At 39.6% G+C, this 144179-nt stretch overlaps 4 protein-coding genes across 5 annotated transcripts; 1 reads left to right on the forward strand and 3 right to left on the reverse strand.

Moving 5' to 3' along the window:
- Positions 1-1883: 1883 nt before the first annotated feature.
- PLEKHS1 (pleckstrin homology domain containing S1) lies at positions 1884-15698 on the reverse strand. The gene is made up of 14 exons (XM_088528866.1): positions 15614-15698; positions 14791-14879; positions 14579-14685; positions 13516-13650; positions 12240-12312; positions 11458-11565; positions 10156-10251; positions 6856-6858; positions 6626-6736; positions 5835-5950; positions 4313-4522; positions 4109-4210; positions 2474-2609; positions 1884-1995 (listed from the first exon to the last, which is right to left on the reverse strand). The coding sequence occupies exons 1-14, from the start codon at positions 15642-15644 to the stop codon at positions 1927-1929; spliced, it is 1386 nt and encodes a 461-aa protein (XP_088384992.1). The 5' UTR covers positions 15645-15698; the 3' UTR covers positions 1884-1926.
- A 5192-nt stretch (positions 15699-20890) lies between these two features.
- On the reverse strand, positions 20891-38982 carry CASP7 (caspase 7). Of its 2 annotated transcripts, XM_088528624.1 has the most exons (7): positions 33468-33611; positions 33210-33371; positions 24630-24778; positions 23653-23781; positions 23004-23179; positions 22422-22560; positions 20891-21155 (listed from the first exon to the last, which is right to left on the reverse strand). In XM_088528624.1, exons 2-7 carry the CDS (start codon positions 33242-33244, stop codon positions 20932-20934), a joined length of 852 nt encoding a protein of 283 aa, XP_088384750.1. In that variant the 5' UTR covers positions 33245-33371; positions 33468-33611; the 3' UTR covers positions 20891-20931. The 2 variants fall into 2 exon arrangements, with proteins under 2 accessions (XP_088384750.1, XP_010215551.2); XM_010217249.2 differs by lacking the exons at positions 33210-33371; positions 33468-33611 and adding an exon at positions 38864-38982.
- Positions 38983-44139: 5157 nt separating this feature from the next.
- Positions 44140-93957, forward strand: NRAP (nebulin related anchoring protein). The gene is made up of 42 exons (XM_088528604.1): positions 44140-44211; positions 44474-44568; positions 45279-45366; positions 48181-48285; positions 48802-48906; positions 49561-49668; positions 50438-50542; positions 51124-51231; positions 52869-52973; positions 55472-55576; positions 57547-57663; positions 59927-60031; positions 60964-61071; positions 61779-61883; positions 63389-63487; positions 64022-64126; positions 65171-65278; positions 66154-66255; positions 66742-66939; positions 67167-67271; positions 69315-69413; positions 70909-71013; positions 71483-71590; positions 72231-72542; positions 73452-73556; positions 75211-75309; positions 77092-77196; positions 77579-77686; positions 78046-78159; positions 79351-79548; positions 81354-81458; positions 82441-82539; positions 83314-83418; positions 83777-83884; positions 85548-85859; positions 88578-88682; positions 89354-89452; positions 89563-89667; positions 91227-91334; positions 91992-92303; positions 92539-92691; positions 93854-93957. Exons 1-42 carry the CDS (start codon positions 44140-44142, stop codon positions 93953-93955), a joined length of 5214 nt encoding a protein of 1737 aa, XP_088384730.1. The 3' UTR covers positions 93956-93957.
- HABP2 (hyaluronan binding protein 2) lies at positions 93734-115252 on the reverse strand. The gene is made up of 14 exons (XM_088528908.1): positions 115184-115252; positions 108383-108419; positions 104087-104212; positions 103211-103318; positions 102739-102855; positions 102401-102520; positions 101507-101678; positions 100957-101051; positions 99646-99892; positions 98775-98917; positions 98312-98446; positions 96654-96799; positions 95555-95756; positions 93734-93913 (listed from the first exon to the last, which is right to left on the reverse strand). The coding sequence occupies exons 1-13, from the start codon at positions 115250-115252 to the stop codon at positions 95580-95582; spliced, it is 1692 nt and encodes a 563-aa protein (XP_088385034.1). The 3' UTR covers positions 93734-93913; positions 95555-95579.
- Positions 115253-144179: the final 28927 nt, after the last annotated feature.

The raw sequence follows: 144179 nt of genomic DNA on the forward strand, positions 1-144179 counted from the left end.
ATCACTGAACGAGGCTGCAGCATCCTTAGGCTGCTTGGCAGTGGCTGTTTCAGGCATAATCATAATGCAGCCCTGCCTAGAAGTATGTATGCTAAAACCAACGCTCTGCCCCTGCATGCAGTTTGTTTGGCACAATCAGTGTTGCCAACATCCATCTCTAAAAGTGCCAAGGCCAGAGATGGAGACGTGTGGCTACCCGCTGCCGTGCCACCTGAGGATTCACTGGACTGAGTTTGCTTTCATATCCACTGCTGAACTTTATCAAGCCTGTTTCTTTGTTGTGAGTGAGAGGACAATGTAAGACCTTGCAGACCTGAGCTATGACATGCAGCTGGTTCATGCTTTTTAGTCGAGTTGATGCTGAGTCCTTCAGGGAAGGATGAGGCTGGGAACCTCTGGCCTGTGACTAGGGCTCTGGAGCACATCAATGTCTTAAAACATTGTGTCAGCACCACTGCTAACTGTAGCCTTGAGCACTTCCACTGTCTACCTCCTGTCTTTGCCCCAACTTCAGAGTTATAAAAGCACCTGGTTCTCAGGCACGTATTCAATCATATTTGATTCCAGACACTCCAGGATCGGAAATTCAATGATGTCAGACACTCATCTGCTATAAGGCTGGTCCTGCTGCAACTGGACTGGCTTTGCACCTACCAAAGAGCTGGCCCTCCTGTGACTTCAAAGTGACAGCACTGAGTCACAGAGCAGCTGGTGGTAGCAAGGAAATAGCTCCTGGCTGCTGATCATCTTCATTGCTGCAGAGTGCAGATAGGATTTCTCTTAAGGTGTTTTTGCTTGGATAACCTTGGCCAACCCCTCTTTTTCTTGAAATGATGCAATAAATTAGAAAGCAATAAAGGGCCAAAGGCAACATTTGAAATTCCAGTGGCATTTCTAGGAACTGCCTCATGCATTCCAAGTCCTCTGTGATGACCTGCCGGCCAACCTGCAGAGGGAAAGGGGTAGCTACAGAGAGGCAGGGTTGTGTGATGCCCAAGTTGGACAGGCCCTGAACAGCATCTAGGCCCAAGCTGGGTGGCCAGGCATTGCACTGCACAGAGCTTGTGGTGGCCAGGTTGAGGATGGATGCAGTTCACACACACACACACACACACACACACTCCTGCAGCTGGACTTGTTCTCCTGCAGAGGATTGTTCCCTCTACCATCAATACATGGCTCTAATTGTGAGTAGTTTTGCCCCCAAGAGGAAGTACCAGGGCTGGAGGGTTTGGTTTGTGCCTGCTGCGCAAGGGGCTTTTTATTGTACTTTGCTTCAGTGGGATCACATTAGTGTGGAGATCTTTTCTTCCCATTACATCTCTCTGTTCTGGGACTCGCTTTTTCCCTGGAAAATTGCCATTTTCCAGCTGGTCAAGGGTCTTAGGGTAGTTGAAAGAGCACAGCTGATATTTGGGATCTGAGGAGAAAAAGTTAACAGGCAACACAGAGCAAGTGCAGCAGGGGAATGTGCCATGAAGTAACAGCCAAGAAAACAGCCTAAAGACACTAGCTCTACTATATGTGTGTGTGTGTGTGTGTGTGTGTATATATATATATATATGTATATGTGTGTGTGTGTATATATATATAAACAAAAAATAAAAAGTTTCAAAAAGAGTGATGTTTTATTATTTAAGGGGAGAAGGTTAGATATTTATAAAGCACAAGTGTGAATCAATGTTTTGAGCTACAAAGTGTGTATAGAACAAAGTTTTAAACATAGGTTTTGACCTTCAGTATTGTTCAGTCTATTCACTCTGGCCAAACACAGTGCCTTCTTGTGACCCAAACCAGTTATTAGGACTGGATGTGAAAGTTAAATCCAGATCCTGTATTATTTATACTTCAGCACCAAAAGTTGCCTGCCAGCTCTTGAAGACTTTTTCTGGTGAACTTTAGCACTTAAATGCTGAGATCTTGTCTTCAGGAACATGAGCAGCCTTCTGCGTGGAAGATATCTGAATCTGGGATCCTATGTAGAGTAAGTTTCACCTTAAAGGAGGGGAAAGAAAAAAAAAAAAAAAAAAGGAAGAACAGGAAATAAGAGTCTTTTCTCTGTGCTCAAGAGCCAGGTGGGTAAGCTGCCCTTGACAGAATGGCCTTGGAGACACCACAAGCAACTACTACTATATACCCACTGGCAGCATTCCTTTATTCCCCAAAGTCTGCATTTCAAGGTCCTTATCTAAAGATTACCAAATCACTCTAATTTACAGTTGGCCAGAATCTCACAAGGTTGCTTCAGGCTCTTTGAGATCAAGTCAAACACAACAGTGCAGACTCTGTATTCCCCAAAGAGGAATGTCCCAAAGTGCTATGTCAGAACCATGCTGAGGGGTCATTTGGCACTGAGATTACTAATGCCAAACTTGAGTAAACCCATTTAAAGAAGCTCTTGAAAGGTGAATAACAACTTGCTTTCTCATTTGGCTTAATTCACTTGACTTATTTTCAAACGAGTTGAGCTTACCTCCTTTCTTGTGGACCTGCTGATAAACAGGGAAACTTCCTCCACATTCTTAGGGTGCAGGTCATTCACAGCCACTATATGGTCTCCATGGTTAAATATACATCCAAGTCGGCAAGGACCAGTCCAGTGTGAGACACTAGGTAATTGGAGTATAGACAACAAAACAACCACATGGGATACCTGTTACTGCTAACAGATTGAAAATGACCAAATGGGATCACATTTATTCCTATTCCCCTCTTGAAATAGCACACAGGGAAAGTGATTATTATGACTTTCTGGTCAGGTTCTAGCTAAAAAACAAAACAAACAAAGAACCTCCCCACCCTAACCCCCCCAAAAAAAACCACACACACCACAAAAAAAAAAAAATCCTCAAAGACCAACCAACCAACATCCTGCTTCATTGATCCCAGCAGGCCCAGTAAAAGCATACAGGACACTTCCACTGACTCCCTTGCTAACAAAGTCAACAGCAAAATCTGAGGATTTGGGTCTGAACACAGTGGGCCACTTTGTGTGGATATATGCTCACTATTGCAAATATTTTAGTCCTGTGACTGACTGAGACAAGTTTTGGAAATCTTCCATGAGGAGACAATTAAACTAAAACCTATATTCATGTGTTATACCTGTAAGAATCACATATCTATCAGCATCCTTGAGACTGTATGAGCCAAAATCCTGATGGACTGTAATGGAAATTTCAGTATATTTTTCCTACTCATCTCTGATAAACTTTCCTTGATGACCAGCTGTGTAGGACTGGCTGACCCAACAGTCAGACTTAGTATTCTATTGTCCTGGAATGAGCCCCAAATCCTGGTCAGATGATTCCTAGAAGTGAACCAGTGCTGGGATTAATTCTGAAATTATCCCATGGAGAATTCTATACTGGCATTCAACTCAAGTCAGCTTGATTAATCTAACATCACTTAAGTTCTCATAGCCCACGCTTAACTGGAGACTCTTAATGTGCTTTGCAGGTGCTACTAGACAAGAATAATACTAGGGACACAGGCTAAAAGGTTAAAGGGAAAAAAGACACAAAAGGACTGGATGAATTAGAGTGAATTACTGGTATCTAGATCTGGAAATTGTTCCCTCTGTGCTAATAGATTCCATTTTACCATTTTCTCCAGTGACAGACAGACTTTATCACTTTCCAAAGCATTTTTATTTCTTTGCACAAATCTTTCTTCACATGGCATAAACATACTTAAGGGGGCATGGTGACAAGAAGTCAGATAAGTGGGATTTGAATTCTCTAGCTTGTATGTCTTTCATAATTTTCATCATCAACAAAGCATAACAAATTACTGGTCACCTATACTAATCTCTACAACATTTTTAGTTAAAAAAAAGACTATTAATCATATCATAAGATATATCCCCTGACCATATCTATCATCACTATTGTTCAACAACTCAAAAAATTTGACAAGCGATAATTGATTCACACTAATATTATAAAATTAGCTTTTGGATGTGATTTAATCACACACAATGATTCTGTCCTGTTCTGCACAGTCACAAGTGTGTATGGAAGTATGCAAGGCTGCACATTTCTATCTCTAAACTGATTGTCATTCATTCACACATGACAGGCATCATCATAAGACATCCAGAACTCACCATATTTGTCCTGCTGCTTCAGTAAGTGTTAGGTAACTGCTAATATCAGTCAGGGGGATGAAAATATCTAACTTCTGCAGTTGGGTCTCATCTGTAACTTGACTATAAGGGAAAACATCAGAGATAAGGCATGCTCTACCAGTACCTCAGCGTAAGCCCATGAACATTAGCTATTTCTCTGCTATGAAAAACAGAGGCCCTTACCCGAGTAATACAGTCAGTTGAACAACTGAAAGGGGTAGTGAATTTTGCTTTCTCTGAAGGATTGACTGCTGATTGGTGCTGCTTTCCACAAGTTTTATGTTTCTGTTTGCCACCAAGTCTCTTGGACATGCATTGGTTTCCTGGCACTTGGGAAGAGTCAGGAGTCCATCACTGTTGCACGTGAGCTGGTGATTTTCATCCAGGACCCGACTGAAGAGGAGAGGAGAAGAAAAAAAAAAAAAAAAAAAAAAAAAAAAAAGAGAGAGAGAGAACTAGTCTGGACATAGTCAGGCACAAGAGTTACTTTTGCTTTGCTTGAAGCTCAATTAAATAGCTGCCAGTGAAGCAAAGAATAACAAGTTCTTGTAGCATATCCACAAAATTACAGCTAAGTAAAATAGTCTTTCTAAAAATGAATCATAAATATCAAAATAAACCTTTTCAGTATTTAAAGACTACTATTAAACCTGAAAACATTCCAACTAACAATATGCTTTAACAGAGAAAGCAAGTGCAGATTGCTGGTGTTAGATGTACTGGCTGCTGTGGGGATGAAACACTGTCTCCTGAGGGATCCAATAATGCAGGTGTGATTAAATGCTTCTTGGGTTGTTCAGTGAATCATGTAATGTCTCAGTCCTCCCCAAGCCAAGACTGGGGTGAGTAGCAAAAGCTGTTCTTGGTGTGTTTTAACTCAGATGGTATAGGCTTGTGGGGCTTTTATAGTGCTCCCCTCCAGAAGGGCTCACAAACATTCAGAGACACTGCAATGAGTCTAGCATGAGGAGGTGGTTTCAGGGGTGGAATTTCCAGCTGCCTCCCACTAGGTGGGGTAAGATCCGACCATCGGTACACAGGTGGTAGGACTGCTCACAAATAACAACTACTGCTTCCCCAGTCCTTCTATCAGGACAGCACACTTCCCTTCAGCATAGCATGCCATAACATGACAGTTGTAAAATTTCATTATGGCACTAGCAATGTGACACTAATTTCAGGTCTGTCTTGATGGCATGCCAAATACTGTACCTGCAAAATGTAGCAACAGACCCATGCTTTGGATGGCAGAGCTGAAGCAAGATGACGACCTTTTCAAGATCACATAACTGCTTATTGGCAAAATTGGGATCTAGCATCCTAGGTCTCTTTTTCTCTTTTAACCACCAGACAATGCTGACTGTGGAGTCAGTCTGCAGAAGTGTTGCTGGAGCTTGGATGGAGTATTTGAGTACAGTGGTGGGCTCCTGCATCACAAAAGCCTAGAAAAAGTACCAGTCACCTGGAGGTGTCCTACAGTCAGAGCCTATCTAAATGCCTGAATTTGCAAGTGAATGTAAATTTTGCTTGGATAAATTTACATTTCACTTAGCAGTTTTTAGCTTTCTGAACAAAGACCAGAAACAGACTCATTCAAATTAGATGAGAACAGCTTAGATATCATTTGATAAATACCAGGAATGACAATATCTTCCCATATCACTATATCACTTTTAATTTTCAAAATCTTAATAAAGTTACTTACAGTGATTTCATTGACATATAAATGTGCTCCTTCACAGCGTTCTTGTGCACTGGTTTTTCTTGCACAGGGATATTAGACTCAGCTGTAGGGTCAGGCTTTGATATTTCAGTATTACACTGTCAGAAACGCAACAATATACAAGGTAAATGTTCTTGTTCTGCCTATAGAAAAATCTTCCTAATTTCATTATTTCATTCACTACTTGTGCTGTTTAAGTATAATACACTGCTTAATACAGCTTAGCTTTCTACAGGCAAGTCACCTCTCAGAAACAGTGAGCTATAAAAAATGGTTGAAACTGAAATGCACACACAAAAATGTTTCACAGCATTCTAAAATTACTGGGTGATTTTATGCAATTTCATAACTTCAGAATTATGTTTTAAAATATTCAAAACAATGTACTGATAAATTTCCTAAGGTACCAGTTTCTGAAAAGGAGAAAAAAAAAGAAAAAAAAAAAGGAAGAAAAAGTGACAGAACAGGCAAAAGCCATTTAAAATGAAGCAGTATGCTGGAGGAATTTCAAGAAAATCAACAATGTTTTTGTTGAAATTGCTACCAGAAAAATCTACTTGCTACCAGAAAAATCCTTTGAATAAATCTATCATATTATCTTCCTGTACATAGCACTATCACATAGTGCTTTTTCAATATATTTCTGTAACAAAGTATTAGCTATCACTAGTATTAGTATTAGCTTTCTATATACCAACTCCTCTTTGGACTGTTAAATGCCTCCTGGATCCTTGGATTTAACAAAACAGAAGAACTCATACCTGATTAACTACCTTTGCTAAAAGACTGCTTGGAGTTTTATAATAGTCATCATCTTCCTCTTTGATGTCTTCATCTGTATCTGATGACAGTGGATTTTCTTCAGTCTTCCCCATATTTTTATTCTGTTAAGATAATATTTTCATATTTAACAGCATTAGTTATACAGATCATTTAATGCGATTTTCCATTTATTTGGAAAAGTAATGGAATCAGCAGCTATCCACAGGAAACATGAGAAGACTTGCTTCTCCTTGAAGACAGAAATGTTAAATGTGAGCCTGTTTAAGGATCAAGGTATCTATAATTGTGCTTCATCTTGCATTTTTACAATAAACTGCACATGCACAATACAGCCACTAATGTTAATATTTCTCATACACAGATATATAAGAAGCAAGAAGCTACAGTTGACTGTGTTCACTAATTGTTACTTTATTTAAAAATCAAGCGGGTTAAATACTTATACATGATGCTGCATACATTTATGGTACATTTCTGCATACAACAGATTTTTTTTTATTATTTGGGTTCAATTTGGGTTTTATTTGAGTTCTTACTCTACAAACACATTCAAAGAAAACCTAGAATTGGATAGGGAAATACTTGTTAAAGCACCTCTTAACTGCTACCAAGTAAGGAATGAATTTGGGACTTCCCTGATTAATGACAAATCTTGTAACTCATTACTCCATGAACTAGAACTATCCCGAGAGGGATAATCTGCCTTAAGATACTTCATAAATACTCAGAATAGTAAATTGGGGGAATTTAATATGTCAAGGAGAACTTAAATCCTCAATCAAATTTATCTTTAAGTCACAAAGATAAATAATTTCTCTCTCTCTCTGTTGATTTCACTATAATGAAGAGGATGGCATTTAGCATTTAGTTTTCTCCCAACGCAATTCTCCATGCCATGTTTCTGATGCAATCATTTTTTAATCTATTTCCATCCTACGTATCCATGGTGATAATTTTAGTAATTCTAAATATGCCATCAAATATATTACTGCTTTCAAGGTAAAGCAAATTTAATTAATCTGTTTCACATAAAGAAGAAACTGGCACTGAATATAAATTGGAGATGATGAAGGCATTTACGTTCCTTGTGTGTATAAATGCTATTAAAAAACAGCCAATGTCAGAACATACCTACAAATGGTCCCTTGGAGGCACATAACTAAAATCCTTAGTGGGAACTAGACAGACTCTATGGTCATGATCTAAAGTTATGGACAAGTCTCCCAGTGAATTTTCAAGGGCTTTGGCTCAATCCCACCATAAACACTTGGGAAGGGGGCAAAAGATTTGATGAGGCCTTGAGATCCACCAACATCTCTCAAGATGAGACGGCACTCGTCAGCTTCCCAAAACTGATCCTTCAGTCACTGACAGTGGGCAGCTTTTATGGTGTGAATACAGTGTTTTTATTCACTCTACCTCAGATCTAGGGGATAACGGGAAGCAGAGGGTTAAGCTGCTGCAGCACCGAGTCTAGATCAGCAGCATTTGGCCTACTCTTCAGCTCTTCCAGGTGCTTGGGAAGAGAAGCAGTGCAGTTAACTTCAGCTTAAAATTTTTATCAACCTTACAGCTAAGCAAGTTAGTAAAGGCCATGCTGAATCAAGGTGAGGGTTTATATTGGGACAGAAGTACATTACAAAGGAGATCAGCTGCAGCACAAGGCAGAACGTGAAAAGGTTAACCCACAAACAACTGAGCAATGTTATTGGCCTTTTAGGGGATGGGTCAAAAGCTGTGTGCTGCATTGAGCTCTCTGAAAGGCTGCTGAGCTCTTTTAGTAATGTGTTTAACATTAAAACTAGTGTTCCCGAGGAGGAGGCCTAATCCTGACTGTACTGGTCTGTACGCCAGTAATCATAGTACAGGGTGACACAACACAGGACTCACCATTTTGATGAATTTTAGGTACCAAAAGCTGCATTTGGAAATAGGTGATACTGACCTGCCAAGTCAAAGGCTTGATTTTTGTAGCTCCAGAAAGTGGGTTCAAAGAGAACCAGCTCCTGGAAACCTCTCCTGGGTTACAGTGCCCCTGACTACGTGACTAGGTTCCCTGACATTAAGGAGCTTGTTTGCATGAGTAATAGTTACTCATCAAAGAGTTTTCAGGATCAGGGCATGCAAGAGGTAACCACCAAAGAAACTAGATACCAGAAATGTAGAGTCATGCTTTTAACAAGAAGTAAACACAAGGGTTTAATCCAGAAATTAGTTGTCTAATCATCACTGAGCAAAGAAAAGATACCGAGATCTTAGCAGATACTAAACTTATGAGGCCAACATGATATCTTTATGAAATGAACCATCATTGTTCCTTGTTAGCAATCTGGCAAGGTCATTCACAATATTTTCAGCTATCCTGAAATGAAACCACAAACTCCTTACTGCTTACTCATTGTAATCACTCTGTTCCAACAGCAGCGTATTGCCCTCCAAGTCACCATAATATGAGAGTATTAGTGAGAGACAGGAAAAGGATATAGGAGAGAAAAACATGGCAAGAGAGTCTTGACATGCACAAAGGTAGTGCTAGTAAAAAAAATCTAATTAAACCAACCCAGTCTGGGGCTCAGACTCACTGAGCAACTCCATGAATTACTATGCATCATCTGATTTGTGGTAACTACCGATGACATTGCAAGTTAGTTCCAACTATTTTCACTACATTACACTAAATTTAGCTGTATAACCTCATACTTTCTGCCAGGCTGTACAGATATGGATGGTTACTGCAACATGTGATTCACCAGCCTACTGGCTGATAGCAGAATAGATTCCTTTGCCCTGTCTCAGCCACTCCAAATCATAGCCTAGTGTAAAAATTGCTAATAAAGATGGTTTTATAGTCAGCTGCCAAACTGTATACTGGCATGGTGGAGCCTTGGGCCTGTATTTGGTTCTGCTGAATCTGCTGCAAAGGCAGTAACCAAGGGCAGAGGTGAAAAAAATCTGAAACCACTGCAGCTATTTGTTCAGGGAACACAGGTCAGAGCCCTTAGCCAATAACACACAGTCATGTTTATTATTTTAGCTTTTAGAATCATTTCTAACAGATAAGGAAGCCATCTTTATGCACACCTCAGCCCTGAGGTGTGCCTCAATTTAACAAAACCTTGTTATTTAGTTCTGTTAATTTGATTTAGCTGCTACTTTCACATATGCTCTGAAAGAGATTAGAGGAAAAAAACATTCAAAGAGTGCAGTACAGTTGAGAAATATGCTGGGAGGGACAAGACCTCAAATAGTTCTATCAAGCTTTTTAAGAGGTGTCACAAGTTACAGCTGCTGCAGAGAAACTTTGAGCACCTTCCCTCCCCGGAAACAAAGTAAATTAAAGTTATTTCAAGTAAGTTCAATGCTAAATAAATGAGAGAGCAGCTGTATTTAGAAAACTTCCACAGTGAAAACTAACTGAATATGCTTAAGAAATAGGTGAGTAATCTATAGCTACAGATAACAGGTGGGATGAGAGCCGATAAGTTACTTCCGCAGACTGAACAATCCAAAAGCTGCTCACCAGGCTTGGAAAAGCTCTTCCTAGTAAGTCACCCCGAGTCTGATGGGTGCCAGGATCCGAATTAGGCCTGTTCTTTTCTTCCGAGGGATCCTTCTCCTGTACACAAGAGAAAAATGTTGCTCCTATATATTTTGCAGATGTTTTACCTGCCTTGTTGCTGAGTAACACAGCCTTTGTTGAACTTCCTTCAGGACTATTTGCACAGAGCTTTGTGCCTATGTACATCCTATGTAGCAGGGCTACAAGGATGATCAGGGGCCTGGAACATCTGCCCTATGAGGAGAGGCTGAGGGAGCTGGGCCTGTTCAGCCTGGAGAAGAGAAGGCTGAGAGGGGATCTAATCAGTGTATATAAATACCTCAAGGGAGGGAGTGCAGAGGACGGGGATGGTCTCTTTTCAGTGGTGGCCACTGATAGGACTAGAGGAAATGGCCGGAAACTGAAACATCAAAAATTCCATAGGAACTTAAGGAAAAAATTCTTAACAGTGAGGGTGACAGAGCACTGGAACAGGCTGCCCAGAGAGGTTGTGGAGTCTCCTTCTCTGGAGATCTTCAAAACCCGTTTGGACGCAGTCCTGTGCCACGTGCTTTAGGTGTCCCTGCGTATGCAGGGGGGTTGGACTAGATGATCTCTAGAGGTCCCTTCCAACCCTAAGCATTCTATGATTCTATGATTCTATGAAAAAACAATTCTTCTCTGGCTGCTATTCAGTCTGTCACCAAAGGATGGGGACTGTAATTGCCAGGAGAAATGCTTTCCTTCCTTTCTTTTTACAAACTGAGAGGGAAGATCTGAGCACAGAGCTCAGGTAGGAGTTCAGGTTCTAGTGGGTGTCACTGGGACTAAACTCCCCTCTAGGCTTTAAAGGCTGAAGAAAGAGTTAAAGAAAAGTGCAATTACAAAACAGGAAGGATGTTGCCAGCAGCTGCAGAAAAAAATACCTGTGTGACTTTGCTGAGGCACATCAAAGCTGATCTGTAGGGGTTTATCTTAGCAATGAGAAGGTGCCCACCAATCTTTGCCAGCAAGCCCACCAATCTTTGCCAATGAATTTTAGCGCTCACCAGCATGAGCATCTGCCCTTACTTAGAGGCAGACTAATAAACAAACATTTTGACCCTGTGTAGGGACTCTCTGACATTAAAATCCAGGTCTTGCTATATAAAGCCCCAATACAACCAGAATACACCATCTGGCACTCAGTACGTGGCACTTATTTTGATTGAAGTAAACAACTATACAAAACAAATGTCAGCTATCCCTGGCAGCAAACTCATTAGGAGCTCCTTATCCATTTACCTTCTGGATGCTTTGGCTTTCTAGGTGGTTGGTCATTCCTGCATCAGTCAAGAACAATGGCAAAGAGGAAGGACGGCTTTTGACTTCTGGATTTGCAAAATTTTGGTTCTAGAGACAAGAAGAGAGCAGTGTAAGAGACAGACACCTGGAGTGCATGGGCTGCAGTGTGCCAGCAACATCTTAGTAGTAGAGATTATACTTCTAAAGGCTCAGAGAGGTTGTACACATGGTATTTTGCAAATGAATTTAAGTTTGCCCTACTTGTATCCTGGGCTGACTGGGAGCTGTTGGGCTGTAAGCAGCATAGTGCCAAGTTTGAACTAACAGGGCCCCTTGACCAACAAGGTACAGAAACTTGGGCTTGACACTGAATTAACAGGACTTCCAGTTGGTGCATAGCACTGACTGACTACATGTGAATCTGCTTGTAAAACAGCAAGTAGACATATCCAAAAAGACCACAGTAAGAACTGCACACAAGTTTGCATTCTGAGACTTCGAAGGTGCAATTCATAGCAGCATATGTCAATCTCCTCCTGATTTTCACCTAGCCTACTTCAGAGAAATTCCTTCAACATAAAACCAATCACGGTGCATCACAGACTGGGCAATAGCTGTTTAGCTCATAAACCCAACAGGCAGGATCTACATGGAAAATTAATTTTCAGTTAAGACAAGCAACTTGCATGGCCAAAAATAAGGAAAATTCCTTGCCTCTTAGCACAAGTGTCTAATGAACTTACAAACTTTTCTCTCTTAAATCAAGAGTAGTAGCAAGTCACCTGAGGACATCCACCTCCTTTCACCTCCTTGCAAATTGAAGATATCTCAGTGACCCATTCTTCTATCTCTTGCCTGTAGGTTAAAACAATAGAAACACAAACCTCATAAGTAAACCACAAGGACAATGCACTTTCTAACCCACTTCCTCTTACAGGCCCAAGAAACAGTTCCCCAAATGAACAGAGAAAATCACTTCTTCCCTTCAGCAGAGTGTGCTTATGTGGTTTCAGCCAGATGCCAAAGTTCACGCCTTAAAGAGATGCCGCACAGGACTGTGAGCTACATCTGAAGCATTGGAACAGGCTGCCCAAAGAAATGGTGGGGTCACTGTCCCTGGCAGTGTTCAAAAACATGTAGATGAGGCACTTAGGGACATGGTTTAGCAGATATGGTGGTGATGGGTTTTCAGTTGGACTGGATGACCTTGAAGGTCTTTCCCAACCATAATGGTTCTATGAAGGGACGCGTGCACACTGGCATGTGTTATGTGTGTGTGCGTGCACACGCAAGGGAGATGGAGGAGGAGGAACGGTTTCTTCTGCTTCACTTGCTATGTGAAATGCTGCTTTGCTGCATACTGCCCTGAAAACGGCCAGGAAGGCTCACCAAATTGTTTGGGCAGGTAGAATGAGTAATGGGTCATGCGTGCACCAGAGCAACACAGTTTTGTGCTAGCAAGTAGGACTAGTTTGATGAATTCTGGACCACTTCCCATCAAATACACAAGTATTTGAAAGGAGTGCCCTGAACGAAGGTGGGGAACGACATGCATAAGTGGCACGTAAGTGTGTGTTTTCCTCCGTGCTTATAAATGTTCCACACATCAGTTGCTCTTCCGCATTAAGACATTAAAAAAACCAAACATACATAAAAGACATACTTGTGGCTGGGAAAGCAAGAGGGGAAGCTGGGAAGTAGCAGCAGAGCAGCACCTTGCTAAACATATTCCCTCACCTACATGAACTTTGACTCATCACCACAACAGCACAAATATCAGCTCTTGCTGATGCCTGGATTATTGGGAGAGCAGGGAACAACACATCAGCCACAGGAAAATGAGAAAGCCATAAATAAAAGACTTTCTACCAGATCAGCCGACTGAACCACTTCATCCTGGGGTTGCACAATCAATAGATCCAACACAAGGAGAGACCAGACCTGCTGGCCAGAGCCACAGGGCAGAAGCACCTTGTTCTGGGACTGCAACAGTGCTACAATAGCAACAGTGCTACAATTGTCATGTCAGGCTGCATTTACGTGTCCTGTTGCGCCTACCTGCACTTCCCAATGAGGTAGTAACTTCTGTCTCCAGTACTGATGGACATTACCTCTTCAGGAGGGCATTTAAACATCTTCTTTACTATTGCCATCCTGTCAGAATTACTTATTCCAACTTCTATATTTATGATCCTGTGAAGATAAGCATATGAAATATCATATACATGTATACACATATACGTATTTATATATGAGCACACAGGTGTGTGTGTGTATGTGTATTTTACACTAAGCACAGCATGACAAGATGAGGTCTGCATGGAAAAATGTATGTATTTTCCCTCCAAAAAATCTCAAGAAAGTGCATGCTTCCAAAATATTTTCTGGCCTTTAAATAAGGAAGGCTCCAAAAGAAACAATAAAATCAACTTTTACAGCGACTCAAGTCCAAATTTTCAAAACTCACTTTTGAAAAGAGGGGCTCTTACTATAACTTCAGGATTTCAAGGGGTAAGAAAAATGCCTTGCAGATCTTTTTTCAACTATAGTCTTTCAACAAGTTATCAGACAGTAAGTTTGGTTTGAAGCAAATTGTACATTAACAGTGTTCCAGTAGAGGAGAGCAGAAATTAACACTGTCCTCTTTTTTACTCTTGATGTATTTTAAATGGTAGCACTGCTTCTATTAACTTCCAAGATATTAAATTAGACCAAGCTGCTGTTGTAGTAAAAACAGCAACAACAATGACAATAATGATAGCAATAATATAACAACACACCTCTGAGCAAGTTGGAAATTCTTCTGTAGAACTTTTCACTAGAAATCCTTCCAATTGGAAGAAATAGCAATCCAGTGGCAGAGGAATAGCAGTCCAATGAACTCCAACATTAGCAAGTCCCAGGGCCTTTGGATCTGGTCTTGAGTCTGACTGGCTAAAACCTTTGCATTTCTTTGCCAGAACAGTTTCCCTTCTACATATTTAACACCCCAGCTGACACTATAAAGGGCACTAGCACAAAGTCAATGACACCCAGCCTTGCTGCAGTCAGTGATGGGCACTGTCTCAAGAAGGATTAAATGATCAGCCCAGTATAAAGGTGATGCATGAGAGTTACATACTGATCAACAGCTATGGAGCCTTTTATACTCTGGCCTTTTAGGTACTTCAGGGTGTAGCAACTCTTGCTGGATTTGGACAGGATGAAAAACCGCCTTTTCCAGGAATTCTGCCAAAGAGAAAATAATTTGTCTTTCATCAGAACTCAGGAGAGCAGAAATAACAAATATTTATTGAGGGATTGCTGGAACATGACTAATCTGTGCTATCATACCTGGGAGCTCAGAAGTTGAAGAGGTGGCGATTTGATGAAGAATCCGTGCTTGCAAACTTCCCCATTGGAACAGAATATATTCTGAGTTCCTAGCAATCAAAGAGAAATGAACAGAACCATTATTCAATTCATAGCTAATTATTCTATTACAAGGACCTGCTTGAACTGAAAAATCATTGATGACCACTAGGCTTCTGTGCTTAAGTGGCCATGAAGTACATTCAATTAGACAAGCCCAAATCAAAATTATGTACACAGGGCCAGCTTCCTTGCTATCAATGTTACTGCTGACCACTGGTCAAACATAAGATTCCAAAAGCAATCAGTGGCTGAAGCGAGCACAGTCAACATTATTCTGGATCTTCCAGTAGAAGACATATGTAGATTCTGGGAGGCACCAGCGAGGTACCCACAGCTTTGCAGCAGCACAAGAAACTTTGTGCTGAAATTCCACTTGCAACTGACTTCAGTGGAGGTCAGATTTCATCATGAGCACCTAGGAACCATTAATTGCATCTCCCTGTTCTGGGTTAATTATTAAAGGATTATAGTCTTTTAACACAGGTTGGATGGATGTTGTAATCGGGAACTAGGAAGATCCTATTTTAAAGGGACAGGCTGCATTTAGGAGACAATCCTTGCACAAGAAAGCACAGGAATAGAATTCTGGAATTAACACACAGAGTAAATCCAGCTGCACTCACTTTTTTAATAAAAAGCCCTGGGCACAAGGAAGGGAAGGGTATGGTGTCAAATATTGATGAAAAATACGCTTTGAAATTTGACATACAATTGACAAATCTCCATAAATTAAATTTGGTACCTGTAGAATTTATTTTATTTCTGGAAGCCATCCTGTCTGTTTCTTCCACTCAGAAAATAAAGAGAATGAAAATGCTGAAGCTAATGCCTTTCACTTGGATTCCTGCAGAACAGCATTTACCTGGTCACCTGAAAAAACAAGAGTCTCAAAAGTCTTCATTTTTATAGTGATAATATATCTATATAGAAGTGAAATATATTTTTTGGTCTTTCTATAATGGTGCTTCAATACAAACAAAATCTTTTTATTGCATGGAATTATATTACAAATTATATATTAAAATTACATATGCTGTAGTATTAAATGTCTTTTGTTATTCTATTATTAAATTATAGTTTATAAAAGATATGATTTGCCCAGGAATTGAGGAGATCTGCCAAAGGAGTCTCATTTGGTCCCTTTCCCTGCATTAGATACAACCGGGGAGCAACCCAGGAGCATCAGATGCTTCTCTCTGACAGTGCCTTGAAACAGATACATCTTTTTAACAGTCTGATTGAAACTGCATAAAGTAGGCATAGCCTGCCTAAAAATCTTAAAATATAAAGATACTTTAAAAAAATCTAATAAGAAAACCACACATATAACAGCTTGCAAGCCTGTAGCATACTTACTACAGCTTCTGAACAGTGATACAATAAATTTCAAACAGCTCTAAAATGTGGGTTAGTATCTTAATTTTACAGTTTTGGGAACAGACCACACCTGTTTTTATGAGTTTATGTTCAGAATGTCCCCTCCAATTTTGCCAGGAAAAGGGGAATCTGACTCAAAAGTGGAAATATCTGCTTCTTGTCTTAAAGCCAGGCTGTGACAGGGATGGACCACTGGTGACATTAAGGCAACGTGCACTAACGCACTACAATGTTCTTCTCTAAACTTTTGTTAAGTAAGTATTTATTAAAACAACCTGGTAGCAGCTTATACGATAACAGCAGGAAAAGAGAGATTGAACATTTAGAACATAAAAGCTGGTTTTGATTTATAGCCTTTTATTATATTCATTTGCCTTTCAATGCTGTCTCTCAAACAACACTTCTGATGTGTAGGTAAACAGAGCCAGATATCCATGGTACTGCCACTGTAAATCTCCCTTCCCTTGCAAAATCAGATCCTTCTAACAACTTGGCTTCACCTCACTCACCAGCTACAACTTTAGATGGTCTCTAACGTGCCTGCTTAGATGAAGCTGCAGAGGGGAAACTTTGGCAATTTTGCCTTTTTTGGAGAAAAACTTGTTGTACAAACCTGCAGATAAAACTGAGCCATAAGCTTTACTGCCTAGCATTTCTGCCTGTTGCCTACAAAAAAATAAAGACAAAAAAGCAAAAAACCTCCAATTCCAAAACACCAAAAAAATGACTGCACACAAACGTGAGCGCACATTCTGTTTCTCAGTGTCCATAGCAGGGGAATATACCTAGGGTTTCCAAGGCACTGTAATATTCTCCCCAGCTTGACCAACAAAGCCACCAGCACTGACAGGTGACCTATGCATTACCAAAATAACATTACATGAGCCTGTGACAGGATAAAAGTCTTACCTAAGCTTGAATAGAAGTCAAGAACTGCAGGTGGAAAAACAAAAAAACCTCTGGAATTACAACAGGCTCTTAATCATCTATGTGATCTCACATGATATTTTGAAAACAAGATTTTAATTGTTACATTTACTCTTTTTTTCCCCTCTTCACTGGAAAACAACCTTTTAAGTCACTTTAACTCAGAACAGACAATGCCGATTGCATGATTACACCCCTGCAGATTTTTGGACACCTGGCATCAGGAGATGTGACTGCTTTCAAACTTTTAAAGTTTAACAGGGCACTTCAATCAATGAAAATAAAATGCTTCAGATAAATTAATGTGTAAGCTATTATAAAGCTTCAAATATAATACGAGAAGGCAAAAATACTGCGTGAATACTTACTGGCAAGAGGCGTTCATGGCGTGGAAGGTCTTGGAGAAATATCCCTTAGAGCATTTCCAAATTGCCTGTATCACTTTCTGCTGCCCAACACAGTGTGTCACTGCTGTGCACTATGACTGCCTTCTTATAACCCTTGCATAAATACAAACACCCTGAAATATGACCCATGAGGAAATTCCCATTTCTACCATGGGAAGCAAAAAATTAAAAAAAAATAAAAAAAGATTGTTCTGAAAGGGGAAACCCAGCTGAAAGTGATCTCTGCAGTTCATTTTAAGGAACACATCCGAACCAGTCAAACGTCTTCCAAGCAGAAAGAGGTGGGGGGAGCCCACCCACGCTGTTTTGTTGGTTCAGCTTTCTAAACTGCCCCTACTTTTCCCCAGAGCAGAATGCCTATGATATCACGTCAACTTATTACTGATCTCACTCCTAGGTCCTTTTTTTGGCTTCTCTGCAGAGATGCCAGCAAATCATTACCTACAGTAAGCCCTGTCACCCCACACTTAGTTAACTGAGTTCAACTAAGCCTGCAAATATCAAGGGAAATGCTTTTAGACAGAAAATCATTATAAATTTGAACTGAAAATGGGCTAAAATGCCCTACAGCTTTAAGTCATGTTCAGCTGCCTGATCTTGCGCAAGCCGGAGGACAAGGTCTCCTTTCTCCCTAGGGCTATTTGGCTATCACCATATCGGCAGGTAAACACATCACTAGTCTGATGTGATGCTGGCTATTGGGAATTTTCATTCTTGAGTAATACTAACAATAATATTTGGACATGGTTTAAAGCAGTGGCCTATCTAGCAGGGATAGAGCAATATTTAGCTAGCTCTATCTGGTCCCAGCACAAGGAATGATGCCTTTTGAGCTCCTCTATATTAGTGTAAGTTACAGTTAAAAGTTTAATATCAGAAAACTAGCTTAAGTCAAGGCTATTTGCCAGAAGCAATAGGAAAAGCATTTTAATATGATTGGCCAGATCACTAACTAGTTTACTCTGTAAAGACATTATAAGCTTTAGGCAAGACTTTCAGGCCTGGTAATTCAGGATAGTTCCATCAAAATCCGCTCAACAACTCTGCTTCACTCGAAGAGAGCACCTGGCCTGCCTAGTCCCAGTCCTCCAAAGCTACCTCACTCTTCTAAAGAAGACTTCACCTGAGTGTGGAAATCTTGTCAAGACAAAGATACTGAAGATCAAGTAGAATCTCTGAGAAAAGTTCCGAGATGTATTTTGATGTGTTTTCACATCACTAGATTAAGTGTGAAACAGGCAGATACTCATTTTTTTTTTAATAAAGGTCTTTACTAGTGTCATGCTCAAGTTTACCATAAAATAGTCATTTAATTCACACAAATTTAAAATTTGACTTCTGAAAAAATATGCTCCTCTATCACAGTACTGGTAGGAAAATAATTATAATAGTAATAAAAGTAACTTGGCACTAATTACTATGCACCTAACTTCTTACAGAATTTTCTAAAAATGTGGAGTGCATTAATCGGAAAAAGGGTGACTATCTATTCATTTATCAGTTTAACCAAAACAATAAATTTGCTTTTTGAGCTAGTTACAAACTCTAGAGAGAATATAAAGAGTACAAATGCAATATAACTATCGTAACTCCAAAATACAGTATCAAGACAACACATAGCTAGAAAGGCACTACTGGTTTCTATTGAAGTAAATACTCCCAGTTTTTGCAAACTCCTCAAACAGAAGTTAAACCTAAACCTCCATCTATTACTGAGAGACATAATTCCAGCAATTCAGCATTTAAAATTCTAGAACAAGATCTTTATCATTAACTTCCTGTTGGTTCAAAATTTCTGAATCACTAAGCAAGCTTGTTTTTCCTCCAAGTAGAAAAACCTGAATCAACACAGGTCCCAGCTATTCTAGCATTTAGCTGTCATTTACAAAGAAAGATTCTTTATTCCAGCATTTTAGTAAGAACTCCTCCAGTTCTAGCTTCAGAAAGATTTTCATTTTGAATTTTTCCATTTGTTACATTTATATGCTATTCAGCTAAACTATCTACAAATATTGATTCTTAACTTACCCACCTTATGCCAGAACCATACCCAAGTAGATTTGGCTTTCTAATTAAGCACAAAGCAATTAAATTGCCTTCACTAATGATGCTCACAAAAGGGGACTGCACATATTAGACCCAGAAACGTCCTTAAATTGCTAGAAATTCAATTTGTCACTGGTCACTCCCATAATATGATGCCCTTAGGAAGTTTCCAAAGTCACTGTTTCGTGAGCCAATAATTTAGCAATAGAAAATTTGAAGTCTTATGATTGTAAAATGGAAAAAATCTGCTTTCTGGGATTGCCATGTCCACTCCTATTAGCAGTGGGCACAACATATGAACAATTAGTCAGAAGGAACAACCTTTACTGATCTGGTATCTGAACCTTAGATCACCAAAATTTCTCCTCCTTTCACAAGACAGAAAAATATAGCAACTATTTCCTAAGCCAGAAAACAAAACAACACCCCTGCCCCCCGACAGCAACAAGCACCATAAACACAAAGAGAAAACAAAGGACCAACATGGAACAAAACAACACAACTCCATTGATTCCCACCGGAAGCTAAAAAGGAACACTGCCAATTTTCTTAGCTTCATGTTTGGACTTATTTTTACTGTCTGGAGTGTTTAGTGAATGTGAGAACTGAACAGCAAAAACCAACCACCAAGATAATTTCCTTTAATCCTAATGCTGATGCAATTTGTGATCTCTCTGTCCTTCCTCCTAGCCGATGATAACATTGGTTCCTGAAGTTACATTTTTCACTCTACTCAGCCTATGAAGCAGCAAACACCGAAAGGTTTCCTCTTCCGAGTGATGAAACACCAAGAGCAATAGAAGATTAAAAAAAGAAAAAAAAAAAACGACAACCAAAACATGAATGAAATTAGATGGAGAAAGAAACGGCGGTGGGGATAAATAAAAAAGTAATAAAAAAACACATAATGGGACATAACAGTTGAACATTACAAAAGAAAAGTTCACAGCATCTCTTGAGTATGAAGTAATAGTGGAAGATAGGTGTAATTTTGGAAGCTTTCTTTGCTTATAGGCTGAATACATACATTTTCAGCACCCATAAATGAAGATAGTCACACTAAGGAAAATCAAGACAAGGTAATTAGTGCTTTCTGTATGACTGGCCAAAGGCATTTGTTTCCTCATTAAGATCCTGCATATCACCCATGCTCCAAAAACCCCAGCTTATACAATATAAAAATCAAGTATAATTACATTTCTATCATTAAAAAACATGCTACTGTGCTACGATGATTTATCATCAAGACTGCCCCCTCAATGGCACACCCTGATCTCATGCCATTGGCTGCATTAAAATGTTTTCAGAAATAAAGTTCTTTAGTGAGCATAGAGACCACGCAGGGAATCTGCTTCTTCTCACTGAAGCGTGGGTCATCCGACTGCGACTCAAAATTCGTGGCCACCACGTAGTTGACCCGCGTGAGGATCTGCATGATCTCCAGTTGTTTTCCATGCTCATTTAGGACAGAGCACAGAGACTGCACAAACCAAGAGCCTCTTCCAGGATTTCTCCAGGAATAATAACCTAACAGAAAAAGAGGGAAGAAGGTACAGTGAGTTGTTTTACCTCTTTTTCCTTATTGCCATGTACTAAAAAGTGGAACAGCACAGAGGTATAAATTTATGTGAAAGGTTCTGAGTGAAGGAGTAACTACACAAATGGAAAGTTTAATTTTCATCACTTGTATGACACACTGAAGCTGAAAATATTGTGTATTCCTATCTCATTGATTGTCTCAGCACTATAGCACGATGCTTTGTGAAAATGCAAGAAGAGAGTCCATGCTTCTCCTTTCCAGGAATACACTTTGTGCTGTTACGCTTCTTCCTGCCTTGAACTCACATTCAACCTACTCACTAAAATGGGACCTCTGAAGGACAGGATTCCCAAGATAGCATCACATCTGCCTCCTGTAGTGTCCGTGCCTTCTCTGCCCTGCAAAATCTGGGCCATATTGCTGCTGTTCCAGTTTCAGCTACCATAGAAGGTGGGGGGGGACAGGCACCACTCCAGGGACTTATGTGATTTATCCACCAAGGTACAAAGCATCAAAGAAGGTCAGTCTGTAGTACTGGTGGAAATATTAACTGCAGCTGTTACAGGTAAGGTATAGACACACCAAGTTCTGCAGAACTAACATGCTTTACATAACTATTACAGTTGGAAACTGTCAATTGAAAACCTAAAGAAAAAAGCAGCTATTTTTTCAAGCTATAGGGATTACTCTAATTAAAGAAGTTCATCTTCTACCTCCAAACTGTCTCCTGAAGAAGTTGCTTCAGATTATTATTATTTTTTTTAAAGAGTAATCTTCAACAAGTACTTAGGATAACTGATTTGTGATGACAACTGCCATACATAGCTAGCAGTGTGAAGCCAAGTATCTTATTCGAAGTACTGCTTCTGTGACAAGCATTTCCATACTGTTAGCTCCATAGCACTATAGTGGGAGTACTTCCCTTAGATTCTAAGTCTTCACTAAAAGAGTGAAGGGTGCTAACCATGGTACATTCAGTTTCTGAACAGTAATGAAAACCAATATGGCACTTCTATTTATATTCTCCCAAAATAAAAAATGGTAAGAGTGCTCAAGAGAAAATTTTAAAAGTTTGAAAGAGTTTTTCATAGAGCATGATTCTACTTCTTTTTTATTTACTTATTCATACCGATGAGCTGAAAATGTAAGTGTAAAAATGCATGTCTAATTTAGAGATACAAATAGTGCAAGCAAAAATGACTGCAAGTTGTTAGGCTTTCCCTGCTGACTTTTTAAATTCTCATTTATTTTACCTGGCACAGTGGAATATGCAAACAGAAAATCTGCTTCTACTGGAATTTTGTATCTAGGATTAGCATCTGTCTCCAGATTGTCATTTGCAGGCCCAGAGTCAGTCTGTATCCCTTCATCAAATTCAGAGCCTCGGCATGCCTGAAACAGCAAAGAAGTAGCCACTAACACTTTCTTTCTTTTTTTTTTTTTTTTTTAAACTGGCACAGCTTTAAGAAGTACTTTGCATGAATTAGAAACAGAAAAGTAGTGCCTCAAGTTATTTAAGTGTTTAGTGATAATGTTTATGGAAAAAAGTGGCTGGCCATGACTAACTTTACAGGAAGAACTATATTTGAAAATAGGTAAGGTAAGTAGTGGTCTTGCAAGCTCTGGACATCAAAGGATTATCAAGATGCTAAATCAGCATTCATGTCAGTGCAATATCCAACTTACTCTAAACTATGACCAATTTTCTAGCGTTGTCCTCAGCACTCAATTATTACATAATACATTAACTTACAGACCCTTCTAGAACTGACAAACAACATAAAATATTACTATTGCAGTGGGGAAACATGTTATATTTACCTTAAGGCTATTACCTGAATGAAAAATAATTTGGGTTTGCCTATAAGGCTTTTACATTTGTCTCCTCTGAAGAGTGCAGTCAGACTTTTGATTGCCATGGGTCCATCTGTGCCATAGATAAGGCCTTCTTCCCCATGGCTTAGAAGGATACAGGCAAAACAAGCAGCATCACCATGATCCTCCTCAGCAGCTGTAAATCAAACACCATTTAGCCCAAAGGAAGCAATATCTTAAAATGTCAATTAGCAAATATATCTTTCAATGGTATCTTGGTATCTACTTGGTATCTACTATCTACTGGTATCTACATCAATGGAAGGCACAGAAAAAGCAGTAGATGAAGATAGCACAAGTCAATTTTCAATAGTGTGATGAGTACATCTCTACACTCTTCACCTGAGTGAGCCTAGCCCACTGGAATAGGCATGATGAACCACACTCCTCAGTTTAGCATGAGGAAAATACAAGAAAATTGTACATATGTGAATTTATGTTGAAGAAAGAGGTGGGGAGGACGAAACCAAATCCTCCTACATAGGAAATTGCACTTTACGGGACCTAAGCAACCCGATCTAATTTAACTTACTCTAAGTAGGGGGGTAGACTAGATGACCTTCAGATGTCCTTTGCAACCTAAACTATCCTATGATTCTTAATTATTACCTTGCCTCAGTAATTTTTCAATATCATCACGGCTTCGATCATTGTGTATGCAAACCTCAAAACCCAAACTTCTAAAACTCTTAGCCAGATCTCCAGCATCTTTATCGGTGCCATTGCGTGTGCCCATTCCTGTCAGAAAACAAATAATACAGTTGATGGCATATAAAACAATTTAAAACAGCTCATAGGTTTATAGGTAACTTCCCAGGTTTACAATTTATTGACATGATGACATTGACACCAATGTCATGGTGACATTGTTTTAAAGCACAATCTTTTAATAACTTTCTCAAATAACCTGCTTACATTCAAAGAAAATTGTGAGATTCAGTTTAATGCAAGAAAGGCAAGCTTCAATGACAAAATACATCTTGTCCTGACAAATGTTGCTTACTCCCAGCATTTTGCACCGTATCTCCTTTTGGCTATGTAATATAATACATGCATAAGGCATTTCAAGAATAGTTTAGAGAGTGTTGAACAGTGTTAAACAAAAACAAAATAAAAACAGACACAACAAAAAACCACACTCATAGTAATACCTTTAAAATCCCTACCAAAAACTATGAAATTGAAGCAAAATAAACCTGCAGTTATAACCCCATATAAAGCTGAACTTAATCTTATTTCCTGAGGTATCTTTCTATATTGGTAAGAAATTCCACTACGATGTCCACAAAATAGAACCATGTGAATAACATGCAGTTGTGTCTTTTAGCTGTAGCTTGGTGACAGAGAAGTCACAACATGGGCTGCTGTTGCAGTAGTTCAAATTTTAATGACAGAACCTTAAACTTGCGGCAAAGGTTTAGTTTCAAGCTGACAGACCTCGCTCTAAACAGACACCCACAAGGATGTTCGAGCTGCAAAGGAGATGCCAAGAGCCGTTCTAATACAAACATATAAGTAACAAGTGTGTTAATGAAAGAGTAAAACCTCTAAAAACTTGTAGTGAATATCAAAGAAAAAAGAGTTACCTGTTTTCTCCTCAAAATTTTTGTTGTTTATAATAATACACTTCCCAACTTTCTTGTAGTCCATGTTATACTGGAACGTGGGTGTAACAATTCGGTACTGATTACTGAGAGAAGACTTGGGCTGCTCTTCTTCTCCATTCTTCCTTTTTCTATGTGAACCAAAGGAAAACACTATTAGTAGCTGGTCATATGCACTATGGTTGCTTATCTTGATTCACACCATTAGGGCTGCCTACCTAATTCGTCTTCTTAATATTTGCGTTCCTTTATACTTCAGATAGAGATTAAAGATAATAATTCTTCTATTGAATCTTGTGATTCTCATGCAGCAGTTGCTGTATAGTATTGGACTCTGATGATGGCAAAACCACCCTAGATTGAACAGTAACCAGTAACAGTATATTCAGACCTTGACCTGAATCTCACAGATGAAACAAATGGCCTAAAACTTAGGTCAGGCTGGCAGTAACTTTTTGCAGACTAGGGTCTTGGACTTAGGTGCTTTTTTAACCATGGCTACAAACAGCTAGTAAGAGGTTAGGGCTTTCTTAGCAGTGATTCCAAGTTCAACAAGCTTAAAGTCAACAGCCCCCTCTAAATTCTTTGAGGAACACAGGGCATTTTCTGCTTATAAAAGTTTACATATGTGAATAGCTCTTGCATTAACTTGGTCTGACAATAGTCAGAACCTATGCAAAAGTTAAATGCATTTACTGCAATCATCTGTATCTTAAATGCAATTAGAACAACCCCAACCTCAGACTTTCCTGAAATATGAGGGGCTCTAATTCATTTTGAAAGAGATGCAGAAGGAGAGCATGAACCTTATCAAATTTATCCTAAATGAAGTATTAAGCATCCAAACCAGTTATGGTCATCATTTGACACTCTTGCATGACAAGCATGAGGAACTCGCCGGCATTTTAGGAGTTTTAGAATAGACTTTTGGTCCAAGCAGATAGCTTCTGACATGGTTAGATCTCCTCAAGCAGAACTGAAGCCAGTGAGATACTACAGTCTGATTCCACCCCAGCAAGACAAAGTTTTTGGAGAAGGTTCGATTAAAAATAACAATCCAGAAAGAGCAGAAGAAAGTGTAGCCCAGCAGCCTGCTTCCAGTATATTTCTTGCTGATATCTTAGAGGGAAACACAGCCCCTTCTATTTGCGCAAGCTACTATAGTTTGTTTGAAACTTAATTGAGGTTACGTTAAAAATAAATTCAATTATTTTCATTATTCTCACACCTAAGCCTTTCTGAAGGATTACTAGCTATTTGCTTCAATTATAGCCTGTAAACATGAAATTGCTGCCAATTGATTTGAATGTTTAGAAAATATTTTCTTACCTTCTCAATTTAAGAATTGCTGTCTTTAGCTCTAAGTGTTCCCTTTTTTCAACTACTAAGAGAAAAGACAAATGGGAAACCATAACAAACCTGCTCTAGATTATTCCTCATTTTGATATGCTACTGTAATTCAATTTTATAACAGTCTTCCCTTGAGTAAACTCCTGCTGTTATAAAAGGCCAAGCTTAATAGCTGTATTTGGTAGACCTTCTCTGTACTCTTCCACCTGTAACCATACTCATATCATCTCTTAGTCCTCTCATACAGACTTCAAAATAAGGTTTTGAATGGTCTCCACTTGAGGATTTCATTTGATACTTGGGTAGCACCATTTCTGCTAGCAAATGGCAAGTATTGGTATTCTCTTCACATACTGCTGCTGCTAGAGGGCTCTGGGAGCAATAATTAAGTACACTTTGCCTCAGGAAAAGACTTCAACCATTTTCAAGAATTATCCATAGCTGGATGATGTTAATACCACAATAGAGTTTCAAAGAGATTCCTTATTTTAAACTAAAAATCCCTCTGGTACAGTATTGCTACACAGATAGCTGGCAAAAAAAGAGGAAAAGAAATTTCAGAACAATAAACAATGACTGGGGTCAATGAAGAGGCTAATTTTAACAGTGCACATCCGATTGGAGCTTCTACAGGCTTCACTGACTTCCTAGGCAAGCTCTATGACTAACAGTGGTTGCCACATACCACAGGATTTTTTTTTTTTTTTTTTTTTAAAAGGTGTGTGTATCCAAATTTCCAGTCATGTGCAGACCAGGAACAGTTATAAACTCTCAAAACAGATCTGTATCAGTGGTACAATATCACCTTACCCTGTTCATTTTTCTGAAATGTGGCGGATGAGTTAATTCTACTTCAGAAGTCACACAGACCTCTTACCATGCAAAAAACCTGATTGAAAATGCAAGTCAAGTTAAGTGGCATAATTATGTAGCCAAACAGTATTGCCCCTGACCTCTGGCACGTGCCCACATCCATGAGGAAATATCCAGGCTTTAAGGGATGCAGCAACTGCTGGTATTCCCCAAAACAGGCCAGAATCCATGCTGTACAATGCCAAGTGCCACAGATGGCCTCTGCTGTATGGTTACAGCACTAGGCAGCCTATCCTTTTCATTCCTCCTTACCTTTCCAGAGGAGGATGTAGTTCTGCTTGAATGATTCCTTCTAAGAGGAAGGAGCATATCAGGTACTAAGCAGCCACATTTACTGTAGGTTTACGCCTACGATTTATTTACTGGCAGAAAACAAAAGAGTTCCAGAAAGCTCTTGGTACCCATCCAACCTGGATGACTAAGGAAGCAAACCTCATGCATATATATAGATATGTGTGTGTATATATATATTCACATATATATGTAATTTGGATCTGCAGTCCAGACCTGATTATTTTTGAAGCTTCTGTTCTCTGTGCCAAAAGAGCAGGATATAGAAACTGCCCAACTGGACTGAACTGACTGATCAGTCAGGTTCCACTCTACAGCTTAAACCAGCTAAAATCAGTCCTTGCAATAACAAACAATAATGTAATCACTACATACATAATAGTCCTTAAAGAAAACTTCCCATAAGGGAGAATTCTGTCTGTGCCTTGCAGCATGAAGTTCTATAGATACATTTTTATTTTCTAACCTTTAAACGGGGTACATGCTAATATAAACTTTAGCAGATGTTGTTCTTAAAGTCTGCTAACAAACAGAAATAAAAACAAGAATGTTATAGGGTTTCCACAGGTTTATTATATGTTTTATTAAACTATTTGTCTCTCATTTTATTTCTAACTACCTGATATCTAGTGCTTTTTATTTACCTCTTTTTGGATTAAAACTTCTTCAGACTAAATGTAAATTTGTATTTTATGATTGTTCCCTTTTTCTCTAATTTTTAATTGTAACTGCACCGTAATTACTCACTCCGTTTGTGCTCCACCTCTTTTTCCTTAGAGAAATATTCCCCCTATCACACTCTCACACATTTCATGTTCTCTCCTTTTGGTCAAGAGTTGAACAGAAGTGAAATGCCGCTCTGGCAGGCTCAGAGAGCTCACACATTTTCATCTTTACTGCGTCTCTAAATCTAGGCCTTAGACTTGACAACCATACGTTGTCTGGGAACGCAGCTTCATGAAGGCTACTCTTTATCGGTGTCAGCCCTGGGAAAATCATTGCTATCAACTTCTCACATTTCAAAAATAAATAGTATGGGAAAGCTTGATTTTTAGTATTCTGTTATTGAAGTTTTCAATACCAAAGACCAAATTTCTCATCACTGTGAATGGCTAAAATTCTATAAAAGTCAATTGAGATGCATTAAATTGCACCAACCTCGTCTCTGATCCTGACCGCCTGCAGGACTGCTAGCTAACATCATAAACTTCCTTTCCTGTTCCACTGTGAATAAATCGTAAGTTTAATGTATAAGGATACTGGGATTTAAGGGTTTAAAAGGCTAAAGATGCCCCAATAGCATTTAAACAAAGGCTATGTAAAACTCTTGACCAGTTTGCTTAAAGGAGTCTCCTAGCACCAGTAATTTCTTCTCCTTTGGTTTTTTCATCATACTTTCCCCTTCCTGCTGTATATTGGAATTTCACATTAGTGCAATAAAAGGCAGTGTGCTTCCTTGGATATTCCAGTTCCTTATCACATCTCTCACCTACAACACCCAACTCCTGGGCTCAGGTCTGCGAGTCCTCCAGAGCTCCAAGCAATTCAGTGAGAACTGTCAGCTCAAGTCCAAGCGTAGCATGATATATTTCCATGGGAGATCTGCATGTTTATCACCTTGAACTCACATTTCCTAAACATTACCCAATGCTTAGGGGGAAAGCCAGCATACCATGAGGAGAGCTCAGCACTGCTGCACTCTGGGCAAAGTGTGAGGGCCAGTGTCTGCAAGAGGCTGTTGCTCTAAAAAGAGCAGGTCTGCTCTAGGGCTGGGTCCTCTTCTTGCCAGCGCCATGTTGGGCAAGTGGGTAGAGTGGCTAAAAGGGAACATTAAAAGGAAGAAAATGCCTTCTCTAGGGTAGAGACCATTACAGCAAGGCATTTACGACACCTAAGTATGAGCAGTGATTAAGACTCATGATAACTTACAGTCCATAAAGCTCTTCTGAAAGCTTCAAATTCTTTGCTCTACAATATTTTTTTTCTGCTCCCCCCGCCCCCCAAGAGGAAGCTAATGTGTCTAACCAAAGAGAACTCTAAAAATGAAACTATATGAGTGTACCTGGGCTTAGGAAGCAGATATATTCCCTCTTACTCACAGGAAAATTAGGGACTTTTGTGGCTACCCTTTAATAACTGATAACAGGGTTTTGTTAAAAAGAAAATGATTACCTTTAAAAAAAAAAAAGTTTACTCTTTCACAACCTTCTTTCCAAACTTCTAGCTTTAATATTTTTATTCAATCTAAATTCACCATATTTACTACATCCATATTTACTGCACACTCACCTTTCTTTGGATTTCCTGCTCTTGAAATCTATTGGCAACAACAAGCACAGGACACTCGTGAAATCTGACTAGAGATTTTTTAGATCTCAAGTTCTTTAAGGCAGACTCTCTGTTCTTTGTCACATCCACTTTGGTAAAGTGACATGCAGATTTAGAGCAGCATGCAAATAATGGATTATGCTGTTGTCTTTTCCTGTTAATGTTGCATCTAGCTTGCAAAGCCGCAACATTTCTGGACAGGGAGAATGTGTCTTTACTTGAATTGCTTGGCTTTTTAAAAATGTGAAATCTCTTACTAATCAGATAGCAGAAACTATATGGGATAAGGACTACATATTAACCATAACACACATTACTAATACAGTATTTTTTATATAAAATATATAAACATGTAAAAGCAAATGTGTATATAAAAATGTATATGTGTATAAACATATACATACACATCTATATGGCATTTATTCATATCACACAAATTCTAATCTAACTACTACTAAAGGATTTTAACTGTTCTGTTCCAACTTTATGATGGGATGCCGAGCTGGCCATGGTTTTAAGCACGATTTGCCTAGACCTCCTCCTACAGCAAGGTCCTAGAGGATGGCAGAAGGCTTTCCACATCAAAAGGACAGAACAAAAACCTAAAATAACTTCCTTTTACCACTGCATCCTTCTGTAGAGGGTCTGCTGTTAATGCCTTTTCAACCACTCCCTTGACAGAGCTTAAATCTAATTGTAAACTATGTTAAAAAAAAAATAGTCCCTCACAATCTCTTTTTAATGAAGGTGAATGAATTTTTAAATTATGTACTGGTATTACAGTAAACTGAAAAGCAGTTTAAAAGTTCAAACAATTGCCTCGTGATAGACCTTCAATAACGCAGGAGAGTGTTCAAGTACTATTGCATACTTTCAATGTCCCTACAAAAATCTCTACTGGCTGAACATTTTTAAGGTGACCCATTGACTTTGGTAGACTAGCACTACAACATAACCAGCCCTTAGAGAAGGCTATTCCTAAATATGAACCGGAAAAACAAGGAAGGAAAATAAAAGAAATTTCTAATTTTAAAGTCAGAATCTTTTCAACATAATAGAAATTTTCATTTAGAAGGGTCCTAGACAACAGAACACAAAATTTTCCCCCAAAGCACCTAGACGGTATTCACTAATATTGCTTATTTTGGTCTTGCACAAAAATGCACAAAATCCATCAGCAGTGATTTAGGCTGCAGTAACACAACATCAGCAATACAACAGAGAACAATAAAAATCACTCAGGAAGTCCTAGATTTTTGATCCTTTTAGTGTTCCTGTTTTTCCTTTTCATGAAGTTTTACATGATGGCCAAATGCCAGCCTGGTAACACTGCAGTCTAAGGTTTCTATTTTTCAGTGTGACCCCTACGGCCTGGGCACTGTCTGCTGCTTCAAGCCCTGCTCTGCCCCAGTGTCTGAACCTCCAGAGCCCCTTTTGGGAAGGGACGCACTGAAACGTAACAGCCGCTGCCCTTGTCCCATCACACACGTCCTCCTGAAGGCGCCCAACCCTGCTCCTAGCAGCAGGCTTGCTAAAGCCAACAGGACTCATCAGGCAGCAAAACAAACACCATCCGGTCAGGAAAAGGGCCATAACAAATATTTAGATCCCAGGCCTTTTTAAGTGCCATTCAGTTTGTCATTTATTGAGAACATCTTTGGACAGACTCTCAGCTCACTAAGGAAGGCCAGTTTCAAAGTCTTTGGCTCAGATGAAACTCAAACCAGGAAGATAATGAAGACTGCACTTGTTTCTCAGGAAATTCCCAGACTTCCTTATAGCTTTAAAGATTATCCTTAGGTTTGATTTTTAAAGAAAAGTATTGCATAAATAGCCTTAAAAAGGTTAAGAAAACAGTGAGAAATAGAGTAGTTCATATGATCAGCACTGGATCTTCAATGCATTAGAGTAAAACCATAAATGCCTGATGTCTGGAAAAGACTCAAGGTTAAATTTTACAGAATCAAAGATAGTAGGGCTGCGAGAGATCTCAGAAATCATTAATAAATTTCTCTGCCTAAGGCAGGTTGCGTTCATTAATTCAGTATAAGAGTATCATATCATTAACCTACTTGTGTTCTTATTGTGACTTAGGTAGCAGTATTGCTACAGATTTTGCAGAAAATTCTTCAGAAAATTTATTAAGATTATATGTTAACTGTGCTTTGCTTTGTTAATGTAAACTGTTAAATAAAAAATAAAATACAGAAAGTAAATCCACATTTTCAAGTCTTAGGTTCTCCATTACAAAATAGAGCCCAGACAGACTTGCCTCATAAAGCAATTGCAGTTATCATGGCTTCTTTACATAGGGACTTCCATATACAATAAGCTAGAGAATTAATTTAATAGCTTTTATTTATCCTTAGCAATCACACGTATGTAAAATCCCTAGGTCCAGAGCACGTGGGTTACTGCCATGTTCCTGGTGGAAACGACTGCCTGAGGGAGAGGCAGTTGTGCACTATGGAGGTTAACAGTGGATCTCAGTGCAGAGACACCAGTATGCCATAAAATCCTATTTATGATTATTGCACATTTGCTTCTCTGAATAGATAAATAACCCTGTACACGCATAAAGGGCTTAATGTCAGCTGTAAAATGGGCAGAGCTGCAGCCCACAGAACTTACTTTATTGAAGTAAATAATAGCCTTAAAAGTCTCTGGATCTTGGTTTAACAGTCAGGATAACAGTAGCTTATCAAGTTGCTCTATTTGGCAGAAGTATCCAGTAATGTTACCTGTGTGCTCCCACCGCCTGGGAGCACTGTCTTAGGGTATAACTTCTGACACACTTTGTACACTGTATATATACAGTCTTGGGATTGTTAGTTACATTTAAATGTGCCTTCCTGTCCTTCTGAACTACATGCTACAGGCTGAACATAATCCAAAATCAAAACTGTGGCTGCAATTTTATTTATTACATATAAATGAAACAGATGGAACCAGCTTCACTTTGTAAAAAAAGGATCAGAAACACTCTATTATGTCTAATATTGTGTTCACTGTTAACAGGACAGAGGGAAAAAAAGAGAAAAGCCTGGCAGCAATTTCTTAGTCTTTAGGCACTTGTCATTTTAAGAGTGATTTACAACATACATGACAATTTTGGGGCGTAACACAGGCAGCTAAGAGGACAAGAGAAATTAAGCTCTAGCCTCTCAACCCTTGATTGGCAATTCATCTTCAGGTTCCTAAATATTTTCCTGCAATGTATCTGCAGTGCAGGACTCTGTTATGCAACGTAGCATTCAAATAACATTCAAAAGGTAAAGTTTTACAAATAAAAGATAATGCATACTGCTGCTTGCTGAAAGGCTTTCTGCTCATTTCTACAAAACCTGCACGTACATGCTTTCCATTGGCATTCTGGAAATTGAAATCTTGTGGGACCACATCCTAGTAGTATAGTGTACATCGGCAATTCTCATTTATTCCATAAAATAAAAGAGAAAGCTCCTCTCCTCTCTCACAGGAACGAGCAACAATTAACCAGTATGTTTCTATATGGGCAGCATGGAAAATTACCCAGAATAAAGCAAAATCTCAAAAAAATTATTTCTCAGAGAACATTCTGGCTAGGATTAGCAACTGCAAAACGCCAGTAGAGTTATAGTTAGCTTGAAATAAGCTAAACTCTTCTTGGATATTGATTCCTGAGACTTCCAAAAAGGCAGCAGAGAAGGAAGGCAGGCGCTACCTCACACTCTACAGTACCTGGGCTCATCATCAAAGGGCACTCCGCACTGCATCGGAGAAGAGCTTCACGGCGTGCTCAGGAGCAGGCGCGATCTCCTCCGGGAGCGCGCGGAGCCACCATGCTCAGGGCTACGTCGGAGGCTGGACCGGGATGCTCTGTGTTCAGGCCCAAGGATTCGCCTGTGTCAGCAGTGGGTCACGCTGGACTTTTCTGTGGGGCTATTCAACCCTCCACGGCTGCTGCCTGCAAGCTGAGGTCACGCAGGCCTGACCTACCCATGCTGACAGGCACAAAACACAGCCCCATCGCTCTGATTCCACACTGCCCCAGCACGAGACTGCAGGAAAACAGAGCGGGTCTTCAGGTAGGACATGAGATAGCAAACTGTTAATAACCTGTCCTCCTTCTCTCAGGAGATTATACACCATCCCTACAATATTTACACAAACAACCTCTCTAAAAACAAACAACTCTGGCATACACCATTTACAAATCCCTTTTTCACTGTAATTCACAGAACTTTTAAAATATGTATTTACTCTTACAGTTCTGATTTATTACAAATTTGGATTCATTTGTTGTTAGTGGCTTAAAAAATTTACATTGCATAGTAGTTCTCCTCCCTATTTTGAGTGATTAACACAAGTTTACTGCTATGAAGGAGATAAAAGAAATTCTGATTCTTGACTTGCTACTGTGATTGCTATAAATACAGGGAAGGATACAGAATAACTCAGTGTTGGCTATGCTTCACATGAGAAGGTCTCTAAGGAGACTGAAAACAAATACTCACTGCAAATTAATGACTTCTTATACTTTGGACTGGATGCAATTCAAGGTACTTGGGCATTTCCCATAAAGTACACTGAAAGTCTCCAAGGGGAAAGTACAAGCACTGGTCAGTTTTAAACAGTTGTTACATAAGCAGTCCCAGAGCATTCCCTACAAGCTGGGTTCTAGATCTAACAAAAAATAAAATAAAACAACCACTAGTTTAAAAGGAAATGTCTGAATGTATTGTTTCTGAAATTACAGGTTCAGTGTTTCAGTGGGAATACACACTTGTGTAAAGTAGAACCCACAAACTCCAAATAAAATTAATTTGATATCATGCTAGACTTTGAAGCTGTGATTTAGGTTAGTAAGCATCAAAGTCAGGATACTTAGAAGTCAGTTAAAAAGGAGAGGGGAAGGAGAGAGGGGGGGAAAAATAAACAAATAAATAAACGCACCAAAAACACACCCATACCTTTACAGGGTAAACCAAGGCACAAATTGCTTAGAGCCATAAACGAAATCAGAGGCTGAACCAAGAGTTCAGACCAGATCTCCGAGTTCCAGCCCAGAGTATAACTTCAGTTAATTAAACATCCATCCGTCTCCTTTGCAAAAGCTAACCTGGTTATTTTTATTCTATCTTAGATAAGGATAAAGAGATACTTTTCTTACTGGTGTTTATTTTAAAAAGAACTGTAATACTTGGTGGCTAAAAAACATGGTACAGCACTGGAAAAGTTATGTTGAAACAGATGAAGTATCAGTGAAGGCATCACTTGGCTTTGAACACACCAATTTCAAGGCAGGAGCAGCTGACATTGACACCGCCCTTCACAGGCACCTGCCACGAAGCAAGTGCAAAGTCTCTACAGATAAAGCAATTCATCTATAAGATCAGGCACAGTGCTTCCAAAGAGCCCAAACAACATAAAATGGGTAACTTAAGAAATGGATAAAGATGTTAGAGGAGAAGAGGAAAAACAAACAAACAAAAATATCACACTTAAGCTTTGGGAAACAATTCTTCCAACAGTTCTACCATGTATCTCACAAGTTTCCTATAAACTGGATAAAAATAAACTACTGGCAATCAAAAATGGGTGGGAAATATCTCCTCGAAAGCACTGAATAATGACACAAGCACAAGGCTGACACGCAAAGACAATTTTCCAGTCTTGTTACAGCTGTCATTACAGCTGGTTATTCATCTGAATCAGGGATTTTCCTGATGAGATTCAGGTCTCAACAAATTAGGTGATCTAGTAACTTAACTTACTAGTATCATGAGAATTATACAAGATAATCCATTCTCATGCAAATATGTTTAAAACCAATCAACAGCAGTCTAACCCTTTTCTGCCTTCCCATATGCAAAGCAAGGTTATAAGGCTGAATGTCAAAAATAGTTTTTTTGTTTGAAAGATAAGGCTATTTAGAGAAATATGGCTATATTGAGACATAGATCATGAAATTAGTTACACTACTTCAGTAGCATCTGCACTTCGATGCTCTAAAACCTCAATAAATACCATATGGATGAAAAAAGCCCTATTTACCTGCAATCCTTTTTGATTTAAACACTAGTTTGTAAATCTTGGGCATTTAGTTGGCAGATATAGCAACTGCTGAACTATGGAAGACCAAATTTGCACAGATTTTCTTGGCAGACTTTCAATTTAATTAAAATGAAGTCTCCATTTTTAAACTGCTCTGACTTGGCAGCAATAAATACTTCATAGATGTTTTGTTGCTTTGCACTGTTAAACAGCCTATGTACTCTTGGTGACTATGAATCAGGGCACCCTACCAGTCTCTCCAATTCCTCACTGAAGTCTTGTTATAATTCATTTGATGTTTCTAAATTAAAGCCACTACAGAAGCATAAAGAGTTTCAGTGATAACTAGTTATTTGTAAGAATTTTTAGATATAGTTTTGAAAGCTGTTTTATGCTTCCAAAGGAAAAGAGGAATATTGAATGTGAAACAGATAGCAGGGCTGGAAGGAAAGAAAGGATTAAAGCAACCATCAGGCAAATGCTTCCATAAAATTAAATTAGAAAGTAATTGGTATCTAGATACTACTAACACTCACCCTCTACTACATTATCCTTCACTAAAGCCCACAAATGGTTATGAATGTTGATAGAGTAAACGCTAGTCTACCAAATGCTCGTAATTTTCAGATACACATTTAAAAAACAAACCAATTATGAATGTAAGAAATCCTAAATCTGTTTAATAATGTGGAATCAGAACTTCATTTTATTTCATGATGCTACTTGGATGCTAAAAATATATCTGGCTATCATGTTTCTTATCTCCCAATGCAGTACCCTAATGAAAGACACAAAATAAAGATACTAAATCTCGTGGGAAAGTCAGACTATTTTTACAGATAATTCATCAAAAAAATATTACAAAAGCACTCAGATAACAGAAAAGAAAGTTTTACAGCTTTTTTTCTAATCATCACAAAAAGAATTAATCTCTTCAAAACATCAGCCCAATTTTCTTTTATCCATAACATTTACAGCTGTGCTGAAGCTTGCCAGACAGCATCCTGCTATTTCTGCTTTCTGAAGCAGAATGTTTTGCTGAACTGCATCTCCCAGGAACTTCTCTCCCACTACATTTTTTTTTCCTGTTTTTTTGCAGTAAGCAAAAGTGATGCTAGCATGCCATCTGGTGGCTAAAAACACTAGAGCAAACAAAGCAAAGGTAAATGTTAATTCAAGATTTGGTCAAACACCTCTCCCTCCAAGCACTTTTTACTCACCAAAGTTAAGCTAGCGCTTTTGCCAAGTGAAGGAAACATACAGAAGAGAGAAGAGCCTCCCCATGCTGCAGTAAGGAAGATTTTCACTTCAATTTACTTCTCTTGCTACATAAATGAAACACTGTATTATTTCCTTGAAACTACTGCCCAGTTGGTAAACACTTCTCTTTGCTTGCTAAAACAAAACTACACAAAACTACAAACCACAAAGTTATAGTTATCTAAAGCTTTCTAGACACCTTTTCTACAATATAAATTTCATTCTGCTAAAGTGGAAAAGGCACAGATCCAGAAAGGTTCCCACTAAAAGTAAGTGTTACTAGTAAGTGTTAAGAAAACAACACCAGAAACTGGAAGCAGAATATATTCCCATGGAATGGGATTGTTCCAGGGCTTTATATAATTTCTTTTGAACATTGCTTAAGGGCTTTAATGCAAAATACTTGTTTAGAACTTATGTAAAACAACACATCCATCTGGTTGCTTTAAGTCTACTACATGGCCATTTCACTGGATAACTCCTAGTTTTCATGTAGTTATAAACAAACATTCCTTTGTCACCTTCACCCCGAGGTTCACGATTTTACAGCTCATATCCCCTCTTCCTTTATCCTCTCACATTCCACGTTTTTCTTCAAGTCAAGTTTTAATTTCTATAAGACAACAACTTTCTGTGTGCTTAGATTTTTAAGACATTCTCTGTCAACCAGATCATCCCTTTCTACACAATCATCACCTTCTTCAAAAGTCTCTGATAAGATTTTCTAGACTTCATTTTCTAGTGTTGCATCTTGTCAGTTACTTGGTATTTATTTTTCTTTCTAAATTTATTTAATCTGAGTTTTACTTCTAAAAAAAGCATTTCAAGTTATATATCCAAGCAGTTTTGCAAGAGACAAATGCCTTTGAACAATTTATTAAAAATGTGACAAAAATGCCACAAAAAAAATTTCTTTCCTTCACAAAGGGTTAATTGTAAGTAGCACAATTTAGCAATAATATTAGTGTATCACCTCATATAAAGAAGACCAATTCAGACATAAAACACACATTTTTTAAGTTTAGAAAAAACTAATAAACTTTTTCAGACAAAAGTTAGAAACAAGCATTCTCTATTTTGCATCATGGAAATCTACAAAAAATGAATAGATATGCATATCACAAACCACACTTCAGGAACATGAATATGAAAGAAAGGAAAAGTCAAGTGATTTTATCTAACTGCAAAAGTCTTCTGCATAAGAAGCAAAGAGGTATTAGCCCTACATTTGTTATCCTCATTAGATTCCTTTAAAATTATGCTTTCCATAAAGTTTCTTTGAATTAAATTGCTCATTTGAATGTGAACACCTAATTGCAACAAACAAAAAACCCTCAAAACCTCTATGCAAATATAAGTCTTTATATTTGCAGTCTGTAATAAAGACCTCTAAACCCAATAGGTTCACAATCTGAAGTAGTAGTTTTTCACATTCAACAGCAAATTCTACATATCTACCTTTCATTTTTTTACATTTTCTATCACATTTATCTACTACTTTCTACTATCTCTACTGTAATTATCTACTTCCTATTTCCTGTATTTTTAATTAAAGCAATATTACACTTCTTTGAAACATCTCACTTTTTAAAAAGAAAGATTTTTAATTTATTCTGCAGCAGGTTACCTCTCTAGCCCCAGTAAAGCTTCTTTGTACTACAACCTAGATAGCACATTCAGGCTTTAAATCAACTTAAATACTCAGCAGGGGATTCCAATATGTATTAGATTAGCTGAGTTGAATACAGTAAAGCAGGTAATTAGTGACATATTTAATTCCAAGCTCCACCCAAGGGCAATGTTTAAGTTGATGGACTACAGCTGATTCTAAATGAAGTTAGTGGTCTCTTAGCTACCAAATAAAGCTGTTGGGTGATATTTTAGGTCTCGATAAATGAGAGCAGCCTGATAACTATTCAGCTTTAGGGTACAGATTAGATACACTGAATTTACATGGTGGCCTCCCTCTCTAGATTTATCTGGATTGCTGCGGACATGGCAAATGGGACAGTAAAGTCCTCTTTCAAGAGTAGTATCATAACTGATATAATAACATCAAGAAAAAAGCAGTAACTTACCTTTCAAAAAGTGAGAATCTGCTACTTCTATCTGGTCTTGCATCAATCACATCACCTTGGTCTACCTCACCTCTCTTTTGAGTGGAACAGTCAACACTGGTCTCCTGGTGTCCTGACATCTGCAGGTAAATGCATGAGAAAGTAAGAATCCCTCAAGAAACACTATTAAAAAAAAATTCTATAAAACACATTATGATTTCTAGGTGGCCTAGCTCTTAACTTCTGTCTTTTATCAGCCTTCATATGAATTTTATATTCTTCTAATGATGAATTAATACCTGGACATGGTCTTCAAGAAAAGCAAAGAGTTGTAAGATGCTTCTGAGGAATTAAAAGGCATATTTTTCCTGCCATCTTGTAGCCTATTTTGCAAATTCCAGCAATTTCCCCCACAATACCTCACCACGAGCTTGGACACCCTCACCCATCCTGCAGGAACCAGGGGTTGTAGGAAAGGAAACCAGATCCCTTTGGCCCCAGGCTCTCCCTGGGGAGACCAGCAGCAGCAGCTGCTGCCCTTCCCCACGCCTAGGGGAAGGTATACTTCACTTTGCTAATGTATATTTCATCTAACGCGGAGGAGGCCACCCTTATTCCTGCCTTGCAAACCCCCCGTGTAGCCTTCACCAGCTGAAGGCCTCGTCGCGCACTGTGCAAGACGGGCGGGCTGCACTGCCCAGCCCGGCAGCGAGCACGGCGACAAGGGCCGCTCTGAGCCCCGGAGAGCCCCGTGGGGCACCGGCACCTCCGCGAACCCACGGGCCAAGCCCTGTTCCCACAGGCAGCCGCCCGCGGCCCTTGGCGAGGCCGGGCTGAGGCGTGCGGAGGGACGGGGCGTTAAACCCGGGACGGCCGGGCCGGGCCCGGAGCACCGCGAGGGTCCGGAGGGTGCGGGGGGAGGCCCGGGGCCCGCCTTGCCTTGTCACGGCGCCGCTCCGGTGGCAGAAGCGAAACCGAAAGCGCCGCCCGGCCCGGCCCGGCCCGCCCCGTTCCCTCCTCCTCCGTGAGGCCGCCAGGCCCGGCCCAGGCCGCCCTGTGGTAAAAAGAATTCAACCACGTTTATCACCATGCCCTGCTCCTCACGGGCAGATTTACTAGTTCTAGAGCAGGGCCTGTGCTAACAGGGCTATATATTGACTTTCTTTTTGAGAAGGTGGGGTAGGAGGAAGTGTCCTGCTTCGGGGCATGGCGTGATTGCTCCCTGGTCAATTAGGAAACATTGTCTCAGGTGTGCTATCCCACAGGTGGCCCAATACATGGTTGGGCAGGAGGAAGAGCAGGATACCCGCAGCATCAGCATTCCTTTGCTTATCCAAGGAGACTCACTCTACACTCTAGAAACATTGATAGTGAAGCTTTTGACTGGGTTTTTACAGTGTAGAAATGAACTGTTTAGCTATCACCTAAGCAGCTGCAGCGTGATGATGGAGTGGCCTTTGGGATGCTGAAGGGTAGATGGCAGGTACAAACCGAAAGGCTTGAGGCAACTAAATGGTACCTGCCTGGAATAATAACTGTGCACTGTTAACCCCCCACAACCTCCCAAATGACAGTTGTTAGGATTTTGTGTGTTTTGCAAAAAAAAAAAAAAAAAAAAAAAAAAGGACATGCTGTTTTGATACACTGTGGGGAGCACTGGGACTGTGCAGGATGGTTTTGCACACCTTGAGTTTATGAATGTCAACGGGATATCACATCCAGCCAGCTCTGTGTGTGTGTGGGTGGGATTTGTCTGTGATCTGACAGCAGTGATCGATTACACCTGCCATGCCTTACTGTTTTTAAAGTTGGGGCATTTTTAGGGTACAATACCTGACAAATGGCAATAGGTGGTCATTGTACACTCAGAGTCTGTTATGTGTTTTGCACACTTTTCTTCAAGCTTCTGGCTCTTCAGCTTCTTTCTAACAGCGATGTCTTACTTCCTGGGCTTTTTTTTTTTTTTTTTAATTTCTTGCTCTCTCTTCTCCCTGTTTCTCTTTTGCTCTATTACAAGCATTTCCAAAATGCCTTTGTGGTCAACGCTCCCAGACCCTGGCAACAAAGGGAAAGTGTAAGTACAAATCCTTTTAGTTGTGAAACATAATCAGTTGTGGGCTGGTTTCCATAGTAGCAAAATGTGCAAAGCTCCCATGCAAGATAAGATAGGAAGGCAGTCCCAAAGAGGTTTTTTGCCTAGTCTTGGCGGATCCTAACACTGATAAGTCTGTTCTACTTTTTGCTCAATATTTTTGCAAACTAGTTTGTTACTATGCTAAATTTGATTGGCATGAAGAGGCTATATGAGTTGAAAGGCTATGAGTTTAAGTATCTGAATAACTCTATAGTTCAGACAGGCAATGTGGAGGCAAGGGCAACATTTGAACTTCTACAGGTGATTTTTAACAGTGGGTGATTCCTGCAGTCTGTGCAAGGAAACAACATCTTTTTATTTATTTATTTATTTATTTATTTATTTATTTATTTATTTTTCAAACAGAAGAAGCTGTTGCTGGGATGTGCTCCTGTCTATGCAGATGTGCTCCATGTTTTCCATGCAGTCAATTCAATGAGTATAAGGGAGTTGGACCAGTAATAGTATTTCTTCCTACTGGTTTGTACTTTCACTGTACTGTCTCCTTGTACTTTGTGTGTGATGGCATGACTTTTAAATCACATTGATTAAGGTTCTACTGCTAAGTAAAGCTTTGTAAGATTTTCATTGATACCAGAAAAGCCTTTACAGGGCCGTACTTAAAAGAGGAAAAAAGCTGCAATGAGCTGTTAACTGAAGAGAAAACACCTTGCTAAGATTTGTCAAGATAATAAACTTACACTGGTTTTGCAATTTAATTCCTTGAATTATCGGAATGAAGTGTAACGAGACCATACAATGTTGTTTTTCAGTAAGCTGTCTACTCTAATAGCAATTCAGTTTTTACCTAGCATGGTCAGGAATAGAGCACTTCTGCTTTATTTGCTAAAATAGAGCAATATGGCAGTTTTGAGGTGCTCAGAACTGGGAAAGTCATCAATAAAGTTGAGGAGAATTTGGCACACCATGAATGTGAAGGAAGTGGAATGGCTGGGAAAGAGAAGTAACTCTTGAACATGCATGTTTATTGGGAGAGAAGGAGGAGAACTTGTAAAATGAGTTCTCTGCCTTTGAGCCAAGATGGTAATAAGGAGCATTGGGAGACACATGCTTTGTGTGTATGGAGATGAAGGCGCTTTTGTCTGTGAACCAAAGAGCTTCTAGGTCCTTGACAGTCCTCTTGGAAGGAATGCGTCATCTTGTTCTCCTCAGAAACCTTTGGCATGGCTGAGTGCACAGCATATATCCTATGTTGCACGCCCTGATGGCCAGGTCTCCTGGATGGGTGGTTCGTTTTGTAGTTGCTGAGTCATGTGGTTTTGTGTCATCTAGGGCTGTCCTGCTTCCAGCACCTCCGGGACTCATTTCAGCAGTGGTCTCATGCATATTTTTTTTTCTTGCTATAGTGTAGGAAGACCTAGGATTCTTGCATGACTTTTAGATAGAAGCAAGACAACCAGGACTATCTAGAAAATATACACTGTGTTGACTCTTGGAGCAGATGAGCACAAAGAGGAGGCAGCAGTTGGTAGGCTGCCCAGCGCTAAGCAAGGAGGGGACAGTCTGGCTGCTATGACTTGGTCATTCCTATAAACATCATGTTAGTTTGGGACAAGATATAAAGGGAACTGGAAAACTTCCAAATTGCTTAGGTTCAGATATGTGAGCATAATAAATATTATAGTGATGCCAAGATAAAATTGATCCTGATTCCAAAATGAATAGCACAAGGTAACTCCACCATTATTTTAATACAAGAAGTTGTGTTCCTTGAACAGATATTTTAACAAAAATGTAATGGTTTATATATGGACATTAATCACCTATTTTGAAAGGTCTCAAGTGTTTGCAGGATGTTGTGCTGTGGCCATTCTCTTGAGATTAGGAGCTCTATTTTCAGCTCTCCAGTTGCTGACAGTGCTTTGAGCCAGTACATTGTCGGCATTCAGTAAAACAGTAAGCTAAGCAGAGCTGGGTATCTCCATGTCTTGCAGAGGTGGCTTTCTAAGTGTACCCACAAGCTTTACAAGGGGCTGGTTTTGATTGAGTTGATAGTAATTTACACAGCTGGAAAGTGCTTAGCATTATCCTAAGACAAATACTGATATGGTGGATGGATGGATGAGAGACAGTAGACAGAATTGTGCAATGTCCCAGTGTTATGGAGCCTGCAGCTAGGGGTTTTATGATGCAGGTGAGATGTAGATCTCAAATCCTGACCATCTGTATCCACTACAAATTATTAGCCTCTGTTGTTCAGAGCAGGCTTGATAACCCTAAAAATGTGGTTGTTCCCTACTGTCAGACATAATGATTCTTATCTAGCATTATTTGGCTAAAGGAATCTTTATGTTTTGAACTGTGCCACCCTACTTTTCATGTACGCTGTTAAATAATGGCTTGGTTTGTTCTATTCAGTAAAATAGTTCCTTCCTGATGATGTTTCCATGGAGGACAGGTATTTGCATTGGTGCTTACCATGTTTACAGTTCTTTGAGCTAAAAGACTCAGGTCTTTTAAAAGGTCCATTGCACTGTGTGTCCTTCTGCATGTGGCGATGGGCTGGCATGTTGACTAAGAAGAGGGAGATGAGGGATGACTGTGGTTCAGTTGAGTTCCCCATGACATGCAAAGAGAAGCTGAACAGACACCAAGGGAGGGACTCTGTGACTTGGCTAGGGCGATGGTGGTGCTCCCTTCTAATATATGATTATTCAGAAATACGTAGCCAGGCCTAAATGAGGTCACTTGCTGTGTATCACGGTGAGGAGCCGCTATAAGTGATTGCTGCTGTATATACCATTCTCTTCGCCACGGGCTTATGACAACAACCCTTACAGCAGAACTGAAATACTAAATGATCCGCTTCGAACGTTCACATGGACGTGATTCGTTTCTGTGAGTTCATTCTGCTATTTAGAGAAAGCTATTTCTCCCTTCCCTTATGCACTGACACAGTTGCCAAAATAACCGCTCTTACTAACTGGCAGCTTTAAAAGCCAGCCTGCAGCTGACTTTGAAACAGAAGGTCAGCAAAGGGAGCACCAGACTTCAAATCCCGGCTTTAATGGGAGCCATTGACCACAGCAAAGGGCCCTGACTGGAGTGTCTAGCGTGTGCTTCGTGCAGGCCATAAAGTCACTTTCCAACTCTTTGAACCTTTTGTGTAAACCTATATATTTTTCACTCTGTGGATTTCAAGATGAATGTGCAGCCGTGTGCTAGATGTGGCTATGGGGTTTACCCTGCTGAGAAGATTAACTGTATAGATCAGGTCAGTTCTCTTTCTTTATTATTTTGGGCTGTAATAAATGTGTGGATTGACGCTTTTAACACAGTGCAAATCTCCTCGTTCCAAAAAGTTCTCAACCTGTAACTGGGACCGGAATCAAAATGAGTTAATTATAGACCTATTCCTTGAAGGAGAATGGTTATTCATGAAGAAAATGGAAGGGATCAATAGTGAGATTTTAAACAGGATGGTAATGAATTAAAAATAACCTGGGTTTCACTTCTATTTTTTTTGGTATTTGCAGACATGGCATAAAGCCTGTTTTCACTGTGAAATATGCAAGATGATGTTAACAGTAAATAACTTTATTAGCCATGAGAAAAAGCCCTACTGTCAAGCGTAAGTGGTTTTCTGTTTGCTTATTTTTGGTAGAAGTTTAAAATATCAAGTAATTTTAGTGTGATAGAAAATCCCTATTTGGACTCAGTCTGGTCCCACCTGTGATATGAAATGGTCATGTCAGTGACTTTAGTGCATCAGGCTGGATTTACACAAATCAAAAATGATGGGAAATTCTCACAAATGTGCATAGAGCTTCCTCATTTCTTATCTTGATCAGAATGATAAAAGTTACCAAATTAAGTGCCATTTCAGTATTTTGGTAAGAAAAAAAACTCCACCATAAAATGTAGTGCTTTTCACATCAGTCTTTAAGAGTTAACAAGGTTGAGCTAATCATGGGGAAAAATGTATAAAATGCAGATTTTGGAGTTGGCTTGTTCTAGGAAGTTTTTATATTATAATGATCAATTCCTGTCAAATTTGTCAGCTGAAAAAGGAGAGATGACAGTTGTTTTTTATTCTATTATTCTCTTTTGTTATTAGAAACACAGCATTGATATGATGATCATTAAAATTAATTTTGCTCTAGGCATCTTCTCCATATAATAATAATATGAATGTAATCTGAGATGTATGTATGAGCGGGGGGTAACTTATGTGTAGGAGGGTGGAGGTTGGCAGTGTGATACTGAGTACTCAGAGAACCTTTCTGGTGAACTGTCTGATAGATCCTTAATGTCCTTTTACATTTTCCTTTTTTTTTTTAGGCATAATCCAAAAAACAACACATTTACAAGTGTATTTGAAACCCCAATAAACATAAATGCAAAAAAACAATCAGAAATGATAAGTGAGGTAAGAAGTTTGGGGGCCAAAGGTGTTCAGCTTTGTTTTACATTTTGATGTCACACTGGGTTTTGTTTCAAAAATAAAAATATGGATTCTTCATTTACCTGCGATGGTCTTTCAGAGCAGTAGAATTTGCACACAGGTTTGAATTGTAGTTTTCCAAATTGATTCTCTCATGAGAAACCAAGAAAAAAAGCTTATATTTGTTATATATTATTCCCCTTTTGTAGGAAAATGTGAGGTCCAGGGAACTACATGAACTTGCTGGTGATATTTTGTTAAAATGTGGAATAGCTTTTCATGCCCATTTAGCTGCACTGATCCTCTCAAAAAATCTGCTGTGCATCTGCAAACCTCCAGGGGCGCTCAAAGACTTTTTTCTTTTCAAATGTCATTCTTTTGTCATTCTTGTATTGTTTTTCTCCAAATACATTTGTTTCAAGCTTTTATTAATATGAACTCTGTAAAATGAGGAAAGAACAGAAGCAGAGCAGTAATAACGGGTATCTAGCTCATTTCTGTGTGTAATGCTGCTTTCTTGAATGTCATGTGTTTTGGTGCTCTGAAATAGCACCATTCATTACATAACTATATTTAGTAACCAAAATAGTGTGTTTGAATATGATCAACCAACATCCTAAAATATGAGAAGGAAGTCTTATTATTTTTGTTATAATGTATTACATTAATTCCTATTTTTCTATCAACTGTATGAAGTTGACTAGATATTTCATAGCCCTTACCAGATAGTGTATCTTTTCTTCATCATTGTTGCTCAGTATTTTTATACCTCAGGTTTTGCAACATCACTAGCTGTAAACTTTGAGCAGTGGCTATGACGCTTACTTTAAACTGTGTGACAGATCTGGCTAAGAATGAGTTTGGGATTACTGCAGGGGCTATTTCTGGTTTTAGACAGTGATATGAGACTCTGATACTTCCAGTGTTTGTGAGTATACATGCCAGGAAAAATATAGCTCAAAGATCACTTTCACTTGGTTCTTACACCTAGAGCACCTTCTGTGCTTTTCAATCATGCAAAAAGGTTCAGCTCCAGAGAGAAAATTGCTATGGTTAGAAAAGAGGCTGATTCTGCAGTACTCACTTAAAATGAGTGCCTTTGTAGAAGTTTTCAATCTAGGAAAACTTTTTCATCAGTAAATGTATAAAATAAGGCTAACCTGAGCGAATGTCTCAAAATAACTACTCTATTATTTTATAGGTAGTAAGATTTCTTATACAAAAAATTTAATACATTTCTTAAATCCTAACAAACTGCTCTCATGCAAGTCTTTTGTTGAGACACAGACTAGAATGCAGAGATAAAAATTCAGTTTCCTCCACTTATGCAGATTTGTGTGAGCAGACAAATCAATAATCTCTCTGTCTTTCTCTTCATATATAAAATTGGGATAATGATTTTTCTATCCATTCAGTTTGGATCATGCCCCTTCAGGGCAGGGACTGTATTTTTTGCATCTGTAGAGTGCATTGCATAACAGAGCTTTGATTTATTTTGGATCTCTACAAGCTGTATTTTTTAAAGTTAGAAAGAGTAGGAAAATGATGAGCCACAGTTAAATATGCTACTCAGTTGCATTTACACAATCTTGATGCCTAATGGACACTCTGGAGGGAAACAGGAGGGTAAGATATTATGCACCAGGTAACATTTCTTTCATCTAACGGTTGATTGATATGTTCTACTTAATATTTATTGGATATTTTTTATCGTAATAGAGTATTTTCTCCCAAAGTATTAACTAAGGATCGAATTATTCTTTCAGAACTTCATGTTAGTTTTCAGGTAAAATATATTGTTCCTGTACAGACATGCAGCTCCAGTAATAGCAAATATCTTAGGTAGACGCTGACTGTATGGTTTGGAGCATAGAATATTGGCCTAAGGGCTGAAGCTAATCCTTATTTCTTTCCATAGACTGCTTCTCCAAGAACAGGAGGCAGAGAGGCAGTAGTTCTGTAGTCTTTGGGTGGTTGGAATTACAGGCTACGAGGCCTTTCTGCACATGAGCAGGCTGGAAGTGATGTTGGTGAAAAGAGGCAGGAGGAGGAAAAGATGGAGAGTTCTTGCAGGCTGCCGGAAGGAGATTGATATTTCCTTGTGGAATGATGAAATTTGGTGGATCAGGCTTGCTTGCTATAGTCCCTAGGTTTCTACATTCATATCATAGACAAATGTGCCTTCAGGGTGAAATTGTCATTGGCATGAAAAACTAGGCTGGTTTGTTTTAATTTGAGATCTAATTAATGCACAGGTAAACACTATGACTGGAGTAAATTGTCTTAAGATGAGCCAGGTTGATACTGCAAGCCAAAGAATTAGTTCTGTGCAGTTAGGTTGTTGCTTTGCCTCTCTTGTCTTGGCATTGATGTTTTGCAGTAAGCCAAACCAAGGAACTGATTTGGCTGAAAACTAACACAGCAAAAACCTTCATACCAGTTCCCTGATCAGCCTTGCCATATGTCTACTTTCCTGGAGGTGTTAGCCATAAGAATGGTTAATGCATAAGGTGGGAGGTATTTTTTGGAAGTAGCCTGTGTTTGAACTGGTTCAATGTGATGGTGAAGCTGCAGGCACTGAAGTGGATTTCTTATGGTGGAAACTGCAAGTCAAAACAGCAGAACCAGTGCATGACTCCCTATCCTTTGCTGTAATTCATCCTGAATCCTTGTAATTCATCCAGAGTCTTGGACCAAGAGACTTCATTCACCTTGTCTGTGTACATTTTTGCATTCTTTTTGGGAGGGGTGTGTGTGTGTGTGTTCTAAGAAACTATTAATATCAAGGCTTTTTTTTAGATAAAATATCGAGAGGAAGGTGAACGATTCAAATCAGTCTTTCAATGGGATGTGAGGTCCAGAGACATCGAAGCTGCATGTCAAGCCCAGCAGCTGGCCAACCAAGTAAGGAATATCCCTTAAGTCTCCAAGAAATTGCCTGCAGAAGAGCTGCCCAATTGTAGGTTACCAAGTATTGGCATTGGTATTTTGATTGCTAGGGTTTTTCTCACAGCATTTCAGTCTTAGAAAAGCCATTGCTTTTCATTTGGCTATGTTTTTCAAGGAATATAGCTTGATTATAGCTTCAGGTGCAAGAATTGGAAGATGGAGACAGGAGAACGTATCTGTACAATGCACAGCCGTGTTCAATGTCTCCCTCCTGCTGACACCAAAGCCTAACCAGAAATGATCTGATTCCCAGGGGGAATCATTTGAGCCTTGCTTAAGGTGCTGACGTCTTGACCCTGGCATGCTGATGTCACATTTGGCCAAACGTATTCTGCCTTGGCACTCGAGAGACACATACAGTGTAGACCTTGTTGCACTGAATCATCTTTCTCCTAGGACACTGAATGTTTTTCCTTTTTCCCCATCAAATGTTTGGTAGAGTTGGCTTGTTGTTCAATTTTTGTTTTGTAGAATGCCTACTATGCTGCCTATGAGGAGGGAAAATCATTCCATTTAGGAGCCATCCCAGATCCTCAGATGGTCCGGATGGCTCAGGCACAGAGGAATTTAAATGATGTAAGTGGACTGGTATTTGAAATAGCTTTATTTTCATTTGTTATCATATTCTGAAGACTTTCCAGGGTACTAAATTTAAACTTAAAATGATTTGTTACCAAAGGAGAGACTGACGTGTTTCCTTCTCTGAATATCAACAGTTAGCTATGTAAATAGTTAATAATGTGACAATGTTGTTTCCTGTTCTGGAAATCATACATTTATGTACTTATGTAATTTAGATTGATTTCAATTACTGACCAATGATATCTGAGGTGATCTTGATTATTTACTGATATAGTATTCAGTTCTGATCACCTCCATAGAGCACAACTCATAATGGAAAGCAGACCTTCTTTTCTATAGAATAGACCTTTCATGGAATATCTTTCCATGACTGATGGAAATCACTTCTAAATAAGCCTGATTGTCAGTGTCCAGACAGTGCATTAGTGACCCAGTCAACATAGACAATTAACAGTGGAAAACTGATAGGAATGGAGAATATTTTCTATCATATGCAAGAAGTATTTCCAGCTAATAATCATATAAAGTGTATGTGCTTTAATTTGTTTACTTTTAAAAAATATGAATTGACCCATACCTTTAAGAAGCAGGCATTAAACAGCAGTGTGTTTTTGTATAACAACAAAACAAAAAATGTTGTTTTTCTAGTTGCAATATACAGAAGAATATGAAGAACGCAGAGGCAAAGGCAGCTTTCCTGCAATGATCACTCCAGGTTATCAGGTTGCTAAGAGAGCCACTCAACTAAGCAGTAATGTAAGTCTCAGTTTTCTGAAATGTATATTAGAATTCATCACGTTGGAGAGTCCTGGGTTTAGGTTGTTTGCCTTAAACAGTGGATTCTGTGATAAACATTCTGCAAAGTGAGAAAACCTTAACATAACACACGAAGAGATTTTAGCAAATCACTTAGTTTGGGAAGGCAAGCACATAGGATAAATGACAATATAAACATTTTCTGAAACATATAGTAATTTTTGGCAACCTAAAAGAAATCAGTGAACCACTCTAAAATGTTTATTTAATTACCTTTTTTTTCATTTTAAGCCTTTATTAATCTGTTTATAACATTCCTTCTCTTTGTAAGTTTTCTTGTAAGAAATCAAGTAATATTAAACTGAAAACAATTTACTTTAAATCATACATGCACAAAAAATGGTTACTTTAAAAATAAGTTAAGTAAAAGTAAACCCTGTACAAATAATTTTAAAATACTGCATTGGTTTCTGAAAACAGTTTGCATTGTCATTGCAGTGTGATCTTAGTACTTTGTGCCGATAGAACTATTCTTACAACATTTTTAATGAAAATTATGGCTCACATTAGTGTAATTTGATTATCTGGGGCCATTTCTGTCTCCTGCTGGCATTTACAGAAATTGCACCTTAACGCCAATAGCTTGACTGTGCAGTTGGGATTGTCCTGACTGTTGTTGCCCATTTTCTATTAAAGCCTTCGTGACCATAAATAGATATTTGCTAATTATTATTTGTAACATATATTTTATACCTCTTTCCCCCTGCAGGTAGAATATAAGCGGGGACATGAAGAAAGAGTTTCGAAGTTTACCTCTGTTGTAGACACTCCAGATATCCTTCATTCAAAGGCTGGAGGAAAGCTTTCAAGTGATGTAAGTAAATAGAGGAAAGGTGTTTCTTGGCTCTACAAGTTACTCTTAAGACATCTCTAAATTACTTAAAGATATGAACGCAAAGAAAAGTGAAAATTAGCATTTGAAATGCAGACACTTGAAGTGTATGTTACCGTGGTACACTTTACCAGTAAATGTTTAATGCTTCCACATATAAAGGCCATTTTCAATTTTAGGTTGTTAATAGAACTAGCTGGCTGTCAGAATTCACGACAGAACCAGTTTCTTCTGTAGCCAGAAACTGGGTCCCATTCAAGGTAAAGCATGAAACTACCTAACTCTAATTTAAATAGAGCAGCAGCTATCATACAGACATCAATATTTTCTTTAAATAACTATGATTCATCATTTATCTTGAATGAGACACAGATAATAAAGACTACATTGTAGAATATTTACACAAAGGAGGTAGATCCAGAGTTCGTGGTTCATTAACCTTTTGACAGGTCTTAACTTTGAAATGCCTGACTTAGACACTTTAAAAGTTGATAATGTGTGATAATCAAGATAATTCTTTGCAATCTAGTTACTCCTCAACTGTTTTGATTTTCTTTTTTCAGTTGAAATACACCGAAGATTTTGAGCAACGTCAAGGGAAAGGCAGCTTTCCTGCTATGATCACTCCAGCTTATCAAATAGCCAAGAGAGCCAACGAATTAGCCAGTGATGTAAGTGTCCAAACAAAGTCTTCTTTTTTTTGGAAGAAAAGAAAAAATTTTTGCACAGATTATGGATTACAGTTATGCTTAATTGCATAAATTCCACGATCATTGCAGAGTCATGCTAACAGTGCGCTTCATGCAGCAATTTCTGAAGTGATTTTCTTTTTTCTGGGTCAAAGTTGGGTTTTATGCACAAGGAAAAAAATAGGCATTTTATCCGAGAATCAAATGCCATGGATTTTTGTGGACACAAGCTTCCCTTTTAGCCAAGCTCCCGTTGCATGCTACCAAGAGAGAATACAGCTGGTGGTCTTTGATTTCATTTTCTCCAACCCAGTGGTGCTGGAGAACAGCTCTAACTTGCATAGCAGGCACAATACTTGTAGGGGACATGGTGTCAGGGGAAGGCTGGCTTTGCAGAGCTCTTCTTTACCATCCCTCTTCATGCTCACTGGGGGTCCTTACAGTCCATTCTTCCTTTCCTTCATTAATTCTGTTGCAGGACTGAGCTGTGTGCTAGTATTTTAAAAAGGCTTTTGTGAACCAAATAAACTATCTTCTTGAATATGCATTTTTATAAGTATACCTATAATATAAATATGTGTATGTATACACATATATGTATAGATATGTGTTTATATATCAATGCCCAAACATCTGATATAGATATAGTTGTATAAAATATTTCTTTCTATTCCAGACTCACTTTATCTACAGTTTTTTTGTTTTACTCTGTGTTATACTGATCTTATTGACTTTCTTTTCTTCTTCAAACGGAACAAGACCACAACATTCTTGTATTCTTTAAAAAGCATTGTCAAAGGACACCAATATTGCTTCAAAATGTGCAATTAATTCCATTTTGTCACTGTAGGGTGAAAGGAAAGCTCTTTTAATTGGAGGAGATAAGATATTGTGCTAGCTTGATGGAAATCAGCTTAAAGCACTATTAAGAGTCATGAAGGAAAATCAGAGGAGATCTATAATTTTGAAGGGGAAAAAAAAAAACAGAAAATTTGCAGGCGAAAGCATCCACGTCTAAAACATTTTAAATGTATTTGTTTGCCTTTGATCTGTGGAAAACCATTTGTGTCAGCAAACACATGGTGATTAAAGGGCAGCCTCAGGCTCTAGGCATTGTTTTCTGTTCAGCAGAAGTAGTGTAAATATTGGTGTAAACTTGAAAGTTGATTGCCAAAATTCCATTGTGCGCTGGAGAGAAGGGTGTCTTTAAGGACCAAGACCCTTTACTAATGGGATGCAGGTGACCCCATGGCAGATCAGGCAGGAAGGAGTCTTCTGTGGAAACCAGAATTTACGTTGCCGTCAGTTCTGGTTTTCTAGCGCGCTGGAGCATCAGGGATTAGCTATGACAAGCAGGGAGTACTGGACACACTGAACTAACAGTCAGATTGAAATGGTAAATTCCTTTTTCTTACTGCACTATTAAAAGGTACATCACTCTTTTTCTTCATATCTTGAAGTGGCACATTTGACTTCTGTAATTTGATAGCAATGGGAATTTTCACAATCTTGTATTATCAACATAAATTTGTCATTTATTACTATTTATTATTCAATGTCGGTATAAAAGATTAAATTGATCTGGATGATTCTTTCCCTTTTCTTATTTTTCTTGTTAGGTGAAGTATCATCAAAGATACGAGAAAGAGATGAAGGGAAAAGCCAGCCATACAGCTGGGACAGATGCTACTTTCACAAGAGAAAATGTAAATCAGTATTTCCAGGTATGCAGCACCTGAAGATACCCGTGCTAATGTTGATGATTACTGTAGCTAATTGCTCAAGACTTTGGAAAGGACAGTGATGTGTTTTCACTTTGCTTTTCTCTCTGAGAAAGCAAGATCTCAAAGGAAAACAAGTTCTGTGGCACCATACTATGAATACGTAATACGTTTGGTGTTGTTACTTAAAGATAAGACTGCAATGTCCACCACAGTCATTACACAATCCTTATGGCAGGGTGGCCCTAATGGATAAGCTTTACCTCAGCAAATTTTGTCTGTGGACATGTATAGAGTTTTGTTGGGAAGGTGTTATGCATCACAGCTAAAAATATATTTGCTTGTGGTGACCTTCCAGTTCCATGAGAAAGAAAATGTAACTTCAGTTAGAAGATGTGAAAGGAGTGTAAAATGATAGAAATATGATAATTGAGTATCTTCTCCCTGACAATATTTCTAGGAATCTTAGAAGCTTTGCAGCTCCAAATATGTCAAAGTGTCAATGAAAATCATACATAATCTCTTGGATTTCAGCTACAGAAGTGATATTTTAAGCCTGACAGTTTTTTCTGCAGTTGTGTAACCAAATAAGCTCCTATCTATTTTGGTCTATGGCATTATTTTTTCTTTTATTTACTTTTTTAAGGGAATGCATTTATTTTTGTGGTATGCCACAAAATTTCTATTGCAATGAAATTTTACTGGTTCTTGGAATTCAGGTGAAAAGGATTTGAGAGGACAAGTAATATTCTATAAACAAAACAGTATGGTTCATCCTAGCTCCTCACAAGGTACACAGCCTTTGGAGAAATGAAGGAAAATGAACATATTTTCCTAAGACATTTGGAAGTTTTAAATTTCTTCACTGTTTCTGCCTGCACCTGCATCTTTTGTTACTATTATGGAAGTGTGGGAAACAAACCACTCTTGAAGCATGTTAGTGTAGAATACCTAGCAAGCTTGCAACTAGTTCTATCTTTGAACTTTCACAAGTTTTATTAAGAATAAGCAAATAGAATAAGTTTGTAGAAGTTGTAATTACATTTTCAAGCATCCGAATGCTTAAATCTATAGAATTAAAGTTTTTTTTTCTTTGAAAATATCTTTGTAACTTCAGTCACAGACTTCCAATTTAGCTTGATTTTTGATCTTCATAGATTGGCTTCGGATATTTTTATTCATATAACATGCAGACACTGAAATTAATTGCTCTTTCTAAGTGAAGTGTGACTTAACATGGTAAATAGATTAGGATTCTCTTTGTCAAGACCATGAGTGTAACTCATTCTGACATATATAACGTGAACCAGTCTAAGGAATGTTGCTGTAAATTCCTATTTGGTAAACATCTGTTGTGCTCATGTTTAAAAATATTAGGCATGGGTAAAGTTAATTGTCTGGGACGTTAAAAATACTGTTTTGGAATTTGAGCAGTATGAATAATGATATTAAAATGTATTTGAGGAAGTTACGAGAAAAAGAAAATGACAAGTTAGTCTGAAGAATTCTGACGCATGAATGGCATTTGAAAGATCATATCAGTTGCTTAGTCAGGGATATTTTTGATTTTCTGTACCTATTTTTAGCATAATCTAGATAAGCTATAACTGATGTTATGTTGTTGACAGATTTATGATATGACCCATCTTATCATGTGACACTGATGTTACACAACATTGCCTACAATGTATTGTTTAGAATTGAGAAGTCACAAGAGAGATATCCTAAAAATGTTTAGTCTTTACTATGAATGCTATACTCTTAAATTTATCCTCAACATGCTATACAGTCTCTTTTCACTAAATCTGTGACTTTCTTTACTAGAAATAATTTATAAAATAGAACAGAGTAAGATTACACTATACCTTACTCGCTTGTATATTTATCATGTGCTCCCCAGATTTTGCCCTGAAAGGCTTTTGAAATTGGCAATTATCCATAAGCTTGTTTATAAATAGGCTTAAGGTATTAATTCTAGAACAAAATGCATCATTTTGAAATGCGAAATAAATATTTTCTGGACAGTTATGATGTGAGGAATAGCCATGTTTCTGTCAGGTTTTCTATCAGGTCACAGAGGGAGGCTGATCCTAAGCTAAACTTAACCAAGGTTAAGCCAATCTCTTGAATATCCAAACATTCAGTTTTCATGTTTTAGTTTTCCTGGCACACACATATCGATGTAGACAGGTGTAAGTAAGCAAATACCACTTCTTCAAATCTAGGAATCAGGGTGAGACTAGGATGTATATCACTGTATATTTGAATACTGTCTGGAGCACAACTAACCGCTATCTCAGTTTCTCTTGCAATGCAACACAAGTAACTTTATGAACGCAGCTAATTTGGTAGGTGATTTAATTCTTTTAATTGGTCATTTATTCTCTTTTTTTCATAAAGAATATGAAATAATGAACTTTTGCTACTAACAAGGGCTTTGTGAAATCACTTAAGGCCCACCTGCTCATGTGTGGTGAGTAAACAAGCTGAATTTTCCTCAGGATTATATGGATGAGTTTGAAGAACGCAGAGGGAAGGGAAGCTTTCCTGCTATGATCACTCCAGCTTATCAAAATGCCAAGAAAGCAAATGAATTGGCAAGTGATGTAAGTATGAAACCTGAATCAATACAATTCATAAACAATTAAAAACAGCAGTTTGTCAGAGCAATGCCCAGGAGCAGAATGCTAAAATTACACTTGAGAAGTAAACAACAATGACATTTCCCTGCATTGCTGGGACCTGGGTGACTTGGGGAATAATAATATCCATTAATGTAAGGGGACACTGCTCCAGCTTGCATGCGGGAGGAGAGGATGCAGCAACTAATGGGGATCCCTACTGTTAGGTTAACCCTCCTGGCAAATCTGTACCTGTATTATTAATGCAACCTTCAACTGCCTTAATCATCCTGTGGACTATTGTGTTATTCCCAGTAGTGAGCGAGTGGAGGATGAATGAGCTGAACTGGTTTTGATATTTTGATGTATCCTGCCTCCAGCACAAAGCAAGTCATAGGGAGGAAAAGACACCATAGCGTATGACATTGTCACTTCACAAGACCGAGCTTTTTTCTAGTGATTTTTAGTTTTGGGTGGCAAGCTAAAGAATTTGGCATGGGAAAGTGGTGATGTGTGATACTTGCGTGCAGCTCACCAGTCAAAGAGCCTCAGCCCTGCTAGAGGAGACCATTTCTCGTAGCGACAAAAATGAGCCAGTCCGCTGGTCAATACCCTTCTGATGCCGCTGTGAAGGGCTCCTGTAAGTGACAGCTTCTGTAGCATGGACATCAATAATCCTCCGGGGCTATTTGAGCTGATGGTTTCAGTCTGTTTTCTAAAGAGCCAATAAATGGTTGAGTCTTTCAGTTTGTACCAGCCTGGATGAGATGCCAGCAATAAACTAGCCTGAAACAGATCCATGATATTCTGTTGCTTAAATTTGTGACTGAGAGAATATAGGAGGCCTGAGACCTGTGACTGATGACTATTTTAATGACAAGTCCAATGATTAATTGTTTAATGTGAAATATTTAACCTTCCCAGTTAAAGATGCCAATTTTATAGGTTTTCAAAATGTTAAAGGTTGGCATTTTTTTATACAAACCTGTCATATTTGGAGTGGGGAGGAGAACATGCACTAAGATTAGCACATCAGAGTACTTACCAAGCTGCTTAATTTCTTTAAACTGTTGGAAAGCGGTGTGGAGACTTGGAAAATGGAAACAAATTAGCTTAATACTTTAGCACATGTCAAATCCATTGCTATTTTTTATGTTATGAATCTGATTTTTAAAGCTAAATGAGTAACAATGTGATGCAAAGAGCCTAATAATCTCTTCGTATGTAAGAAATATTGACATATATATTTGGTGGAGAGAATTTGGCCAAAGGCCATTATCTATCTTCACCTGTCCTCTCCCAATTTAAGTGACAGACCAGATAACTAAATTAAAATAACAGATTCTTCGTCTCATTGTGTTTTTAGAAGGAAAATTGTAATTGTCTTTAAAACTTTAGAACTGCCAGATAGCATCGCTTACTTAAAACCTGTTTCCTAGAAAAGTTCAGTGAGCTTGGTCATTTTCTGGCTAGCTGTAATTATCTGGCTGGCGGGCTAAAATGAAAGTCCTGAGGATTTACTTCAGTAATGGATGAGCACTCAAGCTCCAGCCAGTCACTAGCCCAGAATCTCCTAGTTATCTGTTCAAGCTACAAACAACAGCCAGTGCTATTCAGTCCACATAAAAGAAAACTGATTTTAAAAAAAATATTCAAGTGAAGGCCGCTTGGACGCAGCCCTGTGTCACGTGCTCTGGGTGACCCTGCGTGTGCAGGGGGGTTGGACTAGATGATCCCTAGAGGTCCCTTCCAACCTTAAGGATTCTATGATTCTATGAAGTAGCTTGGCAAGAGATGTGGGCATGGGATTTTCTGTGTTGGTTATTTTAGGAAGAAACAATTTGAATTGTTTGCTTATGCAAACAAGAGTAGGAAACCTCTTATCCTGACTCATAAAGCCAGTGTAAGTAGCAATGTTGAAAAGATATTATTGTATTTTTCTTTTTTTTTTTTAGATAAAATACAAGAAAGATCTTTCCAAGATGAAAGGTGCTGCTCACTTTCATTCCCTGACAGCCCAAGACAACTTAGTCCTTAAACAAGCTCAGAGTGTTAACAAGCTTGTCAGTGAGGTAAGGAGTTATATTGATCTATGCAGTGGGGTAAGAGTAGCCCATACAAACATTTGCGTGTGCTGGGTAAGGACTACAAATATAGGAAGCTGTTGTGGTTACTATCCAGTCATTATCAAAACTGATCTGTGCTCAGCCCAGTAACTGGGAGAAAGGTGCAAGAAAGGTTCTTCAGACACTGTTAGCTGACTCTTCCAGTGATCTGTGTGGAAGTATGGCAAATAACTCCAGGAAAGCACTCCTAATTCTGGCAGCATGGAGAAATCTAAGAAAGCTCTGTACTGTGCCCTTAATGCACTGTGAGGTTATAAACATAAATGCTTTAGGCTGCCTCGGGAATACGTATTGCAGAGTTTCAAAGAAGGTTCTAGTGTTAATTAAAAATAATACCAATACACCCAAAATTTGTATAACTGTGTTAATGCAGGCTTTTCTTTTCTTCTAGTCTGTAAAAGACTCTGGCTCACTGATAATGCAGTCTTCTTCTACCTGGTGTAACAGAAGATTGCTAGGGAATTCTCAATATATTCTGATTTGTTAATTTATTTATAGTGTCATATCAGCCTTATAGCTATTAATAAATGTGAGTTTCAGGAGCTTCCCCATGACACTTTAAAAACTTATGCTCTTGAGATGTTCAAGTCTAAAATCATCAATAATGAAAAACCCCCAAAGTAGAACTGGAAGGGGCCTCCTGGGCCAGTGATTCCTGACTCCTGCTATTTCAGCACAGTATTGTCTAATCCTTCCTTTCTCATTTCTAGGCTACATTTATTCCTGTCCATCTCATTAGCATTGTGTTTTGTGCAAACATTATCCATTAGTTTAGAAAGTTCTTCTCTCTACATGGTGATTATCCTTCTAAGAAATTTATGGGCAGGATGTCATTTTCTTCTCTCTGTCTTTATGTTCCCAGACTAAGCAAGCTAAATTCTTCCAATCTCCTCTCACAGTCCTTCACTGCAGCTGTTACAGGCTGAGTGCATGTTCTTTAAACAGGAATGACTGTAAGAGTACATAGGTTTCTGATGAGGTCTTGCTGGAACCTGGTACACAGCATGCACACTTCCCACTCCCTGCTCCAAAGTCTTTTCTGCTCCAGCCTTGGACTGCATTTGCCTTTTTCTTGGCTACGTTATTTTGGTGTCTTGCCATCGTTCCATGGTCAGCCTACTTACAAAGAATTTCCTCTTTCTCAGCCTTTTCAGATGATGAACTCTCACAGTTCAAATTTTTGTTACTAGTCCTTAAGTGTATTAAATTCTACACTGCTGAGTTTAGTCCCGTTTCTATTACTCTAGTCTCCAAAGCATTTTAATATGACCTCCAACATTCCTTTGAACTGACAGTGCCTCCCAGATTTCATCACCACATTCCTATTTCAGTTCAAGAATAGTTGGTGAAAATAAGAAAGCAGATCTGCCTTTAAATTTATTCTGAGGAATTCTACTAGTAAACTTCCTTCTTTCGTATCCTTCCTGTTCAAAACTACCCATTGCTATTTTCCCTTTAGCTTGGTCCACACCCACCTTTAAAATTCCTTCATAGATCTCTGGTTTTGTTAATGCTTTTCCAGCTGGCACTGTCCCATATACTTTGAGGCCCAAATGAATGGGATTGTTTGCAATTTTTTCCTGTCTATAAACTTGTTGCCATTCTTGTTCTTCAGTGGGCCTTTGTTCTCTTTTTATTTACATAGCGAAATAACTTTTTGCCGTATTGTTTGCTTTTAAATAAGATGTTTAAGCATATTGCAAAGTCTTTTTGTTTTTAATGGCTACAGAAATAATTTTACTTTCAGTGAAGATGCACCTGCCTACTCTCACAGTTCTGGATCGTGTTTCTTGACATTTACGACTCTGCTGTCGTGGTGGTAGAGACAGATTTGAAATATGGGACTGTCTCCAGGGTAATATAGATCCCTATGTCTGTATTTACAGAGGACTGCCAAACTTTTTTGTCCTTCCAGTGGTCCTTCAATGTGTAGGAGATTCAGAAATCAAGCAGCGTGATGTTATTGGTATCCTTTGGAACTTTAGATACCAAAGTGGCTAGAAGATACATCTCCTGCTATTGTCAAGGAACTGAGTGTATGACATTAAAATTCGTATTGTTTTTTATCATATGCCTTCTGATAGAAGTCACATATCAAAAATCCCTGAACCGTGAGCCTGGCTAACAGATATTGCGTGTAGGTGCTTGCTAGACTAAGTTAAGGTTTTATCCTATCTAACGCTTGAGGGCTTTATTTGTTGTTACTCAGGTGGAATATAAGAAGGACCTGGAAAACAACAGAGGTCACAGCATTAACTACTGTGAGACTCCACAGTTCAAGAATGTGAGCAAGATCTCAAAATACACCAGTGATGTAAGTTCTCCATCCATACCTTGCATGTGGTTTACCAAGAGCTTGGCTAGGGAGCTGCTCGAATCACAGCTCGTGTGTGTGTGTGTCAGATAAGCCTGCTCCTGGAATTTGATTATAACTGATTTTATCTGTGTCTGTATAGCACCTACCCCATTAGGTCCTGGCTAATGATTAGGACTCTTTTTATGTGGAATTATGAAAAGAATTCAAAATAATATAGAAGAGCAGTTACGTATAACTGACTACTAATCCAGACAAATAACCTAGTTGTTACAGTTCTCTCATAATCCATTGCTTATTTCATTGTGTGTCTCCGTTCTTCACGGGAAAGATAGACAGAAGACACTTCAACATAGTTAATATCAAGGAGGAGAATGTTTAGTGTATAATACTAATCAATAATGATAGTAATTGTATCTCAAGATACTGATAATTTTACAATATGCTCCTTACTCCCATTTCCTGGAATCCAGGAAGAGTGAATCTTTTGTGATACAGATGACCTGGTAGGGTGGTTAACTGTGTTTTGAACTCAAAACACCCTCTTCTATGATTGCTGCACTAAAACACACAGTAAATGGTTATCTGTTCATTTGTTAATGTACGAATAATCATTTCCTGTAACATTTTACTAAACATTTTCAAATGTTTATCTCTGATGAAATAATATTCAGCAAGAGAGCGTAGAGTATCATTTGTGGCATCCAGATGATCTGGGAGATAGATGAGCCATGTCTTTTAAGATAGTGAATTCGCAGAAAACTTTGAGGTTTCATTTTTAGAGCGCCAAGGTTGTTGTGGACTTACGTGTTTTTCTATAGTAGTGCAAATAGTAAATCACAGCTGTAATATTTTGTATCACTACTGAAACATAAAAAGACAAAGAAAAATGAAATATATTTTTTCAGAGTATTTTCTGCATTTGTTCATAGCTCAAATACAAAGAAACCTACCAGAACCAGATGAAAGGTCATTATGAAGGTGTTGGCATGGATAAGAGGATGTTACACGCCATAAAAGTTGGCAGTTTGGCAAGCAATGTAAGTCTTTTTCAATTGTGCTTGTATAGGTGTTGCCTTTTTTGTCTTCAAATTTTACTAGAACTAAATAGATAGAAAAATGAAGATCAAAATATATTGGTTATCTGAAGGATGGATATTGAAAAGTGGGGAAACTCTGGAAACCTTTTTGTCCTGATTTATGTCTCACTGTGTGGAAGAAGCTAAAATAAGCAAATTCAGTGATCTGGCAACACACTGAGCTCCTTCAATTCTCTTTGACATCAGTTGGAGCTGAGGTTGCTTGGGTTCCCCTCCCTGCGAGGGTCAGACCTTTCCTGGAGAAAGAGTCTTTAATGAAGATTTCTGAATTCCAATTTAATTTACTGGGTTAGTCAAGAAGCTATTTCGTTACATACCATTCCTTCAAGTACATTATTTACAAATCTGTAAGAAGCTTGAGAACTAAGCAGGAAGATAAAAGAGATGTGTCATAGGTGGAAGTTAAGTTAATGCTCCCACTGTTGGCACTGGATTAATTGAGGAGCTGAAAAAGAATCAATTAGTAGCTAAACTATGCAAATAATTTCATTTTCTCTGTCACTGACGACATTGAACTTACTTTGTTTCTTGCATTTAATATTAATATTATTGTTACTCCTTTCCTCTTGAATGATAATTATTCAAACAAATGACAGCTTAAAAAAAGGAATGTTTATTTATTTTTTTTTGTTCTCCCTGTATTTCAGATAGCCTATAAATCTGATTACAAACATGACGGTGTTGACTACAATTACCCAGCAACTCTCACTCCTTCATATCAGACAACAAGGAAGTTGGTCCCTTTGAAAGATGTAAATAACTTTCTGGGTTTTTATCTATGGATTATGTGGCTCATCATCTCTCTGTAGGAGAGATTGTGATGGTTTCTGTATGTCAAATGATGATTTAACCATTGGAGCAAGCAGCCAGTGGTAACAAAGTCGAAGCAAAAAATTGCAGTTAATCAGGAGGACTCAGAGAAATAGAAAGGAAAAAGTGCTGCCACCTTCTATCATTGATTTACGTTCAGCACAGGTTGTGCAGTGACATGAAATGAGTTGGTTCTGCCCAGATACTGATGGTGCAATGTGAGGGAAATTGTGTACGAGAGGTTATATGTGCCCTACAAGTAAATGGAGGGCATCAGTGTGCCAGGAATGCTGTATGTCACCTTTCACAGGCATTAAAGGCTTGCTTGATCTCACCTAGCATTAGGAACTTAACCTGTGCCCTACCTAGGAGAGCAGTAACCACTCATTACTTTTAAAATCATCAGGAAAAGAGTGGTAAAAAAGCAGATGAACTATTTATAGTGTCTTGATCATTTTGGATCTGTGTGATAATTCAGATCTTTTGCCTAATGTTTGTTATTACGGTAGAAAGAAGGAAGTTTGTGAGGATAATTCAGATAAAAAGGCTACCATTCAAATACTTTTATTAACTCAGTGTCTGGAAATACATTCCACTTTTTTGAAAAAAAAATATTCTTATAAACTAGTTTTCAACTATGTGATGTGCAATGTTTGCAAAGTAACGATTAACTACAGCGAATATTAATTAGGGCCTACAGAGAATGATAATTGTGTCCTGCAGTGTGACACTGAGGCCTTTGGAAGCAAGAGATTTAAAAAAAAGCTTCTCCATGAAACTTTATTTTGCATAATTTGGGATTTAATATGTTTCATTTTATAACGTATTATTGTTGCTACCATGTTAACATGTTAGGAATTTAGTGGGCTCTGTTACTATCAATAACTGACCTTAGAATAACTTTTTTTTTGTACCATATAGGTTTTTTTCTTCTTTTATCCTTATTGCAAAACTCTTACAACACAAGGAACTTCTTTGATTAATTATTATATTAAATATCAGAAAAGGCAAAGTATAAGAGAATTCTTTTGCTTTGCTTTGTACTATATTATGCTGAACAGACTTCCCTATAATGAAACAGTATGATGAAACATTGTAACTCTCTATTAAAATTTTAAAAAATCTGAGTGATGATTGTTGGATACCATATTTTATGGGGGCTAGCTGAAATTGGGCCTTTAATGAATTTGTGTTTTACTGGGGTAAAGGCTGTAAGTGAAATTCATTTTTAAAAGAATGAAAATTGTGACTTCACCCCAGAAAGTTTTCAGTGCATTAACTGCAGATCTTGTCCAAGATATCATGGCTTTTTTCCCCATCTCAATTGTTATGGTTTAGGCAGTGCCATATCTAGACTATTAGCTAACAAACCTGTGTACTTGGTCTCTCATTTGTCCAGTCTGAGCATTTCTTTCTTTATTAAATCTTGTTTTCTATTTTTAATTAGGTAAACTACAGGCAAAGCATAGATAAACTGAAATACAGCTCTGTTGCAAACAGTCCACAAATTACTCAAGCCAAAATAAATGCACAGCAGCTCAGCAATGTAAGTTCTGTCATCATTAGCTCTTTTGTTTATTAGCATTAGGACACAATTTAGTTCATCTATGAAAAATTTGTAATTCTTAAATGTTTTTGATTGATCATAATTAATCAGCAGATATACAAAGAAAACAATAATATAAATTTAATGAAATCACTTCCAAAACTGTAACAAGCATGCCATTAAATCAGTAAAATATAATGATTTCCCCCATTTAAACAAGATGTGTGTGGCTTTTGTAAGGGGTTTATCTTCTTTGCATTTATTATTGCTTGCTTTTATAACTTTAATATTTTTGTGATTGATTCAATTACTTATAGTAAATATCTTTCTAGAATAACTACTCTATTTCCTACTATCTAGGAAAAGTTATAATTCCTGTGGTACCTCCAATCTGTTAATGGTGTCCACCTTAACTATATGGCACTAATAGCCTGAAGTTCAGCAGTAATCGCTCAGGGTTAATGGCATAATGTTTGGTGAGTTAAAAATAACTGAGGTTGTTTTTTGTTTCTTTCTTTTTCTAATGCATCATAGTTGAACTATCGAGCCCAGTATGAGAAGACAAAAACAAATTACACTCTGCCTCAGGATGTGCCTCAGTTAATCAAGGCAAAAGCCAATGCTGAATTATATAGTGAGGTAAGCCAGGCAATGCAAAAATATTGATATATATATTACCCTTGAAAGGGAAATGAATGTAAAGATGGTGACACTTTCTGGAAGCATTTAGCATTTCTAATCTGTCTTTACTAAGCAACAAGAGATACAGTAACCCAGACAGACAGGTATACAATCTCAAGTACAGTAAAACTGGTAGATTTTTTTTTTCCAAGATCTCTTTGGATATGTGGAATTTGTTTAATAACTTTGTCAAAAGTACATTTATTGAACTTCTGTGTTGGTATTTGTACACAGCTGCAATAACTCAAAGCCCATGGAAGCCAATGGAAAGAATTACAGTAACTCCAGTGAACTTGGATCAAGCCCACTGTTTATTGCTGTTCAGATTATGTTACAATATTTAGAGTTTTCTTAAAGCCCTAGGTATCAAAATCAAGTTCTTGAAAATCTTAACTTTTATTTAATTTGTAGGTAATTTTCAGGCTTCCATTGTTCCGTGCAGTGTTTGGAAAAATAAAGCAAGGCATGAATAGAAATGCAGTAAACCCTCCAAACTTATTATTAGTATAACTATTATTTTTAACTCTGTTTCATAATTTTTCATGATTTTGAGTTGGCGTTACTCGTTCTCATGCTCTTTCTCTTAATGAAACTTGAGCTGGTAGAGTATGATGGGGTAACTAGAGCTACCCTAGCTCTAGTTTGGGGAGGAAAAAAGAAGAAAAATCCTGATTTTTTTTATTCTTAGCTCTACTTGTTCTGCTCTAGATATCAGTCCCTTTTTATATTATTTGCAAATTTAGACATAATCACAGACTCTTTTGAAAATTCAGCCAAAAGCTGGAGCTATTGCTGCATATTCTGGGATTAAAAGTGACTGTGAACTCCAAGAATAAAACTCTTGACTCAGTCCTAAGTAATTATTTAATCCATAATGATAAAGAACCCTTGTTCCAGTTTGTGGATTGAATATATTTATACTTCTGTTTTGCTCTTAGCCATCTCCATGTTCAGTTGAAGTTCTTGTGTATTAGTGACATGTTGCTGTCTTTTCTTTCTCAGATTAAGTACAAAGAAGGCTGGGAGAAGAGTAAGGGTCGGGGCTTTGAAATGAAACTTGATTCTCTGCCTTTACTTGCTGCCAAAGCTTCAAGGGATCTTGCTAGTGAAGTAGGTTATTTTTAATTACCTAGGAATTATTCTTAACATAAGTCACTGTAGCACAGGGAAATAAAGCTTAACTCACTTCATTTGGATTTGTAAGCCCTGCATTTGACTGTTGTGTATTCATCTTTCTCAAAGGCTGAGCAGTTGGAAACTCTCAGTCTCTGATTTGGTATTTCACTCTCTTAAAGTTATTTTTAAATATAAATGTATATAAGCAAGCAAAGTTTGCAAAAAGACAATAGCTGAGTTCTCCCATAGTAAAATTCAGAGCTTTGAATTATTTAAAGCCTCATAAATTTTGTTATCATCCACTGTAAAGGGAGAATGTATTTTTCTAGCCTGCTTCTCTACATAAACACATGCACATTAAAAAAAATTCCAAACTATTCCTCTTAAGAACACCTTGCAATTCTTATCTTGTGTGAGAGGTAGAAAAGGAAGAAAAATGAACAATCCTTTAAGTGAAAAGTATTTGGCAATGGAGTAGAATAGAAGATTTTTATGCCAGCAGTGTGTTCCCCTCAACCCCATTAAGAGTGAAATGTTGAATATCTAGCTTGTTTGTAAGCTGACTGATTTCTTTTCTTTTGCTTTAAGAACTTTACTAAGTAACATACTTGGACAGAAAAATGAAAATAACCCAGAACATTTAGTTGTTCAAAAACCTCTTAAATCTTTAAACAAGTTCATCTCAAAGGAACAATCCTCAAAGAATAAGATTTAAAAAAAAAAAAAGAAGTCTGAAGTGACAAAACGAGAATCCTACTAGACTCTTGTAAATTTTCACTATCTAAATGACCAGTGACATAGATATTGCTGTCTCTTGGGTAGCAAATGATCTGGAAAATGATCTTAAACTGTTTTTTTCCCCTCCAAAGGTTAAATATAAAGAAGAATATGAAAAAACAAAAGGAAAAGCAATTGGAACCAAAGATTCAAGACTTTTGCACTCTCTGCAGGTGGCCAAGATGAGCAGTGAGGTAAATTATTTATTTCTCATACTTAAAAAGCATTTTAATAATTATAAATCTTTCATCAAATCCATACCACCCCATTACTGATATTTCACTATAATAAGTCCTTGGAAGCTAGTGAAAAAGAAGTTGTTTTTCTTCCCCAGTCTGTTAATCTACAATGGATATACAATGTGTTTGTTCTTGTGGAGAATTTTGGAACATTGATGATGTCCTTTTGGGGCAGGAAAATAATATCATCCTATTAAAAACCCAGTGTGAACACTCCTAAATTGAACTTCCAAGCAGAGAGAAGTATATTTTAAAATACACTGTAATAGAGACAGTGTCTCTAGACTCTGCATTTTGCATCTGCTTTGTGGATTCCTTGTAACACCACACTTCTTTTTTTACCTAATATATAAGTGTCCAAATAAGAGTTGAGATTTAGGATAGGTTTGGCTTTGCTGTGTGCTGTTACAGGCAGCTTCTTTTCATTCCTCCTTCTTCTAGATTGCCTATAAAAAAGATTTTGAGGCGAGTAAGACCCATTTCCATCTGCCTATGGATATGGTAAACCTGAAGCATGCCAAGAAGGCCCAGGCACTTGCTAGTGACCTAGACTACAGAAAGAGACTCCATGAGTACACAGTAGTTCCAGAAGATATGAAGACAAAATGGGCAAAGAAGGCTTATGGACTCCAGAGTGATGTAAGATAATATATATCTGACTGAATTACTACAAACAGTATGATAGTTTAGAGAGTTTTCAGTATTTGGCGCTATTTCTAATTTCATGCGGATGCTTTTTGATTTCTAAAACGATTTAAAACATCTTCAGACTGTACTTTGCTTTTGAAACTTGAAAGTGTGCATGTATTCACATACAAACACTGACCTGTGTCCCTCATGCAAATAAATGTCCTCTTCCTATACAGCTTCAATATAGGTCAGATCTGATGTGGATGAAAGGAGTTGGGTGTATCAGCGAAGGAAGTCTTAATATAGAACAAGCCAAAAAGGCAGGAGATTTGATCAGTGAGGTAAGCAAAGTGCTCTGGCTGTTGCTTGTTAAAAGGTTTATGCACATTTATTCCACTACGTTATGTAGAATAGGTAAAAAAAAAAAAAATCCTAGTAGTTGATATCTGAGAACAGGGACTGCTAGTGGACATAGTGTAGATGGCAGTCTGGGAGAACCTGCACTGGAGTTAAAATTACATTTTTCTCCTTATATGATTATTGATTTCTGTCAAGACTGTGAGGTAGCATTCCCTTCTACCACTTTTGATTCACCTGTCCATTCGGGTGAGCAGCACTAGAAAGGTTTGTATTCCTTCAGGACATGCTGCATGATGTACGTAGACTTTCAAAGAGCAGTGCTGAAAATTCAGATATTTGACAGCTGTGTTTGGAAACTTCCTTGCTCTTCAGCAAATAAGTGCTGTGCCTTTACTGTGAGCCTCAGCTTGTGCTGCTTTTCATGGCTTTTTCCTGGTTAATTCATGGTTTTACACTACACTAACCTTATGGAAGTACATTTAGCTGCATAGCTGTGTTGAGTTGTCTCACTAGTGCTAGGAAAATTAAAGACTGGAAAGAAGAGTAATTTAGAAGTTTGATAAGATGAATAAAATCCTACTCAGTGCTGGACGAAGGAGCAGAACCCAGTTAGGAACTGGAGATCACATTCTCTGATACCTTGAGTCTCTGACATTTGCTCACTGCTGTTGTAAGGGGAAAAATACATCTTAGAAGCAAAAGAAGAGCAACTGCTCTCAGATCCATTGTCCTGCTAAAGACAAACTGACATCTGCTGATGTGGTGTGCTGCAGTAATAATCACTTCCACAAATATTTAATCCATCATGATCTGCCTTTATATTTTGGTGTATTGTAAGGCCAAGAGATGACTGACAGTCACTTAAACTGTGGATATTATTTTAGAGTTCTTTATTGCCATGCAGAATCTGGCGTTTTGTCATTTCTTTGCAGGATGTCACTACATTGTGTTCCACGCAATGTGACAAAACACGCTGTTTTTAATCTGTCTGCCTCCCTTCCAGGTTCCTAAAATAAAGCAATGAGCACCTCTTTGAAGTGTTGCATGCTTTTTTAACTTCTGTTTTGTGTTCCCATAGCAGAGTCACAGTGTAAACTTGATGTGTTCACCCATCAGTTCAAAAAGAAGGATTTATCTCCTGAAATGCCAGAAAAAAAAATGCACTTACACCCTTGCTAGGTGGAATGTCCCACTTCATTGTTGAACTGTTAGAATAAGAAGGTGACTGAACTATACAAGAAGTGTTTGCCTGGTCTCCCTATCATACCAAAGTCTTCAAGTAGTGTGTTACATTTCCCAGTACTGTCTCAAAGACAGAAAAAGAAAAAAATTAGTTTGCTCTGAAGGGAGAAACCCACATTGCTTAGGCAGAGAGTTTGATTCAAAACCGCTCTGACCCAAAATCAGTGTCAGTGGAAAGTCAGTGCATGTTTTTTCTATTTGCTGAAATGTGTTTCAGACAGAAAACAAAAGTAAGGGCAGTCTTATTTGTCAAACAGAAACATTAGTCTCCTTGCAATATGTCCACGCAGATGGAAGATTACACAAGTTACTGGTACCAAAGGCTGGGTGGAATATGATGCTTCTTCCTGCATCCAAGATTAGAGCCTGGGGTCTTCTGACTGTTACTCCCAGGAAGGCTCCACTGCAGTGCTTATGCTGAGCCTTGTTTTGAAAAGAGCTGGGAGATGTTGGGGAAGATCTAAGTGCAGTCTAGATCCTATGACCGCATAGCTAGTGCATGTGGCACCAGTGAGTGGCTCTGCACTACCAGCAGCAATGCTTTAGGCATGTCTGTTGCATTGATCACCACTGTGGTCCTTCTAGCAGAAGATACAATCACTATGAAGTATTTGAAGGCATATTTTGCTGATTCCCATACTAAACCATGAATTTACAGGTGTCTTCTGGCTTTTATCAGGAATGCACTGTTTGAAAGTACTAAATTTTGGGGGAAGGTTGATTGGTTTGGGGGAAGGAATATTGTAGCGACTTCTGTGTTAACCCACTTTAATTTCATCTAGAAAAAGTACAGACAGAAGGCTGATGCTCTGAAGTTCACCAGTGTGGCTGACAGTTCTCAGATCAAACATGCCAAGAAAAGCCAGGAACTGCAAAGCGATGTGAGTCCTTGATTGAATTTTTCTCTTTGCAGATGTGTTATTGCCAATATGTTCGTTCTTGAGGTATGTACGTTTTGTAGAGGGGGAGGGGAACAGACAACCCAGTCATGAAACTTTCCAGTATTTGAAATTCTTTGGGATTTATTTTTAAGGGATTTCTTGTTTGTATATTTGAATCCTCTCAACTAGAAACAACAAAAACATGTCAACAGAAACAAGTTGCTGTGTTCATAATGACAATAACGGCCAGAGATAGGGGGGATACCTCTACAAGACAGTCATGTGCCACTTGTTCATAGTTCAGGCAGCAAGTCTGTAGACTGGATTCAAGTAAGGCTGAAATGTATCTGTGAGATGTTGCCTGAGGATTGCTGAGGCATTAGTGTCTTCTGCACCGAGACAGGCTTTCCATGAGAGAGGGAGGAAGCAAGCAGGGGGAAAACCAGTGTTCCCATCTGATCTGCAGACAGCACTCCAAAGCAAAATAGTCATTGCAGACTAATACGCATCCAACCTAAGTTCTGTATTCCTGTGTACTGAGGGCTATTGTCAGAATATTTTAAACTATTTTCGCCATGTTAGATTGCACTTTCTTCAGCTGTTGCTTTTAAGCTGCTTTTGATAAAACAATGAAATAGACACATTTTCCCAAACTAAATGCCTTTATAATACTCCCCATGCTTCCTCATGGCCAAGTTACCCTTCCAAATGACATCTGAGAATTCTTGGCAGAACCTACCTGACAGCAACTCATTTCTAAATTCCTGAAACAAGAGAAACCTACTGCTAAAATTACTGATCAACTAATTTAGGGACATAGGGACAGTAGTGTGTTGCCTTTTTTATTTTTTTTATTGAGGGCATGGAGCATCTTTTCATAGTTTTTTCAAGAACTCCTCCAACAGTTTTATGGAGTTAGGAAGAAGAACAGCCTTTTGGAATTGTCCTTGCATATTAAATGGAGCTGTTTCCCACTTGGGTCGTAAGGGAAAACATCAAGGATCCATTAAAGTTGGAGTGTTAGTTCTTGATGGAGTGTTATGTAGGCAATTACCTGTAGTTCACTTTTTTCCTGCAGTAAACTTCATGCCTAATATTCATTATTACTGTGTCCCTTTAAATGTTTTATTCTATCTGAAAAAGGAGCTGCATTCTAATATTGAATGAAATATATTCTTGCATACATTTTGTACCGTATGGATTCATGTCAGCTTTGTAGCCAGTTAAGTACTTAACTTCAGGAAAGTGAAATAGGGTATCCTGGATTGCATATTGTTTCACTGCTGACTTTTAACCATGGCGAATTTGGTCAACTTGGCTCTTTAAGGAAACCTTTAAACTCATACTAAGTAGAAAAAGCCTGGCATTAAAGACTAATTCATCAAGTAAATTAACCCTTGTAAATCCGTGGATGTAAGCAGTGTTTTAGTGTATGTTTAGTTTCAAAGGAATACTGACTATTTTTTGTTAACCATGATTTGCTTTCTGTGGACAGGTTGCCTACAGGTCAGGAAAGGAGCAGTTCCTACATCAGTATACCATCAGCAAAGACGATCCTCTCTTCCTACTGGCTAAAGCAAATGCTGCAAATATTAGTGAGGTAGTGTGGGAGAGGATGGGTTGGATTCCTTCACTTCTGTGAACAGTTAAAGCTGCTGTTGAAATATTTGCTCTGTAGGTAGTAGGCCCTTTCTCTGAGATTGTCTGAATATTGTAGCCATAAAAACTTTATGGTCAAATTATATGCTCTTGATTAAATGCTAGGTACATCTAGTCCACTGAAGACTGGTCACTTTCAGGGTTTGAAGCTGTTTATTTTCCACACAGTTGGTCTCACTCAGATGAGTGACCAGTGGCACATCAGCAGTTTCAGTAGAACCAGTAGGATCAGGTATCCACAGGAACAGACACCAGCTCTCTGCATTAGACATGCGGTCAATGGTTCAGGGATTGCATGCCTAGTGGAGTGTATGCCAGTCTGAAGATGTTTAAGAGCTTTGATTGTGACTGTAAAACAAATAGAATATACTGATATTAATAAAGTCATTGTGTTATTGTCATCTTTTTAGAAACTGTACAAAAGTAGCTGGGAGAAGCAGAAGGAAAAAGGATTTGAGCTGCGTCTTGATGCTTTGTCTTTCTTGACAGCTAAGGCAAAGAGGGATCTGGCAAGTGATGTGAGTATGGACTGCATCAGGCTTCTTTATTCTTAGGACAACTGACATTGCAGATAGCTACCAGAGTGTTGGGGATGTCACTTGTGTCTCAGTGCCAGTGCCCAGAGCTCTGTTCATGTTGCTCAAATGGATGAATTCTTTGGGTGATTGGCATTCCATAATTGGCCAGAAGATTTGCTCTGAGCAATTCAATGTGGTGTTTTTTTTTTTTCTTCTCCCCACACACATGCTGACTGTGTCTCCTGTTCCCATTTTGGCCTGAGGGTGAATTTTAGAGCTCAGAATGAAGTGGAAATCTCCTGTGAAATACTGTAACTTAACACATTTAAGGCTGGCCAGAAAATTTCTGAAAAAGCCTTCGAAACTCAGTCCTTACAAAAATTTGTTGTTCTTGGAGCTAACGGTAAAAATAATCTTTACTTTTTGAGAACATATTTATATTTAAAAAGGATTTATTCTTTATGGACTCTTCCTAGTTTCTAAGGCATTCCAGTTCTTTTGCAAATAGATTTCTTGCTTCTTCACCCAGCATGTCACAACATTTATAGACTACTGTGTCTATACTGTGTCTCTACTACTAGCAGAGCTCCTGGTTTGAGAATGTGGATAATTTACTCATGGTGTATTGGTTTCTTTCCAGATAAAATATAAGGAAGGTTATGAGAAGACAAAGGGTAAGCTGATTGGAGTGAAAGCTGTGAAGGAAGATTCACAGATGGCTCATTCCCTTCAAATGTCAAAGTTGCAGAGTGATTTGGAGTATAAGAAGGCATTCGAGGACACAAAGAATCAGTTCCATGTCTCTATGGATATGGTCAACCTTGTGCATGCCAAAAAGGCTCAGAATTTGGCCACTGATAGAGGATACAAGACAGCCCTCCATCACTACACTGTTCTGCCTACTGACATGAAAGTGGCATGGGCCAAGTGGGCCTATGGATTGCAAAGTGATGTAAGTTCAGAGCTTAACACTTTCACTCAAACTTTTTAGATGATTAGGAGTGAGTTCCTTCAGATATTTATACTTTTAAGACCATGACCTATTTATGCATATAAAGCTATATGCATTATAAAGCTATAATGTTTATTATATACTTAATATTTAAGTTAATATTTAAACGTAACATTAACTATTAATTTGCCTAAGGGATATTTAAGGTGTATATATCTAAGGTTTTTATGGTCTCATGCCCTGCTATAACCATTAGAAGCACTGTCTGACACCCTATGTGCTTCATGGAAGTCAGTCTCTCTACTCCGAGGTTTTAAGTCAGAACTTCTGAAGAAAACTAAGATACATACATCTGCAAGTCTTGTTGAGGTGCTGAATCATGTTTAGCTCCTCTCATGAACCTCAACTGTAGTGCTAGTGTAAGGTTTTGGAGCTTAGTAGCCTGTTGTTATGAGAGATTTGTGAGGAAAAGCAGAAGTATACCTCCTTAAAGATGTTTGGGGGGGGAAAAAAAAAAAAAGCTTTCCCTCCAGTGTAACACAAGGATAGAAGTTGGGAGGTGCTAACTGCCATTTTCATATCATTGCAAATCTTTCATGCCCTTTTGAAAAATGCACACCCAGTGCTGAAGTTTTCACCCAGAGTAAGAATTACCAGTGACAGCAAGGTACAGACCACTTCTTAAAATTGCTTTGCAAAGCATCTTGTGCAAGTGCTGGTGAGTCCTGATACCTCCATCTCCTGCTGTAATATATATATATATATTTGCTTTCCTTGCAACTGCACAGAAATGAATAAACAAAAGCAGGCACTAATTTGATTTGGTTGTTGTTCTCTAGTTGTCTGAATCCTTTAATAGCACTTTAAGTCTATGAGCACCAACAATAAGACTTTTTTCTCCTTTATCAGAACCGATACAGAGCAGATTGGAACTGGATGAAAGGAGCTGGATGGATAGCCACTGGGTCATTAAATGTGGAACAGGCTAAGAAGGCAGGAGAACTCATTAGTGAGGTGAGATTTCATGACAGCATGTAACAGAATTTGCTGCATAATGCGTGCAAAATGTCTGTATAAAATTAAAATAATTTCCACTCAAAGGGGAAAGAAAAAGGCATACCACATGAAAGCCCTCAAAACCAGGGATAGGACTGGTAATTAGAGGGAAACCAGATACCAAACACACACCAGTAGGAGTCCATATAGCCTTTGCAAAAACAAAGTAAGTGACAAATGATATTATGAATAATAATGGCAATCAAACAGTGCTCAATTGCTACCCACTAGCCTACCTTTTTAATGAAGAAAAACAGGAAAGGTGATGAAAAGATGCAGTCATTGCACCCAGAACCTCTTTTGTTAAAGATTCTTTCTTGCTCCTTTTTTTCTATACAGTCACATTAGGTGTTGAATTGCATGGGACAGGCTATTCTTAAAGTGTGATCCCATTTAAATAGTAGTTCTGACTTGGGTTAAGATTGTTTCTGAAGAAGGAGCAGTGAAAACTTTATTGTATTGAAATTTGACATGCTAGATTGTTCATATTAAGCTTTTAAAGAGTACTAAATTATAGATGTCTGTGACCCTCCATTACACACACTATGAATACCCTTTTTAATATTGCTAAAAAGCAAATACCATAATATTTTTCAAAATTAAACATGGAGATGTTCTGGTCAACATTTGTCTTCTCAGCTGAACAGGGGAAAGAATAAACTATCTGTGTCTCCAGTTAAACTCAGTTATAATTGCTCATTGCTAAGGGATTGGGCTCTGAAACCAAAACATTACTCATAAGCTTGCAATCTCTTAAAAGAGTTAACATTTTACATCGGGGTTTTGAATTCCTGGAGAAATAGGGAATTACTACAAACACATTTTAGTGGATCACAGCTCGATTTAAAGGAGGATTACATGCCTTTACTACCGTTTCCAAAAGAGCCATGAAAATGCTTATTGACTTGAGATCTCATGCATCAGGAAAATTTAGTACCCTCCAGTTGGAGAAGAGATAATGATGGATAAATGACAATCTGTGCAGAAAGGGAAGCTTTTAGGGACAGAGACGTATGGATAAAAGGCAAATATGCCAACATGCAGCCTTCATTTTCATTATGTATATATAGCAAGATCGATTGCTAGGAGAATTAACAGGAGAATTAATATCAGTACCTTGAAGATATACCATAATAATTAGGCACTGTGTTAATGACTGCGCAGTTTTGCTGTAGATAAGTGTCAGGAGAAAAGCTAAACCTTTGAACAATAAGTTTAACCATTGCCATTATTATCATATTACAATTTTTATACCATTTCTTGCTTAAAGCGACTATAAATAAAAAATGCAATCAGTCATACTGTATTTGAAGCCATCTAAAAAAGATTTTCAAATCATGCAACCTGAAGTATTTTAGTAGGCATAATCTGATTTTGAAATGTTTTCTTTATATTTGGGGGGGAAATACTTTAATATTAATCGGCAAAAGGTTATTGTTAAATTGAAACAAATATTAAGCTGAAAGTACCTAGGACATAAGGATGAGGAAAAAGGAATAATAATTATGTTCACAAATTCACTCTAATCTCCAGCAACCTATGATTTTTCTCTTTCAAATAGCATGAAAGAGCAGCACAAAATTCACAGCTTTGATCTTTTTCTGCTCAACAGAAGAAGTACCGTCAGCATCCATATGCTTTGAAGTTTACCAGTATTAAAGACACTCCTGAGATGATCCAGGCTAGAATTAGTTATAACCAGGCTGTGGATGTAAGTTATAATGTATATACATTATGATTATAAGAGTGGTATCCTCTTTGAACGACCTGATTGAAGCACTGGCTTTCTCTCTGTTTCTTTCTCTGAGATTATTCTTGGGAACCATGAAACTCCTGTGTTCTGGTGTGGTGCATCTCACAAAGAGCATGTTTCTAACTTGGAATGGAAAGCATGAGACTGCACCAAAGTGAATGGGAATTTCATACACAAACACCCTTTTTTTTTTTTTTTACTTCCCAGAAGTAAAATGTAGGGGTATGAGTAGCCCTTTGACTCTTTGAGATTTTTGGCATTTTGTTATTCATTGAGGAAGAAGACAGTTTGCGGGTATTCCCCTTCTCAGAAAGATATCTCAATTTTCAATATCTGTGTATTCTTTGGAAACAAAATATGAGACAGCATGACAAGGAAGAAAAAGCTAATAATTTCAAGCTGTCATCCTGCTGAGAGAGAAATTTGTGAGGGAAACCTAAAAAGGAAAAATGAGGCTGTTTGGTGTTTAAACATGTTTACTTTAAATAGAGGAGCGATTTAGAACTATTGTAGACTTAACTGGGATAATGCAGAAATGAATAATAAGCAAAAGTCACTCAAAACAGACAAGTTTCAAACATGAGAGAATGTTTTATTGTGAAAATAGATATTTTTAAAATGAAAAAGAAGATGAAAGACTTTGTGTAAAACACATGCTATTGTAACTCATATGGTGTCTGTGCTTTTGGTTTAATTAATAAGATCCAAAAGACTTGCATCTCAGGCAGGATAAATATAAGTCATTTTGTTCCACAGTCAAAATCAATCTGCTACTCAACTCCCTCACATGGGGAGTTCTTGTTGACTTCCCTCACGTGGAGCTGCTACACATGAGGATCTATCTGCAACAGAAAGTGGCAGCAGAGTTAAATACTGACTCATCTCACCTAGTCTCCAACTCTCAGATAAAATCACATTTCTAGGAAAGACAAGGTGGATGGTCAAGACATGGGTCATATTTAAGGCAAAAACAAATGAAAAAAAAACGCAAATCTTTACTAGTCTACTAGTCGGAAAGCTACAGTGTCAATGTAAGAAGAAACTATGATTAAAAAAAGTATTTTGAAAGATGAGAACTTTGAAGAGGGGCTGTATGTTCTGTCCAGCTGACTGGACAGAACTCTTGTCTGTCTGCAGACATCTGAAAAACAGCTAGTCCTGAGCAAACCAGCTGTGCTTCCTCCAAAGGGTGATAGGAGTGGCCCATCACACCTATTCTAGGACCTGATGCTTTTATATCTTGCCTGACCATTGAGCATTTCCCTGCAGCTAGCTCTGCAACTACTCCAATGTTATTTTCACTGATACTTGCTAAAATTATTAATTTTATAAAGATAAATTTATGAGAAACCTGAAGTCCCCAGATTCCTACAGAATTATAGAAGTGTCTGTGGGCCACTTGTGGCTGCATATGCTTAATAAAAACTGTTAATTCTCTGTCTACTCACATATATTGGAATTCTTTTCAAATTTATATTCAGATATCTGAATTTTCATATTCATTTATTTATGCCCTTAAAATATCTGATAGGTATATCATGCCCCTAAGCCTTTTGAATACTTTTTAACTGATAGAACTGTCTTTATTAATTAATGCTGCTGTCTTTTTTTCTGCACTCCTTGCTTTTCATTAACCTATTTGTTAATGTTTAGTTGAACTAGTGATTGAATGTATAGTGGGTACTTGCTGCTAGATTTATTTATTTATTTATTTATTTATTTATTTATTTATTTTTGCAGAGGCTGTACAAGGAGCATGGAGAGAGTGTAAAGCATCAGTATACACCAACCGCAGATCTCCCTGAAATCCTTCAGGCCAAATTAAATGCTATGAATATCAGTGAGGTATTAAACTGACCTTCAATATTTTAAAGGAAAGTGAAAAAGTCAATAGTGCTGTTTGTTCTACACAGGAAATCACTTTTTTCTTCACCTCAGTGTGCAGTCTTTCTATGGTCTAAATATTTTTGAAGTAAAATGAGTAAAATTAAGTTTCTTGGTAAACTTTGTATCAGATCTCTATTAATTTAATAAGATTAAGAATGAGCAAACAGGTACATTTTTATAACAATGATTTGATTATTCCTCTTGTGTGTTGATAGTTTAATTTATGTCAGCCCTTTGTGTTAGTATAGAAGGTAACTGACTTGGAGGATAATGGCAGTGCTGCGGTGTCAACCTTCTGAACAGCTACTCTGCTTAACTGCTGTCCCGTTTTTCCTACCAGATTCGCTATAAGGAATCCTGGGGAAAGATGAAAGATGGTGGCTATCAACTGAAACTTGATGCGATTCCCTTCCAGGCAGCAAAGGCTTCGGGTGAAATCATAAGTGATGTAGGTGAACTCGCTGCTGATACTGTCCTCAGGCACTCCTCAAAGATTCTGATCTTTCTGCTCTGCTCAGTGACTCTTGTTGGAAACAGTGTTTCCAGCCAGCTCTACAGCTGGGAGACATCCTGCCTCAGTCTGCTTCTTTGTTGTGATTTTTGGAAGTGCAGATGCAAGGAAGTGGTACTCGTAACTAAGCAATGGAAAGTTTTCTAAAGCAAACGTGTTAGCAAAGCTGACCAAGGTCACAGGGGTTGGTCAGGGGCTGTCCAGCACTATCTGCTAGGCAAGGTTGGTTCTAACAATTTGGACTGCTGCTTGTGTCTCTTCCTCTATTCAAATTTCTATTCTTATTTCCTTTTCAGCACAAGTATAAGGAAGCATTTGAGAAAATGAAAGGACAGATGGTTGGCTCCCGTGGCCTGGATGGCGATATGCATATTGCTCACTCAGTTCATGCAGCATTGGTACAGAGTGATGTAAGTACAAGAAAGAAAATGTTATTTGGGGATTATTTTCAATTTACTGTTTTTTTTTTTTGAAAGACTATAGAATAAATGAGATTATGTAATTTCAAGTTGTATTTTTTTTTTTGGTCATACTGTGGTTCCCGTTTGGTCTTGAGAAATGCTAAGAATCACATTTCATTCATTTTGTGTAAACATTTAGACTGCTCAGTGCCTCTTAAACACAGTGGCTTAATCCAGAAAGCAGTGAAAAGTTTGTCTGACTTTAAATAAGTAATCTTGAGATTACTTTTCTTACAAATAAGTATTCTCAAGAACTATTTATACCCTTACCAAAATTAAAGCCTGATCATGAATATAGATGGGAATATGTTCATGGATTTCAGTGAGTGGTGAGCTCATACTAGGGTACTTCCTTGTGGGATGGTAAACTTAGATTTGTGCAGACAACAATAAGTATCTGAAGAATTTGGCTATCTGCCAAGTTACTTTAAACATCAGCAATTCAGATGTTCATTTTCTGGATGAATTGTCTGAACATCTGAAGTTTGCTTAATCTTATCTGCAGATTTTGTGTGAAAAAAATTCCATGAAGATTCCTAGGGCTTTCTTTCCCTTGCCAGAGCCAATAGGTGGAGTAACTCTCCCTGGCCCCCACCCCGACCCAAGATAATATTTAAAAATATAAAATAAACCTAGTTAAATTTGTTGAGATCAACAAATATTTTGACTGAGGAATTGGAATGATTCATATTCAAATATGGCTGTTTGGGTGTTATCTTCAGGCAGTAACCTTGACTTTTTGTTGTGTTTTCTGGAAATGCAGCAAATTAAGAATTTCGATAGTTTGGTAGTTATCGGTAGTTCGATAATTTTATGGATTAGATGTATCCAGTTTAAAAAATGAAAATTACTTAAAAAAACTCAGTTTGTTTAAATATTATGTAGATGGATACTATTTTGACCTGGGATAGACTGCAGCATAGTCTAATTGTTCATATTGGTCATTCACAGTACAGTTACATATACTAGAGAACTTACATTTCAGTTTAGACTGGAAAATGGATAAGTATGGAGAATGTCTCTTTTGATTAAAACCTGAATTTCAATTACCATGTAATTGGTAATACATATGTGTAATACCACACATATATATATGTGATACCACATAATATATATGTGATCTGTTTTTTAATTTGTTAGGTGAAATATAAGCAAGATTTTGAGCATACCAAGACTCACTTCCATCTGCCACTGGACATGATAAATTTGGTACATGCCAGGAAAGCCCAGTCTTTGGTCAGTGAGCAGGAATACAGGCAGCTGCTGCCCCAGTACACTTCTCTGACTGATGATGTGAGGTTGCGGTGTGCCAAGAACGCGCACAAACTACAGAGCGAGGTAACTGCGAAACATCCCCATGGTGTTTCCCTGCTCGGTCTGGTGCTAGACAGGTCTGTTCCAAGCTGTGACAGCTGGTGGGTTTGTGTGGAAACAGCAGCTGAGGAATGAAAAAGGGCTGTTCTCCCTTGCTTACATTCAGGAATGAGATATTTACCCTATTAAGCAGTTGTACGGTGCGTGTATCACACCATTCCAAGATGTAATGTACAGTAGCCTTTGACGGTTGGACAGAGAAGTATTTTCAAATGGGGGTGATTGTACTGCTAGAGAAATACTCTTTTTTAAGGTCTGGTTAACCATGCAAACTGTTGACCCTTTGGTCTTTCAGTTGGTTTGCATCTGGGCATAATTAATGTGTACTTCCACAAGTAAGGTGCCTGTTGGTTAAAAATATATCAGATTTGTGAAAAAAAGAGTAAACTATGGCGCAGGATATAACCACTGAAATTCCAACAAGGATGAATTTAGCCAGTATGTAATCTTGAGTAGGATTAACTGGATAGTGCCTTGCAAATCAAAGGGTAGGTTGTGTCTGTAGGCACAACTGTGAGCAAAGGGCATCTAATAGGTTATATTGCCTGGAGAATATATCTTAAAAACAAATCTGGACCAAAATGCCACTGTATATCAGTTTTAAACTTTTAACAGTCTTAAAGATGGCAGACAGTATTCCAACAAGTGTTAACATGAGCTGCCAGTTGTGCTGGGAAAGCACATATAAAGAGAGACTGAGAGGCAGATTTCCCTCCATGCCCATCTTCCAAGCTACTAGTAAAGCATTAAGTGTCAACAACACTTTTTAGGGTAGCATATACCTCTCTTACCAGCCATCTCTAATAGCTGGCAGCAGGTGAATAAAGAGGCCTGGCTTTTGTCCTTTCTGTTTACTCACAAACAATATTTCCTGTACACAGCACTGTGATGTGTTAACGGTGCCTAACACCAGAGAGGCCTGTACATGAGACAGTGAAAGGGGAGTTGATTCTGTTCTCCCACATGGCTGAATAAAATGAAGGTAGAATTTTCGTTACAAGTAGCTTGCTGATCCAGAAGTTCGTATTAAGTACAGCTAGTTCTTCCCTTAGTAAGCAGGAGCAGCTTCCATGTGTGCATCAAATAAGCAGAACTGTGTTTACTACTGGTTTGGCCTTTATATTTTTGGAGGCGCAGAAAACAAAATGATTCTGATCCATATCATCACTCTTCTCATCATGAGATGCAACAGTGTTTGTCTTAATGTATTTAGCTTGAAGCTATTGGTCATATTTGAAAAACTAATATTTGCAATGACTTACTGCTCTGTTTGATGGTCTGGAAAACATTTTAACAACATCGATACAGTGGCACAGTGCTGTTTTTCTCTGCTTATGTTATGAGCATTCAGAATTGTTTAAAAGCAATGGTGTTTTGTCTCAAATGTGACTTTATTAAAAGATCACAACATTTATTGAAAAATATAATTAGTCTAGTTTTATATATACATGGAAACATAAATAATATAGAGATATGTTTTATATATTATGTATGTATGCACATTATATATCTAGGAAAAGTTTATTTTCAAAGGGAAAAGTGGAATTTTGGAGCCCAAGTGTCATTCAGTGTTAGTGGGATTTAGTTCTCTTCCAAATCTTACATTTGCACACATGCACACACAAGCACAAGAACATAGGGCAAAGTATATTTACTCTTTGTAGTAGATTCTAATGGATTTATTTGAATAACTGTATTGTGTATATTTCAATGAATAAATATAGGGCATCTCAAATGCAAACTTGTAATTACTTCTGCTTTTCCCTTAGAATTTATACCGTTCTGACATGAACTTTATGCGAGGAGTTGGATGTATTACTCCAGGGGCCCTAGAGATTGAAGAAAAGAAGAAAGCTTCTGAACTCATCAGCGAGGTAACAAAAGAGGGTTTTGATTTCTCCGCTACAAACAAGAGTTTGCCAGATGTCTTTCTATTAAACTGGGCTGGCAAAGTGACTCACTGGGTAATGCTAGGCTCCCTCCCCTTCCATTTGATCACTCCATTCGTGTCCTAACTACAGATGGGTGAACCTGATGGAGTTCAAGGTTTTGCAGACTTTGCTAACTGTTTTCACAAATGGTTTCTCCTGGGTTTCAGACCCAGATGGTTGTTACTTAATGTGATCCATTTCAAATTTAAAGTGCCTCCTCAGTTAAAAATAATTCTTGCACTCTATTAGGCACCTTGTACTATTTCTCCAAAATTTACTTGACTCTGAGTGCCTAGTGCCAGAGTTATCATTACACTATTTTTTTTAGTGCTTTGTAATTTTAGTCTGTGTTTTACTAGCTGCCTTGTGTCCTATTCTTTCACTGCTTTGTAAACAGATTCTCCTTTCCTCTGTCATGTTCTCTCCTTACACTGCTGCCTTCAAGTCTTGGATCTATTGCCATCACGTAGATGTGCAAGTTGCATTCTAGTAATGTGAATAACTGCAGTGAGCTTGCACTTATGTTGTGTAGCACCACTGACCAGATGGAATCTCATCTTTCCCACCAAAAAGTTCAGCAGGCTTGTGTAGCATCTTCTGTCTGGGTTGTATTGCATTCCCTCTAACTTCATTAGCCGGGGTTAGTGACATGAAAGGGTGAAATAATCTAATTGGTATATTCAACAAAGCAGTACATTTTTCTTTAACACAGAATTCCTTATTTACTCTTAGTTTCCCCTAGTGAGACAAGAATGCAACAGAATAGAAAAGGTAAATTAGCATACTGGTTAATAGATAAGTATCCTTTGCAAAACAATGTTTTAAGCACAAGAAGCAATGCTTGAGCACTAGTATTGAAAAAAAGTCCCTTAACTGACAACACTATTTAGTGTTTCTGTTCGTTTTTCTTTCTGTGTGAACTCAGAGTAAATATCGTCAGCATCCACATTCCTTCAAGTACACATCGGTGACAGACTCTCCTGGCCTCCTTCATGCAAAATTCAGCAATATGATTGCTAATGAGGTAGGCTCTTCTAATGTGAATCAGAAAATATGCTTTTCAAAATGCAGGGTGCTAGGGTTGGCAGAGAGAGAGAGACAGCCTTGTTCTGAAAAACAGAATGTATCAAAAGGAAAGGAAACATCATTGATTTCTGCTTTGGCAGAGTTAGATCACAAAAAAAAATATTATTCCTGGACAAACATTTAGCACCATTTTTAAATTCAATCTTTGTGCCAGATATTGCTAATATAATAGAGTCCGGTTATCAGTCTTTTTATACATTAAGCAAACCCTCAGAATATGAGTCTGGGTGTTCTTGAAGGAGTGCCCTTGAATAGTGTGGCCTGTTTAGAAACCTCTTGGAAAAGAATCTACTAATTTTTGAAAACAAGACAAAATTAATGAACAAATTATCTACAATAATATGAGAAAGAATAAAAGTGAGACAATATGAACAGTCTTTGAGAAATATCCAGCCTTTTTTTAATACATATTCATGATGCTGTTAACATTCTTAGGTCCATTTTTGGCCTGCTGGGAACCTACTAATGCAAGACTGAAAATATAGTGGGTTGGTATTTTCAGCAATTAATTTAGAAGATTTTTAAATTTAAAAAAAAAAAAAAAGAGAGAGAGAAATGGAGTTACAGTTGTATTGATATATTCTTAGCTGTTTTGGAGCTGGCTGAAAATGATTGTCATTATTACAAACTACTTAAGTAACAAATAGGAATTTTTGTTATATTTTTCAAACATTAGAAAAATGATTGCATTTTCATTTTTGATCCCTTCTAGCGCCTTTATAAAGCAGCAGGAGAGGACAGTCAACATCACTATACACCAACACTGGGTTTGCCTGAGTTTACACGGGCAAAAATAAATGCAGCCAACCTCAGTGATGTAAGAGTTTGTTTTGTTTTATTTGTTTGGACTGGGGGATGAGTTGCACATGGCAAAGAATGATGGATAAGTCAAGGAATTTTTAGATCTGTTGTATTTTTGCTTTCCTCAATTTTATTTTAACAATATCTATCTCCACTAACATATATGCAGTTGTGAGTAAATTAAATTTACATAAGGAATGAGACACATGTTTTGTCTGAGTTCGTAGCATTTCGTGAATATAATTAAAAAAAATCCTTTGAGTATGAGGAATGAAGCTCTAACTCAGAATAACAAATGAAAGAGACTTACTTTGTTTGTTCCTTTGAGCATTTGGAAGTGAAACAGCAATCTACATGTGCCTTTCCTACTTTAGGCGAAATACAGAGAATCTTGGCATAATCTACGTGCTCAAGGCTACAAGCTGACAACGGAAGCGCTGCCTTTCCAGGCTGCCAAGGCCTCCAGAGAAATTGCTAGTGATGTGAGTTGAATGATTCAACCTTCCATCTTGCCTAATTTCTGTTAACTACATGTAAAACAATGTCTAAAGCAGATTTCACTGAATTAAAGTAGCTCCATAACCATGTGAGACAAGTGTGAGACAGAATATATTACTTATGAATGAGATTCTTTGTGTGAATTAAAAAAAAAAAATCACTGCTAATAGGGAACCAGGCTTGGTTAAACATCTTCCAATGGGAAATAGCTAGTGAATTAAAGTATTTACAGACAGACAAATCAAAGAGATTCTCCCAACTCTCTGGGCTTTCAGCTATTCATATGGTAAAGTGCCCACTAATTCTGTCCACCAGCTTTGAGCTGCCTTTTGGAAGTGCTTGGAGCCCCAGAGTTGAAATGAAGTCACAGGAAGCTGAGTGTTCTTTGAGTGTTTGAAAATCAAGAGCTGGCTGTCTGGTCAGGATGTGAAAATTGGCGGATGCTCCTCTAAATGTGTTCTCTTAATTTCTGAAGGAAGGAAAACAAATTTTCTTACCCTTAAAAACATTTTCTTACTTGGCTTGTTATGTGCAAAACACTCAGACATGGCAGTATCATTTCTTCAGAAAGTATAATTTCATCTCTTCCTTGCAAGAAATTTGAGAAATAAATTATAAAAATCACTGACAATTAAACTAAAATTGTTTTAAAAAACTCTCTTATTTTTGTGTAGCCTTGAGGTACATTTTTTCTCTAATGTGATAAAATATGAATATATGTAATGTGTATTTGTTCTATGAGGTAACTATATCTAATTTACAGTGTATACTTAACCATATTTTGCAGAGTGTTTTTGGTTATAGCCTCAGATCTGCTCTAAAGGGTACAAGTCCCTAATAGAATTACATCCACTTACAACAGATCTGAATTTGGCCCTTCATCTTTGAAGCACTTTATAAACATTAGCTAGTGTAATTTAATCCTCACAACTCTCCTGTGTGGTAGATAAGTGTTATTATCCCATTTCAACTGCATTATGAACTCTTCAGAGCCCAGGCTTTCTCTTTAAAGTTCTAAACACCCTGTTGATGCTGTATAAATAATCATTATCATCATCATCACCATTTCACAGAGAGGATAAATGCAAGATCATAGGCAGAGTCACAGTCCCAGCTAAGATGAGGATGAGGGGTTGCTGGTGCTTATTCTTGTGCTCAGACCACCGTCTTAGGCTTCTCAACATCGTTATTGATCCAGGAAAGCTGAATTTACTCTTTCAAATAGCTGTGTGGCATTTGCAAATCTGAAGGCTACAGAGTGCATGGTGTTTCTCTTATATAGATTTTTTTGTCTTTCTTTTGTTTGTTTCTTTTATGTTCTTATTCCTAGTAATGGAAATATAATTCTATGGGAGATAAAATAAAAATGCATGATCTGAGGTTAAACATGATCTGTGCTTTGGGCATATTCAGAGCATGTATCGAGTTGTGCTTGACTTAAATGTTACAACTACTGTGATATCTAAACTTGAGAGCAATGAGATATTCAAACAATTACTTTCTACTGCTGTATGACCTGGCTTTTTTTTTTTTTCTCTCTCCAGTCAGCATAGGTGTTTCAATGACTTATCCTAAATTAATTAGATAGTATAATCAGTCTAACTTTAGCCCCTTTTCACTCTTACCTTTTTTTTTTTTTTTCTTAAGTACCAATATAAACACAACTTTGTGATGGAGAGAGGAAAGCACGTTGGTGCCAGGAGTGTTCTGGATGATACCAGGTTGCTGCATTGCTTGCATGCTGCGAAACTGCAGAGTGAACAGGAGTATAAGAAAGGTTCCCAAGGAGTGTGGTCTAAGTACTGTCTGCCCATGGACATGGTGAATCTTGTCCATGCTAAGAAAGCCCAGGCCTTGGCAAGTGATCAGGATTACCGAAAGAGGCTCCATGAGTTCACAGCAATCCCAGAAGACATGAAGATGAAATGGGCCAAAAGAGCCCATATGCTGCAGAGTGAGGTAAAGGCTTTCTGTCTGTTAGCTGAAAATTGAGTTTAGCAATAATAAAAGCTTACATGACTGACATGAATTGTCTATTGACATTGGGCAATGTTTTTAGAAAGAGCACTTGTAAACTTAGGTATACACAGTGGCAGGATATCTGATTGTTCCACGCATGCGGAGCATGAGACACAGAGGTTCTCATGTTATACTTCTCATGGAAAATCAGTGTGGTCCATATTACTTGTTCTGGGTTTGAGAGATTTACAAAATCATCTCTTAATTGGTTAGGTTACAACCAGCCAGTGGATGGACATTGACTGCTTTACTTGCAAAAGTCTTTCAGCAGGAGGTTGGTTTGGGCTATCCTGTTAGAAGGCCATTTTACAAATAGCTATTAATATCAAACAACCTGTCCCCTGGATGTACTATCTAAATTTACTCCTGCAAATATAAGCTCAGACAAACTTTGATCACAGAAATGATAGATTCAGTGCAGGCAACATGTTCACTTTATATTTTTCCATATTCACATGTACATTTGTTCAGGGGAGCAAGCCATTGTCCATACCTGCTTCCGGGTGGATGCAGCTATTGAGTGTATGTATAAAGCTGTGTATGTAGGTAGTTATATTTTGACAATTTAGGGTCCAGTATCATCTTTGAGTAGTCACTCAGTAGCAGGAAGCTCTGCTGGGCTGCTTTTTCTTGCATAAGAATAAAAACCGCATGATTCAGCAAGGAAGTGAGAAAGGTCACTTGCAAAGTTGTGCTAATTTTTCATGTCTTCAGGGAACTGCACTCAAGCTTTTATTGAAAGACAAAGTGATGGGATATTTGCTGAGAAGATATGAATAGATATTCCATCTATGAAAATCAGAGAGGCAATAAAAGCAATGGAGAGTCCATGTCCTTCTTTCCTACTCAGTGTACTTGTTATCTGGTATCCCGAATACACTCTTCATTGCCAGACAAAGCATCTTAAAAAGAGCCCACTCTGATTTATGTCTTTAAATGAAAGCAAATGATTCAATTGAAGAATCCCTGTTGGATTTTATTATTATGATAAGAATTGTCTTTGTTCTCTGTCAGATGGAAATAAAGAGGTGTCATTCCACAAAACTAAGGTATCCAAACATAGGACTACAAAAATAAGGGAGCAAGTTCTGTGTAGTTTAGGAATGAGCAAGGGAATCTCTATTCCAGTTCCAGAGTAGCACAATATACCCTAGAGAGCGTATTCAGTGGGGAATGCAGTTTACCAACTGCATCTTAATTGCTCTTCTTTTAGTTACCAAGTCCTCAAAAATATTTTGTGTATTTCCTAGCAATCCATTTCATATGTCTACTTGCATATTATGTGTATACTCACATGTCCACACATGTATGCCCACACAAATATATATATAATAAAAATGTACATATATGCAAGGCCATTCCCTGGTGAAAAAATTTCTAATCTTCCTTTTCAGGCTGTCCAGCAATTCTTATGTACCATCTCTCAAGTCACAGAAACTGTAGCCTACATATTCCTCTTCCACGTTTATTAGTCCTGTCAGCCTGCCCAGCAGATCAGCACTACTTGGTTCACTTTGTTTCCCAGTTCAGCTGAGATCTCTATTAGTCACCTAATCTATTCATCTAATGGTTAGTCCTCAGAGTATGCTGCTGTCAGAAAACAGGGTGCTCTTAGTATGCAGGATGTCTTGAAAGTGTAGAGATATCAAACAGGCTTAGGAACTTTTGGAGGATATTCTTAGGATGGAAGAGAAAATGTTGTGAGATGCAGTTCTTTGTCATTCCAACTCCCATTCCTATGGGTAACAGATGGCATATAAGTTTTTTAGATCTACATATACAGGATTTTTTAGTCTTTATTGATCTGTGATGGTGGCTTACATTACAGGAAAGTAACTTTTCCAGGGACTTAGTCCTTAGAGCTTATCAAGGCATATTCAGTACAAGCTTATCAAGCTTGCCTCCAAGGGATACAATAGGAAATGAATAAGGACATCAGGGCTTGGTCCCCTACCTGTAGGGACAGGTTAGGAATCCAGAGAAATAATCAAGATGGTTTTGTCTGATCTCATCACTGTCTAGTAAGTCATACACAGCATCTCTTTGAGCCAGCTGTTCTCTCAATCTTTCATACAGAGAGTTTGAGACTCTGAGAAGTTGAGGGATTGGGTTAAAGTCACACAGTGATCCACTGTCACTCTGAAGAAGTCACAATTGTTGGAGGAAGGCGTGCTTTACTGACTCTCATTTTTTTACTGGGTCTATCTTTTTTCCCTGATTTTTTTTCTTTTTTTTTCCTGATTCCTCCTAAATCAGGAGATAGAGCAAGCCTGTAATGTGGGTAGAACAGAGTAATGGTCTCTTAGAAATGGGGTTAATGAGGAAGCATGCACCAGATAAAATAATTAGTATTCCTGACTAGAATTCACCTCAGAAAATTATTTCAAAAGGGTTTTTTTACACCCTGTACAAACAGGTTATTACTTACTGCTTTGAGTCATACTAATTCACTTGTGGAGCCTCTTCTTGTAACTTGCATATGATACATTATTTAATTCCTGGTGGAGTGAACAAATGCAAACAGTTTGGCTTTACGATGTGATATATGCATGGCAAATGAAAAACCTCAAAATGTTAATATGAATCAGGAAGTCTTTTTTTAAAACGTTAATAGCTGTGGATGCAAAACTGATAACTAAGGGGTTTCATTTTTAACAGCATCGCTACAAATCAGACCTGAACTTCATGAAAGGGGTTGGTTGGATGGCTCTGAGATCTCCGCAGATAGAAAGTGTAAAGAAGGCTGGAGAGCTCATCAGCGAGGTAACTGATAAATCTTTCATGGGATAGCACATCTGTAGGAATTGTTTACCATCAAGGCTCCTCGTTACATGACACTTACGAATGTAGCTTATCATTTCCTTTTGATGCAGGAGCCTGTTTATACAAGGTGTAAGTTACCAAGAAGCAGTATGGGAGATACAAGTCCACTGCATGACACCTGCTGAATATTTTCCATTCTGAATGAAACACAAGACTGTAAACAAAATATGTAGCAATAAATAAATGCAGTAAAATCTATTATGAAAATGTAAGCAGGTCATTAAGAAGTAATATAGGAAGACACAGTATTGACAGTCACATTGAAGGGGGCAGCAGCCTGTTCAGTATGCTGTACTAAAGAAGAATAATTATGAATTGTCCTAAGTATAGTGTTTGAGAGCTTTTTGCATGTGAATTTTCAGTGTAAAACCTGCCTCACAAACAAAACAAGTCTGGTGCCTGGGCACCACTGAAGTGATATAGTAGCATTCCTACTCCCAAGCTGAAAGAGTAACTCAGACTAAATCGTATTTTTTTTTAATACTGTGGCCTCAAGAAGGTAATTTTATTGTCCTACTCTAGTTATCACATATTTGAAATCCTGGTTTATCTCTGTCTAATGTAAACCTCTTGGATTTTGTTTTTGTTCTCTTCCCCGACATCCCTTGCAGACAAAGTACCGTCAGAAGCCAGAAAGCTTGAAGTTCACTGCTGTGGTTGACTCTCCAGATTTGATTCATGCTAAGAATAGCTACCTCCAGTGCAGTGATGTAGGTTTGATTTTACTCTAAATTATCTTAACTTCTGTTGTACTAATGACCTCTACTTTGCTTCCAGTATATATTGTTTCCTTTGTATTCAATGACTTTTGGCTCCGCAGAGGCTGTACAAGGCTGGAGACTCCGAAGCCAGGCACCGGTACACCCTGCCTCCCGATCACCCAGACTTCATCCGAGCCCGCCAGAATGCTCTTCAAATCAGCGATGTAAGGACAGAGCCTTTTACCTCGTTTAAGAAAACAAACTTGCCTGGGAATGGAAAAAAACTTTCCTGTATATGTAGACACTAAGTTCTTTGCTGAGCCTGGCTGAAAAAAGCCAGAGGTTGCGGACAGCTAACATGTTGCTAGGACTGAGCTGATGGGATTACAAAAAGTTTGTTTTTCCTTTTGGGAATCAATTCTTCTTTCTAGGGCAGGAAGCTATTAAGCATTTCTGTCCTTCAGTTTAGCTACAGTTAGTTACAAATTTAGATGAATGAACTTCCATTTGGGTGAGGGAGAAGAAAAAAAATATCTTCTCTTTCCTTGACTATGCAATCTAACTTTGTGGGGTTGGAAAAATTTATTTTAAACTGATTCTTTAGACACAGTTGTCATCAAAAAAGGTGGAATGGCATCAGTAAGTGGGATTGTTTTAAAGGGTTCAGCTTCCACCCCACTCCAAACAGGCATCTTGTCTATCCCAACTCTTTGTTTCCTGTCTTCTTTAACAGTAGCATCAGAGTAACCTTAGCTTGAAAAATTCTTTGATTTCCTGGTTTGTGTAAGAGGTGCTCTACAGCTGAAAGAAACAATCAAGATTTACATTCTTTGTTGCCACAGAGGAAGAAAATAAAAAGGGAAAGGGATGATTGCACATGAGTACAGGATCTGCCCTAGGTCCATTAGCAGCGCTTACAGCAATACGCACATAGCTTCCGTGCGGGCTGTTCGGCCAGCTCATGCAGGACTTTTGCCATCACAGTTTGCATTCAAATTAAACACTATTTAGCACTACGTGCATCAGTGAAATGCAAGAACACCTTCTGAAATGTGAAGCTGACTTTGTGCTGGGTTTCATATGGTCACAAACCACAGAAAGGGTGAACTAATGTCTTAAGAAATTAAATGAATAAAACCTGAAAGGGAGAACTAGAAGTGTCAGCTAAGATACACAGCTAAGTGTCTGTGTAGTAGGTATAGGAAATTACAAATTACTGTAAGAAGTCTACTAATGGAAGAAGAATCAAATCTAGAGCAATTTCTATTCAGGATGTGATTATATTTCACAGCCTCAAAGTCACATTGAATATGTTAGAAGTAGCTGTTATTCCAGATGAGTTAATGAAGCCACATGTGGCTGGGGATTGAGACAGGGACCACTAGAAAAGCTTGAAATAGCTCGTATTGAAATTATGATGCCATGAAACCCAAGACACTACAAGTAGATGCATCAAAAGAGAGAATAAGGGCAATATCAATGTAATATTGATGTGACTGATGCATCACAGTTTCTATTAGAAATTAAATCAAATAAAGAGCAACCACAGTCAAGTACAAAAAGAAACCCTGGTGGCACTTTTCAGATGAGATATTTTATCATTATGGAGAACAGAAAAGAAGTTGAAGTGCTATAGAACTGGATCAAAACCTTGGAGAGGGTACTGATGACTCTTGATACAAATAAACCCAGTAGGATAAAACATTTATTATTGCAGTCATGGGACTAAATTCAAGAAACTGCAGGGGGAAATGACTGTTTTGTTCTTTTCTTTTCAACACAGAAAGTGTACAGAACATCTTGGGAACAGACAAGGGCATCTGGCTATGATTTTAGGATTGACGCCATCCCATTCCAGACAGCAAAGGCTTCAAGAGAGATTGCTAGTGATGTAAGAATCCTTTTATTTCAAACACTTCCCAACCCTCTTCTCATGGCTCCCCTGCCCTGTAAAAATGGGTAAATTCTGGCATAAGTCAACCTTGTAGTCAGGTTTGGGAAAATGGGTAACCTGGTTAAACCAAATGCTGATAAGTACAAGAGTCCCCTTAATAATATCCCAAACCGGATTGCTGTATTTCAGTTCAAAGCTCTATTCTTGGGAAAAAGGTGTATTATAATAAGCTTAAGTAAGCTGGGCTATGCATAGTTAAAGCATGAGCTTGACTAGAATGGATCACCTTTGAACACATGAGATTGCAGTTGGCAGGAGTGCTGAAGATGGAAGTTTCACTGCGTTGACAAGACCTTGAGCTGTATATTGCGTACACCAGACAGTACAATTAAAGGAACTGTGGCTGCTTTCAAGAGATGAATATTTGGGGATTCCTAATCTTTCCACTCCTTTAACAGTGAGCACAGAGGTCCTTCTCCTAGAGCATCATGTTAAATTAAGAAATACACTTTGGAATCAGACAAACCTTTCGCCTCTATGCACTGCAGAGAGCATTGATAGCTGGGGGGGGGGGGGGGGGTGTAAATTATTCCATAATGGAATTTGAATATAATCTGAATCTGAAAATTAGATGTTTCTCTGTATCTCCTGCAGTACAAATACAGAGAGACTTTCCTGAGAGATAAAGGTCAGCAGATTGGATTTCGCAGTGCAAATGATGATCCCAAAATCAGACATGTCCTCAAAGTGGGAAAGCTCCAGAGTGAAAATCAGTACCGGAGTGGGTATGCCCAAAACAGAGTGCAGTTCAAGAGTCACCTTAACCAGCCGGGGTTCCTCCATGCTAAGAGAAGCCAGCAGCTTGCCAGCAATGTTAACTACAGGCAGCCTCTGCACCAATACACTTGTGATCCTGAGCAGCTGAATGTGAAGCATGCGAAGCAGGCCTACAAGCTGCAGAGTGATGTAAGTAGAGCTGAGCAGAACTGTCGCTTCAAGTGCTGGGAGTTGTCTGTGGCAATGTGCTTAGCAGACTTTAGCAAAGTTGTATTCTTAAAAGAACTAAAGGCTCTTTGTTGAAAATGAACAATTTGTTTATCATTGATGCTGTTGCTCTTCATATGCACTCTTGAAGATCCAGGGTATGTAGTTTGAGAGCCAAGTTAAATAATACACACTGGCGTATGTTTCATTCTCTCAGGTCAAATACAGGTCTGACCTGAACTGGATCAAAGGCATTGGCTGGACACCACCAGGTTCTTACAAGGTTGAAATGGCAAGAAGAGCTGCTGAGCTGGCATATGCTCAGGGAATGGAAATGCAAGGTGCTTCTGCTCAGTATGAACCTGGAGTTGTAAGTAGAGTAAATGATTCTTCTCACAAACCCCAACAGCACTGCTCACCAGGAGCATTTAATGCTTTTGAATGCTCCCTGAAGCATTCTCTCCCTTATTTAAATTGAATATACATACTTTCCTCACTGAGTTCTGTGGCTGTGTCTAAACCTTAATTTAAAAGAGCTTCTCTAGGGAGTTAAGCACTGCCATGGTGATGATGCCACAGGATAGGAGTTAATCATATTTTGGGATGTATTCCTTTTAGCTCATGAATGTCTTCATATCTCTAGACATCCTGGTATCCCCACAGAGAGCAGAAGTGGGGGTAGAAGGAACTTCCTGTACAACTCCCTGTATCTTTTCCTAATTTCTGTAAGACATGCACATTGCCATGTAATCTCCACTGACAGTTACACTGACAAGCTCTGAGCAGATGCCTACCAGCAATGTCAATTACTGTGGCAGGCTTTTTGTGAAGGGCTCTTCTCCCACCTCTTCCACCCCTGTCCTTACCAAGCTGCAAGAAATTGCAAGATGGGATTTTCCAGGTTTTCCTTCTCCCTCACCTCCACAGGTGTGGGCCCTATATCCATATGGGAACCTTGTAGCCCCTACTATTGGAAAGCACTAAGTTACTGTAAAAGTTACAATAAAAGGGAAGATCTGCACTTGAAATACTTGTTTCATTTAAGTTTTCACTTTTGGAGCAAGCCAAACAATAAGCCAGCCCACGAGAAACACGATAAGGATAAATCCCTGATTTACTCCCCAATCTGAGAAGTTACTCAGGAACTGGATTATAACTGGTTGACTAATACAGACAGTAGAGACTGCAGACAATGTCATCTTAAGCCCTACATGTGGTTAAGATCTGATAGTTCCAGGGAAATCTACAGGTGTGTTATCCATGTGGAAATCAGGTGTTTCTCTGGTTTCCTGTGGAAATTAGGGTTTGAGCACATTCAGTCCTTGGATAGTTGTATTTAACTTACATGAATGGGTCAGTTATTTGCGTGTTTTCCTAGTAGAGATTAGTTTAGTGCAGCGCAGCCATTCAGATTTTGCTCACTAGTTTGCCAGTTAATTTTTAATTTATAAATATTTTTACAGAATAATAAAGCAATTAAAACCTCCTATCCACTGGCTGTCCTCACTATTTGGTTGGGTTTAATCTTACAGAACCAGTCGGAGACAGATGGATGTCAGCAAGTTACAGTGAACCCTGATGCTTCAGAAATTCTGCAAGTGAAGAGAAGGAAAATGCAGCTGTATAAGAAATAATCAGAAACATGGCACAAAATAATTAGATGTTTTTTCAGCTTGTCCTGCAAATCCTGTAGCTTTTCCTGCTTTCCAGGAAGCGAAATACATGGCATCTACAATGTTTTTTTGTTTGTTTTAAAAAGCAACCTAAACATTGCAACTTTAAAACTGGTCTTTTTATTATTTTTGTGTGTGAATACTGTGTTATTCATCACCATATGTGTTATGAAGTCTGGTATTTATTTAAAGCTGTAAATGAAATTACTAGATGACTGGCAGGCTCAGCTTTGTACTACAGATGAATGAACCTGATTGGTAGAATATAAAATCATTTGTATTGAATAAATCAAATGAATCTGATTCTGCACTTGTCATCCTTGGAAACGTTTATGTTCTTGGATTATTGGTACCATTGACTTAAGCCCCCTAAATCACACTTTTGTATCCTCTTAACAGATGAACAAGACAAGGGACAGTGGAAACTAAGTTATCGTTGTCTAACATGTCATGTCTTTTAATGGACACCAGAGAGGTTGTTCTTGATTTACATATATTCAGATCACAATTAACTCTTCAGTGTTTTTCAAATCTTCTGATGCAAAAAAATCAGTTAGTTTGTCAGAAATTATTGCAATAGAGTAGCTATTGACAGATTAGGTAGCTGCTTAGTTGTAAGCCCTAGAACTCAGATGAAAGACATCACTGATTTAACGAATTGACTCTTCACATGCAAGTATGTCTATTTTTATGTCCTAATTTAACACCAATCCCATTTTCCACATTTCCCATTAGGGCTGCAGAATCAGGCAAAAATACACCATTCTGCCTGGAAACCTTCTAAAAACCATAGAATTATCCAAGAGCTTTAGATCCAACTCTTCAAAGGATTTTAAAAGCCCCTAGGTCTCATCGGTATGAAGTGCAGTTAAGCACACATATATCATTGTGGGTCTGGAGCATAATGACTAAGTCTCTCATCAGAAGTAAAGAGAATATTTCTGCTAGAGATTTTTTTTTTCCTCCTCCTTCAACCTGGAATGCATCAATGATGGAATTTAGGCTTGTTAGCCCTACAGAAGAGCTTTTATAAGTAATTCTCCTGCCTGACCCTCCCTCCTCAGATTTTTCTAGTGGTCTCAGTCTTGCAAACACAGACACATAAGGCATTTGCAAATATATAAAATACTATTGACTTTGGGAGCACACCAATAGCTTTGATGTGTCAGATTCCAGTGTCTGTAGTCAAAACACTTCAGCAAGGTGCATGCGGGGAAGAGGGAAAGGGTGGTAGCAGCTGAGCCTGTAAGATTTTCAGGGGCAAGGGCTTGAAAAGCAAAACTGAAAAATGAATGTTGCTGTGACTGATTTAAGGAAGAACTGGTGTTGCTTTAGTTTCTGAGCAGTCTTGCCTACAAAAAGATGATTTACTTCAAAAAAAAAAAAAAAAAACTGAACAGGAAAACCATAATAAACATTCTGTTATTCACTCTGGCACCTTTTCCAAAATCACCACCTTGAAAACCTCATTGAGGCTATGAGAAGCCTCAGTAAAGTTTCTGATTGAGGAAGAAGAGGTTGGGGCAAAGACTAAAAACTGAGTAAATTTCTCAAGCTTACCATTTGCTGTTCCAAAGGCAGTCTCCTAATGAAGTGACCTTGACTCGGACCGAATTCTGGATTTAACCCAACTGAGAAATCTTGTCACCTGAGTATAGACTCCTGGCTTGTTTTTTAAACCACACTCATCTCCCCAGCTCACAAGGCCGTACACATAGTAGGAGCCATTTTCTGCACAAGTTAGTGGGCCTCCAGAATCTCCCTGAAGAGAAAAATAAATACAAAATACAAAATCTGAAGCAATCTACTGCATTTACAGTAAAAGAATTCTCTTCTCCCATTAAAAGACTTCAAGTAATTCTTTTTTCCTAACAGCTATTGCAATGGATGCTGCTTAATTGGCCCTTTGGATGGGCAATTCTTTCAGAACCAGGTCAGATGAAACTAGACTTGCTTAGATGTAAGATTTTGTTTAAGTCTTTGACGTGTATCTGACAAGGTCGCATGAAATTTCCCAGGCCTGAAGTACTGGAAGTAGCCCCCAAAAGATAACGATGTGATCCTATGCCTAAATGAAAGTACCTGCACCCCGCCAAAATTACAACAGCAGACTTCTTTTCTGAGATGCCTGATCTCATTTTGCAGTTTTATTGCTGGTTCCCATTGCTTAGTGTATTTGCAGAAGTAGTTTGCACGTCAAGAGGCATTGCTTGAGCTCTTATCCACATTTACAACAGTGTAAATATGAACTTGCTTCCCATTTGCACTACTGTAATGAAAAGAAACATCAATCCTGATTTTCCCTATAAGTATTAGCTCTGATTGTGGAGATAAAGTTGGAATTTTTGCTGAGAGCAGATGCTGTAACAGAACGGAGAGAAAAAAAACCCAAAATTTTTAGCTTATTCTGATAAACTGCCTCAGAAACCAAACTTTTCCAGGCAGGTCTCTAGCTTCCATAGATCTGCCTGTGGCTGACAGGGCTGACATTAGCTCTAGGGATATAAATCTCAAACTATACTGAAGAAAGATGATGGCTCTTGAAATACACTGATGGGAGAAACAGATACATATGCAGTACCCTTCCAAAGCTATTACTCTGCACAGCCTGACTATTTACATGAGAAATTAGTGTTCAAATACAGAAAAAGCAACAGACCTGACAGGAATCAATTCCAGACCTCTGAAGATTCCCTGCGCAGAACATGCTTTCATCCAGGATGTGATCGTACGCTCTTGGCGCGTTGCACTGCCTCTGCGAAACCAACTTGACATTGGCATCTAGCAGCTGATGGGATTCTTCATCTACAGGATGTGCACCAGAAAATCAAGTCACCTTCCTCCCAAACCTGTTTTATGTTGTCTTTGTTCAAAATACGAATGTGTTGGCCCTTTGGATGGGAAAGGCGATTTGGGGGTGGAGGGTGAGGATTTCGTGGGCTAGTCGCTCTCAGTTAATATGGTTTGAGCCTGGAAGCTTCACTCGGGACGCTGAGGTTGTTGCCTGAACAAAAGCAAAATCAGAATCTGGCTCAGATCAGCTCTACATGTGGCACTCTGCTTTTCAAAGGTGCCGGTCTGCAGCTCCCAGTGGTCTCAGGGGTTGTCAGTGAGATGTGTTCAGCAGTTCTCAGACTGGTACCACGGGCTGTTTTAATGAGCAAACTAATGAAACAGGTGGGAACCGAAAATTATACAATATTTGAAGGCAAATGATTAATTATAGTGGATCTAAAGACATTAACTTGACATCTAAAGGCAGTAGCCAGATTTTCCACGTACTACATCTGTAGGTAATTAAAGGTGATTTATAAGTTCGGTTATACTTGAGTTTCAGGAAATATTCCATTTCTGCACTGATTTCCTGAAATGCTAATAATAGCTCTGCTAAGAGGAGCCATCTAGTTTGAACATGAACAGGGTACTTCATATTCTTTGTTGGAAAAAAAAATAATAAAAAAAAATCCCCATACCCTTTTTAAGAGACTTTTTATTTGGAACTTTAAAAAATGTCCATTAAATTCTGTTGGTGCATTCTGATCAAATGAATACATTTGTCTCTTGTGGACTTCAATGAGAGTTACATCAGAAGGGAGAATATGGTCCTAAGTATCGTATCTGGCTGTATCAGTCACAAAGCAGTAGGACACCTACTGCAGCCTCCGTGACACATCTTCCTTCTGCTGCTTTACAGCAACACATCAATCAGAACATGAGAAAATGCATTTTTCAGAAAATTGCCATTATCTTTTTTTTAAGCATAGTAATTTCTCCCCTCAGGATTTACTGTGGGCAAGAAAGGTTTCGGATAGCGCTGGTTGAACTTGAAAAGCTTTGGATTTTTTTCTTATTTTATTTTTCCATGCATCTGAAGATCCAGATGCTGCTTCTAAAAAGCTTTATCTGACCCAATGGGTTGGAAAACCAGGTGAAAGTTCCAGTCTCTCTCAGTCTGGTCTCAAAATACACAATCTATACAATAGTCTCTCCCTCTTGATATTTTCTTGCTTCTGTTACTGGCTCCAGATGAAACCAAGACATGGTATATCACATGGCAAACAAACAAACAAACAAACAAAAGCGAACCATTCTTTTTTTCAAAACTTTCTGACAGGTTTGGTCGGTCTAATAATTGGAGATGTCAGCTAGTGATTAATTTCTTAGGATGGTTTACCTGTCTTTGATTTTGAATTTCAAAATTTCATTTTGGTTTCACTGCGTGCCTAGACCCATCTTTGGTTCTAGCAATTGTCACTGATGGTGCCAGGCTTCTGTACCAAGGAAGCATCAACCGAAGACAAGATAGCCCACAAATACCTGTCTCTGTGGCACCCCATCCTGAAATGAAGCAGTCAGTGCCATCAGGAAAGTCAAAGTTAGGCAAACACGCTGTTTTCACATACTTCGTTTCCACAGCACAGTGACCATCAATTGGCTTCAGCTTCAGGAGTGCTGGATACAAGATAAAAAGCAGTAAAAATATTTATAATTAACTCTAGTCCTTATCAGTTGCTAGCACACCGTCATGAAGGCTACAATATTTGATATGTTATTTACATTACATGCTGCGTCTGTCGCCTTTTTTTATTCTTTCCACACCATGACTTCTACCTGGCCATCATGATTCCCATCCCAAAGATCCAAGGAATGGGATCCACGATTTGGCCTAATTATTTCCAGAATATATTATCAGATGGAAATTTCACACTGACTTCAGTTGGAGAGAAGTGTTTCAAGCAACTGAGGTGAGCCACATGATTACTCAAGAGGAGGGATTTACCAATATCATTGTATTGGACACCGTCTGTTTCTTTGTATTTGTAATGTACAATGGTCTTCTCCACATCAAATATTTGCTCTTGAGGCTCTCTCTTCTTGAGGTCTTGCTTTCCAAGGGCCACTTGGAGATGTTCTGCTGAGAATCTGTAAAAAGAATAAAGCAAATTACATGTAGACATTGTCTGTCAGAGTGGTGATAACCTACTGCTTTAGTATGTGGAAGTCAAAATAGCTGCTTCCTGTTGTTGTAGAGCACAGGCAGGAGATTTCAAGAGGTTGTTACAGGAGGACTTAGTCAGGAAAGCTGTGATGTTGGCCTATATATGTGCTCTTAACTTGTTGCAGCCATGATGGGTAGTAAGTTTAAAGATGCATGAATGTGCTTTTCTGGGAAACATTTGGCTATGACAAAGAGTGGTAACTTGTGGAGCTATGGGACTATAATTACTTACAATTAAAATAATCTGTGACAGAATATTGGATGGAGTGTAATGTGCCAATACTTAAGGTTATCAGTTTCTAACACTTCTTCAGCAAAAAAAGCGCAAAGAAGTTAGAAATGTAACATCATAAGCTAACAGGCACATAAGCAATTGGAAACAAAAAGCATGTTTTGGCTCTTCTGCCTCTTTTAGCTCAATTCGGGTGATTAAGAAAGTAAGTTTAATTTCTTTTAGCAAGTACATTTTTAAATACATGTGCATTTTCATGTACATGCTTCATGTATATATATATATATATATATCTTTTTCACGTGTATCCTTTTCAAAATTTGATTCCCAGCAATTATTTGGATTGCAAATTTCAAGGCATCTTTAACAGGCACTCTCCGTTTTTATGTTTAGCTACCTAGACATAGGACTTGCACCTACTCAATGCAATGTCCAGCAGTAAGAACCCAGCATGGTTTAATTAGCACTCCACCACAGAAATGCCTGCCCCTCCTGGAAGTCTTTTTCTGTAGAGATACCATCCATGGGTGTTTGCCAGCTTTAGTCTTGGCTCCACCATAGATCCTCTTGAGTGGCCTTTGACTTTCTACTTGTCCACATGTTTTGAATTCTTCATTTGACACAGGTGGGTCAGTAGGGCTCTCTGTTTCTTCTGGGATCTCTTCAGCTGCATTGGGAGAGACAGCAGATGTGTAATGCAGGGATTATATTAGAGTGGGATGGAAAGCTGTGATGGGGAGAGTTAAGTAGCAGGGGGTGACTCCCAGTCCCTGGGACAGCTGGCTGCATTACAGTTCTGCAGGCATGGCTCGTACCTATGGAAGAAGGTATTTGTTTCTGGGGGCTCAGGGGTATGATGGAGATGATTTGGAGTGACATTTTGGGAAATGAGGAAGTAGAGTTAACAAAAAAACAAAATATTTTATCTGACTTGCAAAATCCTATACCTGGTATTAGACATAACTCTGTCTCTAGTAATTATTCTGTTAGCACCCCATTGCCTAGGTAAAATAGTCCAAATGGAAATACTATCATTTTTTTGGACATCCAAGTCAATGTCGTAAAGGGTCTTCATGTGGAAGATCTGCTGCGAATCCTCCCAATGTGTGCCACCCCTCTTCCATCTCCTGACCTAGACTAAACCTGACAATAAGAAGACCCAGATAAAGAAACAAAAATAATCTTTAAGGACTCTTGAAATATTTAGGCTTTGTCAGATCTAGCTCTGCCCAGAAACAATTCACTCTGAAGTATGTGAGCTCATTCAATCCTCACTAACTTTTATTGTAGTTTCCCCAATATGCCTTTGGATAGATCCTCACCAATGGTAAATCCCAGAGCCCCACAGTAAGCCCTGCAAATTCTATCTCTAGTGTGACTTTGCTATACTGTGGGTATGTGATTGTGCCCTGATGTATGGGGTGCTTCCAGGCAGTGAGCAACCTGAGCAGTTTCCCTTCTAGATACATACGGTGCAGTACACCTAAAGGGCCATGGCAAATATGGAACTTGAAGCTGAATTTAACTGCTTTGAACTTGGGTACTCTGAGTACTGCAGGAACCACTTATGCTGGGGCAGAACTTACAGGAATTCTATTTAAAATAAAATAATAAACATACCACAGTTTTGTGGCAGTGACTTGTAATGTATCAGTGCCTCCAGCTCAAGGCACCTGTTGGCTGGAGCACCTTTACTCTGCCAAACAGCTTGCTTAAAATTTTCCACTCTACCTGTTCCTGAGCAGGGTGAAACGTCACAGAAGTCCCAATCCACTTTGTTATTGTTTTTGATGTAGCACCAGGGTTTTTCATCGCCATCGGGATTCCTGAAGGGAAGAGTTGACAGCATCAGCCAACCAGACTTGGAGAATCTCCATGAAACTGGCTTACCGGGGACACTTAGCAGAGTATCCTCGTGTTCCATCAGGAGGACAGAGCTTTCAGAAATATTCTTTTTGAGAAAAGGACTCCTTTTGAGTTTTGAGAAAGATGGTGTCTGAGATGGAGATGGGGAGGAAAAAGAGGGTCTCTGTCACTATCCCCACACTCATCTTAACTTTGAGAAAAAAAATAGGTAATTCAGAGAAATTAGGGACCCTCTGCAAGTCTCAGATCAGTACAGTCACTTAGGAAATGCCGCTATAACACTCTGCCATCTTTTAGACAGGCAGTGCATCACAGGATGTGAGATCTTAACACCACCTAAAGACTTCCCTAGCTTTGCCATGGGAGCAGCTTGTACTCACTGTTTTCCTCTGCAGTTGCTTTTGCAAAACACTACCTGCAGAAGTTATGTTCACCAATGCCATAAGAGTCAGCATCCTTCATAAATGCATTAATGGGGTAGTCCAAGAGAGTGTGGGAATTCCAGTGCAGGCAAGTCTTTCCATTTGCTGCTTGGTTCACTTTTCCCCTGTACTGGAGGGAGCCCTCTTCATAGCAATCATCCAGTCCTGTAAGAAGAAAATTCCGATATAAAAATATCTTTTCTGATGTTCCTTCCCTGAAACAGCTCCTCCTCCTTTCCCTTCTTGCCCTACTGTCCTATTTATGGAGGAGCAGAGGAACTGTAGGACATGACAGTTCACTTAATGATAATCCTTTACATTAGCTAGGACAGAAATAAGAATCATGCCCCAATATATCCAGTCTGCACATGGACTGGCTTCAAAGTCTGAAACTTCTGTGCATTGTGAGAACTTAATGGCTAAATGGTGTCTTTTAAAACTAGGATAACTCCCTCAGTGGCCTGTCCAAGAAAAGTTGTCACCAGGGTTAGCCAGAATTGGTTGCAGAATTGCTATCATGACAAGGGAACAGATGTGCCAAAAGGAACATTGTGAGCTGTGGACCTTACCTGTAGGCAGTTGGAGGGAAGGTCATCTGCAATGAGGTGCATTCATCTTACACGGAGTTTGTCTGAAGTGCAATAAACTTTTTGCAAGAGAAGGAAGCAAGTTCTGTTCCTCAGAAGTACGTGTGGGCTGTGGTGGCTGTGGTGTTTGAGAAACCCTGACTTCCCTTACGCAGGGGTCACATAGGACCTCTGGAAATGTGTTTTCATTCATTCTTTGCTAGTGAGAGCTAGTTGAAGCACAATTCAGCAAATATCAATACAGGAGCTGTTTTGGCCCCTGTGGCTGATGGTGACTTTACCTCTGGAGTGGTCACGTACCAATTTCACAGGTTCTCCCTCTAAATGGTTCAGGACATTCACAGCTGAATTTTGATCTGATTCTGTGCCGTATACAGATACCTCCATTTTTACATGGATTTGGCCTGCATGGTGAAGATGCTGTCAACATGGAAAACAAAGATCAGGTTTGTAGCTCTGCTAAAAGCTGTGCAGCCTCTCACACGTTTGATGGAAACGAGAGAAAGCTCCCATTTAGCTTGCAAGCTTTAACTTCTTATGAACTCTAAAATGCTCATGACCATAGTGAAGAGCTGCCACCTTGTAAATCAAACCTGAATGTCCGGACCGGGGTTATGCTCTGGCGGGACTGTGCTCACCTCGACGGCAGTCAGGCAATTTGTAGGGGTGGCTGCAGCTGCACTGGAAGTAAGGTGAGGCTAAGGTAATGAGGCAGTCTCCTCTGACACACCTCTTCTTCAGACACGTGTCTTTCACTGTGGTGAGGCCCGATAAAACAGAAAAAGGAGATATTGCATCAGCATTTGCTTATCACAGCATCTGCAGCAAAAGGGCTGTAAGACCCACAGGCAACTCACGACTGTCTGCACCACTGGGAGCTGAGCTCTCTGAACACGTGTTGTGCATTTACTGGGCATTGCTTTAAAAAGATGCTAGTCCAGCCTATGAGCTGGATGCAAGATCCATTGACACGGCTACACGGGGCTGCCAAAACCCTCACATTGGTGAAAATGGTTTCCTAAAGCACTGTATTTGCTTCAATTGATGCAGCTGTAATGGTAACGTTGGTCATGGAGATAAGGAATGTAAGTCAGGGGAAGCAGCAGTTACCTTTCTCACACGTGGTGCCGGTGTATGGCTGGGGGCAGTGGCAGCTGAAATGACTTCCTTTTTTTTCACACCAGCCATCATTCTTGCAGGGATTGGAGGAACAGGGATCTGCCAGGGTAAGGACAGCCATTTTTTTACTTTTAATTTCAGCTTCTGCACCTCTGTCACTTGTGTTCTCAAGCTTTTTGACCAACTAACAGGTGCCCTCAGCTCTGTGCTGGTAAACCAGAAAGCTGGTAAACCTCTCCACTCCACACCAGGCTGCCAGCACTGCCAGGTGCTGGGGCAAGCAAAGGTAGCCATCCACCACCTCTGCTTTCCCTAGGCAAGAAATAACCCTAGGGCAGGTTGTAACCGGCTGCCTGCCTCTTATTTTGTGTTCAAAAGAAAATTGGCGTTCAAATTCAGAGCAGTTTTGAGGATCCTTTCCTGCTCTCCTGAAGTGTGGCGAAACACAAAAAGAAATCTTAGAGAGAAAGAGGGAAAAAAAAAAAAGAAAAAGAAAGAAAAAAAGAAAACCTGCTCTACATTTGGGTTCTGAGCATAAATACAGAACATATATCCCATGAAAACAGCAATTACATCTTACAGTGTCTATAGACAAATAAGCCTGTGTTTTTTGTAGTAGCAATCAGAAATGTTCTGCATGATCAGAATCCGTCCTGTGAAACCCAGAGATAAAACACAGGCTCCTTACAAGAGAAATACAAAGGAGAACACTGCAAACAATCCTCCTAACTCGTCTCTTTGATGCAGGCATTTCGAGAGCATGCTGGCAGATGAGGCCTGCCATGCTCACACTGAAAATGTAGTGTTGGGATTTTACCCCTTCCTCGCCTCCCTGCCCACCCCACAGAGGTGCAGAGTTGCTAATACCTTTTCTAGCACTACTGTAGCCAAACATTTCCTCAAACCAGTCGGGATCCTTCGCATATTCACTCTGGAGGGGCTCCCCTTCTGGCTCCGTGTACTCATCATAGTACTCATAGTTGTCAGGCTGGTCTGGAGGGAGAGAGAAGAGAAGGGGGGGAAGCACAGAAGTATTAAAATGCAGTTAAGAAGGTGTTAAAAAAATCAGGCCTTGGTGGGGCCGGGCTTTTTCTCCTGACTTGGGGCATCACAGCAACAATGGGTCCAAACTTGCATCCTTTGGGAAGCAAGGCAGGACTTAGCTGCCCTGGCCGGTATCGTGAAGCACAACCTGCATCTGGCTGGATCACTGCAGTGTGAGGTTCGCACCCAAGGCCTCTTCCAACACAGACCTTCCTCTGGGGAGTGAGGGGAGCCGCGGGCGGACACGGCGGAGCCGCCGGCTTCGGGAGCGCTCGGCAGCCTCCCACCGGCTCTGCATCCCGCCCGGGGGCAGCCCCGCAGCTCCGTCCCCGTCCTGGGTGCTGATTGAGGGGGGCTGGCAGCTCTCTGCGGGGACACGCGCCCAGCGGGAGCCACACGGGTGTTCACAGGCGCTACGGGAATGAGCAAAGCTGAGCTACACACAGAGACGTCTTAGAAAGCTCTCCCCTAGGGCCGGCCCGATGGCCCCGTGGATAATGCTCTGCCTCGGACTGATTATCGGCTGCATTATCTTAGTTTTCTCCCTTCATTCATTCCCTTGCAGCCTTTATCTTTAGTCTTTGCTCCTGAAAAAAAGGATATTCCACTTTTGTACAATGGGTGTTTTATATCTCATATTAAAATAGAACAGTTTTTTTTCTTCTTCTTTTTTTCTTCTTCTCATTTTTTTTTTCTGCATGCCAACTCTCCTTTCTCACCAAAAAGAAAAAAAAAAGACAGGAAAGTTTCACCTCATTTATTGCTCTGTCAAGTCAAGACTGCTTTTCCCCAGCTCATTATTTCCATGGGAGCTGAGTCTTGGCAGCGTGCAAGTGCTGCAGGAGTGGGTTCCTCGCTGGGGAACAGGAGGATCTCGCTGGGAGATAAGGACAATGTCTGCAGTGAGCAAAATTAAATTTAATGTGATGTAGTTAAGAAAGGAAAACAAAAAGGGGGCTTTGCCTGGAGTGCAGCCCACCAGCTTGCTGTGTGTGGGTCTCGAGACCTTGCAAGCTGACTGGAGTTTGAGGGACAGTGCCAAAGGAGTTTGATTTTGTTTCTCCTGTTTATTTTACAGAATCGTAGCGGGAAGCGTTAGCTTTTATTCCACAGGTGCTTTAAAGAGTGGTTCCGAGGGACTGGGCGGCCCTTTTCATACAAAGGTGGTACCTGCAGTGTTAAGGGTGCACTTGAAGAGGGCTCAGAAAATACCAGCACTTTTGGGTACTCCAGCTGCAAATACTGAGACTCAGTGAAGTGGAGCCATCCGACTGGGAAACCCTGCCCAGGCTGGCATAAGATTGCAGCAAAGCTGAGAACTCACCAGTCCCTGCAGTATCTATCACAGCCCTCCCTTTAGTTTATGGAAAACTGGAAAATGAAAGAGCAATGACAAACTACGTGAGTGAGAGTTCCCATCTTCCAGCCACTCTGTGTCCTCCCCAGCAGCATGAAGCAGTAAGAAACAAAAGCCCTGACTCGGATACATGACATCAAACTGAAATGTATCTTCCTATTTATCACTGCTTCAACACTAAATAACTATTTGGCTTCCACATCTCTTATTTAAGAAGTATTCCCATTCCATTTTTTTAATTATTCATAACAAGCCATAGGTTTAGTAAAGCAAAAGGAACATTTTTTTATCTGAGCACATAATTAACGCACAAAGTCTGATACACTGGTTGCGTTAAACGTATTACTAAATCAGAGTGTTCATTTTTTGTAAGTGCTGGAAAACCTTAACATGCTTAAAAAAGCAGTGATCTGACATTTGTCACTGAAATGTGACTATTACATGAAATTAAATTAGACATCCTGCATGCAAATTTTCAAAGAATAACTTTCCTCTGTGTAGTACAAAAAAAAAAAAAATCACCCCATAATTGATAGGCAGGGATTGACTTTTAAAGCTTCAAATCAGCTTTGAGGTTTGGGTGATCTTTTAAACTGCTTGAGCTTTCATCTGCAGGTTTTCACATTGCCAAGAGCTGCCAATCAAGTAATGGATTTCTGATCAATATCCCCTTGTTCATTAGCTTACACGGACTCTCTCTTGCGGAGAGAATAGATAGCTCAACACTGGCAGTCACACTGTTTTCAAAACCTTCACCGGATCAAGTCATGACTAATGTTCCAAGTGGGAATATGATGCATTCGAATGCCATCTGAGTGACCTGAATTGCGAGGTAACTTTGCTGGACTGCAGTTGTCAGGATGAGTGATGGGCAAAGTTAAAGCCACTGCAAACACACATCAAGGTGGCCAGGAAGCACCCAGCATTTATTCCGGCTCTCAGGACCTCTGGGGACTGGCTGACATCTGCTCTAATTTCGGCAGGCTTTTTCTCATAACCTTTCTAAAGATTTTCTTTTTCTGGGAGGAATAGAAAGCTATTTTATGTGGCTGAAATCCTGACTGTATTTTAAATGATGGTAGATCTGCCATTTACCTCTACAGAGACAAGATAGACATCATGGTACATTGGCCCTTCCACATGGGCCTTGGCTGAGGGTATCTGCAGCTTTGAAGAGGGATTGCAAAAGAATAGCAATGCTGGCAATCCTTCAAATACTGTTTTGTGGCTGTTGCTTCACTGCAGTTTCGCAGCGACTTTTCCTGGGAATGGCAGGGCTCCATGCAAGGTTGCTGAGGAAAGCTGGAGGAGAAAGAAGTGAGGGACGCCCAGGAGAGAGGGAATTGGGACAGTGCTGGGACATGAGAGAAAAGCAGAGGGATTATATAAAAATGGAGCAGCAGGAAGCTGGGCAGAAGTGTGGATAGAACTCGAGGCCATAAAGGGCATGGAGGGACTGAAGTAACTTGCCACCAAAGGCCTTCAACCCAAAGGGAGCTCCACCACCAAAGGGCTTGCACAAGGCCATCGTTAAGGTAAATCCAGCCAAAAGGCTAACAGCAGGGAGCCAAGTGCATGACTGCACGACTAAATATTTGTACAAGCTCAATACTGAGCTCAAACACCGGAATCATTCTGAAAGTTGTTTTACACATACATCTTACTAAAAGAGTAGGGCTGATTTGAGGACAGAAGCAGCTGCACGACCTTCAAGGCAGCTGGGTTCCTAGATTTCACCAGGAAGCCAGAAAGGTAATTAAATGAACAGAGGTACAGTTAAATAAGGAGTGCTTGGTGAAAGCCACATTATTTTAGCATGAAAAGAGGTGAAATTATTAGTTATAAATTTTAAGTTTAGATCTAAGAACCACTGAAATGAAGAAAAGAAAGAGCAGGTTTAACCCTCAAATTACTAAACTTAGCAATAAAACCTTAATTATTCACATAGATCACATAGGCTATTAAGGAATTACAAATGCTCACCCTACATCTACACATCTGCACACAACATCCATCACAACCTCACTCCCAAATCACTCCTTTTCCTGCTATTAACATTTTAACATCCAAAGTCACCAAAGACTTTTACTGGCATGAAGTAGGAAATACTTTTTGAACCTGCTTGCAGTTTGGACATCTGTAGAGGCTTGCAATATCAAGTCCCATAATTAGCCATATGCTGCAAAGAAGGATGAACCTGCAGGAATCTGACCCTCAGTTTTTATGCCCAACTCACACAGCCAGGCTCCTTCCTCATCCTCTTCATCCTGAGGATTGCAGTCTGGCACAGGGACCCACTGAGCAGATCATGTCAGACCCTGTTTGCCTGCGGATCCCTCAATGTGTATTGAGCACCTCAGGCCTCAGAGTGGCCCAGAGAAGACCTGGCTTTGACCTGCACTGAGAGAGGCTGGACTCTCCCAGGACCATCTGCAGATTGGTACCACAGCAGCTCACAACAAGGATGCAGAGTTGTCTAGTTGTCACCTGCCCCAAGCAGAGCACATGGGAATGTTTGACTCCATGCGGAGACAGGGAAAAAGTGAATCTGCAGGTGTGAGTGAAACATGAGGGGTATGTTTAGGCAAGGCTTACTGGACTGAAGTTAGGCTTTGCTGGATGATGTGTTTTATTTTAAGTGCAACAGAAATGTTCGTGAAGTTCTTAAAACTCAGTGCCAGGGACTAGCTAGGGGTCTTGGTGAAGCAGGTTGCATCTCCTATGCATCACTTACTTTTACAGAGGAAATCGAAAGCACTTACCACTCAGAAGGTCAGTCAGGAAGAAGAGACTGCCAGACTGCAGGAGATAAAGAAGGGTAGAGAGTCAGTTCCTGAAACCACCAAGACAACAGGAGCTTGGTTTGCAACACACGTTGTGGCAGGTTCTGTTCTGCCCTGGGACATGAAATCCACGTCAGCTCTTGACCTCTTTCAGAGCTGAATGAAAAGGCTGTATTTTTAAGCACCCTTTCAGAAGATAATCAAAATATCAACTACTCTCAACAGCTTATAGGGGAGTTCTATCTCTTCTGGGTACCCAACTTTAGTTGCAGAGCAAAATGCTTTCAAAAAACACATCCTGAGTGAGATAAATTGCCCCTTCGCTTAATAAGTGACCGTGCATTGACTCCTTATCTCACGTCACTTCTCTGAAGTGACACAGGCCGTGCTCCAGCACGCTGCACAAGCCAGTGGCTGTGACATGCTCTGGCATGACAGTGCCCAGGTCAGCGCGTGCTGGCACAGCACAGGAGCCCAATGAGGTTTGTGAGGTCTGGACCTTCGAGCTGGAGGGCTGTCAGCAGCGCTTGGGTGGACGAGAGCATTGCTGGTACTTCCTGCAAGGAAATGCCATGTGTCTGACCTCCAAATGGGGCTCCAGCCTTTCCTGTTTGGCTCATGATCAAGGGCAAATGACAAAAAGGAAGAGAAGAAGAACAGCCCTCGGCCTTTGAAGAGGGTGAGCGAGGGTTGTCTGGAAGGAAACGCACTGACTCCACACCAGGACTCATCCTCCACATGAAGAATTCAGCTTATGTTTCCTTGTGCACTAAATCACAGTGGCAAACAGAATTCCCTGGCTGTGATGAGAATATCCATGCTAACAACGGGCACAAGGGAGTAGATTTGGAGCTGCTGTTCTTCATCCGTCACAGAATTTGTAGGAAGGAAGTGTAATTCCAAACAAATTGGTGTATGTATTCAAGGCAGTATATACACACACAGCATAAAAACTCCCAGTTAATATGTGTACTTATGCAATGCTGCAGATACAATTAACTAAATATACGCATTGTTTAGTTTTACATTACATAAAGAAATGGCATAGAGAAGAAAGGCATTCACAGCTAAACACTGATTGTATACAAGAATGAATGAATGAGAAACTGGACAAATAAGTTAGAATTTGCATTTGGGAATATTGCCTGGAATGTGTAAACGAATTTGCTTTGGACATATTTGTGTTCCGCCAAACAGAGCATAGGCCTCCCTTTGGAATGAGTGGAAAAAAATACATCATTTCCTCCTCAGCCCTCTGGGTGCCCCTTTGTGCTGCTTGCCTAGTGGGGTTGGAGATGGTTTTGGGTCAGAAGTGTTTGTTTTCAGTTAAGTTGCTAAGTCTTCCCTACACTTAGAGCAGCCATTAACTCCATGTGGGAATTTCAGGGGGTTTCAGCTCAGAATGGGAAGCATGGAAGGGGACTGCTCCATGCCCTCCTGTGCCTCAGTTTCTCTCAGGTGTAGAGTCAATGTGATGGTCTCACACTATCATAGGAAGATGACTTATAAAACTAGAAAAAGCCAAAGGAAACGTAGCACTTTGCTGTCCTGCTTTCTTTTATGGCATCCCAGTCTGACTACCCATTTTGCCTGCGCTTCCAAGCACTCCTCCGTGAGCAGAGCTGCCTGCGAGGCAGCGGTGTCCCAGCCTCCCTGTATTGTGTGATGTGTGGGATGCAGGATGCACGGGATGCGGGATGCAGGCGCAGGCTGCACGCGAGGGCCTCGCTGCCCGCCGTGCCGTATTCCTCGCGGCCAGCAGAGGAGGATCTTGTCCTTCCAACGAGGTGCAAAACTGAGTCCAGCCGGGAGCAGGATTCAAACAAAAGCAGGGGGAGGGAGAGAAATTAGAGTGTGGGGCTGCTTTCTGCAGGCTCCTTTCTGCAGCCCCACACCGATACTTTTTGTGTGCTCTCCAGAGGGAATAAAATCACTAGGTCCTGTTTGTAGCAAGTCCACGGAGAATGGGGACGACGGTGGAAGAATTCACGAAGAGCAATTTTGAGTTTTATTACTTGGTGCTCATAAAAAAGAAGCCGTGCAAAAAAAAAAAAAACGTCTAGGAGAGACATTTTATGTGGATAAAGGTGCACCGCTGAATGTGTAGTTAGTCTGTTAGAGAAATGGAAGGAAGAAGTTTGGAATTCAGAATATCCTAATTTCACCCACCCTCTGCTGTCATCATCGTAACGATCAGCACTTCACTAAAGCTTCATTTCTCCAAAGAACATCAAAACTTCACTAATTAGGTTTCATACAGAAGTTAAACACTGCAGATATATGATACTCTCTATTTTTCTTTTTCAACTCCTCAAAAATGAAAGACTTTTGAAATACAATAGTTTTCAAACGGTAATGCCAGAAACGTGAGTTTTCCTGGTCTCAAAGAAGAATCCTGAAGCTCTTTCTCAGACAAAAATATCTAGTTAATCTCTGGTAATTTGTCTTGAATTTGATCAGGAAGATTTGACCATAGATTGAACAGAAATTATTTACAGCTGCCAAGGGCACTCTGCAATTGCACTGCTGTGTTTCAGGTACCTTTGCTGCCCCATATTGCAACCAAAATGAATGATTGAACTATAAAAGCAGGTGGAGAAACAGGTGGCACAAAGAGGACAACTCAGGGCCAGGCTGTGAATTTACATACATGCAAAACAGACGTTATTCAAGAGAAAAAGGAGTAGTCACTCAAGCTGGCATGGCAGACTAGCAGAAGAAGGTCTGGGATGAAAGATATCTTCCTCCACATAGGAGGATGCACAGACACACACATATTTCACAAGGAAGCACTACAGGAGCACAGAATTAAGTTGCATGAGTGTGAGTTGGCCTGCTCACTTAATTGCACCAGGTTGTGGAAATTCTCCTGCAACTTGCTGTTCCGTCCTCTACTGCAGCAAAGCAAATATTGCCCCTTTCATTTGTCCCTCAGTACAACCACAGCTTTGCAGGTGGGAAGGATGCAGAATGGGGATGAACTGGAGGATGAGGATGGATATTTGAACAATTTCTATCCACAACAGCCATAAGGAATAAAGGAACCAGAAGGGCAGAGGCAACTACTGCCTTTTGTAGTGAACCCCTTGATGCTGCTGACAGCTCTTAGTGGGAACCTTTGTCTGGGCTTCTCGCCAAAGGAGGAGGGAATCGACGGTTGTGATGCTCTTACAATCGTCCAGATTTTTGCCTGCAACCATCTTGGATAGTGACAGTCTTTGAACTTCAAGGGAAAGTGGCTTTTCCAGCAATGACATTGTATTTCTCAGCCAGGGCCGTAGTTGCAGTGCGATGAAAGCAGGGCATGTTGTCATCTGGAGCACACATGCAACACATGTCATATTTTTACCCTGGGAAACCATTCCCTTAAAGGATTCCACCAAAACATCTGAGTTCTTTACCTCTCTTCTAGCAAGACATCTCCTGCCTCCACCCTGAGCTGCTACATTTGCTGCAGAGTATGTGACATGCTCCTCATTGATTGGTTTCGGAATGCCCAGACCAGTTAAAATTTATTTATTTGGGTAATTATTCATTTGAGAACTTTTCCTGTGGTAGCACCCAGGACAAAAACCCTGGGGATTCAGGGAAGAGGCACCAGCAGTGCCCTCTACCACACTGCTGACACAGCTTGGTTGTCTGCGCAGGAGCTACCTGCTCCTGTTTTCCCAGAGATCCGAGATGGGAAGTTAATATTTGCATTATGAGAAATGGTAGAAGCTGGGAGTATCTGGCTGTTTGCAAAGCTGCTCGCCACTGGATGAAGAGTCTTGGTGACTTAGATGGAAAATGGGCACCGTCTTGGATGCCTGGAGAAGAGGAAGCTGCAAAATCCATTTGAGCAGCCCTGTCACCCTAACAAAACTTTGCTGAGCTATCAAACGCTTCCGCAGCCTGTGCTGAGGATGCAAGTTATACTGTTAGACTTAAAGCTTATGCAAAGTGATTAAGTGCCTTTAGTTACAAGGGATATCAACCTGCACGCTCCAGGGCATGAGCTGATTGCCTTGGGGGGTCAGGAGGCAGCGCTCCCTCCAGGGCCGCGCTCGGCTACCCGGGGGCTCTGCGGAGGCTCCTCTGCTTTCCCGACGCATCAGGCGAATTCGGGCTGGTGCAGCAGTCAAGGGCTATGCCCAGTGGGCCACAAATCAAACCTGTCTTGACAACGTTCACTCCTCTTTGAGGGAAGCAGTTCGTGATGCCACGGAGCAAAAACCCTTCACATCATGAGTGATACAGTGAGAAGGTGAAGGAACACAACTTTGCTACAGGAATGCATCTATTAGTGAGTAGAAAAAGTGGCATGAGGAGATACTGAGCTGAGCTGCCTTTGAGGCTTCTCACCCTAACACGCTAATCTCCAAGCACCTGAGTATAGGAAAGACCAATACTGCTGGTATCTATAACGACTTCATATCCAGCTAGAATATCAGCATTGATGGTACGCTCTGAAGAAGGAACTTTTCTTTGCAACTGTTTGATCTTAACGGGATGCTTTAATCCTTACCATTCCACCAGTAACCGCACCAGATTATTTGGCTGAACTTATTGGAAAAGTGCTTCACTACAAGTCCAAGTGCTTTGGTAATGTCTGTATTGCTGTGCGTGAACATCTAGCCACATAATTTGCTCTGGATGAGCTTGCTGAATTTCCTTTTGGCAAAGTGAGGAGCACCTCACTGTGTGACACCATGCGCCAGGGACATTTCTACTACAGTATCTTGCTGGGTGGAAGCATATCGATTTCTCTATAAAGCTCCTGCTCATGCCATGCTGATGTATAAATCAGCGAGGACCTACTGGAACTAAAAGCAAAAAAATGCTGAGAAGGCCTGTCATATCTGAAGGCCATCTTTTTACAGTTATAGCATATACGCTTAAATGAAGGGGCAAATTTTGTTCTCACTTGCATCTGTGATGTAAATTTATGCCCTTTTTGGAAATACTCTATATTTATGCAGGTGTAATCAGTTTTTCTTCAGGTGAAAAGACCTGCAGTGAAAGAGCTGAATGGAAATTTTTGCTTTAAGTCCTTCTCCAAAACTTGCTGGAACTGCAAATGTCCTGGTGCTTTTCTACTCTGTTCTGACTGACTCAGTATGAGCTACTATCTGTGTTTGACTTCTGCTACATTACACCAGTAACATTTACTAATCGGAGTGTTGCTTATAAAAACTCCTAAAAGCAGATTCCAATAAAAAATACAAATGGTGAAAAGAGTTACAGGAAGAAAGGAAGGATGGAAATGGGAAATTACCAGTGTTTCCCACATTTTCGACAGTGTGCAAAGTCTGTTATTGTTTCATCCAAACTATTTCAGTGTAACTTCTTCTTTGTAACAAATCATTAAGGCAAAAACTTCCTCTCATAACATGTTTGTCATGCAATGGTCACGTCACAGCAACTCACCCCCCCCCCTTTTTTTTTTTTTCTGGGATTCATGCCAAGTGCTAAGCCAGAAAACCTTGTTATATTAATTATGAAGAAAAAACATGTTTTATTAAAAACTAGCCTGCTGAATATTCTGTCGTGCTGCTTTCCAGTGACAGCAGAATTGCTTTTGCATTTTAGCAAAGTTAATGAATATTTGGGGTGGGAGGAGGTATTCACTCTATTTTCCACCGTGATATTTAGAGCAAAGTCAGATTAGGATTGTCAAAGCTAATGAATCAATTTAGTACTTAGAACTAGTTTGCAAATCTGTGCAAGACTTCATGTTGGCTGAAGACTGCACCTACCTCTCCCTCATGGAGCATGAATTAAAACTGCCAGTTCAACATGAGCTTCTTTATATTAGATGAGGTTCCCGCAACGTCTGTAAAACAGACATTGAACAACTCTAGAACTGATCCCCCCAGCAAGCTGTCACACGTATCCGTGGATCAAGTGTGCCACATTTACTGTTATTGGCAATAGGTACTCCTAATGATACACCAATTAATAAAAAGCCTATTGTGTTGTGAAAATCACTCATTTTAAATTCACCAAGCACATCAAAAAGATCCACAACCTGTTAAAATCCTTCACAACACATTTTTCTTTCCCCAAAGGATTGGATTTAACCATGTCAACATCTACTATTTTGAAAAGAAAAGTTTTCACTACATATGAACTTGCATGCACGGGAAACTTCATTAAAAGTTCCAGAACCTGGAATTCTTTCATAAGAGAATCTACTTAGAATCATAGAATCATTAGGGTTGGAAAAAACCTTCAAGATCCAGTCCACTGATCGCAGTGCTTGGAGGAACAAAATAAACGTTTTTAAAACTGACTTTTAACTGGTTATGAGTCATTCTTCCATTCTTTAAATACAAGATGTATAGATTTGAGAATGTGACAGAGCAGGGCCAAAGCCTTCTCCACTTGTATTGAATACTTCGCTGCTAACCTTCCTTGTGCTTTAGTAGCAATGATAATTCATCTGCCCAAAACATAGGGCCAGGGTTAAGTTTTATCTTCTGCAGAAGAGCTGGCAAAACTGCCAAGTCAGAGTATGTCACTAACCTGTTTAATCTTATACCCAAGACTTTTAGCAACAGCAGGCACTGCAAAAATGCACAACGTGCCATAGCCATGAAAGATTGCACCCTGAAACGCGATGCCTTCATGAGAGAGCTGCTCCTGAGGAACCCCTCCAAGAAATTGTGAGGCTTCTGTTTATGTAGCATTTTGCTTGAGCATTTCACTGCTCAAAACTGCAGACATCCAGCTGAGCTCTCCAGGCACCGGCCAACAGAGCTGGCAGCCAGCCCAAAAGAAATGCAAAAACATACTCACGCCCAAACGTGCATTCCCCAGGAAAAGGACCAGCGGAAGCACCTGAAGGGACAGGGCACCCTTAACCATTCTGGTGCTGCTAGGTTTTCCTCAGATAAGCTTTTCCTTGCGGCCTGTGTTTCTTTAGGCAGGCCACAGTCATTTGAGAGTGAGCTAATTCAGTGCAAATAATTAACTGTGCTTCAGATATTGTTTAATGTTCAACAGATTGCCCTAACGAGATAAATGAATCCTGCCCAGATGATTGCTGTCTTGGCTTTTGGTGAGTGTTTCAAAACAGTAAATGCCAAAGCAGGAAATAGCCCAAATTAATGAAGAAAATATTTTTTTTCATGTATTGGTATTGTTTTCCTTCTTTATTGCCACTAAAAAGAAAAAAGAAAAAAAAAAAGAAGTGTGAGACTAATTTCTTCCTTTCACCTGAAAAAAATAATGACATCTGGTTAAAAAAAAAATTAAAAGCACGAAAGTGTTCTGGATTTTAAACTTCAACATTCATGTTCTTGATCATTTCTCTACAAATGTGAGAATTAAGAACCCTTTTTTTTTAGTAAAAACTGAGATTCTCAAGTAACTGCCTCCAGAAGGTGAGGCAACTACAACCTTGGTAGCTATGGAGGGAATCACGATGCTATTGCAAGATGAAACAATCCCATATTCTGGTAGCAGTGACAAACCACCAGATCAGATCTTGTTTGTGTTACATATCAGGAAAGTAGGTGCAAAGACAAGCCCTTTCTTCCAGAAAGTTTATAGTTATATCAGAAAGAAAGAAAAGGGTGGTAGAAATAAAGGGTTTGCAGGCAGCAGCTCAAAGTCCTGTAGGATTTCTCTAGTAATATGTTTTATCTGTGTTTATAAAGCAGCTAGATAGGATAGTGCCCAGCACATTACACAACACCAGCAGGAAAATGGTTGTTGGCTCAGGAGATTTGGAACATTTTACTGTAAATAAGAAAGGGAGGGGGTCACAGGATGAAATATGAGTGAGAAAGCACACGAGATCACAAGGACTTTCCCTGGTTCTGAATGGGATTTTCTGGTGGAAAAGATGTGATGTGAGCACTTCACTGCAGACTCTGTTAAAAAGGGGCTGAACTTGGCATGTCTCTTGTTCCTGACACTACCTCATATCCTGCACATCCTAAGGTGGATTTCTGACAGTAAAATATACACCAAAAATGTAGAAATTATATTTATGGCACAAGCTTAATTTAAGCAGGTGCCCACAAGCAGGCACCCCTGAGATTTACTGCATTGGTGGTCACACACACAAGTTTAAGAGAATTCCAGATTCTTTAACTAGTTTGAAAGACAGCAAGATAAAAGGAGTTAGATAATGCACGGCTTTATGTAATGTGTCCTTGAGTAAGCTGATTTGCACTGAATTTTAATAGAGCCCTGATTCATCAAATCTCAAACAGAATTAAGGTATGGACTGGATTCTAATAACATCATGCTTTATATCCATGAAAGATAAATTAAAGGATGCAAAACTGCTATTGACAAACATTGATTATATGTACTTTGATGGACTTTGAAGTTGTGCCAGATGCGTCTTGTCAGCCTCCAAAGTTTTCTTTTAAATCTCATTGCATAAGGCTTTTACTTTTTAATTATTTTTTCCCTCAGCCTCTTTGATCAAGAAAAAATGTAGATCATATTTGTGTGATGCTATTTCCTATGCATTTTATTTAGGTATGCCCTTGCGCACAGCTCATGGCATGTAAAAAGAAGCTACATGGCATGTAGTCATCCTAAGATGTTATCCTGGGTGTTTTTTAACATTTAATTGACCTTCTCAGGCTACTGAGGAAAATCTGGCCGTGTGCGGAGGACTAGCACAAGGCCTGTTCATCTCTTTTTGTGCCATGTAAAACTTCAGATTATTTCTTGACTAGCTGAATTTCTGGTGGATTTTTGCTCAGAAGAGAATTTTGCCCATTATATTCGTCCTACCATTCCATTTAGTTCTGTCACAGTCCCCACATCTCATCCTATGAAAAGTCAAACCCAGCAGCAACTTTTGCTAACTTGCCAAGTTGGACTACAGCTTAAACAAGTGAAACTCCTTCCTCCTTTTTTCCATGTGTAGAAACATCTCTTTAATAGTGGTCTTCAAGAAACTTGAAAGCAACTTTGGTGCTGTTCTGATCCCAAGCAGTTGCAGACCTCACATATACTGCCTTCCTTTCTGCACAATCATCTTTAGTGCCTGGGGCAACCCATTTACTTTCAATATTCCTTAGTGTTGATTGTCATGTCTAGTATGACGAAAAAAGTAAAGCAAAAGAATAACTCACTGAGGGTCAAGTGATCCTCACTCAGACCCAACAGTAATGACATGAAATATCGTAAATCAGTGCTTTGACTCTGGCCTTTTCCACTGCTGCGTTTTTGTGATTTTCTTTAATTAACCTAAAAATTCAAAAGCACTATACACGTCCATGCTTCCCTTTTAAATGCTCCCTCCACTTCCATTAAATACAAGCCTTTTTCAAACTCCAAATAAAAATAAGAAAGCCAGAACCCTATTATTCCTCTTTGTACAGAAGGACAAGATTGGAGAGAGAGTATAGGGAATTGACGTTTAATATAAAATTGGGGAAGGGGAGGAGGCGGATTCTCTTTGTGAAATTCATCTTGGTGCAGAAAGCCAGCATGAGGTCTAGACACCACTTAAATCAACATTTAAAGTGTTGCGGTTGCATTTTGTTTCATAATTCTCACTAGCAGCAAGTTCCCAGCGATGGCTTCAATTCTTGGGCTGGGATCAAAAGCGCAATAAAAATTTAAAGACAAGCAAACAAACAAAAAACAGAATACGTGCAGGCAACAGAAAGTTCTGTTGGACATGCAAAAGGACTCTTCCCCTGCCACTGTGCCCCAGAAGTAACTCTTTAAGGGATTTATGCAGACTCAAAACCAGTGCAAGAAATGGCTCAGCTAATTAGGACGAGACCATTTACCACTCCAGCACTACACCAGGTCCAGCAACCTGGGCTCACACTGACTTGGTACCAAATTCTTCTTATGAAGGTACATAGACTACATCCAGTAGTTAACGAATAACCTATCACAGAGGAACTTTATTCCTGTCTCCAGCTAGAGACTGGCTTGTGCCCCGACCGTAAGACTTTTTGTCCCTTTCCGGCCTCCTGGGTGTTCTTTTAAATCTCTCCTATAACAGCTCCGGATATTCTTGTTAGCTGTACAGCTCTCTGAGCCCATTTTTGTGTCTCGAAGCTGCCTGCTAAAAGCATTAAAACTGTAAAAGTGGTGGACAAAGAGACAGTTTTGCTTTCAAGCTGAAAAACATGCATCAAAGCTTCTGCAGTAAATTTATAGAGTATTAAAAACAAACAAAATGTGACCGTAGGGTAACATCATTTTAGGAAAGATGCAATGGCCTACCTCAAAGTCTGCATTTAATGTACACAACTCTTACTCTACCCTGCCTAGACTATAAATCCCAAGGGCCAAATCCTGTTCAACTACACTAAAATAGAGATATTTGTACACTGCAAAGGTAGAGCTAATATAGTTCTCTGTTCTGGTTACCTAATGCCACCTGCACAGACTCCATTGGATTCTTTTCATATGAAGAGGACAGCAGGGAATATTGACCCAGGGAGACTATGTACAGGCAATGCTCCTCAAGTGTTGCAATCCACTATTCATGCAAAGGTATTGTGAAAAACAGCAGAACTGACTTTTGGAATAGAGAAAATTTCTTTGCTATAGCCTAATACTGGGCATAGCAGAAACATAGGAGGTCCTCTGCTACAGGTGTGAAAGAGAGCAGCCCAGAGATGATTCTAATGTCAAGGTGGGAACCCTGATGAAGCCTGACCTCCATGTTTTCTTGCATGCATTTAGAGGCAAGCAAAAACTAGGAACTGCTTGGATTAAAATAACAATAGTTTTAAAAAGCGCCTTAAAAATACTCTATTTTTTGACTAAAGTATTTTCACTGCATTACTGTTATTTTAAACAGGAATCACACATTATTAAGTGAGACAATATGATATCTGTTTCCAGGAGGGGAATCTGACAGGAGATCACATGGCAATACATACACTAAATATCTCTGAATTCTTTGGTAGAATAATTTAGCATGCTATTCAATTAATTGCCTAAGTGACTAAAATAGCAGAGAGAAGACATTATTTCATACGCAATTATGCATACCGCTTATGAGAACTGTGGTGCAGTGCTAAAAGAGTCAATACATTCTCCTTGAATGAGAACTATTCATATACATTACAAGTTTCAGGTGTATAATTAAAGTTCATTGTTATAAATTAAAAATAATCAGCCATCTGACCTGCCAGTTACACCCGCTGATGCACAATTGAAGCAACACACAATTGTAGCCCCAGACTTACTCTCCTTGATTCTCCTACATGGAGGTGATGAAATGTGTAACAGCGCTAGTACTTATGTCATGTTTATCTTGGCTTCCCGTTCAACTTGGCTGACCTAGTGTGATGAGCAGGGCCAATTTGGTTGAGCATAAATGTTGATTGCATTTCAATCCGAACTTCCCTACGTTACAATTACTCTTTTTGATCCATTATCCATTATACTTTGTCCCTGGATTTCCTTTCTGAAAAGAATTTTTCTCTGTGGACACCGATCCAGTATTCAAGCTCATTCTTTTATATGATGAAAGAAAACAAGTCCTTTTTTTAATGTAGTTTAAGTCTCTCTTACGACTTTAACTCTCTCTTAAACTTATAATAGAAGCATAGCAATGTTTGCACCTTTCTCTATGTAACAATGGCAACTGCAAATAAAATTGATCCTGGTTTTTGCAAGATTGACCAGCATAAGAAAGCTGTCTCTTGAGTAGCGATGGTAGACGCGCGTTCCAGGTCGATAGCTACTGGGCTAATAGATTGTAAATTAGTCACTGGAATTGTGAATAAATCCTAAGGGATTTTGTGTCCGGCTCGCTCTGAATCCCCCCTTACGTTCCTTTGAAAATCCTGACCACGGATCCCCCTCCTTGTTCTTCACAATCAAAACTTTTTGCCTGCTTCCCTCAGGTCCTCTTTAACTGGCCCTTTTCTGACCTAGCTGTCCCCAAGCTTGTTTGCTCCCATATCCATTCCCCACATTCAGCTCTCCTTATTGCTGCCAAGCTGGTTGTCTCATAGACTTCAGAGATAACGGGTGGTGACTCCCCAGAGCAGAGGCCCTTCTCCACCAGGCACAGCCCAGGTGTGATGCTTGCAGAGCAGGCACTTTCTGTGGCCATGGCACTTGCTCTGCCCAGCTCCTCTGATGGGATGTGATGAGAATGGACAGGCACCAGCTCAGCCAAAAGTCAGTGTCTGGCACTGGCAAAGCAAAATGCAGATACCTCCTGCAAGCCTTCCCTAATTTGCACCAAGCAGATGGATCATATGACTGGAAATTTAGTGTGGTTTTATCATGATATAGTCCTAAGCAAAACTATAAAAAATCTGAAGGTGGGAAAAGACTGACACTAGTCAAATAAACTGCTTAAGTTCCGGTGAAAAATCCCAAACTGACCACTTGTAAGGTTGAAAATTTTTGGTATGAACTTGCCATCACAATGTTTCCTGAGAGCTGTAGTCAAGTCCTTCCTCCTCTCGTTCTCAGTAATAACATGGACCTCTTGACTGAAATTTTTCTCATGAAGCACTATAGTCTCCCACAGAGCAGAGCAGATGCACACATCACCCCACTCCTATAAAATGCTTCACAAAAAAAAAAAAGGAAATTGGTGAAAAAAAAAAGAGAGAACTTGGGGAGAACTTGATATTTTTTATAGAAAGCAGCACTTTTCTTACAATATTTTTAGACAGGTTCCTAACTTTCCAGTGGAAGTTTTGACTGTTAAGGTGGTGGTATAGATGACAGCATGTATCAGTGTTTACATTAAAAACAATTACAGGGATGTTATAATCATCCCTAAGGCAGGCAGTGCAAAACTGAATAATTTATTGTTCAACTCAATTCAAACACACTCCAGCATGCAACTGATTCCCGAAGAGTTGAGACTTGGCTCTGTAATCCTGAAGCGAATACTGGACTGTGGTTACGTTAATTTAATGCTCATGACTCCTGCTTATAATAGACTGATTTTTAAAGGTGTATTTATTTCCTCTTTATTTTTTCCCTTGCTTCCTATGGCATTTTGCTTTGGCACACAGGTTTCTTCACACTGCCACTCGTTCCCACACCTATTCCCAGCATAATTTTCTCCTCTCTCCTAGTCTGTTCCATACACAGACCATCACACAGCACAGAAAGTTCAGACTTAGCTCAGCTCCGCTTATGCCTGAGCCCCTCTCTTCTGCTTTTCTCTTCACATTGCTCCCACGTGTTTCCCTGGAGCTGCCTTGACTGCTGGGCTTAGGAGAGGAGCAAGGTCCAGGTTACTGCTCTCCATCTCGCAGAGGAAACTGGTCACATATTGAATTGTCTTTGCCTGTGTTAGCTCTGTCACTTTGCATCTAATTGAGCTGGATCTAAAAAGTGGGAGCAAATGACTCTTCTTGCAGCAATGCAGTCCCTCTACCTGGTCGGACAGTAAAATATCCCATAAGGCACATAAATTGATGTCAAAGAAAAAAGCTTGTCTGAAGCTACCACTTCTACTTCCTGCCCTTCTCTCCTTAAATAGTACAAGCTCCATGGCCTAAACTTGGAAAGTTTTTACTCTATTGAACACTTTTCATACTCAGAAGCAGCATCATTGAATTTTGCTTAGTTAAGACAAGACAGCTCATGTCAGAAAATGTTTGCTAGATTGGGTCTCATTTTGTAACATTTCCCCTCAAAGGATCATTCAATGATGCATCTTAGAATCAGATTCCAGAGAGGGAACTAAAAGAAACATCAATAAAAAGAGAAACTGTGAGGAAACTAAATATAGAACAGGCCAATATGAATTAAACAACATCCTAGAAATCTTCACACAATAATTGATTTGCTCATTTGTACTTCTTTCTATTCTTTAATCTTTCAGCAGGGCTTCAATCCTCCCCTCACTGCTTTTTTAATATTCTCTGTTCATCTGTTGTCTACAATATTGTTTCTGATCTCTCTCATCCCATCAATCATCTATAAAAAGAGACTAGTCCACACACTCTGGTCTCCAATCCTAATGACTGTAAAGAACTAATCACCTAAACTGAGTGATGTTCATTGTTGTAAGTGTCTCTTTGATTTATTAAACATCTCTGTATAAATTCCTGCATGTTTTGCAAGTTGTTTCCTAGAACCTGTATGAAGACACTTTGAAATCCTAAAACTGTCTGCTTATGGGGCTTTTGGTTCACCTAATAAATGGATTCTTGTCATGAAAAATGAGTTTTTACTTAGCTGGTAGGACCACTCAATTCCGAATTCAGGTCAGATCCCCTGTTAGAGCTTTGCTGGAATACGCAGCTAAGTTACAAAGGCCACTCAGATGCATTTGTCTTGATTTGAAAATACTGTGTGCATCACTTCAACATGTCTGTTTTCTGAGAGAGCCATAGATGCAATGAAAGTATTTTAATGATGGCATTTTCCTTAGCTGTCACTTTGGCAGGCTGTTACAAGCTCTTTAGATGAGCAAGGACATTATCAATCTGGTTAAATAAAGTTTAAAAACTGAATGATGTTCGCACAGTGTCCTAGTCAAAATAATGTATTCAACACAGTGCTGTAAGTGTGTAAGTATTCCTCATAGTGATGACTAAGTCTGATATTAACATTGCAGTCGGCCTCTTAGCCATGAATCCATGGCGAGGCCACAAGTAGTCACAAAAAAAACACAATATTTGTAAAAGTCATTGAACTATCATTGAACTCTGATTTTCAAAAGGGTGAAAGATACAGAATTTGCTCCTTAGATGGAGGACTTCCTCCTTATTCATCTTGATCTCACTTTAAAAAACATATACCAAGAATAGAGCAAGGTTCAACATACATGAAGATGACATGAGGGTTTTGAAGGAACTCAGCACAATGAGCATATTACAGAAGTGGGAGCTAGATGAAACATTGGCCCACTCAGGAGATAACTCCCAAATGTTTGTGTCAAATCACAACACATAACGGAGTGAGAATTCACCTCTGAGTCTGTCTCAGGACTTGCAATATTCAAAGTTTTTTACCCAGATTTTAAGCTCCTGGACTAGAGAGGAAAGGTAAAAAGTCTGTATATGAATATGATGTCATTCTGGGAGGGATTCTTTGACTATGAAATGTTTACAAATTCCATTCACTTTTCAGTGCTGGAATTGCACAGAACATCATGTGCCAGCTAAAAATAACTGCATATTCCTTAATGTTCACCACACTCTTTACAGCAGTCACTGCTAATGAACCAACTACTGTTACAGGCTGGTGAGCTTCATGCATTGATTACTTTAGTGCCTCACACTAAGTAAAAGAGACATTAATAATCTTATTATTACAGAAGCATCATGGAAACTCATAAATATAGATTCAACACGTAAGATCACAAATCTGTGAAAAGCCTTTTTTCAGCACAGTATGGGCATAGTTACACAGGCAGGCAAAAGAAGTGGGAAAAATATGTTTAATTTATTCTATAGATTTGCCCATTTCTTCTGTTTACAAAATGTGCATGAATACCCTGCAGCTTGGGTGTTCTGCAAGTAGTAGCAAAGCAGCCTCATACAACCCTCTGGTAAGGGTGGACTAAACTGGGTTGCTAAATCTTGGTTTGGTGCATGGGTCATATGGCTTTTGTTTTTACTGCCTGACAGGCAGGTTGCCAAGTGTTACTCTTCGAATGAGATCTTGTTTCCCTGCATTGACTTTGGCTTTCAAACTTTGCTCTCTCTGGGTAGCTCCAGATCTTATGCAGACATTGATGTTCGCACCATTATGGCTGTCTGCTAAAGTAGTCGCACAAGGAGAATTGTTCCCCAACAAGTGCATACACTCAGAAAGGGTGAAAAGATAGAAACACAGCAGAAAAGAGGTGTTTTGTTTTGGGGGGTTTATTTTTCAGGAAGATGTGGCCATAGTTTGGAGGAAAAAAAAAAGGGAAAAGAAAAAAAAAATAGAGATTTAGAATTATATCCAAATAACTGAAATGTAAATATAGATAAAGCATGTTTTGATTTCTGTTGAAGCAAATACTCATGGAGCTGATTTATAATTGATTTGTGAAGTTTAAAACATCCTTTGTCACCTGCACATATAAATAACGTTGTTCTAAAAAGATATTTCCACTAATGCCAGGTGAGGGAACTCCATTAGCCAGTCATGGGAACATAAATAAATAATAAGCATCCACAAAACTAGTGTCAGCATCTTTAGCATAGATGCTGATGTGGGCTAGATGAGCTCCACACACTCTGGAAGGGAACTCTCATTTCTATTCTGAGAAGCACCTACTCAAAGGACTGTCATGCAAATGAACAGAGCTAAGGAACTATATATAATTCTACATATGCAAACTCCATACACTATAAAAAGGATTGCATAGTGAAGTAATTTTTAAGGGCTTAAGAAGTGAAGTGTAGGCAGGATAGAGGATTTATGTTGGGAGAAGAAAGGACAGTTGCAAACCACAAAAAAATCAACCCCTCAGAAAGTCCAAACGAAACGTTTGCCTCAAATTAATTCACACCATTTTGAGTCTCGATCATTTATATAAATACTGTATACTTAAAAAATATCTGCTGATGACAGAGACAGTCTATAAATTCAGTATCAGTGATTTCACTGAGAAATGATCTACAATTTCTCTCTGTGTAATACTACCGATAATTTAAAATATACTATCTCATAATTTACATTAGATATAATGTTTTCTCTTCTCAAACAAGTGATTTCCAACTCTTTCGGGTGAACATGGTGAGGATTTAACCTGCTTTACGATATATTAAGTTTTAAGCATTTCGGCTGGTCTACCAATGAATATTACAAATCTCACCACTCTAGTTTGAGAGGCAATTCCACATCTTGAAGAAAAGAAAGCAAATCTTTCTTTTGGTTGGTTAGTGGCACATATTTGCTTTTTTGTTTTTGTCCTTTTTTTTTTTTTTTTCAAATAGATGCTCCTGCTTGAGAGGCACTCAGCAGGATAGATGGCTAGAAGTAGTTAGTCTTGGCGGAGGTGAACTGTACGGTTAGAGGGCAGAAAAAGGGGTCAGAGTTATATATGATCAATACAATATTGCACAGGAATTGCCACAGTGGACACCTCGTACCTACTTTGTGTGTGCACTTATAAATACCTATCTGTATTGCCAATCCCGAGCTCAGCTGAAAGAGGTTCTGTATCTTTGACGTGAGGCAAGAAGATCTCCATCCCCGCAGTTCTACTGAGATTACTCAGCTGTGAACAGATAACTCAATACAAAGAAGAGGAAGAAAAAGCAAGGAAAAAAGTAGAAGCAGACAATTTCATAGAGCCCAAACCAGACAAGACTCTCTCTGATGACCAAGGGAAAAGCTTTGATAAACGGTAGGGCAGCTCCTCAAATCCAGGTCTCTGAAAGTGGGGGTGGAACACTGCAGGAAATAATATGAGAGTCCCTGCTGTGGGAGTCAAGGGAGACAGGGAAAATAGTTCAGGTAATAAAAAAAATGTTAATATTACAAGAGTGGAATGCATCTGAGTATAATTCCAGACTTTTAAGTTCAGTTTTCAAATCTTGGAGAAAGAAAGAGACAGCCTGCTGCCATCTCACTAGTTTGTCACATTGGGCTTAAGGTGCGGAATAAATCAAAACTTTTTTTTTTTTTTTCGGAACATGGTACAAAGAAATGCATTAATAATACATGAAAAATGTTCATCACGTTGGTGTGCATCAGTGGAAACACTATTTTAAAGAAGCTATGAGCAACACATGAAAAGACTTGACCTTGGTTTCATTTCTGATGTGTCTGGGCGGGGGCAAGCCAAGCACTTCTTTTACCCACAATCTGTGACTTCCTGGTTGGCTAGAGAAGTTGGGTTCCCAAACCAGGGATGATTATTTCTTTTCCGCAAGGAAGTTTGAATCCTCTGAGCCATCCCTTCTAAGGGTGTTCGAGAGGAACAGAGAAAGAAATAAAATACCAGTTAGCAACCAGCTAACTGGTAGCTGCCATGCTGCTTCTTGCCTGAATATTGAATGTTTAAGTATGTGAGGACTCTGATGTTTGCTGAGAGCACCGGCCTTTTTTTGCTCAGTTTTGTACTGCAGAGGACTGCGACATATGCATATTCCCGCATCCTATGCCTTTCAAAATGATTTTACTTTCTTTAACTTCCAGATACGCATTTAAAAAAAAAAAAAAACCTTCTGGTTAAAAGTGTACAATTGCTATTTATGGAAGAGCATAGCTGCAAGAAATATTTGTTACTAAGCTAACTGAATGTAGCAGCAATCAGAGAGTGGAAAGATCAAAGGAAAGAGAAGATAAACACAGAAATGACATTCCTGATTTGGACTGTGATGGCACCCAAATGCTCCACACAAAAATGAGGCCTCCTGAAGTAGATCCTATATGGGCAAGTAGTAGGATTTTCTTGTGTTCTGCAGAGCTAACAGCCTACACAAGCAAATCAGACCAGAGAAAGATAAAAATATATATACATATATATATATATTTTTTTTTGTGACCAGAACGAAGAAATGCTCATGTGGCCAGGGCGGTCTCTGCTCCTGGGGCTAACCCTTCTTGCAAGACCTGGCAGCATCATCTTTCTTGTAGATGATGAAGTGACAAGAGATATTTGGTTTCTGCTGCCTCCATAGGGTTGAGCTTCTCAGGAGGAGCCCTCTTCAGAGCGCTTGTGCTTGGTGAATACAAGAGCTACACTTTCACCAGTCCTTCCATGAAACCTTGGTTAGAAATTTAGTTGAGCTGCACAACTCCCTTCCCATGGGCAGAAAGGGAATGAGAAAGAGAGGTGGGTGGTCCACTGACTTGTGGAAACCCAAATCACAGTCATGGTCCAATATCCCACATATGCTGTGGGCCATACATGGGTGTGGAACCTCTTTGAAGTGACCTATCCTCCCTGAAAAGCCAGCAGACCCATCCTCAGCAAACCCACACTGCTGAGCATGGAGTTGCTCAGCATCCAGAAACAGCCTTTCTTTGCCCCACTGGACCCAGATTCCCAGGTAGAGGGCAAGGAAAAGGTGGAAGTTTTGGACTCAGTCCTGTGCCACGTGCTCTAGGTGACCCTGCGTGTGCAGCGGGGTTGGACTAGATGACCCCTAGAGGTCCCTTCCAACCTTCAGCATTCTATGATTCTACGAAGTCACTACTCCAGCAGCATATTGTGGCTCTCCTTATGATCCCCTTAAGCCTGTTTTGTGACCATCTTCATTTGTAGTTTTGTGAACTACTTTTACCTTTTTAATCTTCTCTTACAATAGGGGGAAAGAAAAAGACCCTAAGGAAAGAGAAGAAAAAAATTTGCTTTGTGAAGACCTTGCCTGGCAAGTTTCTGCTCAGAAACCCCAGAGAATGCAGAAGAGATTAATGAAAATGCTGAGAATCACCATAATAATTCTAACTACTCATACCAATGTCAGCAGGCTCAGCAGGGCCTGTCATTATAAAGTCCCCTTTTAAAATGGGTGTCCCTCCTATTAGTTAAATTATCTAGACTGTGGCGAAGAATATTCCAAGGTGACAGAAAGCGGAACAGTACAGACTGCTAAAAATGAAAATCAGATAATTGCTCATAAATTACTTCTGGGGTCTTTCAAGATCTTTCAGTCTTGCTGACTGAAAGGCAAGCCATTTGGAATGCAATAATTAAAATTAAAGCTACAATATACAGGAAACATCATTGGAAGGAAGATATTAAGAGATATATTGTACCTGCATAAATTATCATCTGGATTTCTGTAGCATCCTGGATTCGTTCTTATTCTTCCCAAAAAGAAAGCAAGGGTGAGAGGGTCAGCACAGAGAGCAGCCCTAAATCAGGTTGTGGCCTGGCAAGGAGCATGCTGTGGGGCTACAAAAATCTTGCATTGCCAAAGCCAGTGAGGGATATTGAAGGTTTCACTCTGCATCCCTCCCCTAGTGTAAACATTCATGGTAGACGAAGGGGAAACCCCAGCATTCCCAGTCTCCTCATATTCTTGCCTGAAATTCACAAATACTCCAGCTGTGCATCAGTTCAGCTTAGGGGAAAATGGGCCAGACTTAAAACTTTTTATTTTGGTGCTGTGCCTAGTTAAAACTCAGTGAATCCTCCTCCACACAACGGGGGCTGACAGTTCTTCAAGGGCAGCATGGCCATGCAGAGCTCTCTGGTCCCATCTTGGCTTCAGTCCCCATGCCCCATTTCCATGGGTTCAAAGGACAAGATGAAATTTTGTCCTGTGGGATGGAAATCTGGGGCTTCAGAGAGAAAAAAATATTTTAAGCAAAAAGCATTTTCTCCTAATTTGCCACATCTGTGGGTGAAGCTGATGTCACTTGGTATTCAGCAAAGCCACCTCCATATTAGCTTTTTTTCAGTGGATTTAGATGAAAGCTGCCTGGAGAGCAGAGGGTGATCTGGTGAGTTGAGGGTCAAGACACAGTCACCTCTTCAGCTATATTCTCTCCTTCTGTTCTGATCATCCCACACAGCTACCAACTGTTTGGAGGAGGATAGCAACGTAACTCTAGAAGATGTCTGTTAAAAATCACCTTGAAGTTCATTTACTGCTGACCATGTTCAGCCTAAAAACATGAAGAAATTATTTCATCCCTCTTGGCATTTATTGGACTACATGGAGATGCCTTTTTTTCCAGATTTTTTTTTTAAGTCAGACTATATTTTGTTAGTTACCCAGAGGATTTCGCGCATGGGCAACTCTATAAATAAGACTTATTATTCCCCAGTGACAAATATAGTTTCTTTCTGAGGAGTTGCATAATTGCTCAAGCAGGATAAATAGGAATTTTCTGATGGCACTGTTTCACTGTTAAACAGGGGACAGTTTCCACTATAAGAGGGATGGCTAACAGATTTTTAAAACAACCTTTTTATTTGGTATTTAAGGCAGCAAGTGTTCTGCCCATGGATCACAGCTGGGCGCTGAGAAGGAGGGAGAGGATGTGAGTCACCAGCTTGGATACTCTGCAGTTCCTCCTGGGAACAGCCGCCGGCTCCTCAGCCAGGCTGCTGCATGAGAGCTCTATGCCCAAACACCCGACTTATTTCCTATAGTTAAAATAGGAACTCTCTTTCAGCAGTTCTTAAAGATATCGCAAACGTGAATTAATTAATCCTTGCAAAATTTCCTACGGGCAAGAGCAGACAGAAACTGAGGCTGAATGAGCTTGCCTGCCCAAAGACGCATAGGGAGCTGAGGCCAGAGCCAAGTTCCCTCAACAGCTGATGGTTTAGTTCACTGTTTCCACAAGACTGAGTCTTTACCATTTTTCCTGTTCTTTGGGTTTAAGAAATATTTTCCATAGGATTCTGGGCCTGAAGTTGAGAGCATTATTCCAGACTGTTTCTTTCTTTCTTTTCTTCTTTCTTTTTTCTTTTTTTCTTTTTTAATCTGTAATTCTTAATGACAATAGTCTCATATTTACCTGGAAAGTTACAGAAAAAAAAAATCTGGCTTTTGGAACAATAAGAGACAGGCTAAAATAGCTGCCCGTCAGCTTGTGGGATGTGTGAGAAGGTAAGGAATACTTATCTTTCAGTCAGTCCCTGAAATAAATAGACGTGAACAAATCTTATGCTCCTATTTTATAAATAGATCTCAGCTATGCTCAGCTATGCCTGGGCCTTTCAGAATGACACTTTTCCTGTGAAATGTCCAGAAAGATGCATCTGGGGCAAAATTATCTGATTATTCCCCAACTTGAGGAAATTTACATCAATTTTTTTTTCCAGTGGTCTGCATAATATGCAGGATTTGTGAGCAAAAGTTTCATTCTTCAACAGTTTGTAAACATCTAATTTATCTTTCATTACTTCTTGAGGGCCAGATACCTTACATCTTCAGATAGAAGCCATGACCCAGGTATGATTGAATTAGTTCCCCCTGTGGCTTTAACCTGAGCATAGCTTCTCTTAAGCAAATTGCTTTCCTCTGCAGCCTGCATGGCAAACTCTTCCAATAATGGGATGACTTAAACAACTAGCTGCTAGTCAAGGGCAGCTTTATCTAGGCAAAGATATAAATATCGTTATAACATTACAACAATATCATTGTAACATGCAAAGAAAGCGTATTACATATTTCAGCTCCATGGTCTCCAAAGGAATTGGCACAACAAATGACACTCGGAATAGTATTTTTTATACTGGGAAAATCAGAACATCACCATTAATTACAGTTAGGGTAGAGCTTAGAACCCTTATGAGTTTGGCTGTGTGGACTTCCCTGAATGGGATATGACTTGGGCTCCAGACAGGAGGTTGGCTACAAAAAGGGCCATGGGGCCGATGCTCAGAGCACCATTGAAGAGTCTGTCAGCACGTGCACTTGGAGGCACGTTTAGCAGGGTAGAGCTCCTAGACAAATGCACGTAGACTTGCATCAACGGGTTGTCATTAGGCAGGCAGTAGGGGTGCACAGCCAGGTGTTACGAAGCTCGTCTGCACCCAGGGGAACTATGACATCTTTCAGCTCAGAAGCATTGACTAGAGTGTAGAAGGACATCAGGCTGCAGAGCTTGCATTTCATAGCAAGGTCTCTGTTTTAACATTGTCAATCTCACATTCTCCTCTTAAATTCCCTTGCTGCTTTACCAAGATATTTCTGTACATATATTTCTACTGCAAAATATTTACATGAAAAATGCTCAAAAAGGAGATAGGGATAACAAAGTTGTCATTGTGCCTAAAAATATGAACTAATTTTTTCCAAATCTCCATAAATTTCCAGTGCTATTTACCCAGGACAGCTGTTGTGCTCACAGGATATGCAAATGCTACCTTATTTTATATATATTGACTTCATGTAGAACAATTGTTTGGTTCAACCTGCAGATGGAGAACACACATTTTCTGATAGAGATTGCCTACCTCAAGGGCAATCTAAATTTAGATCCTCAGCTTGGAGTGCATTAGTGTTTTGTGCAATTTGGCTAGCAAACATAAAAAAAAAAAAAGTGATGATGACTGAGAACTTTCTTGAGACAGGAGCAGACATGTCCTCAGATGAGACTGTGAAATACAATGACTTTGAAAATGAACTCAAAAGTCCTGAGTTTTTGAAAGATAGACCTTTATATTAATCTGTTTAGAATTGGCTTCTTTTCTTTCCCCCAACAGTGGGAAATCCTCTAACATTAGCATGCAGCCAACTATATTTCTGCATTTAAGACAGACTGATAGTCAGTAATGTAGGGACTGCGCTGCGTTCTCCAGCACGACAGCCCCACCTTTTCCACATGCAGTGCTTCTGCCCAACGGATCAGGACTCATCCTTGCATCCAAATGAACAGAAACTAGGTCATATTTTTGATGAAGAAATGATGAAGATAGAAGAGGAGGTCTCCTGCTGTGCTGGCTGAAGGAAGAGGAATAGAGGGAGGAGGGATGTCAACACAGCTTCAGCGCATGGCATCAGGCGAGACAGCAGAGAGAGGGACAAGTACTCATAGGATGGAGCAAATTATGCAATTCGTTTACTCCGTGGTGATGAAACAGAGAGGTCAGTTTCTGTACACCCTGGCTTATATGCTGGTATATATGATTCATATATACGTATTTTAAGTCTCGTATATCTCTCCAGCTCAGGCTGCCACTCATTTCTAGTCTTCTAACAAGCAGGCTTTTGAACAGCATTCACGCTCACTTTTTAAGTGTTGAAAGAAGCGTCTCTTGCTATAGAGGCTGCTGCTAATGAGAGATGAGCCGAGGAGAGCAGACAGCCCTGCGCGAGGCAGTCTCCGTGTTTGTGCCACCTCGCACGGCGTGCGCGGGCGGCAGCAGCGCTGCCCCGTGCCCCGGCGGCACCGCGCGGGTCAGAGTCTGTGTTAGCACACCAGTAACCATTAACCCGGCCTTTGCCACTGGCTTCCAAAGACATTTTTGAGCATTCACCTCTTGTTCTGTAAATAACAGCTGCATTCAAGGAAATGTCAGCCAGCAACAAGGTATGGCTCGCAAGAATGAGAGTCACAGAAAGGCAAGGTCACGGTAACACAGACTTCACTCCAATTCGGTCCTGGGAAAATAAAGAAACTCTCACTGGCTTGAACTGTGACAGGCAAAGCAAGCGTCAGAGGCGACAGCGCACATGCACATTTAGCCACAGAAAGGACTGTGACCATCCAGGGACTCTGCTGTTCCTGTCTCTGGGCACACACTTGACATTTGAGTCTCGTGCCCTGCAGTTTGCCTGATTTGTAGCAATGAGACTGGCTGAAATGGGTGCTCAGACTCTCTTAGCACTTAGTCCTTTGGGGTTTTATGTATGAAGTAGAGGAGTGACTCTTCTCTACAGTCACAGCAACTTCAGACACGGTACTGGAGGTGTTTCCAGCAGTAAAGCCTGAGAAGAAGATGTCCTAGTATATGAAAGGATAGCTCTGCCTGTTTTATGAGTCCCAAAACACAACAGTGGGAACTGCAAGCACAAAATTGTTAATAGGTAAAACAGCTGTCTGGACTGTCTTGCTTGGAGTGTCCTGTTAGAAGCTGTTGCCTCCTCTGCTCCCCTCCACTGTCCTCAAAGACCCCTGCATCTGGTGTGAAATGGGCAATTCTGCTGCTTCCCTCCAAGTGAACACCTGGCTTTTTCAGTGTGTATTGGGGGGACGACAGGTGGGGGGTGTTAGCAGCCCAGGGCTGGAGTGCTGCCTGGTCACCTCTTGAAGCAGGCAGCAGTGGCAGCGACCGTAAGTCACTGCTGCTCTTTGGGTACCATGTAAAGATGTCGTCCTGGGCTGCATCCAGCCCTGCCACACATCCACAGGCACTTTATAATATATTATAAGAGCCAGTACTAGCACTGGCAACCCAAGTACTTCTTCAGCCCCCTCTTCTTTGCAAAGATGCTCTCCTAAGACGTCTCCCTGCACTAAGAGCATCAGTTCAGTATCAGCAGAGGATAAAACCATTGATATCAGCATTGTTTTATAGGTGAAATTCCTGGGCATCAGTAAAGGAAAGAAAACTCTACCAAGACCCAGTCTGGCTTTGATTTGCTGCATCTCTCAGAATGAAAGATGGTATCTACGTGCTTTCATTAAAACCTGACAAACAGAGGGAGGAAGGACTATTCTTGCTCAATTAATTTTTTCTCAGAAACAACAAGCAGAATCCACCTGTGGTCTCTTGATCAACAAAAGACATCGGGGCTCGGCAATGCACTGTGCAGTGAAATAGTTATCCTAAACACTGGGCAAAAGTCCTTCTCATTTACGGCTCTACTAACCTCAGCAGAGTTACAACAGGGATCAATTTCCCCTGCGATGGAGATCTGTACAATTTATATACCCTCCTCAGTCTTAAATCTTCAAGCTGCACTGAGCAAGCAAGGAAACTATAAAAGGCCCTTAGCACAGACAAGACTTACAGCTTGCACTCAGTTCTGACATTGTAAAAAAAAATGCCTAGTTGAACCAAAGATCTAAGTTTCACGTCATTTATTTAACTTTCAAATATCATCTCCTAGGTTTTATAGTGATGGGCACTACAGAAAATCCTGTGAGAAATAGATGGGTAATTATTGTGGTGGTTTTGACTTTTACCATCATCTGAGACTGTAGTAAAGCCAGAAGACATGGGTTTATGCTTCTTGAGATATATGTTTAAATCTAGTTTGTGTCATAAGTGATCTAAATGTAATGGTCACAGCTTGACTCCTAACCAGACTTAGATTCTGCACTGATAAGAGACTTCGATTCAGAATTAGATAGGTTTTTCCATATCAGAACACATGTACCATATAGTTTGGTACAAATCAGCAGGACTGACAGCAGGTTTTGGCATGAGGAGGGAGCAAAGGAACTTAATCTCTGAAATAAAGTTTTGGAGAGGTAAGCACAAAGGATGCTCACCCAGTAGCTGTCTGTAAGATGCCAAACTCCGGCCCTTCGGCTGCTCTCGTCAAGTCTGAGCACTGCAGTTTGTGAGACTCACTGTTCCATTTCGGAAGAAAAGAAGGGGCAGGCAGAAGATAAGAGTGCAAAAATGTTAGAATAAAAAAAAATGGGAAAGGGTTTTTAAACAACACGCACTTCTAACTAGGGCATAGTGAGACCCTGAAATGCAAAAATAAAAATTGATGTGTCCATCGCACAGGCCATAACCTCTTGTTCTTGTATATGTGTTAAAAAAGACATAGATATCTGCTCGGGCTGCAGCATCCTTTGATGTTCAGCTATCGGCAGCACGTGTGAGCATTGCAGGGTGAGAGACTGGACAGACCAGATCCCACCCTGAAACGGGATCAGCTACAACCGTCCCGGTGCTGCCGCGGTCCCTTGTGCGGGAGGACGAGCCCGCGGTCCCCGCGGCGCGGGGCTCCTCCCGGGCGGCCCACGGAGGAGCCGGCTCTCCCGGCACCCCGACGTGGCAGAGGCTCTCCCATCCCGAAGGGCTCCCGAATCCCCGGGAGCTCTCCCATCCTGAAGGGCTTTGGGCGAGGGGAGCGGAGACGCCGCGTCCCCGCTCGCGGTGTGTGTCCCCCGCGTGCTGCGAGCCACGAGAGGGCACTGAAACACAACCGAACACGGGGACGCGCGCGGCTCCCCGCGCCAGCGCGCCCGTCTGATGCCACTGCGTTCGCTGTAATTATATCTTTAGATAAAATTCCAGAACAAAGGACCGAGACAAGGATATATTCATTGCTATGTGTTTCAACTGTCCATTATAAGGTTTGAAACAAAAACGGGGTTCATAAATACGGTACAATGAAATGCTTCATGCGTCGGGTGCTCGCGCTATGAAATATGACTTTCTGTTGTAGTTGTTTGTCAGGCTAAAACAATAATTGTATTGAGATTCATTTTTAATTAAACTGTTTGCTGTGCTCTGGGAATCTGCATTGGCATTTATGTAGCGTCCATCATCGCTGTATCAGTGCACTTTATCTGCACAATCAGTTAAGCTTAGTATGTTTTAATTGAAATTCTGTCTTTCTGTTGCTACTTCCCCCCTTGGATTATTGTTCATATTATGGCTGCATTTTATGCTTATCCTATACTGAGTGATTACAAGAATAATTCTGCCATTATTTTTAAATCTCCTCTACTTCCCCCCTGCTTTCACAAACACTTCTTATTATAAATTCCATTTTGAGGAAATTTTGTGCAAATCAGTTCCTACATTTTTTGACTATAAATCAAATGTAAAAAAATCCACAACAGGAATATCTAGAGTACTGAAACACTATCCGACTTTAAAACTGAAAATATTTCACTAAGATAATATGAAACATTAAAAAAAAATGGAATAGGTAAGATGTGAGTACTGTTAATAAAATATCCCCTTAAAATCACCAGGAGACAACCTCACCAAAAAAGGAACAAAGAGTTCCTGCTACTGTCATCCTTTAACCAGCATATTTTTTTTCCTAAATATGAGTGAAGTTTCTTTTAAATTTTTTGCTAAATGTTATTAGCTTATCTTATTTTAAAAGAAAGAAAAGGAACCTAAGAGATTCATAGATTTCTTGCATGAAAGAAAAGGCTATAGAGAATTGTTTGAGGAAAAAAGATTTTGATTCACACTTGTCCAATAATTCCATTATATTAACTTAGTGAAAAATAATTTCTGCAGATAATTATAGCAATTAATACTCCCCTAGGTGGGAATTTATTACTGAAATCCCTGTAAATATTTTTGTAAATTTCTTTCTGTTATTCATCCTTTCTCATCTCGCCGGTATGGCACTATTTACTCTTAGTTAAATACAACATTCCTGGTGCTGAAATCCCCCCAAACAGACAATGTTCCTGACTGCTATAATTGAGTGAGGAGAAACAAAAGAGACAGGATGTACTGGGGAGCTCAGAGGAAGGAATAGCATCGGAGTTTGTTTTTACTTCAGTGGGAAGCATCACATAGGAACAATTTCTGTGGATCAGGTTTTGCAGGATCACAGGCTGCAGCTGACACTAGCGAGGGATGGTGATTTCCATATCTAACTACCCTGAGCTTAAGTAACATCCATCGTGTTCAACCTGAAGGAGATGTTTACGGAACTGTTGAAAGCAAAATTCCTCCCTATTCTAAAAGCATCATTCTGGCACTCAGGGGGATCCACGGCCTCCCCAGCACCTGAGGGTCCGGGGAGAGAAGCCATGAGGACTAAACCGGAGACACCCGCTCAACGGGATTACCGAGTTTTCTGCTATTCATTTGTCGGCCCATTAGATCTCAGAGATTTTAGTATAACTCCAGATTACTTCCGTGTGTGCAGGTAAGGTGAAGAAAGAGAAACCTTTTCTAGAAATCTGTATTGATAATGTTGTCCAAAGGGAAAAAAAAAAAACACACACACACACACACACACAGTTATTCACAGTTATTGTCCTGGTTTGTGCTGTATTCCACCGAGCTCATACCAGGGTAAAAATGCAGCACAGACACCTCTTTGCAGGTGCAATTTAAGCTGCGGAGATTTTTTTTCTCTTGCTTCCAAGCAGCTGATTTGCATTTGGAATCTATCTCAGTGTACATAAATATATAAGCACATTGGGGTAATACCTACATATATCAGAGCAGAATATATTGTACACCATTGTGTTATGTATCTATACATAAAAACACCCAATGCGTGAACGGAAATTCAGCCTGCTATAAACAGGGGTACAAAACACTGAAAGCGCATCCCAGTTTAGCCTGGTAAATTCCTGGTTATACTGTTACGGAGAGCCAGAATTTGTCTGACTCCTTGGCAGATGACTGGTCTGCAGCACATTCGGTATTTCCCAGCTTGATATCTCCCATGGCCCATAAAAACCTTTGCGAGTGTTTCTCGTTGCTAACTGCGGTGCCTCGCCACGCTGGTAGAGCTGATCTCTTGGAAGATCCCCTCCTCCTGAACTTCCCAGAGAAGCAATCCTGACTCCAGCACACCCTTGCACATACATGTCTCTTTGCACCACTGGGAAATGCAGGGAGCAAAATTCTGCCCGCCAAGAGCACGCGCCAGCACAGTGAAACACATTCCCCTTTAGGGGAGAGGGGAAAAAATCCTCTAAATTCCCTGGGAAGATTTGAATTCCTCCCCCACATTTTTTTTCTCGCTCTCCGTTTTCCTTCTCTAAATGTCAGGCTCCTACACAGTTTCTTTGAAAGTTCGAGCATTAGTCAGATGGGCCTAGCAGCAAAACAAACTGCGGCGCGCTTCACCTTGGGCAGAACTTTCCAGGAGACGGCACGCATTTCCGAGCAGTGACGATGCAGCATTCAGCTCTCTGGGGCTGGGGTGTAGACCGAAAATTCAAAACATTTCTGTACATCTGTGTTGAATCAGTGCTTATTTCTGATTAAAGAGGCTGCATTTGCAATATTGCATTCCTCCTGAAATTGATTGCTGTTATATTAGGGCTATGGAGTGGAAATGGATAGTTCTGCTGTTGAACGGCCCACTCCACTAAAGGAGCTTGTGTTTCCCTGTCCTCCTCCATCCCCCAGAGCAGCACCGAGCAAGGTGCTCAGCTAGTGGGCAGCAGTTTGATAAAATCACCCCTCTGGCATGTGCAGGTTTTACATGGTATATCAGGAGCAGTGTGTTATTACCCCAGCATTATCAGCTGCAAGCATCCCCACACTTTTGGGGTTGCACATCTGGACACTGCTATGATAAAAAAGAGGAAAAATCCTATCTAATGAGCAGTTGTGGACATAAAGTGCCCAGATAATGATGCGTGGCTGAGGTGGATGATGCTGCCAGCTCGCACATCACACATGCAGACAGTGGGAAATGCCCAGCAGGGTGCTGGGAGAGCTGGCTGTTCTCTGCTTAATGCAGCTAACGTGTTCATGCCATTCCCAAGTATCAGCAGGAATATTCTTAGGGCAGTAGGCAGTGCAGTATGCCTATGCTATCAACCATGGGAGAAGAGGGAGGACAGCAACACTGTGTGCCCATTCTGATCAGCGGAGCACATAAAGCAGGAGAAGGTGCTAGCTCCCAGGCTGGAGTGGAAGTACTCCATATATCACAGAGAGATTAATTGCAGAGAGCTTGATGGTTCTTTGGATTCCCCAGGACCTGTCACCAAGCATTTGTGACTCCCATTCCTCAGAGTGGGGATGCCACAGCTGCTGCCTGTCCCAGTGCACAAGCCACAGTGGGGGCAACAGGAGCAGCTCTGCCTTTTCTGCTGAACTTGGTGGTCACGGCTGGTTGGCGGCCAGAGTCTGTGGCACAAATTTGGATATACTGTAAGGTTAGGGAGGTAAGGGCATTGACTGAGGTTGGCAGCAGGTAGGCAGCATGCTGAGGAGCAAAGCTCCCTCATGGCAAAACCATTCAGATTGTCTAGCCCAGAGGGAGATGGGCGACAGGGATGGAAACTGTCCTCCTGCCTGTTCTGTCTGTACAAAATCTGTGCACCCATTCAGCACAACACTGGTGATCACGAGACTCGGGTCCAACAACGTTGCTTGCCTGGAGACCATGGTTGAATTCACCACCCCTTTGGTTTCAGGCTAGTCCTTCTCTGATGCTCACAGGTACTGAGATAATGAAGAATTGTAACTTTAAGGGAAGGCATGAAAAGCCTTGACAACCTAGAAAATATTGCAATTTATCCACTCGCTTTCAAACTTTGCTTTTCCCAGTCATCATTCATCAGGCAAGAGGAATGGCCAAGGACCCTTTTCTTAGCCCCCAAGCATAATTTTGTGACTGCCTAATATTTTTTCTTTAACTCTTGGCTCTTCTGATAGATTCCCACTCAACTCTGAATTAAAGAAATGTTAACAGAAGCAATAAAAAAAAGGACCCTTCCATAGCAACTATGACTTAAGAATAAGTGGTCTCTTCTCAATATTAGGAACACAGAAACACACTTGCTACCAAGCTCAACCCTGTGTACAGACTGTGTATAACCTTTTAAACAGCTTTTGCTGTAAAACACAAGTCTGTGTTTGCTGCAACAGAAGCGTTTCATTCCTCACAGTAGAATAAAAGAGTTTGCTGAAAGAAAAAGGGCATTGCAAGTCTATGCTTTGTGCTCTGAATTCTTTTCCAGCATCTTCCTTTTAATATATCGCAAAAGGGGGGAGAGAAGGAAAAAAAAAACACATTAAAAAAGTGTTTTAGAGTGTTTTCCCAAGAAATATCACACACTGAATTGAAACACCTTATCTACAAGGAGGTCCTGGTGGCAAGTGCAGAAGCAACACAGGAAAAAAATCAATACAGCCTGCAGAGATTAAAAACATACTGGAAAAACATAAGAAAAATGCAACAATTAATGCCAGTTGTACATATAATATGTGAAAACAAAGCAGAGAGGCATTAGTGTCTACACACAGATCTATTGGATAGGTAATGCTTTTATCTCAACTTGAAAATGGAAGCTTTATTAGACTGCTTCCCATCAGGAGGCATCATACCAAGAATAGTGTAAAGCTCTAACTAGCTAAAAGCCTCTCCCGCCTCCCCCTCTTCCATCCCAATCGCTTTGCATAAGGGTGGAATTCAAATGGCTCAACCTCAGAGTGAGGTGATGTCAAACAGGGGTTCAAATTTACCAGCTTGGATAAAAACACATGCTCTCCCTCCAGCAGAAGACATGAAACAGCCAACAAAGACCTCCTTGTGATAGGTGGGAACATTTTGTCCACGATTTAAAAAGCTCCTCCATGAAATTACAGCTAGAAATGGTCATAGTCATCATGCTGTGTTATGCTATATGCCTTCTTACTATATGCCTGACTTGAATGAAATATGTCTTATCCAGCTTTCAGCTGTGTAAGATTTCTTAATGAAATAAAGATGCTCATGCAAAAGAATTAAGGAGGTATTTAAGGGGCTTCTCAATGGAATGCATTCCTCAGTATTCCTTCCAACATCTTCAAATCCATACATTGATTAGACCAGTTTTTGCAATTTTCTTAGTATGTTGAGCATAAACTTCAGGGAAGGATATCATGTTTAATATCTTTCTTACCCCATTGCCTAGTGTAAAAGCAAGTTACAAAATTTACACAAAATTTTTACATCCCTGAATAGGAAGCAATGAAAAAAAAGGAAAGTTGCCTTTCCCCTCCAAAAAAACCTACCCTCTGAACAAAATTCAGTAAAGCACAGACCGAATTCAGGGCTAAATAGGGATAAGTGACAGAGAGCTTTGTGATACTGGCAGAATAGCACTTTGACCTTCCTCTTGCTGCCATTTTATCCTATTAAAGACAGGTTAGAACCTTTCCTTTTAACCCCCAGAAACACAGGGTATGGCTCTTCCCCTTCCCAACACCAGTGAGTAGAGAGGCAGGTATGGAGGGACACACGTGCCGGGAGCTCAGATGTCAATGCAGTAAAAGAGTTAAGCTGACTAAGCCACCTGCAAAGCTTCCCTGTGCGGGGACTTTAAGGACAGAGAGCGTAAAACATCGAGCCCTCTCTCTAAGCCACGTCACCCGAATATGACCATCACGCTGTTAGCATTGAGGTCAGCTATATAAGAGCATCTTTAATGTAAGCCTGTATCAGAGAGACACACAAATATGACCAATACACACACATCTGTAGTTACTGCTGTGAAGGCAGTGATTTTATGGAGTTAAGAGCTGCATTTCACTGGGTTTCACAAATAGCTCTCAGACATAAGTGTGTATTTTGTCCTTGTTTTTTGTAGCAGGGGCACCTCACACTTTGGACAGACTCCCATTTTAGCATCATATAAATCCAGAAGGATAAAGAACATACTGGGGCACTAGCGTTCCCACTACAGACAGGCTGCTTGCCAACATGGATAAACAAAAGTACTTTTCATTTATTCGTTACTAGATTTCATTCAAACTCCCAGAGCACTGATTCTTTTACTTTGGATCACATCCCGTGCTTCCACCGAAGCCAGCTGTAAGATTCGCCTGACCACGTTCAGAGCAGATTCATTTGAAATGCATTTTAAAGGTTGGGCTCTGCAGCCCTTACTCAGGGCATACAGTAACTTCACTGGGCACTATCTGAAGGTGACTTCCTACAAGCCAAATCTGCAGGATTTGGATGAGACTTTAATAAGGCCTCTAGCTTTTTTCCCTCCCCCTGCAATGTTCTTCACTCTCAGCAATAAGTAATAAATATTCATAACATCCCATGAGTCAAGAAGCCAGAACTGGGCCGACTTTAAGGCACAAACTGCAGAACTATGAAGGCTTCATGGCAAGCCAGCACTGGAGCCCACACTCCAGACCTGGCTCTTCCTGCACATGTGAACCTGTCAGTGCTAAGGTTCAGCTTTGTCCCATCAGATGTCTTACTGTTTATTAGATCCAGATGTCCTGAGGAAATAAATGAGATTAAAAAGAGTCTGTTTCATTCTCACACTTCCCAAAGCCCTCTGCTAAGCAGCAAGTTGCTACAGACAGCACATGTCTGTGCAGGAAGGCACGGAACCATTAGGAACATGAACTGGGGGAACTGAGCTGGCTTCAGGCTCTGATGCTCCAGGTACATCAGTAACCCCATGGTCTGGAACTTGTCAGTCTGACTAAGAGACAGAAACACTTGGGTATTCTTAGTCTAAGGGAAAGGAGCACAGTCTGCCACATATCTCTGGCTGTTGCAGGAGAGGAGGAGTGATCAGCTTCTATCCATGTTCAGAAAGTTAGAAGAGACTGGTTTAATTTGGGCAGTGAGATGAATGCTAGGTTACTTTTTCTAGCCTTAAGGAGACTTGACCCTGGAGCAAGAAGGCGGCCTGGGAAGCTTATTGGATAGGTGGTTTTAGGGAGACACTCAGGAAGACATCCATTAGGAGCAGCCTAGCAGATCTCCATGCTGCCTCTATTCAGGGGACTGACCAAATGGCCTCTGGAGGTCTCTCCTGGACTGAGGTGTTCAGAGATGGAATTCCCTCAGCTGCTGTCTATATGGGATGCAGTAGGAGAGATGCAACTATTTGGGCAGAGTGTTCACAGGCACATGAGGTTTACATGCCATGCCATCCCCCTTACATGCGGTGCTGTACGGACTGTCTACAAAAGGGCTCCTGGCAGTGCTCAACACTCATGTCCAGGAGCTTGCACATTCACATGTGTTTTCTTCAGCACAGCGCAGTACCATGGGACATGAGCCACTGCCACACTTGCACAGCTGTCCTGGGCTGTGGAAACACCAGGATGGGACCCAGGACGTTGGAGAGTAAGAAAGCTTACACAGCTGATTTGCACCCCTCTAGTTCAGCTCCTGCCTGGTGTCTGTGAGCACTGCCTCGGCACAGATGTGATCTCTGTAGTAAAGATGAAAAATCAAGATCTTACCACTCTCAATAGCTACACTTTGCTTCTAAGCTCTTTGCAGACCTCCTTCCCCATGAACTCTCTTCCTTCTTCAGGAGGATTAAACATTCCTCCTTTCCTATTAAAAGAAAAACACAAAACACATCTTACTGGGAGTTATATAGAAAATAAGAATAAGTAGGAAACATGCTTGTGATAATGGGACTGCGCCTCAGGGAAATCCAAATCACTGCTACTAGATACCTGGACAGTTGTGCCATTTGCTCCTCACTTCAGCTCACTGCTTGAGATCAGTAATAGTACTGTGCCTACCACTGCACAAGCAACAGCATCTCTGCGAAATGGACCTTTGGCTTCGTATATTTACTTCATTGTTTCTTCCTCAAGCTTCCTTAGGAAATGAAAGCACTTAGGCTGGTTACTAAAATAAAAAAGAATAGTATTATAAAGAAAAAAATAAAAAAAGATCAGCTCTTGCAAGAACATCCTAACTGTAGAAACTGTGAACTAGAAATGAACAAAGATCCACTGAAAGGCAGGGTTAAATAAATACAAATTAATTTTGCATAGTTCCAAAGTCCTTCGGTCAATACACGCCTGTTCTCATTATTATTCTATAACATTTAGCTAATATATTTGGATTTGCAAGCCCAACATTTTCAAACATTTTTCTAAATTAGCACAAATCTTCTGCTTCGTCTTTTCTTTGTCTACTGTCAGTGGAGCAAATAATCAGAGAACAAATAGATATGTATGCCGCTTATAAATTCTTCTTGCCAAAGACTCGACCTCCAGAGACTTGACTTCACATTTGCTTTCCTGTAGAATTTAACAAAATTAGTCAAGTGCAATTTGCTGGATGTTTGTTTCTTCTCAAATGATGGCAAAGCTCAGAAATGTCTAGCTTCAGTGATTAAAGGAAGAAAGGAGATTTTATTAATAATGCTTAAGTGGAAGAATGTCAGAAATACTTATAAACATCTTCCACCTGTTGGTAAAAGATTTTAAAATCTTCCTCATCTTCCATGCAAGACTGAGGTCATATCCCACTTTATGCCACAAAGTCAAAAAAAAGGCAAAATCAAACCTCAGATATAGTTTCCCGGCTGGGCTATGGGTAAGATATGCCAAGATTATAATTCACATCAAAATAATGTGCAAGATGTGCAAAGCACCTGCCTGATGTGGTCCTACCCCGGGGCACAGACAACCTGAGATGACTACACATCATCAAAAGCGCGTCCTTTCCCTTCTTCCTCATTAGAACTAGAGCAGCGGACGCTCGCTGAACTATTTTCTGCATTCGCTATAAGAAGGAGTCATCTGCATTTCAATAGGATACTTGTCAAAGTTGACAGCAACTGGAGAGCTACTTGTTATATTGCTGTGTGCTACAGCCCTACTGTATGTCTCTGGTTACTACAAGCACACACACTCCTCGTTTTGGAGACCTTCAAATCAGTCTGTGGCAACAAGGGGCTGAAACACCACAGTGAGGAGGAGAAGGCAAGGACATGGCCAGCTTCATTTTAGCATGTTTGTGCCTTCATTTTTATGAATCAGACTTTCTGGTCTTGAATTATTATAAAAGTAGAATTTTAGAGATCAAAGGTAATTTGATTTCTAAGAGAAAACCAGAGATGCTAACTGGGTACA

The sequence above is a fragment of the Tinamus guttatus genome, unplaced genomic scaffold (assembly GCF_059628265.1).
Source record: "Tinamus guttatus ecotype Peru unplaced genomic scaffold, ASM5962826v1 Tinamus_guttatus_pri_ptg000314l, whole genome shotgun sequence".
Classification (NCBI taxonomy): domain Eukaryota; kingdom Metazoa; phylum Chordata; class Aves; order Tinamiformes; family Tinamidae; genus Tinamus; species Tinamus guttatus.

What these genes read in the sequence shown, in the direction of transcription:
- PLEKHS1 (XM_088528866.1), bottom strand. Translation starts at nt 15,644, where the DNA reads ATGGCTTCCAGAAATAAAATAAATTCTACAG. An exon ending in TACCTCATTGGGAAGTGCAG is followed by an intron (nt 12,313 to 13,515) that starts GTAGGCGCAACA and finishes TTTAACCTACAG; the next exon opens with GCAAGAGATAGAAGAATGGG. An exon ending in GCAGGTCCACAAGAAAGGAG is followed by an intron (nt 1,996 to 2,473) that starts GTAAGCTCAACT and finishes CCCTCCTTTAAG; the next exon opens with GTGAAACTTACTCTACATAG.
- CASP7 (XM_010217249.2), bottom strand. Translation starts at nt 38,982, where the DNA reads ATGTCAGGACACCAGGAGACCAGTGTTGACTGTTCCACTCAAAAGAGA. An exon ending in TGAAAAATTACTGAGGCAAG is followed by an intron (nt 23,180 to 23,652) that starts GTAATAATTAAG and finishes TTTGATTTACAG; the next exon opens with CTGCTGAGGAGGATCATGGT. An exon ending in CCAAATTATTTTTCATTCAG is followed by an intron (nt 22,561 to 23,003) that starts GTAATAGCCTTA and finishes TTGCTGTTTCAG; the next exon opens with GCATGCCGAGGCTCTGAATT.
- NRAP (XM_088528604.1), top strand. Translation starts at nt 44,140, where the DNA reads ATGAATGTGCAGCCGTGTGCTAGATGTGGCTATGGGGTTTACCCTGCT. An exon ending in TCTCAAAATACACCAGTGAT is followed by an intron (nt 60,032 to 60,963) that starts GTAAGTTCTCCA and finishes ATTTGTTCATAG; the next exon opens with CTCAAATACAAAGAAACCTA. An exon ending in CAGCATTGGTACAGAGTGAT is followed by an intron (nt 78,160 to 79,350) that starts GTAAGTACAAGA and finishes TTAATTTGTTAG; the next exon opens with GTGAAATATAAGCAAGATTT.
- HABP2 (XM_088528908.1), bottom strand. Translation starts at nt 115,252, where the DNA reads ATGGTTAAGGGTGCCCTGTCCCTTCAGGTGCTTCCGCTGGTCCTTTTC. An exon ending in CGGCACCACGTGTGAGAAAG is followed by an intron (nt 102,856 to 103,210) that starts GTAACTGCTGCT and finishes GCCTCACCACAG; the next exon opens with TGAAAGACACGTGTCTGAAG. An exon ending in ACTGCTGGACATTGCATTGA is followed by an intron (nt 98,918 to 99,645) that starts GTAGGTGCAAGT and finishes TTCTTTTTACAG; the next exon opens with ATTCTCAGCAGAACATCTCC.